The sequence below is a fragment of the Lineus longissimus genome, chromosome 11, assembly GCF_910592395.1.
Source record: "Lineus longissimus chromosome 11, tnLinLong1.2, whole genome shotgun sequence".
In the NCBI taxonomy this organism is placed as follows: Eukaryota; Metazoa; Nemertea; class Pilidiophora; order Heteronemertea; family Lineidae; genus Lineus; species Lineus longissimus.
In genome coordinates, this window is record NC_088318.1 from 2,329,320 (window position 1) to 2,451,215 (window position 121,896).

Consider the following 121,896-nt stretch of genomic DNA (forward strand, 5'->3'; position numbering starts at 1 on the left):
CATGTCCAAAGGCAAATGTTGTCATTGAAGAGGTTAACCATAAAGAAAGGGGCAAGGGACAAAAATCTGGACCTGGAGGGCCTCAAGTATTTTCACTGAAAGCAGGTTTGCTATATGCTCCATATGAAAAGATCTTATGATGTTATATCCCGTATGAAAGGGTCATGGTGTGATATTTTGTCTCGCAGTTTGAATGGGTCTCCGTATGATATTTTATCTTTTGAGGAAGGGTCTTTTGTGCAGCGGATGTGTCTGGTCAAAGAGGTGCATATACACCTGTATGTACACAGGAAAGGGGTCTAAACCCTTCCCGGGAAGAGTCGGGTCATTGTCATCAAATAAAGGGCTATTGGCGGAACATTAAGGCACATTTGCGGGAAAAATTCAATGAGGGGCATCCTTTTGATCAGGAAGCTTTGTCGGAGAGATGAGATTTTTCCGCTGGAGGTTGTAAATCTCATTTTGGCCCTTTTATCATGCATTGGATGATTAGTCCCTTTTTGGCCCCTTTTTACCCCGCGGACGTCCCCTTTTACTGCGGATATTGGGTCTATCATAGATCATGTGAAAATTCATAACTTTGTGTTAGTTTTTCATTAGCTTGTGTCCCTTTAGGGTGTGTTACACTGGGGTTATGTGAAGTTATTTGATGGTGAAAAGGGTCGCAGGGCCACACTGTGATTATCATGTCCTTTTTGATATATTTTCTAAGGGATCTTCGGGGAAGATGAAAAAAATCAAGAAGTTGCAGCTGCTCAGGTACAGTGTCAATATTGATGACCTTTTGGCTCCTGGGAGGTGGGATGCTGGAGCCCTTATATTAGGAATGTTGTCACCCTCAAGCTTGTTAACTAGAGATGTGCTGCGATACACAACTGATGTAGGCCCTACTCATCAGATTTTGTGGAAACTTTGTTTGAGAAGGTTGTGTATAAAAGTGTGATATGAGGTTTTACATCATTTACATATTTATTCTTGCCTTCTACCGCTGAAAATAACAAAAACTAAAAAATAACAAAAGCCAGCTAATGGAACAACACCAAACAGAACGTTTCAAGAAAATTCGGCAAATAGTTGTCGAAGCAGTTTTAGTTCAATGGATTCCAGCAGGCTTGTGAAATTACATGTAGTTCACGAGTGAAAAAAGCTGATTGTGCCAATTAATTAGAAACCTTGCCCTACCCTATATAATGTTGCAAAAAATCTTTAATCTTTTGTTTGAAATCTCTGAAAGTGGCCCATGCATTCCATGATTAATGAATGGTGTCTGGATATATGTTTTAGAGCGTTCTTGGTTTGGAGGTTGGCCAGAATGACATTGTTATGCACAAAACATGAAAGCGAAATTACTGAGATAATTATCGGGTATCGAACATCATTAAAGGTCATTTTAAACATGTTTCCTTTCAAGGTCCGATCCTGGTCAACAAATGATTCTTTCATGATTAAACAACGGTGCAGATCAACCACTTTGGGTGTGAGTTTTAGCCTTGTAACTACAGGTCAAAATGTCTATTACTTTTGAAAAAAGTGAAAGTGATTTCCATCCTTAGTTTTCTACAAACTTTGTACAATTCTTTGCCAAAATATACAATATTTTACCTCCACTAAAGGAAAAATTACCCTTTCTGAAATACTGCGTCTGTTTTGTGGCCGCACCAACTTATCGGCTGCTAATTACAGCCCCAGCATCTGTAGCTGCTGATCCCGACAATGACCAGTCTGACCTGAATTGACCAAAAGTGGTCTTGTCCAAAAAATGACAAAGATATTGTCCTTTGTAGGTAGGAATTCAGTTTTCAGTGTTGGCTAATTATGGTCAATAAACTATACTGCCACATCTGCGGCCACTGACCTTACATCTTGTGATTATGATGCGTCCCAGCCACACCTGGCCACGCCTTACATCCCATAAACCAATCAAATCTCAATTATTGCCCAATCATGGACTCTCAAGCGAAGATAATGACAATGCCCAATAATTACCCAGATTCTTCCAAAATCGTTTTTAAGGGAAAGTGTTGCTGAATTGTAATACATCACCTCTTGTTTTTGTTGTCGTCAAAAAGAAGATTTTGCACCTGTTGTTTAAAAGAAAACTGAACATGTGTTGTGTGGTTGGTGAAGGATCCAATGCGCCTGATGATTTTTATATCATGAAGGTGATATATGTGTTTAATCCTTCTGGGACAGATCCAAAAGATAAACTTGTCTTAAGAGTATAAAGAAAGGGAATAGTTAAACACAAGAGTTGTAGATCAAAGATTCAGACACTGCTGTTATCTCTAGAAAGGAGTTACATTTTTAGCTCACCTCTTAGCAGAGGTGAGCTTATCCCATACCGTGGCGTCCGTCGTCCGTCGTCGTCGTCGTCGTCGTCGTCGTCGTCGTCGTCGTCGTCGTCGTCGTCGTCGTCGTCCGTCGTCCGTTAGCAGGGCACGTTTCGTAACTGTTAGAGCTATTGAGTTGAAACTTGGTACACATGTACCCTTATGTAATGACACCTTGGAGACTAAGTTTCAATCCGATTCGTTTCATGGTTTGGCCACCAGGGGGCCAAACGTTAAAAGTGAAAATATGCAATATCTCCCTTAATAGTGGTCGGGAAATTTTGAAAAAAATATGGTAGGTACTTCTAGCAAAGGTGCATCATATATCCTCCGGGTTTTTGATTTGACCTCCTTTTCAAGGTCACAGTGGTCAAATGGTGTAAATTGGCCATTAGGATGTAACGATGGCACGTTTCTAAACTGCAATGACTATTGATACCAAATTTGGTACACATTTACCCCTTAGTCAGGTGATCTCAGGGACCAAAGTTTGGTCCAATATGATTCACCACTTGACCACCAGGGGGCAAAATCCAAAAACCTTAAAAATGTGATTATTCCTTAACTTCTTGCCCGATTGCCACCAATTTGATATCATGGATACATCTAACCACCATACAGTATATGTCACACAGGTTTTTAATTTGACCTTCTTGTCAAGGTCACAGAGGTCAAATGGCATAAATTCGCCGTCAGGCCGTAACTATGGCACGTTTCTTAACTGCAATGACTATTGATCACAAATTAAGTACACATGTACCCCTTGGTCAGGTGATCTCAGGTACCGAAGTTTGGTGCGATCTGATTTGCCGTTTGGCCTCCAGGGAGGGGGCCAAATCCTAAATTCTTCAAAATGCCATTATACCTAGTAATGACTTGCCCGATTGGCACCAATTTTATATCATAGGTACATCTAATTCTAACAACCATTCAATGTGTCACCCGGGTCTTCTTTGATTTGACCTACTTTTCAAGGTCACAGAGGTCGAATGTACTGTAAATTGGCCATTTTGGGGAAATTGTAATTGCTTGGACCTACATCAAACCTAACACTACATGACACAATACCATGCTCTTTATCCATCTTTCCTCCACATGAGGTGAGCACAATGGCCCTGGCCATTTCATTTGTGTCTCTCAGTCTAAATCTGATCTTTAAACTTTGACAACATTTCTGTCTAACTGCATAGTCTCAGGACCCAGAGAAGGGACAGTCAGATTCCTGCACAGATGTTGAGCCGTAGAGAAAGTATCATTTTGGATTCTGGAGAAATTATCTTGATCTAAAGGTGTGAAATGAGACACTTTCTCTCACTTCACCTTCAGGCTGCTGCATTGTCTACGGAGAGACATTTCTTTTCTTTCGCAATTTGATGAGGAAAGGTGAAAGATTGGGGGTGTGGCTGCAAGTCGTAATCCCTTCCGTGCTACAGGCACCTAATTATGCATTGTCGAAATTCCATCCATCCTAACCATACTAGATTCATTGCACATTTGTGCGTGTGAATTGTGCACAATAAACTTGCAATCTTAGCTTGAAACACTCGTTATGCATTATTACTGTCCAGTGTCAATGTTCCCTGTGCATTTCTTAGTGTATTGGGTGTAAAATGTACACTATGAATCCTTAATTTTAGGTTGAACTGATACCGAACTCCATCTCATATAGACACAATGTACAATCATCATCTGTCTCATCAAAAATGTGCTAGAGTTTCTGCTAATCTTAGAGTGAAACCAACTTAAGGACAAGCTTTTCGATTCTTCCTGATGGTTTCAGGCATCTTTACCGCATCATCTTTTAGATGGTAATTTTGGGGTTACGACAAGTTCCGCAGAATGTTTTCAGATAAGAAAAGAAGATTCCTTTACATGACCCATTGTTTGATCTGTTGCTGGGCCACTTGGTAAAAAACGTCTGCCTAATTTTGGTCTTTTTGTGCAGTTGTTGCTGCTTTGTAATGAAGAAAGATTCATTTTCTTTTTCGGGCCACCAGGTGGACATTGACACCTTGCAACAAGTCAGTGAAAGAATCCACACGGACACATAAAGTGGCTTCTTTTAGGGCAGAATATGAGGTTACTTCCTTGGCATTCTGCAGGGCCAATGTTGTCAGGGCTACTTGGAAAGCCACTAAGAGACCAAAAAGAGATCTGTCTGGGTCTGCAAAATAATCTACATTCGTCTTTGCATGATTCTTCTTTAGGAACTTTATATTTTATTGTATTTGTAGGCCTACATGTACATATTGGTGCTATATGATGCTTCGAATGCATTCATTTTGTCTCTTCAATAGATATACGACGTGTTTGGAATGCCATTCCATTTTCGAAGAAAAAACAAACAAATACCGTATCTAAGTAGTCTTTCCAGCCTTAACCTACCCTGAGACAAGGTGTTTAAAATTTGAACCAACGACCGTTATACCTCCTGGTGTATTTACTTCCTCAGCAAAGTCCCGCCCGTCCCCAGTTATAGCTCGCAAACATCACCTAAAATGTTAACATAACCTCTTGCAGTTTGTTGTCAAACATTGAGAAAAGTTAAGGATGGGCCCTGACTGCACGTTTGATGGTGAGTATTTGAATATTTGATGGGATAAGTGACGTTATCGTCCTAGGGCCATCACTTTCTTGACAGTGACGGCAAACATGGTCAACCGGAGATTAGAAAACACTTCATAGAAACGGAGGAAAAAATCAAAAAGATGAGTTATTACCCTAGACTTTGTGGACTTTGCCTCCGAGTTTGAATCTGTAATTGAAATTATTTTCTGTTACTATGTTAAGTTTAGCATTTTTCCCTGGTGGTTGACCGTTATGCCCTCACCGAGTCCCTTCATCTGATTTGATTTCAATATTTTAGCATATGGCCTACATTTTGAATGATTTGAATCATATTGTTATGGAAATTCCTTTAGTCGGTGTATCCAGCTCTGAAGATACATTATTGCAAATTCAATAAATTTCTGTACTTTTTTACAATATTTTGAACGATGTGGACTGATTTTATATTTAGATTAATTTTCAATAAAAACAAGTACTACATGTATTTTGTGTGTTTTCTTTACATCACCCTGAAAATGGCATAACAATTAAGGCTCTACTTTTACAATTCCCCCTGTTACAAAAATGTCTCTGTTGCTATTTCTAAGACACGCTGTACAACAGATTCTTGGGTAGAATTTAGAACATTCTTAATATCCCATAAATGGTTAATCTCCATCACCGATCTGGCAAATTGATTGGCCACTTGATTGACTTTCTGTTCAAACTATCGCGTGTGCCAGATCGTCTATCTTGGCCAAGAAATCATTCTACAGCAGCTGCCGTGGAAGGGGCCAAAATAGCACGTACCCCCAAGATTCTGGACAGGGGACTTGTGAGTTATGTAACCCAGCATGATATATCGCAGGTGAAAGGAGTTAAAACGAGGATCGTGGCCATCGGAAATTTGATAAGGGATTGTTTGGGATGCAGAATATAGGTGTGGTGAGGCTGTGATGTTGCGTTACATCACGAGGAATGCTCCGGTGGATCTTGTCGCTCCCTCGGGACTTTATGGAGATAGATTGGGGTGACGTCCCATGCAACATTTGGACACCTATCCTTTGTGACTTTATCTACCCTTCTTGGTCCTTTTTATTTGTTCATTTGGCTATTTAGCCTTTAAAGGAATTTGTCAGTTGGGATGAGAGCTGTGGTCCGATTTAGAGGTGGTTATTTTAGACCGGATAAGCAGCGTGGTGTCTGAAAATTAAACAGTGATTTATAAATTGTAGGGTTTATCGTCAAATTTGAGCACTTTGTAAACTTTCTATGGGATGATAAAAATACAATTCCGGTGTGAAATGTGAGAGTCAACCTGTAGGGGGTTGGGAAGGTTGCTCAAGTTGATGGGAAAGTGTTTCCCCGTAAAAGGACATTCTTTGGGGTTGCGCAGTTTCAAATTAGTGTTCAAAAGGAGACTAGGGCCAAGAGCAAGGTAGACCATATTAAGTTTCTCCGAGTCATCATCAAGAGTTGTCTTTACTACAGTTCATCAGGGGCACTATCAGAATAAGTTTATGAATATAGCCAAACCAGTCCCAGTTCCCTGATGCGTCTTTGAATGTAAGCCTCATCCAGACCATCAACTTGGACCCCCAGCTCCTGTCTAGATGCCAATGAACTTTGATTTGTACAATGTGCACTTCCTTATCCCCTTTGCTGGGATTTGTACAGTCAGTCATGAAATCCAATGACGAAATCTTTGACAACCAACCTGAAACTGTCAATCATTACATAACAACTGAACCATATAAGGCCATTTTTCACAAGCAAATTACTAAATAAAACATCATATAGGACTAATCAAATGCTTTACTGCACTTTTCAACTTTCCCTTTACTCTTCAATAACCAATCTCCATCATCATAAAGTCTAAAGGGATAGAAAATGAAAATATTATCTCAACATAATTTGCTAATAGTTCTAAGGAATCCTCTTAAATGTTCTGCATAGATTGCAAAAATCACAGATTTCTACTTTTCGAGTTCATTCTGTCATGTTTATGCTGTGATTGGGTGAAACCTGTTGAAAACCAGGCTTCTGTATTCATGCTTCGTTTCTTAGTTCCCTGTTGGTACGGTCCATTGTGCTCTCTTGGCTAAAACTGCTTCTGGCAAAAGAAACCGGTTTTCGGAAGAAGCTGAACTTGTTTTTAAGCTAGTTCAAAGGTTGTACGCTGACAATAGTAACGTTGGAGTAACACGGAAGACAGCGTCCCAACCTGTGCCATGTCACAATACATGTTTATTCCTTAATTCAGCAAGGTCAGGGCTTTAAAACCTGGAAGCTTACAACACTTCTGGACCACAAACATCAAATCCGTGATGATGTTGATTTTGTAAAAGAAATCAGAAATGCTGCCTGCCTGTTATAATAGTGATATTCCATCTTTGGCATGGACATCGATGTTTACTTCATGTTTTACCAGATTTTTGACGAAGAGAAGACCAAGTGATTTTCAGATATTGTCACGATCCTCACCTCTTCAAGAACTGACTTAGAGACACACGACAGCAGGAGTTGGAAAGCTTCAGCCTGTCTTTGGTACAGCCATAAGAGTGGCCAGGGACAAGAGAAGGTGGGGAGAGATGGTGAAGGCCTTATGTCCCAGCACCAGGGACGAAGAAGACCTAGTAAGTATAAGCAATGTGTTTGGTCAAAGGAGCACAGTCAAAGAGAATCGACCACTCAGGCACTGATGACTTTAAAAATACGTGTAGTAGCAGTAGTTTCGTATCAAAACACGATGATTGCATGAGCAGCACAGTCAAAACGAATCATCCAGCCTGGAGATGAAAACATTCAGAAAGACTTAAGGAACCATACGGTTTGACAACAGCCGCTTTATGAAATGTCGCATTCTGTCAGAATTCTATCACAAGCTTTGATTTATTGAAACAGTGAACTGACAATTCTCTTTGCAATTGTTTCAGATTGTTGTCCTGGACGAACTGATGGAGCCTTTCACACCCTGCCAACAAACATTCTTCCAAACCAAGGAATGTATGAATCCGAAAGAAGTGACTAGACCATCATCATGTCTTGAAAGATTCCCACAACTGGCCATCGCTGCAGCTTTGATCCAGCCTCCCCAGCCAAAGAAAGCAACACTCGAACATACCAAGCCTGACTTCCTTATTTTCTTCATTGTCAATGTTGCTTCCTTCAAGTTTCCCAAGGCACTTGACCGACTCAAGGAGTTTGGATATGGTGGCGGGAAATGTAGGGCTTTTTTAATGGAAGAGCCACAATAGGACCAAGTTTGGTGAATCTCAATGATCGGCTTGCTATGTTTAGCAAACTCATCACCAACTTGTATTATTTTGATAACTTCGGTATGTGGTCTTTCGGAAGAGATTTTGAGGGTCTTGCGTAAGGTTTCAGGCGAGACCACCATCGTTCATTCATAGAGTTCATCAGTTTATTTTTGGTGGGGGTGCCGAATTCTTCGCCAGGAATTCATTGATGGATCTAGCACTTGTGAGTTTGATGGTGTTTTTCACAGTTAATGCTTATTGTTGTTATCTTGGGCACAGGGTGGGAAATTCCTCGGCCAAAGCTGGACGGGGGTGGTTCCAAAAACGAACTATTTGAGGAGTCTATCTCGCAGCAGCGGACAAACTATGGAGAACGTTTCTGAACGATATGTCATGTATGTCTTAAACGGCCATTTCGAAAAAAGGATGTGTATTTTCTGCTCTTTTCCTTTTCTTTATCTTAACTGAATAAAACGTATTCACCATATGTATTACATAGATTAAACAGTACGATTAATTTGGATTCAAACTTTAAAATTTCTGTAGTGTCGGGTGTACTTTTACTATCCACCCACATTAAAACTTTGTGAAAAAACTGGGCCTGATTTTGATTTAATGCCGTAAGAAGTTGTATCCATATGGCGCAGGCTCTCCTGCTAAAGATCTAGATACCTTGTTTTATGTGTCTGCCTACTCTACAAAAGAGTTGCATCGACCTCTTTTTGTCATATAAAATCCAAAAGTGGATGTGAGCTGTTATTTCCGAATGTCGCAACAGCTCGGGCATTGTTACATCTGTTTGATGTACAATGTTGCTGGTGTCCTTTTCCGCCCCCACCAGCAAAGCTTGGTAAGGTGAACGACCGGCCTGGCTGTCAACAGGGCTCGCACCTTCTCTAACTCCTAGATGATATCCCGGAACGGTGAACGTATTTTTTGATAAGAATATGATATTTCTATATTTGTGTGACAGTTGCAGATCAACCATGTCACATCAACGGGACAATGGCACAACCATGTCACAACAACGGGACAATGGCACAACCAGTGGACACCCTGTGCTGCCCACACGGGTATGGTGGTCAACCCCATCTGTATCAAAGTTGATACTTCGGGTGACAAAAATATACACCATAATTCTGTTTCGATATTTGTGATACGATTGCGGGACAACCATGTCACAAGAACGGGTTTCATGTTTCCACACACCTCGGAGGTAAAGGCACCAAATTCAGTAGCGGGTGTCACGACTTCCCCACAGCTCCACTATATTGTTTGAAAGAATATATACGTCCTACCCTTTGATAATCGGAGGAGTGTACCACAAGCGCCTGTTCTTTACATTTAGATTCCAACACAAGGCCAGCCATACAAAATTTCGTTGCAGGTGTCTTTACCACCCCAACATCTCTTTGAGTGGCCCTACCCTAAAGTGAAAGAACGAGTGGACCGGCACCCATTTTTTGATACAATATCTCTGCATATGTTTCAACCAAAGAACAGGGACATTGAATTCCATTGCATGTGTCTTCACCGCCCCCACAGTTTTTGTCAAAGATGCATTTTGAAAGGGCGAGTAGACCTGCGCCCAGTTTTAAAGAAGTATCATCCATATGTTTTGACAAAAGACCAGCGCTCCAAATTCCGTTGCAAGTGTCTTACCGCCACCCACACAAGCCCGGGTTGAAAAGGACCTGCACCCAAGAGCAGGTTGAGAGTCGATCGGCAGCTGGGAGAAGTCCCTAAGGAGTTGCACCATGGGTTATGTAAATTGCCTCAGCAATTAAATCAACAAAGGGTGGATTATTAATAGTGTCTTGGAGGATAAGGCAGGTGATATGGGATGAGGCAACCGTTTTCAGATGGACCCAGCATCCCACACACTGGGCAGGAACGCGGGGCGTCTGCACTTGTACGCCATCAGGTTTTGGGCGGTGGAATGTTTACGGACGCCTAATCTTGATATCAAAAATAATATCTACAATTGGTGGTGATTAAATCTTCGTTGTGAAATCGCAATATTATTCAGGTGTCCAGAATTAGACGTGAGGACTATGGAAGTTATGCAAGAGCATTTGAGACAGTGTTTGAATTCGGCTGGGTCACATGTCGGCCACGGGCCGGGGTTTTGTCCGGGACACGTGGGGTCTTGGCGGCGGTTGTGTTCTGTTGACGCCGGGCAAACATGCTAAGAGGCCAGGCATGAGCGCATGCATGAGAGCCCGTCCAAACCATTCATAATTCTCTTACAAACAAAACATGGAGCATTTTTAGACCACGTCTTGCTGGTGCATCCCGTCTTCTTCAACAAATGACTATTTTTGGGTGCATTGTTGTTTCTTCATCCTTTTGTTCAGCAGCATCCGAGACGTCCCGCATCACCCGTAAAAAAGATACGGATGAACTCCCTCACTTCCTGATAAACGTCTTAATGTGGTTTCGGGGCCAAGAACAACAATTGGGAGACGCTCCACCGACTCAAGGTGTCAACTTCGGATAAAATTAGAATTTTTGACAATTGTCATCTTCGGCCTTATTTTCCTTGTAAACTACGGTTTTTTTCTTAATCTGGGACATGCTTTTCTATAGCTCTCTCCACTTGGCGTGCGGTATGCAGCCTTGCCCCGGCAGGTTATAAAGAACCTGCCCGGTTGGTTTTGCCTTACCCTTTTTGGGGGTACAGCAAACTTCCCTTGCCTTAATCCTTCCACAACCCATGGGCTGACGCGGGGTACCCTTGTTTGTTCCTGTCGGTTGTTCATCCTGAAAGCTTTAGGAAATATAGAAGTTACTTTTCTGCTTCATTAAATAAGGCAAAGTCTTTTTAGCTTGTCGTCTGCAGGGCCCGCAGATACTAAAAGCAACAAATTATTTCATCGCGAAGGAAAATTCATGTCACTCCTTGTCAAGATGTCACTAGTAATGACGTAAAGTGGCTAAAGACAAACAGTTTGGCGACACCGACATAAAGTACATAATATGTGATAACCAATTCCGTGAGGCAACCGAAACCATCAACCTTAGGTGAATATTCACGAATTTATATTGAAACTTTAGGGTGCCCCTGTTCCAAACGTTTTTGTCTGCATGATCGGTACGCCAGGGTAAAGGTTGATTCCCTTTAGCAACCGCAGTTATCAAAAGGTGTATTCTCTATAAAACACTGCTGAGGAACCGACCCTATCATTTAGGCTCGAGAGTTCGAAAGGTAACCGAGCTGTCGAGAGAGATGTTGTGACCTAACCTCATTGCCAAGTCAGGTCTAAGGAGACAAGACAAAAACAACAAAACTCAAACTTAAAGAAACCATCATGGGTATAATCACCAAGATCCATATCTCCGATTACAGATATTTAACTGTTTTGTGCTATGGAAGGGGCAGGGGGATGAAAGAGTTTGTGACCTCAGCCTTAGGATGGTGCGATGACTCCTGGCGCGTTACATGATTGTTGCAAACAAGGCACAGAAGTCGTAATGCGAACTGCGGTCTTTATTCACTTTATTAGCAAGATTTGAATCCGATACCAATTGTTGCGGGCCAATTACAAATATTCTTAATGCCTTTTGGAATCATTCATATCTCAAATAACGCTGTACAGCAGTGAGGTCTCGAACTCGAGTTGATGCTGTCGTCAGGTGCCGCATAAAAGATAAACCGCCATTTTTGTCTCATAAAACGTGTCGTCATTCAGATATCCTGACCTCCATTTTGGAAATCACAGTTCCGCAGAGAAAAGAGCAACGGGATCCAAGGTCGGGCTTTGTTTACCTGGGCTTTGGATAAGGTGTGTGGAAGAAGGGGTAAACACCCGGCCATCAGGATCAAAGCTAGTCTCCTCGCGTCTGGGATTTTAAACCATGGAGGTAAAACGTAAACAGGGACTGAGATTAGTCATGTATATAGTGTTTTGCAAATACTTTACTTGCAAGAGGGCCTTTCAATTGGGCTAAAGAATCAGCCTTGATGTCCAAGGCCCAAATGCGATGACGTGGCCTGGTCGAGTTACTTTTTGTTACCTGCTGATTTCCTGTCAAACACTGACGCCAAATCATGCTCGAACGTTGGGCTTACGGCCCGAGAAGTTAGCATTGATGAAGAGGTTTCGTTCTTGTTATCTCGTTCCCTGGACCATTACTTTCGATATACAGATTGCTGGTCGCTGGTTGCTTATGGCAATCGATCGCCTCCGGACGAGGTTTAAACCCGAGCAGACGATTCTCCTGTGATCTCGCGCCAAATGTTTCCGAACGATTGATCAGCAAGTGTACACACACCAGTCATGTGCAGACGACAAATTAGGAGGAATAATCCAATATGACCCTAGCCGGAGTAAATTCACCTCACCCCTAATCAAATCAGCGTCCCGATCACAAAAGTGACCCGATCATTTGCTGGATCGGCTTCAAAAGAAAAAGGTTTTCATGAAAATTTGATATAACCAGGTTTCAATCTCGGGGCGGGGAAAATCAAATTTTCTCGGTTTGTTCAGAACCTGTCGTGTGGCGGCCATGTTAATTGTGTCATTTATAACTGGAAGTGTACAATCGAATCAGGGGTGAATCGGCTTGATTTTATTTGCAAAGTGCGCGAGGTCTCAAATTAAGTTATGTCAAATCAGGCGACAATCACTAAACGAGCTGGGAATCCTGATTTGATTTGCCCGCTGTACCCGCCGCGGGGTCGTGGTTATTTACAAGTCGCCCGAGCCCCTAGTTAGCTTCTCGGGGCAACATCATCATGATACGTGTAATTCGAAAGGGAATATTCGCAAACAATACTATTAGCTGTCGTCAGTTTATCATCTTGATTCGCCTCTCATATCTCTCAGTAAATGCGGCGATCATAAAGAGAAGTTGTGATGTCATCATTGCATGGAACAAAAAGCAAAATGATGAAATAACGACAATATCGTTTTAGTAGTAACGTTACCCCCGCCACGATTGGTTGTTGGCGAAATGTGGAACGAAATTATTCAGTTTCTCATAAAACTGGTAAAAAGTAAAGAACGAATTATCATGCAGCGCTGGTGTGATTGCAAAGTCCTTAGAGTTATCAAATAACAACTCGGGCAATCAGCGAATGCAGTGTAAGCCAATTTCAGAGATGATGTGATTTTGAAATCACTCATGTTGATAAAAGGGTACCATTAAAAATGATGGGCGGCACCTCTCCACGCGCTCGGTTATGTTGCGTAATATTATGATTCGTCTGATGGCAAAGTAATGATTTAGTCCGTTTTATGATGTAGCGCTTTTCCATGGACAAGTCCTTAGCGCTTTGTCATCCCAGTTTCTTCCAGGGATTAGCTACCAAGCGCTCACCAAACCTTCGAACTCTTAACAAGAAAGAACTCAAGTGCCCTGAAGGGATTGGAACCCACAACCTCTCAGTCAGGACTGAGCCAGGCACAAAACACAAAAAAAAACATATTTCGCCACACTCATTGAATCCGAACTTCCACTTTTATCTTTCATCCAAGGTGTGTTCATGAGGCCAAGTGTTCTTCTATCGTTTCATCACCACATGACCCGATCCCGACTGGAGATATTACTCCTACATTTGTCATCCTGTCAACCACTGATCCGCGGTACATCTCCTATTTATTACCATTTATTTCCCCATTAATATCATAATACCCACAAATAATGCCTGATCTCCCCCAGTCTCACAAAGATCACCAATATCGACGCGGTGCAAAATATAACCTGATTTCAACCACCATTAATCTCGGAGTGACAACGCGAAATCCCGAGATTTGAGAATTCCGGATCAAGCAAAGTAGAAAATCCACCTGGATTTCAATGTCAAGTTGCAATGATTTGTTGGAAATGTCAACCACCAGGTTGATAACAACGAGGCGAATGCAGGCATCAAAATGTCGGCTTGTTCAGAAGCAATTTCTACAATTTGGGTGAAAAATTCCATGTATATGGATTTTTCATGCCCGTATCGGATACCGATCATGGACTCAAATTAGTTTTCACAATGTGGCACGAGGTTTAGTAAATCGTTACAAAGCAAAACGATGAATTTCGTTAGAGATTATTTCTAATCGCTAATCTAGAGAAAAAGGCCTTACACCCAAGTGTTGCGGAATTGCCATTGGGGAACGAGATTGGAATCAAGTTGTGTTTGAACTGTTTTCCTCAATTTCAGCCAATTTTGAAGGGAATCTAAGCAGCAGTACTCAGAGTGCATGATTTATGTCAGAAGAGTATTACAGTCGTCCAACCGAGGATGACATGGAATTGATGTGTAGATATGCCACTTGGAAATCTCGCCAACAATCACATGACCATCTGTCGTCTGACCGACAATAAGGAGAATTGAAAGTCAGGTTCATCAATTCTTGTCATCCTCGCCATTCATGACGGCAACAATGGTATTGTTTGACTAGAACCTGTCTCCACTGACCACGTGACCATAATGATATATTAACAATCGATGACGAATATAATATTGTAACATATTGTGCCAAGGAACAATATGGCAATGTTGACTTGGACATTTTAGGGTTGCAAGTCCGTGATATAACGCTGCTTTTTTGCCAGAACTGCATCTTCACGGCAAATTTTCCATATTTCTGCTCATCTACCACGTTTCGCAAATCTCAGCCAACTGTCACTCTGGCACCCTTCGACTCTCCCTCTGGCAGGTATAGCCCTGTACATCTACAGTGCGCTCCTTCTGTCTTGCCCTCAAACTTAACAGATACAGATATCTTGCACCAGTTCCGATCCCGCAGCCAACAGATACAGATATTTTGCATCAGTTCCGATCCAGCCAACAGATTTCTGACCCCATGCCAACAGATACAGATATCTTGCACCAGTTCCGATCCCATGCCAACAGATACAGATATTTTGCATCAGTTCCGATCCCATGCCAGCAGATACAGATATCTTGCACCAGTTCTGATCCCATGCCAACAGATACAGATATCTTGCACCAGTTCTGATCCCATGCCAACAGATACAGATATCTTGCACCAGTTCTGATCCCATGCCAACAGATACAGATATCTTGCACCAGTTCCGATCCCATGCCAACAGATACAGATATCTTGCACCAGTTCTGATCCCATGCCAACAGATACAGATATCTTGCACCAGTTCCGATACCCAGCCAACAGATACAGATATCTTGCACCAGTTCCGATCCCCAGCCAACAGATACAGATATCTTGCACCAGTTCTGATCCCATGCCAACAGATACAGATATCTTGCACCAGTTCCCGATCCTCAGCCATCACACCGACTCTATCAACCCAACTTGATCACAACCAACCTCGTTGCATACAAATTGGATAACATTACACGAGATCCCCATTTCTTAAATTTCCATAATTCGTCCCGGAGCATCTCTCATCAGCGCGTATTGAACATAAAAGAATTTCCCGCAAACCCTATCTAACTCCTATCTGTCAAGTATGTCTTAAGCCGGCGCTGTAAATTGTGTTTGCCGGTTATTACATGCGATGCCACATAGAATAACCACGTTAATATCAGGGTGAATTAGGTGATTTGCTCAAATTGCCCCCGAGGACCCACGAGCATTATTCACTGGCACTTGTTTCTGGTGTGGCGGCGGAAGGAGACAGAGCTGTGACAGGTTGAGGAGGCTTCACAGGTGATGCGGAGGAGGCTGGTGCGCTCCACGAGGACCCTGTGATCACTTGCTTCCATTTAGTCGCATCTTCAGGGGAGGCCGGAATGAGCCATTTCCGCATATGGGCGAATCGACCAACCTAGAGTTAAAGTAATTTTGTTGATGGTGACATTCAGATCACATGCAAGCCAGGGCGTGTCGTCAAACAAATTTAAAGTACCGTGATGGGCAAGGCCGACATGGCAGATCCTGGTCAAGGCCTTGGATCCTGGTCGGAACAGCAAAACCAACAACGCTTCACCGGGTTCAGTTCTCCCTGCTGGCCGTGGTGGGTAACCGAATATCTGTGGAATATTCAAGTGCCCGCACCGAATCTATACTAAACCGGACATTCGCTTTGATGCAAGAGCAATGATTGCTTTAATTTCTGCTGTGGAAGGGCCGCTAATTCTTCACAACATCCATCCTATGTTGCCAAATTTCCTAAGATTCCCCCTTTTTGAGACTAACGATGAAATGATGTAGAATTGATGCGACTTGACAAATTGGTGTTTGGCCATTATGGCATTCGCGGCACCAGAGCCGGGGCGAGGTGCAGCGATATGATCGGAGAATATCTGCCACTGCACTTCTCCCAGCTGTAAAACTGTCCGATTTCTGGATAACAAACCGTAGCATTCCCGGGGTGATTACCGTCATAATCATCGCTGATTTATTCTGCGTGACGTCAGCAGATTCAGAGGCAGAGTTGGCAGTTAATTAGAAGGATGAATATGGATTATCTAGTGGTGGCTGTAAATGAACGGTGGCCTTTATGATGGGAATGTAATACTTGTCCCGCGTTGGGGACCACTGTGATATTTTTTGTTTGATGGACATTGGTTGGTAATGGACGGAGACAATCAATGATCTGGATAAGAAGTAAAATTAGATTTCAAGATGGCCACCATGTCGTCCATCTTTAAAAACACACCAAGCCCTCAGTATTGCAAGGAATTTTCACTGATAGTTTCTGGAGACATATGGGAGAGGATTAACTTCGGTAAGAGCCAAGGCCCCAAAGTCAAAGCTGAAGTTGCCCCAAAGAATTGCAACCTGTCCCAACCTCACCCCATCAGTCCTAACAATCCGATTCTTCACGTTCACGGTCTCTATCAATGGACTAGGCTGCAACCTGTGCCGCTTTCCACTTGCCGAGGCACCATCGCCTGAAATGTTTGCAACTTCTGGGCGACGCTTCCAGGCACGGATTTAACATATGAAGATGACATTTCCATTGTCTAATTGGTAATAAATTGATCATTCAGCAATCCACTGGCATGATATTTTTCTCTCCGATGGTTGTCTTAGCCACAGATGTTAGGAAGCACGTGTGGGAGAACTTTTGTCTAATGATCCTAGATATGAAAGACGTGTTTCCCGCGGTGTGGGACGATGTATACAATATCGATAGATCGCATGCCGACATTGTCAGTTCGTGATTGATTTCTCTCAACAATAGGATGAAGATTATTCGACACAATCTGTGCACATGTTAACAGTAGGTTGAAGAGTATGATATGGTCAAATCTACTTTCATCGTTGATAACTGTTGGAGGAACACCCAAAATGATTCTCGATTATCCAGCACCCTACCACCTTCTTCTATATGTTGCAGTATTTTTAGGGGATTCCTTGTATTTGTATATTGACAAATCCGAAGTATCCTTCTTCTTCTGCGTGAGAAGCTGAATTGAGGGCTAGGCGAACGTTACGAAATGTCGGCAATTGTTCTTGCAGAGACTATCTGCCCCCTGATCAATACTATTCATCATACTCGTAGCCATTCTCTTGTTCGACTACGCTTACCAGGAAGCTGGGTGCCAGGAACGCAGGGTCAGCCCCGGGGCTGCCAATGTGGACCAGGCGGGCTTGCTGCCCAGGAAGGGTGACCGGCACACGGGGTCAACTCCACGAGGGCCTGCTACCCACGCCCGGGGTGGCCGGAAGGAATTTCGCTGTCGTGGCGTGTCACGATTCCAAATCATCCAACAAAGAAGCAGCGTCCTCTCTAAGTAGTTATTAAACACTTATTATTGATATGTCCGGTGTATGAAAGAAATATTTCCTTCAGGGAGTCTGGGTGACCATGAAAGGTCCTGAGTCCATTGAGCGAGTCCCGATGTCCCATTCACCGCTCTCCTGTGGCCCTTCAAACCCTCTTGTTCCCATACAGATCGCTTCCGCGCCTTTACAATCGATAATTTGGGAATAAAAACCTGAGCAATGAATGGTGATTTGCGGCGTGGAGTTTTATGTTTGTCTTGAAGTTAATTGTGGCGGTCCCCTCGAGACTAGATCGTTACCATTAATGATAGGTGAAACCAAGAAACTGACAAGGAATCAAATGGAAATTGCTCTTAGAATTTGATATCGAGATGTGAACTGATGTGTGATGGATGATTTTGGAAGAGTTTTAAGGCATCAGCGTACCAGGGACTTGTAATGTTCCGGTGTAATAATTGCTGAAATTGTATAAACGTAAAGATAGTGGTCCAAAAGAGTTAACTGGTATATACCACTCCATTCAGGCCATTATGCATCCGTACTCTAGGCACCCAGTAATACATACTGGTGGGGAAGGAATTAGAGTCCTCGGTCAAGGTTTTTGATGGACTTCTCTTCCTGTTACACCTGAAGACGTTTTGTTGCAGGAACATGCTGGGAAGTGTATCCTGTATCTGCAGCGATGATGCCTTCTCCGTATTAGCTCCTGGTTCCATGGTATTGGTAGGAGCGATGGCTTGTCGGTATGGGTACATGGTAATCCAACGTTTTGTTGCAGGAACATGCTGGGAAGTGTATCCTGTATCTGCAGCGATGATGCCTTCTCCGTATTAGCTCCTGGTTCCATGGTATTGGTAGGAGCGATGGCTTGTCGGTATGGGTACATGGTAATCCAAGGATGGTTGTGGGATCGGGGTATGAATGAATTTGTTGTTCGGTTATTCTCACTTTTGAGGCAAAAGATTCATTGCCGTTCAGACGGCTGCTCATCCAACAGCTACTTCAAAGTTCTTCGACTGATGTAGCTTTATCCACATGCATGGCCCAGTGCACCATCAGCGTAAGCACTAACGTGCCTGTATTCGCCACTTTCATGACTTATCCTGATACTGTAAGTGTTTGATTTTAAAGAGAAGAACGCAAGCTTTATGTATGTGATATCAACATTTTTAATGTAGAATAATCGAATACTGTACACAGATGTATTTACAAGACTTAATACTGTACACTGTCCAATAGCAACAACGACGCGTCAAGGTCAAAGTCGGGCCACCAAGGGTCACCCATGATTACAAATGGCTTTGTCCACCTCAAACAGTAAGTGGCATTTACAACAGGTTGGGGTTTCACGAAAATATGAAATGATTTGTGTACCCAATATATTGTCATTATTTTAAAAAGTAACACGTTACCAAAGGTAACTGTCATTTTGGACCCGTCTCGCAAACGCTTCGTTTGCGAAGAAATGCAATTTAGGCAAGTTCAGTACTCGGAAACCTTTGTCGTAACATAAATGTATTCGCTGCTATGTTTCATAAATCTTTACGCACCATTTTAAACAAATATAAACTAACAAACAGGTCCACAAACATGAAAAAAACACAAAGTATTTTATACTGGTAAACCTTCAAAATGCAAAATCACGATGGTTTCACTCACTTATGATGTCAAACTTAGGTAAACAACCAAATTTTCGCGAACCTTTTTCGTAGTCCGCCAAGTTCGCAAGTTTTCGAGATTTGTAAACATAAGAGGGCGCGAAAATTTGGTGGTTCAAGGTATAAATGTCGTTGTCAGTTGTGATGGCACGCTAAAGAATTGGTCTTTGGATTAATTAAATGGCGATTATTTCTCACTCTTCGAAATAAAAATTTCAAAAACACCCAATTGGCGCAACGCCCTTGCTGTCTGGCCTCTTTGAAAGAAAGCCATCTCAGCTTCTCAGATCGTGTGTTCGAAATGCTGAAGAGATCCCAATGGCCCTGCATCATCCAACTGGGCGATCCAGGAATAATTCAGGATTCAAAACCCCAGAAGCAACCCAAAAGAGTAACGGTAATTAATTTTCTCTATGAATTGCCGTAATGGACTAGCTGAGGGCAGGACAGAATGAACCGCACCGACATTTCCGGTCTCAGAATGCGCTATTCGCATCAATTTCCCTTCACGCCGAAATTGTGCGAGCGTGTTTTCCCCTATCGCGCGCTATCTAAAGTGTGGCATCGCGGCATGCTGTTTTCACTTCGGCATTTCGTGATGGAGGTTGTTTCAAGGCTTCAATGCTGAGGTGAAGTTTGGGTCGTGACCGAAGTTTGAATGCTAGCTGGGGTGTTGCCCCACACCACGACAACAGATGGTCCCACCTCACTTTCAATGGGTTGCACCGCGTCGGTCACCGGAGTGGTGGACCTCGCGTGGTCGGCGGACCCATCCTTCAAGAAGTGAGACAATTATCATTTAACTGAAGCTGTGAATAATGTTAGGAGAATTTGATGTTAAAAGTAATACAAATTCGAAGTAAAACGACCAAATGGTCCACGTGTGGCACTGAGTTTCGTGGAAGCTTGGTCGCGGCACCAAAAATATCGAAGATTGTAAATTCAGTATTTTTAAAACCCCAAGCTGTTTTATACCTCAGTGGTTGAAAACTTTTTAACCATTTTCAAAAATGTAGTTTGTTATGTTTTCGTATTCAAAATCAAGAATTTATAATTTCTTTCTTTGAACAGAATATCGAAAAGGGAACTGATATTAGGAAAATTGCCTTCTGGTTGTTCAGAAATGCCAATAAAGATTACAGACTCTGCACCATGTTTACTTTGAGAAAGCCACCTGTTTAATTATTCACAGCACACCGCATTTTCTTCACCATCTTCAATATATGGGCTTCCGCATCCGCATGCCGGCGCGTCCCCACCCCCTCCCCCGCCCCAAGCTGCAAAAGACCGCCAAAACAGGTTGACGGTTAGAAATTTGGCGCGCACCTATGAAAAAGCGGACAATATTTTGCATTGGGACGTTGTATATAATAAGAATAGAGAAAAAATTGTATTGTTTAGAAATTGAAGTGCCTCGCATTTTGATGTCTAAGATTTTCGGGGTGCACAGACGCCCATTGTCCATGATACCTGCGGTATGTGTCCTCCACGTGGGGGAAGAATAGCGGGACAGATGGGATGAATGGGTTATCTTATACGAGACCCGAGTCTATACACCGGCTACCATTCTCAATGAGATGGAGTTGAATTATTTCCGGGTTCGCATGTGCTGGGGTGACAATTTCAAAAGAGATCAGGTCATTCCACATCAGCAGCCCATTGTTATCATTTTCTGAACCACCGAGTTGGAATTTTGAATGGTGTACGAATATTCAATAACTCTTTCATATTCACAAGGTGTCCGACAACTGTATTGTCCCATTCTGCTGAAAATTGGCCCCCAAATATACCCCACGTGGTCGCGAGACAATGGTGTCATTCACGGCCTCTTCCGCGCGCGGGAATACAATAGAATTTGAATGTGGTGCACCTCCACTCACGTGTAGTGCACGGTGCGGCCCGCTGTCTTAGCCAATCAAACTCCACATTGTCATACATGCACCTAAAAACCACTTAACAAGTGCGACCAGTAAAAAACAGGTCGTCCAAAGGCGGGACCGTGAATTTGAATTTTAACGGTTAAGGCCATATGGCGCCAAGAGAGACAGAGTTTGGTCCAGACAATTTATGACATATCCCGCCCAAAATGTTCCCTTTTCTAGTGAGCAACTGTTCTTATCGTAATATAATGATATCTTTACAAAAGATACCAACTGCTTTGGACCGTATTCCAGACTTCAAATATTCCCAGCAGATTAGTTTGATATGTAAGCTTATTTCTTCAAAATCTGACACGTACCCCAATTTGAAACCCGTTTTTCGAAATACCGGTACTTAGACCATCAACCGAACTTTTTCATCTGCGGAATGAGAATCTGCAAAAACGGCCCAAAACCTTATCACAAGTAGCACCGCTATGAACGTGCACATTCTGAACGTGCCGCAAAAATGCTGCTATCACAAAACAATGCACACAACGTGTCTTGTCTTGAGACCAATCGCCATAATAAATAACACCTAATTAACAAAGATTCTTTTAGAGACATTCTAACAAATGCCCCTATTCCCTATGGAAGAAAACCAGAGTCAGAAGCTGCTGACATTGGCTAATTAGTAGCTCAAACTCGACTTGTCAACAGACTTGAGTCCGTGACTTTTTTTACCAAGGTTTTTTTATCCCACAGTATAACCTGACAACTTTGCTGATGTTTTCTGACTTAGATATTATCTACAACTTTGTACACGACCAGAACTTTCACAATTTAGAACAAACCATGTCAACATTCACTCATTGTTGAGATTCACACTATAGATTATTGCATCGTACTTCCAACAACATTTCATAAAAAAACAAAATATTGCAAACAGATAGCTAAATGTCCTAAACGATTTCATATTTTAGGCCATCACCCGGGAATGCATAGTCCATGCGACCCGGATTGCGCACTTTGTTCCCTGCTGCCGTGAAGTCACGTGGTCCAAACTGTCCAATGAATGTCTTATTTTTAAACGCTCATGGGTGATGGCATGTGGATTCCAGAACAGCCACCATCTTCGTGTTTCAGCAACAGCGACATCCTTGAGAAAGTCTTACTGCAAGATTTGCAGCTGTATTTCTTCACATCTGAATGAGTCTGCAGATGCGCGCGCAGATTTGACCTGTCCGCAAAAGCTCGTCCACAGTGCGTGCATTTGAATGGCTTTTCGCCAGTATGTGTCCGAATGTGACCTTGAAGCAGCCAAGGTCGCGAGAACGCCTTACCACAAAGCTTACATTTGCAAGGAAGTGTATGAGTCCGTATGTGCATTTTGAGTGCACCGAGAGAAGAGTACTGTTTATCACAATATTTGCAGTTAAATTGTCGTTTGCTTTGACTCAAACAGTGGAATTGTTTGTGTTTTGATAAACCGGAAAACGTGCTGTAACTTTTATTGCAAGCCTCGCATTGATATCGCGGCGGTTCGTTTTGTAAGTCCTTTCGTCGTTTCTTAGATTCGTTTCGTTCGATGACGTCCAAGTCCACATTTCGTTCGGCGATCAGGGATTCGACGCTGAATGGCAGTTTTGAGACGTCTTCCGGTGCAAGACGCGGTTTGGGCAGAGGTAGTCGTGTCATGCCGCTCATGGGCGACTCCAATCTGTGATCGTGCATGAAGATCGGCACCTCTGGCGGCGGTGACAGCTGAGGTGGTGATCTCGAGATCGGGAACGGCGGTGGTGGCAAGTATCCGTTCATGTAGCCGGGAAACTGTCCGTGGAAGGGGGAGAACTTCATCTGTTCTTGCATTGCCTGCATCTGCAAATGATGCTGCAGGCGCATGTTCAGAGCCATGTAGGGTTGCGAGAGATTCGTCATACTGTTCTGCCAGAAGCGCGGGTCGTGCATCTTGATCGCCTCAGGAGGAGAGTATCCCTGTTTAATTGGCGTTGGCTTGGAGTCCCGTACAATTGGGTTAGGCTCTGGTTTCGGGGTGAGCGCCGTGATGCACTCCGCCCTTGGCTCCAATACGGATTTCATAGTGAGGTCCCTGACCAGTTGCTCGCCGCACGTGAGGGGCTTGGCTTCTGCAAAGACAGTAGGTAAACAAAACATTAGAAATAGGTTGAGATAATGGCCATTAAAGCGCGAAAGAAATAAAAGAGTGGGTTATGAAGAAAGGGTAAGCAAAGGAGTAAGTGTTGAATTCCTTGAGCTGTAATAAAGAAAAGAGGTTTTCAAATATGAATATCGACATGAAACTTGGTTGGAACAGCCTATAAAGCAATTTGTATCACAACGGTCTGACGAGTCGGTGATGAAAAAAAGATCATGGTGAGGATTATGCGATGCGACACTTGCCATTGCACCACAACCTCAACCCACGCTGGGTAATCTCCGCTACGTATCGATCTCCATTTCATAGCGAAGGCAGATTAATTACTAATCAGCAAGCCACTTCGGATCACCACAAACCACGGGACACCTTCATTTACTAAATTATATAATTTCTCGATTTCCTGTGTTTTTCACACCGGGGACTTTGGACAATAATGAGAATTATTGTAAGCATGGTGTCCCCGTGGTTTCTGTTTCTTGCCTTCGTGTTAACCAAGACTACGTTTTGTGCGGGTGTCAATTCTGTTGGGGCTGCCAGAGACGCACTTGTAAATGGTTCATTATCTCCAGCAGCTCATCCTAGTTAGCTTTGGGGATATCATAATCGGGAGGACACTGGCGGAGAAACCCGACTCAACGGCACGGGACCTGCGAATGATTGGACCTATTCACGAAGATCGAATCTTCTCCATTAATCCGCCATCTAATTTCTGCGCTATTCAGTGATTTCTAAACACTGTGAAAGGGTTGTTATTCAATACTTGGAATCTTATTGGAATCTTGTGATGGGTGTTTGTATTGGGGATGATTATTACCCCTGAGCTGGTGGGGAGAGCGACATGGCTTTGAAGCCAGGCTGTGACTTGGTCCTGCGGGGGCACCGGGACTAACACTGTATTCTAAGTGTACCATGCAGTGCCTATAATCTCATGTTTCTCCTTGTTGACAATGCCGGATGACTCAATGTCGTAAAATAGATCAGCATATTATTTTTAACTTACATTTCAATTGCAGCCTGTTATTTTTTAACAGAATAATCTGATTATTAATCGCTTGAGAAATATCTATGTGTTGGCGAATGAACACGTTTTGCCCTGATTTATTCTGATGGTGCAAACGATTGGACGAACACTGGTAACCATGCAAAAGGCAACACACACAATGGGCAAAAAAGTGACCATCTATTTCCTGAATAATTTAGGATACCGATTTGAATGAATTGATTATGAAAGGTAACAATATCTCGTGAGAACACCCCAGAATATTTTCCCGCGTCCTTTTTTCGTGAGTTTCTTTTCTTGGGACACTTGCCACCACGTGTGCGCAAGGGTCATCTATATTCTTGACAAAAACATCAAAACAGTTGTCTTTCCCCGAAATAATTTACGATATTTTCGCATAACCTGCGCACACTTGTTAAGAATTTGAAGAATAGGGGAGCAAAATCACAGAAACTATGAATAGAATACGTCCCGTAAACCTGCATGGGAATTTCACCACGAGAGTTTTGAAAATCTCGCGGCGTGCGCGCGCCACGTGCGGGTCATTGTAAAACCGCGACTGGGGGAAATCGCCGGCAGTGATTGAAGGCGTGATTGTCATTGGCTCATGCATGAGAAAGAGGAATCTCATTGTCATTTTCTTTTGGCGCGGTTAGGTGTAATAAAAGCAACATTTCCTTGTTTATTTTATCTGTACGTCTTGTTTACACAATCTCTGGTGAGATTTGATGCCGTTGGATCTCAGATATATTGCGACAAACTAAAGTTCTTTAGATTGTGTCGTTGCGTTTTTTTCTTCATGACAAAAAAATTATTGGTCTTTAATGTAAAAAGTTTTAAAAGTAGAACAAATTGTTGCTCACTTTGACCACCTCCATTTTAGGTTCTTTCTCTAAACTATCACTAAGCAAATTAGAGTCAAAATCCACTGACACTGCAAAACAAACAACCGGTAAAATCAAAATACGGGATAAAGACATTCCGGAAGAAAAACACCACCAGTTTGCATTGGAATGGCTTTCTCTTCAAACAAAGGACCACTCGTTATTGCCGGGGAACAATGCCGCGCCCATATATCGTTATCGTGCCCCATTCAGCGCCCCTCCTTAGGATAATTACACCCTGATGGTCCTCTACCCCTGCTCCACCTGCCGGGAGCCGTGGGACGGCGACAGGTGACGGCAGCGGCGGGCGCTAGATTTAAACCCATCCAATCAGCGACAGGTCTGTTGGTCCACCAATAGAAATTTGAAATTTCATTGAAATGATGAGTATTGGGACTATTTACACAATGGTACCAAGACCTCACGACCCAGCATCCCAGCACACGAAATGCGCGTGCGTGACTTGTTCAAAATTCTTCCAGCGGCCAAAATTTCTTGGGGTTTTTTTTATGACCGAACGTGATTTGAAAAGTCAATCATACTTCGTTGGTTTGCAGAGTTTATTGGCGTATGGAAGCTGCGAAAGACTTGAATTGAGGGTTTCAGTTCGAGTGTTAACCAGCTCACATATCCAAATTGAAACAAATTTGAATCATATCGATTTCTTCAAAACCAATGTAGGTCTGACATCTCATTTGGTGCTGAAGATCACCAGACGCCTGAGGATGGGTCGAATTGGCGGCTGGAGTCGCCTTCTTGAAGGACTTTTACTTCACGCCGATAAGAAAAAGAGTTAGATATGTTGCGATGACATCTTCTCCATTCAAATATTATGCAATTTTCTCCCTTGGGCGTAAGGAACGACAAGGCGTAGGCTGGGGCTAAATTCGTCACAGAATAGAGAAATGATACGCAATGTTACGGGAGGATAGCGATGACCACGATCCCCTGAGGGGCACACCATGCGGCAGGCCCCAGACAGAATGCGGAGCCGTGCTCTTTCACACCCGCGGTTTATATTTGTAACAAATTCATTCAAAATGGTCAACTGGTGTCCACAGGAAGATCAGGTGGCGAGAACCCGTCACACCTTGAAATGCTGCTTATACTAAACCCAAAAGATCAGACAATGTTTTGGTTGAGACGGATTAATGTTATCACCCCATTTATTAGTAATGCAACAAGTTGATCCGAACCCCTGATGATTCCGAAATTGGAGAGTCACACCTTCGTTTGTTTTTGGGTGATCCTGTGACCAGATGTGTTGTGTTGCTCAAGCATGGAGGGGCCTACAGGGCCTGGTAACACACACTGCGCTGTCACTCTGGTCATGTCCAGCTTGGCCCGACACATGTCCACTTCATCCCGGTTCAGTGCCCTTCATTCCGTGACAGGTGGAAGGGAGAAAATAAAACAAGATAATCCTTAAACCCTTTCATCGCATCTATGATTGGCTCAACTCTCAATTACCCTCCACAGTGTTGATTTACACCAAATTGTCGAAAGTGCCAAAAAAATTCCAAGGCATGGTCAGGTACTTAGAGTATTCCATCGTCACCATTCCCTTTATTTTGAAAATGCTATCCAATTTGATTCCCAAATGGCCAATTCCTACTTACAACGTTCCTTTGTCAAAGTTAACAAATTAGTTCAATAGGCAAATATTATCACGCACCCTAATCCCCTGGGCCCTCTGATTCTGGGGGTCCCCACCGCTCAACTATTGAATGAAAAGGGGGCTAAAAAGCAAACGTGTTGAATTGGTTACTGTACCAGCCCTTCCTTAAAATAAACAATTGTCATGATTATCCCAGTGTCTCTTGTCCCCTTATTTTCGGTGTCGACATAAAGCCCCCGCTACTTTACCTGGCCGAATTTACAATGATTTTTTGAACAGACCTTGGACGTTGTTCCCTGGCTAACTCAGTTGGCCTTTCTTCTACCAACTGAGTTGCCTTTTATTGTGACCCTTTTCAAGGAAAGACTATTGAAGTCAAAAATATTTCACACACATTTCCAAAGCTTAGCGCTGCACAGGCCCAGACCCAGCGCATGTATTCAGAAATAATTTTAAGACAAAAACTCACTTAAAATTACCATTTTGGTTTAGACTTACAGTATAGTCAGTGAAAAAAAGCACACAAAACACACGTTAAATGTGATAGGGCCTTGGCAATGATTGGTAGCGTATTCGACATTCAACATAAATCATACTATTCTCAGTATTCATCTGCCCCTCACTTGAAAATCCTCTGCTGCCTGACACTGACCTCACTCTGAAATCCTCCAATTTCTCCATGCCCGACACATCACTCCGAAATTTCCCAAATTCCCCTTGCCTGACACCACATCGCCCAGCATCAACGCGGAAGCGCAGCGCGCTCATGATCAGCACATGGTCCCGGTCCGATGACACCAGGAGATAACCCCAAACATGACAGTAAAGACATCATAACGCTACCCATGCGACCGAGACAATAAGATGTTCCACTTGGCTGATTAGAGCCGCGATATTATCTGGTCGCCCCGCGTGGCTGACATCAAGGTGACTTCCTCGTGTGGCCCGGGATGCGCTACCCTGGACCAGGGATGGTGGGGTAGCGCGTTGTCATCGTGAACCCGCAGAAGTTGGGTTTGATGACAAGTTGGTCTTAGACCTCGGAGTTGATATATGGGGGGGGGGGGGGACTTTGATATCCCAATGAAAAGCATTTGTCAAGCACGTACCAATGACAACGACTGCCAAAGAATGAAAAGGCCATCTACAAATTTTGACTAAATAAAATATTGTTTCCAATCCTGTGCTTCGTAAACTATTAGCGAAGAACACCAGGTATCAAATTTATAAGTTTTCAACTCAATCCTACTTCTCGAAAACTTTCTGGTAGCTTCTTTACAAATATATATTGGTAAATTAGAGGAAAACACATGTAAGAATTGGTAAAATAATGTCAAAATGGATTTAAATATGAAATTGGATGAAATATGGAAAATGAAATATATAAGAAAGTTGGCGTAAAAAAGTTCTTTGCACCAGTAATCCCATGAAAGTAAGATAATCCTTCGAATGTCGTTCAGCAATACAAAACATGCCAAATGATAAACACGGGAAATAAACTTTAAAAATCGGAAAACTGAACATAGAAATTACACTTACCAGGTATGAAAGACTTGATAGGCTCTGGCAGAAGATCTTCCACATTTTCTTTGAGATGATCCGCTGTAACATCAGCCAAAAGATTCTCAATGGAGTGACTCCCACCGGGGGATGAGCCCTTCTTCTGTTTCTTCTTTACTAGAAACGACCGAGGCATTTTGAATCATATAAAACAGTCCATAAAGAACGAAATATCACTGAAGGTAAATAATCACTAATGTCGTCCGAATTGTATTTGTAGTAGCTAGTATCCTGATCTGTCACTGAGCATCGCTAAGTCAAAACTGAATTGGATACCGGACTGGCGAAGTTTTTATGAATGCCATGACAAAAGTCTCGTGTCAGGTGCATGTATTAGCCACAACACGTGTATACGAGCCTATCAGCGCGCGGCTCGTAATTATGTCACACCACTCCTCGACCAATCAGCGTTGGGGTTATAAATGCGTGTTAGGCACGCCTACTTGAAATCGTCTCGGAGAAGGTGTATGGTTGGGCAGGTGTGGTGGCATGGTGCAGGGGAGAGACCGCATGCCAGAGGATGCGTCGGTGAGATGTGCTGGAATTTGAAGGGGATGCGGCGGATGGTTGAAAAGAAATGATGGGTTTTGATGGGGAAAAGCACTTTATGGAAACTTTGACAATATTTTGCGAAACATTAAAAAGAATATGAATGTGATAGCCTATGTAGTAAAACAGATTGGGCATAACCAGTGACTATTTACTTTCGTTTTTTCCAAATTCGTTCTCTATTTTAGACATTGTGTTCCAAAAATGATGTACATTCTCATGGTACATTGAATTTGCAGGCTTTCGCCAGAAATTGATATTTTTTAGATGTGTGTTGTCAACTTGTCAAAGTCATTCATTCCGTGAGTTTTATACCACCTGATGGTTAGTAATCATTTTATTTGAATGGATTTGTTGTGATTAACTGTCAACAGAGATAAAACGCCTCATATGCTGACGACAAGGAGTTTAAAAACAAAGGTGCCTTGTACATATACCTCGCCAGCTTTGAGCCAGCCATCTGACAATATTATCTTGTCGATGACCCTACGATCCTACCAAGCCACCTGCAATTGATGTGTTGTATTTCTTCATTTGTTTCAGAAACAAAACAATCAGAAAAAATATAATCCTAACAGAGCTTGCGTGATCTTTTTAAACACTGATTCATTGTGGAATGATACACAACTTGTGTACATGGCCATGGGTGACGACAGATCAGTTTTGATGGCATTCACTAATTAATAAAGGAAGCGTCATGCGTTCACTAATTAGGGAAAGGTTAATTAGGGCAGGTCGATTAAGTAGTTGTTTAGCTGAGTTGATGTGGGTATTGGTTGGCTTGGTTTTTTACGTGACAAGTGACTTCTTGGATTTCGTCACCAGCCGTGGATCCGCAGAACATTTTTTTTTAAACGTGAAGAGAACAGTGCGGATGCTACGGAATGAAGACTAGAATCAGGTTGAACCTGCCCCGCCAGTCAGCACTCGGTCCCTTTTTGCCTTAGACCTTCAACCTGACAACGCGAAAGGTGCATGGTTCAAGTTCATGTTTGGATGACGGTGCCTTTTTCGCAAGGTCGTCATCCTTTCAGGGTCGTCTGCTCAAAGATGCTTGATGAAAGGCCTGCACGTCTCCCTCGCATGAAAGCAGGTGAGAAGAAGAAGCCGGGCCAGAGAAACGGGTTTCCATTGAGCGGCAAAGCCCGGAAGTCTGCGGATACGCCAAAATGCTCCTTGCACACTTGGCTGAACAGATTTCATCCAAATTTCTAAGGAAGTTTTGTGTGCGGATGCATCGGTATTGTCAGAGCACGTGGAACATTTTTGATCGCCACAGATTTTTGTCCGGCGGCGTATAGAAATGATAATTGCTCCGTGAAGTCTAACCGGGCGATGAACCTCGGGTCGGGTCAGTCTTCCGTGTCCCCTAGAGTATAACCTAATACTACCATGACAATGACTCTTTGAGAGGCGCGCTTCCGTATCGCCAGAGCACGCCGCTTTTTAAAACGCTTTAACGTTTTTCTCGGGTCTCCTTTTTATATCCTTTTTAATTTTTGATAATAACTTTAGTGGCTCGGGGGGTCTTGTATCGAAATGACAGATAGAATGCGAGAGTCTGTCCTTGAGGGGTCTGTGCTGGTGAAGGTTGGGGTTAGGCACCCCTCCTCTATCTTTATCAAATTCTTCTCGTAGATTGAAGATCGAGACGATGGACTCATCCTTGACATTGCACTGGCATGTATGAAGCAATCAAAAGCTTAGAAAAAAGTTTTTGTGCTTTTGAAAAAAGGCTTCTCCGGCCAATCCGAAAAATATGCAATGCACCCATGAAGATTTTTTCAAAATCACTAAAGGTTTTTGAGATTCTCAGTGAAAAAAACTAAAGGGCTTTGAGATTCTGAATTCCGTTTAAGTGCCAAAATGTATCTTTTAGGGTCTTGTAAAGGTATGGATGAAATGAGAAACGTCCCAGATTTAGAGTCCGTGGTGCTTGACTTCCAAATATGAGGACAATGTCACAACCAGAATGCCGGGATCAATACCACATTTAAATAATATATTTACAAGCGGAACCCAACTGCACTTTGTCTATCATCACAACCAAGTCTCACGGGACATTTAAAATTCAATATGGACAACGTCACAACGGTTGCGACAGCTCCTTTGGTCCAAAAACCGAAGTTGAAGGAATGCCACGTGGCAGATGCATTTTCACCTCTGTTGAAGAGATGACGGGGTTTGACCGTAATTGCGGTTGCGGGTATGATGTTTTGAAAAAATTGCGCTAATAATAATAGCATTTTTTAATTTGGAATCTAACTCGGCGAAATAATCGCGATCAGTCACTGATAGATGTTGTTCAGAATGTCCGTGTTTGAATAACCATTGCTGCCACCTGGTTGAAGCTCCTGCGGATTTTCTATTCCGACGCGAACACCTCCTGTACATAACTGCTTTAACTATTCCGAATAGGTTTCGCTGGTCTTTCGTCGTGTAGATTGTGACGGCGGACGAGAGTCTCGGAAGATCATGGATGGGAGTTGATGTGTCCTAGATTCTCGAAGCAACGTCGTCTAGTTTCGGTTGCTCCTGTGAAATCTGGTTGGGCCATGGGTATACTCCAATGACTTGGATGGGGTTCTTGTCGCTGGAACGAGTCACATAGTCAGTGTGAATCTGGATCAGTCGTGGCGGTACCTCTAGCCTTGAGTGCAGGCGTTGGACCGGCCCCTGTTTAACCTGGGTGCGACATGCTTTCGAGACACATGGTAGTGACAAGTCTGAATAAGGTTGCAGTGTCCTCAGAGGGATTCAGTCAATCCCAGTGGAGCAAGGATCAGTCCTACCTGATCGTCCTTGCTACATATTGAAATACGTGAATGTGACATATCGATTTACTATTTATGAGTCGGTTATTAGGTACGATATGAACTTCATTGGTCGTGTCTGAATCTTCCACGAAACAGACCTAGATAATGCCTGTAGATGATTGTAACGATGCTCTATTGACAATTGAGACACGTGCATGGTCTTGGTTGTGACACGTCCCTGCTGAAGATATGTTGACAATGCAAAGATGGTTCGTCTTCACTAGTCTTATGATTGAGTGTGTCCTTCCTAAGGCTGTGGCGATGTACATGTTGAAATCATTCAATTGAGACACTTTAATGACCAAGTCCAGTTAGACTTTGCGGATGTTGTGATGGTTTCCGATGTGTATGACTAAGTTTGTATGCGAAAGACTAAGTTTCACTTGTGTATAATTAGGTTTTGCCTGTGTAAGACTTGGTTTCAGATTGTGTGAACTAGGTTTCACAAAATCTACATTCAGACGGTCTCTTATATTCTCTGTGGAGTGACGTGGCCAATGTTTAGTCCGTCTTCTTAGTAGAGGTTGTAACTTTGTCCTCGACAGCCGGATCAGCTGTCAAGATGTGCTGTGTTATTTGGTCAACTTTGAGAGTTCGTTGGTCGTGAAAAAGTCCTTTATTAGTGCAGCTGTCTTCACAATACTGAGGAGGTTGCTTTTTTCCTAGGTCTTGTCAAGGAAGTTCTATATTTGAAGAAGAACCTCCTTGACAAGGCCACAGGAAATCTTAACCAAAACGCTGGTGGGATCATCTTGGACTCGCCGATAACTGAAGTTGGGGTCATTTTAACAGCCGACAAAATAAGCCTTTTAGTTTTTAAAAACCGTTAAATCGAGAATCAGGGTCAGCCACACCTGCTCTTGTATAGCCTTGCCATGCTCTTTCGGCGCCAAAATAAGTTGGATGTACATGTATGTGCAGGGCCGGAAAAGATCATTACCATTGCGTAAAATGCTTTGTGACACAGAATGGTAGGCCTGTGTGTGCATGGTGAGCTGACATTTGTTGTTTCTTTGTCGTTTTTGGAAGTAGGCCTACATGTAGTGTGGCGAGAATTGTCGCCAATAAAAATACAAATATAGAGTTTCGAAAGTCATACGACCCGCATATTTCCTCGCAAGCACATGCGTTTGGGTGTGTTAACGTTGAGGACTGGGAATTCTAAGAGGGAGCCATTTGGATTGATTATTCAGGTTCAGGCCCGTGTTCTTAGTAGTCAGTCAACATTTCGATCAGTAGCTACATGGCATATATCAGGTAAGTGATGACTTCTTCCATTCCAACTAATGTATACAGTTTGTAATAACATTTTAACTTCCCCCACCAAGGGAAGGTAGTACCGTTCAATATTCGCCCTGACATGCTTGGGCAGTAGAGGGATGCTAGGGGATATTCAAACCTTAACCAGGCCCAAACGAAACGAATGCGTCAGAAAGCCTCAACAATCTTCGGACAATCATAAAGCCAGTGTAACACTTTGTTCCAGGTTAAACGCATGAATCGTCAGCGCCCAAACAAACTTCTACGAAAAGGGCCATTGGAACTGCACTGCTTTCTTTTGACCATTTTTGTCATTCAGATTATTTTGCTTTTTGACCAAAACTCAGTAGCTTGCGGGCGTTGGGGGCCGCAGCATTAGAACACATTATAATTGACGTATCTTTCCGGTTGTGTGGCTTTCTTTAGACCATAAATTAATAAACCATATAACTCTTCGAACGAAATGCAGTTTCCTCGGAGTTTCCCCCATTCGTCCAGCTTAATTCCACTACGTGAACCTACACAGTGCATAAGGTGAGGGGAGACAAAAATGCGGTTTTGAGTGATACAATGTACAATGTATTGGTTTTTGTTATGCATATCTTTGAATGGTCCTTATCTTATCGTTTCAGATGGACACAAGAGACATCCGTTGCCCGGTGGTACCAGGGAATAGCGCTTTCGGCTCCAACGATTGTGTTCGTTGCCTTTCGACGAGGAGACCTCTCAGTCTCGTCCTCTGTTGATTCCAACGAAGTATAATGGCAATAACGAAGTTTCACCGACTTTTGCTGTTCGTTTTTCTCGTCAGTGTAGGCCTGTCATTTGTGGTGGGACAGCTTTTCTATGATGAGATGCTGGCCGACCAATTACTACCGGTCAATCCCGTCCCCAATGACCAGCATCTGGACGGAAATAAACATCGGCCAAATATTGTGTTTATTCTCGCAGACGACTTGGGATGGAATGACGTAGGCTGGCATAACAAAGATGTCAAAACGCCTAACATCGACAAACTGGCGAAGTCCGGAGTAAGTTTGACTAATCATTACACTTACGCTATCTGTACGCCTTCAAGAGCGGCCATTATGACCGGCTTCTACTCTCACCGTCTGGGACTACAGCATCGAGTCGTGGAGGATTACCAAAAGAAGCACGTGCCTCTAGACGTTCCAACGATTGCCGACCAGCTCAGCGGCGCTGGCTACGCGACGCATCTGGTGGGGAAGTGGCACCTGGGTCATTGTAACTGGAACTATACACCTACATATCGCGGGTTCGATTCCTTCTTTGGATACAGATTTGCATCAGAGGACTACTACACACATAAACACAAAGGACTGTACGACTTCTGGGAGGATGAATTGCCGTATCATGACGTCAGCAACACATATTCGACTGATTTATTTTCGGACAGAGCTGTCAAGATAATCAGAGACCATGCTGTAAGGCATGGGGATAACACACCGCTTTACATGTATCTGGCGGTGCAGGCTATCCACGGTCTGATTCCGGAGTCGCCCGAGAAATACAGGGTAAAAAATAATTTCCAATGGGACCAGAGATCCAAAGCGATCCATGCGATAAACGGAATTGACCATTTAGTTGGCCATGTGGTGGACGCTCTCGAGTCCAGTAATCTTTTGAATAACACTCTCATCGTCTTCACCTCTGACAATGGCGCCGATATATCATGCGGGGGAAACAACAGTCCGTTGAGGGGCGGAAAGTTCACAATCTGGGAGGGTGGAACAAGGGTACCAGCTATGGTAAACGGACCAATGATAAAACATCCAGGTCGAACTTACAATAAACTATTTCACGCTGTTGATTGGTTCCCGACACTTCTTGCAGCGGCAGGTGTCGTGGGTAATCACGGTAACGTGATGCATGATGGGATTGATCAATGGAGATCACTCCGCGATGGAGTTACTTCAGATAATCCGAGGACCCAGTTCATCTACGGAATAGACCCCGGAAGAAATGCTGCAATACGAGTGGGGGACTATAAACTCATTGAGGGCAACCCAGTCGGGATTGTCTTTGAATCGAACCTGAAAAAGCACCATACTGATCACGCAGCAAACTGTTGGATCAACCAGTACACGCCCTTTCCCAGGCAGCAGTGCGCTTACAGGCCCTCCGAAAAAATGTTATTCAACCTCCTGGTCGATCCGACAGAGAAGACTAATCTGGCAGCAGAGAAGCCAGATATGGTTAAAATGTTGAGCGACTTGCTCGAACAGGAGAAAAAGCGGGCAGTCCCTGCACAAAGCGAGGAAAGTTTCAAGAGTGTAATCGAGCCGTTGATTTTGATAGACAAGGGCATAATGTGGCCAGACTGGTGTTGATTTCGACTGATCACCTGACGTCAGTGGTCACGTGATAACAACGTGGCAACCACCCCCGTGCCCGTGTCAGGTTTGACACTAAAGGGGTTGGTCTATGTTAATGATACAGGAAGAAAGGAAAATAAAGAATATGTGTTACATATTTATAATATATGCATTTCTTACAATTGTTCTCGTTTGACCTCTTATTTGGTACACAGACATTACATCAATAGGCTACATTTTAAACTTCACTTCGCGAAGCGATATTGTAGCAGCGTCTTTTAGATCCACTCATGTCTACTTCAAGCTTTTCGACCAAACACAAACAACACCTGGTCCATACAGCAGGTTACGCCATCACCTGTTTACAAAGTTACGGATCGGAGACAACGACTTGTGCCCATGTGCCACGGAACCGATGACCGTGGCACACATCCTGACAAGATGTGCGAGATTGGCAGCTCTGAGAAAAGACATCTGGCCAGAAGGTACCAGCCTACAAGACCAGCTCTATGGAGACCTCCAACAGCTGCGAAACACCATAGAATACATCAGAAGATCGGACTTGACTGTCTAGAGCGAACGAGAAGAAGAAGAAGATTGGTTGGATAGTACCATATTATGTAGCTGTATTCTTCAACTGCTCTGTTAAGTTGGGATTCCTACGGCCTTCTGCCTCTAAAAGAAACACGCTGTCTGTGAGTTGTCCATGATTCCGAGATGTGGTCCCCAAGCCTGACATTGGAATCCACTGCCGTTACTGACTCGCAGTGCCTCCAACTGACAGGCGGATGCCAACCTGACCTCGATGAAATTGCAGCATGCAACGTTCTTGCATTTCAATAGTATGCGAAGTCTACGTGATGATGATGAGACTACGTCACCGACATTTTTATATGGCGTCATCAAAGTGACGTCATTTCGCGAACGACGTCAAATCGTTGGCAACGTGACCATGACAACCTGTTGGAGGAAATGGCGCCGTGCATGCCCGACATGCCCGTTGCTCCGTGAGAATGATATCTGACAGCCCTCCCCCTGCTCCGACGACTTTCCCAGTCCGAGGGGGCAAACGAACGAAGCAGAAGAAAGTAATGACTTTCGCCAGTTACCCGAAACAAAAGAAAGTCTTTACACAATCGGTGAGTACACAATGACCAGGAACTCTGTCCAGTCCCTGTCCCACGCCTTTGTATTTGCGAGACCAACGTTATTTTAGGGTGTAATCATACTAAGTGGATAGATTGAACTTCTTCATTAGCATGATTCATAAAAGCACGCTAAGTTAATTGCCAATAGGACGCCATTTCATGTGAAGAAGAGGTTACTATGAATTCCTCTTCACGCTCGGTATGAACCACGCCGTGACGCACTTGCAGTGTCCTCTTTCTCACGACGATGTATCCGCGAACGACCCGTCGAGGATAGGCTTATTTGCCTCACTGGTCGTGATTTAGGTGTATATTTGCAGGATTCTTGCGATCAACACCTTTCCTTCAACCTTGACAGATCAGAGAAGTACATCCAGGACCCGTTTGACCAGCTGGTTAAGAGAGCTGGCATTCGCTACCACATCAACAGGGAAGGTACGACTCTCTGGGCATCGCACACATCCTAACAGGGGAGGGGATGACGTCAAGACATGTGACTGCTTGTCTCAAATTGTCCACTGTTATATATTCCAAGCACATCGAGTTACATGCGATTGTGCTGAATTTTTAGCCTAACTACATTTGTAGTTTCTGAGCTAATCTCACACTCTTCTGGGGACCATCCTTGCTTTCCAAGCGAGTGGTACTGATTGTGACGTACCCTGCATAACAAAGAATAAGGTCAATGGACGCTTCTCTCATCAGTGTATAGCAGGATACGCGTGTAGGCGGTGACGAATACAAAATGCAGGTTACATTCATATTCTGCGTGAACTTTGTCTCTGCAGCCCCTTCAGGCCAGCCGCCAATGGTGATTGTCATTGATTCCATCGGAGGCAAGCCGGTTGTCCCGTCTAATGCTCCCACCCAATCGGAGGTGCGCGGGTCTCTGCCAACGAGACATCGGGTTACAAACTGGTAGGTTCTTGCTTACATTTTCCCACCCAATATCATTTCACTGTAACAAATGATATGTGGTGGAACAGATTGGGCGTTCCTTATTCGTACGGACAGCACAACCTCCTGGCCAGAGTTAGTGTCATTATTAAGGTATTTCAGCTTTCGTCAGATCCGTATCAGATTTGCAAAAAAAACGTTGTATACTTTTTTTTTCGTCCACTCCCTCCTCCAATCTTTCCCCTGTAACCACCAAGTTCTTATACTGACTCTTGGCTGAGGTTTTGGGGAAAGCGTCATAGCAAAACCATCTACATTTTCAGGCTGGAGAAATCCGTACACCGAGACCGCATGGGCAACCAGTTGGGTAACCTGCCACTGTCTACACTTGTAGTCCGATGGCATCTCGTCAGGGATCACCAGGTCTACGACCGGGAGACCCTAAAGGCGGTCCTCGGTCAGTTTGGCCAGGTCGTGTCAGTGGAGTACATCAGACCAACAAGTGCACGGGTGATCTTCGAGAGCCTCTCCGATTGTTGCCAGGCTGTCGATAGATTCACTATGGGTTTCCCCGACAACCCTCTCCACTGCTACTGGTATCATAAAACGATGACCAACAAACAGTTCTATAAACGAGGCAGCGGCCTGTGGGTGGCCAAAAACGACCTGGTCTGAGTGGACCAGAGAGCTTTCTTTTCTCCATTGAATAAAACAACTTCCTTGAGTTGTTTTCCCAACCTCCTCATCGCAGGTCGCCGCAATATCAAACCCAGCGATTACCGGTTTTGTCCGCAGACGATAGATCACATTATCGCACATTGCAGCGATCTTAAACGCAGGAAGATTGAATTTAAATCGCTCGTCCATGCGGCGCTTAAGAGAAATCAACCTTCTCCAATAAGCAGCGGAGGAGTAAACTGTCACAACAAGACCGAATCGAGCAACGAACCTCTCCGTCTTGCCAACACGATGACAGAGATGAGACAATCACAACCAGACCGAATCTGCCCTGGCACACTCACGTCTTGTAAACACGGTGAGAGAGATGAGACAATCGCAATGATACCGAATCTGCCCTGGAAACTGAACCGTCTTGCCAAGATGAATCGATCAACAGTAGACCAGTTCGTGCCTGGCACCTACCTCAACCCTATTGCTAACACCATGAGAGAGAAGATACAACACAACCAGACTGAATTACGCCTGGCACCTCCACCATCTTGTTTTACGGTGGGAGAGACAAGACAGTCACAACCACACCGAATGAGACAGGCATCCCACGGTGTGCCCAATGGGACACAACACAAAAGAATGCCAAGGAGAAGGTTGTGTCACTCTCGCTCAGTGACAATTTGATCTGGTTGTGACTGTGAAAGCTCTCTTACTATGTTTGCAAGACGGTGGGGACCAGGCCAAATTCCGCCGGGTTGTCACCGCATCATCAGTTCCACTCTGTTAGCAAGTTGGTGGAGGTCCGATGCTTAATTCGGTCTTGTGACTATCTTACCTCGCTCAGCAAGTGGGCAAGGTGGTGTAGGTGGAAGCCCAATTCGGTCTGGGTGAGACTGTCTTACCTCTCTCAACAAGTTGGAAAGATGTTGACTGTGACTGTGTCTTCTCGTATCATCTCTCCCACTGTTTTAGCAAGACGGTGGGGTGCGATGCTCAATTTGGTCTGTGACGCTCTCACCTTTCTCAACAAGTAACAATGTAGTAGGATAGTTGTGGTGCCAGGCCGAATAGGGGTCATTTCCATTGCTCTCACAGTGTTTGCAAGACGGTGGAGCTGTCAGGCCCAATTTGATTCGGTTATGACTGTCTCATCCCTATATCATATTGACAAGCCGGTGGGGTGGCTGCCAGGTGAGATTCGGTCATGATTTGACGTTCTCATCTCTCTCGCCGTGTTTACCAGGCGGAGGTACCAGGTCCATATGGTCGGTTGTCGTTGTCTGATAAGCAAGACGGGGGAGGAGCCTGGCCAAATTCGGTCGGTTGTGACCGTTGCATCTCTCTCGCCGTGTTGGAAAGACGAAGAAGGTGCCTCGCCCGAATGGCCTGTTGTAACCGTTTCATCTTTCACACCGTGTCGACAGGGAGGTAGAGGTGTCAGGCCAGATTCTGCTGGGTCTGGTTTGAAAGTCCCATCATGTTGACAAAAGGGTGGAGCTGCCAGGCCCGATTCAGTCACCGTGTTTACAAGAATGAGGTTCCGCACCCAATTCGGCCGGTTGTGACCGCTGTACCTCTTTCACCGTGTTGGCAAGACGGTGGAGGTGCTTGGTCCGATTCGGATTGACTATGACTATCATCACTCTCACTATGTCAGCAAGACGGTGGAGGTACGATGCCCAATACATTCTACTTGTGACGCTCTTATCGATCTCAACAAGTTGGCGAAATTGTCGAGGTGCCAGGCTCAATGCGGCCTCTTGATGCGGTCTAATTTTCTCTCACCGTGTTGGAAAGACGGTGGAGATACCGGCCCTATAACATTTTGCTACGACGATCTGGCCTCTCACACTGTGTTGGCGACGGGTGGATGTGCCAGGCACAACTCTTGCGTTGGCAAGATCGAGGTACGAGGGACAATTCGAAGTTGAGTGTTCAGTGTAGGTATAAAGTGTTATATATTCATTAGTTGTATATACAAATTAGCATTTTGATACATCTATTAATGTTGAAAACTGGCCTAGTTTTTCTAAGAAATTAGTCATTTGAACCGAAGATGCTAAATTGTCTTTGTTTCATCGAAGACATTGAGGGTTTTTACAGCAGATTCCGAAGGCGGGTTTGTCATTACTAACGCTGAACGGTCAATTCATAGCCTACTAGTCGACCGTCCCCTCCTGTGTCGTTTGTTCCTCGGCCAGTTTCTAGACTCGAGGAAAATGGCCGAATTTAGTTGATTCCAACACGGATCAAAAGCACAGTTGGCTTCCGAAAAGAGTACCGCTCAGCTATTGCGTTTAGTCTGTTGTGAGCTTTCTGAAAGATCCCACCATCCCCCAGCCGTCCTCCTCACCACCACCATCACCTATCGGCTTTGGCATCTTTCTCTCGTCAAAGTCCAATTTCTCCATCATATCGAATTCATCCGCGTTCTTCATCACGTAATCTTTCCAATCATCTGAAAAGGTATGAAGATGGCAGGTTTTAAAATTGTTTGGAAGATCGGATTCTCCACACAGCAATATTGCAATATTTTATGACCACCTCATCACACTGTTGTTACTGCGCGGAGTATGGAACGGAACATCACTGCTTTTGAACAGGTTCAGTCATTCGACCTTTCTCGGTCCTCCACCCTGTTTGGCTCGAACCCCGGAAACTTCTGCTGTAACGGTATCTAGCTTTCAGTGTTATCAATGACGTCGGAAATTTCATTACTGGCAAGTGCATGTATGGCACGGACCCAGTGCAGAGCGGCTTGTAGTCATACACCACTCATTGCACCAGACACCCACCGTCAAAATGATACTTTTTTTCCCTCTAGAAATAGGGTAAACGAAAAGAGCCAAATAAACTGCGGATTTGGATGAGGTTTGGACAAGGAGAGGTGTACATCCTGTCGCAGAAGTTGTTCTCCACACCTTATAATCTTACCAATGATTTTTTGCAACGGTCCTGCCTTCCCGCCATACTCTTCTGGAAGGATGGCTTTAGGGATTTCCTTGTGCAGAGATTTCAAGTCACCCTTGTGAAAATGTATCTAAAGATAAAGGCAAAAGTATGCTTTGATTGTACAACCATGATCTAAATTTGTACAGATGGGAGTACCATGCACATCTGGCACAACAAATATCCGTGGGCAACGTAGTGAAAGTCCGCCGAGGCGGAAGAAATGAGCTGTGGACGGGCCAGGCCGCTCTAACGCAGTGTAAACTAGACGTGATGCACATCGTGAAACACTTCGAGAAATTTAGAAAATCTTACCCGATCTCTCAATTTCTGCTTCATGAACATTTTGAAGATATCAAAGATCGCGTTGAATAAGGTTGGGGTGTTGTAGTAATTGATACCCTTATTTCTGATCGGGTATGTGTCCTGGAAAAAATAGAAAAATCTTAGTTTATCAGAACAAAAAAATCAAAAGAAAGAATTTTCATTGACAGTCCATTTTCCTGATTTCGAATTTTATTTGTGATAATACAACTTTCGGACTGTCTTAAAGCAGGCTGATGATTCTATTTGGTTCCATTTTCCTGATTTTTACGTATTTTAAAAGTTTTAGGCACTGCGAGCGGTGTCGGGCCTTGAACGAGAGCGGTAAGCCGCGTATTAATATCGCCAACTCGGAAGAACTTGAACAAGCATACGGAAAATGTGACCCACCTGCCAGCATTTCATAGCTTTCTTAATCGTTCCAACCCCCCATTTTCCTGCATGTTCTTTGGTGAAATGGGTGAAGTCGAGAAAGACGACGAAGCCGTGAATCTGGTTGAGTTCGTCTCTGAGGAGAAGGTCGATTACCATGAACCCCATGCGCATGGTCAACTCGAAGTCTTCCGGAGACGCTCCAGCTGAAATATGCAAGTAAAAATGACGAGAAAAGATGACCTAGAATATTCAAAAAATACGTTCCAGAGATAACACAGCCCACTGAGAGAGATTGGTGCCAAAGGGAACACAAAGGATCCGCGTAATGCATGTAATTAAAAACACTAGTTTTACGGGTTTGTCACCCGCGCGACCATTTTTTTCAAAACCAAGTTACGAAATTGGCGTTACGTCCCGTTTCTAAGTAGCTTGAGGCAAAAGACATAACTTTTGGGATTTTACCATGCATATTAGGCACGACCAATGTCCGTGGGCAACGCCGTGAACCCGGGTCGTTTGGGGCAATAGGGCCCCCCCCCCCCCCAAAACCTTATAGAAATCATTTCCAGGCAAACTAATTTTTCTGAAAGTACATATCATACTCGTATATACTCACCAGTGCGAATTAAGATCACCTTTCTGTCCTTGTCGTCGCGACCAGGCAGTGGAATGTTTGTTCTGGAAAATCAAAGTATGTTTTTTAAAATCGGCTCGATGCATCCGTACTCTGCAGTCAAGACTCGCGAAGCAGTTATTTGCGTAAGTTCGCAGCACACAGGTTACTGTTCCAAAGGTCAACTCCCAATAAATGGTTCGTACTAATGTTCTTAACTTACCCTAATTCCAGCATCCTCATTAGTTCTGCATTATTGACGTTGTTTCCTTTGAACCAATCGGTCACACCGTATGAAGGACTGCAGCGGATCTTGACGAAGTTTTCTATCAATTCCTGGGCCAACAGCTGACTGAACTTGGCACGTCGAAGGAACCGTAATAAGAAATGGTCATCTAAAAACAAGAGGAGCTTAGGAATGAGCCGGCCGCCGATTTGGCACCAAGACATGGTATTTGGAAGAAAGATTTAAGGAATTCGATGCTCTTTCGCTTCCTCATGTGTTAGTTTCAGTCCCTCGATTGATTTAGGTTGTAAAAGCCCAAAAATATCACTGGCCTATCACTCTCTCTTGAATTCGTTTCAAACGGGTAACTCGTATTGGAAATCTCCAACTGCGTTTGTTGAACAGGTGTTGATCGAACGAGAGTAAAGTAACGCAATAATGGCAAGACCACACAACGGACATATGATTGGGTGTCACAAATATGACGTCACTCAAACATACCAGAAACCATCTCAGGGCAGTTTTGATTATTATTACTAATGTCTGCAGTGTCGGCAAGGAGCGCCACCTGAACAACAGTTCAAACAATAGCGAGTGCCATGCCCCCGTGCGGGCGTTTACATAACTGATGACCTACTTACCAGTTCTACACGTAAGGTGGGGCTGCTGTTTAAGCCATGTCCTCAACTTTTCGATCTGACTCGCTCTTTCTTTCGGGTTCTCGTTTAGCTGGCTCTTTGCTGTTTTCTTGGCTGCGTCGTCTAACTGACACTCGTAGGTGCCTTCTCCGGTAAAATCGGTCGACATGGTGACGAGGAACTGCAAGAAAAAGAGCGGTTGAAAATATAAAAAAGGAGTTTCTGACTGACTTACACATATACAGTGGAACTTCTCAATTGAGGACACCCTTATCTAAAATCAGGTATTTGCGACCATCCGGGCACCATTCAGGGTTGTTTGGATATATTTTGGTCACGAACCGTATCAACTTGTCCACCCTTTCATTATTTCGTTTATCTCGGAGTACAAAAAATGGCCCTCTATGGAAATCAGATTATTTATAGATCGAAGCTCGTGACACTACCGTACAGTGATATGAAAACTCTTGACTCGTTTTTTCTCCTTCGGCGGCCACTTATTCTAATGTCGACATCATATGATAGTAAATAGATTCTATTGATCTAGTAGTAAAGCAGTGACATACTATGTGGTCTCTGGCTGTGCACAATGATGATGGTTATGACAGAACAAGGGGACAGAACCAGGCGTTCTGCTATGTGCCAGGACAAGAAGTCCTTTGTTGATTTAGACTGGTGTCCAGGACAATCACAGCAATAAGCCCATACTAAGCCCTGAACATTTCACCGACCTTTCACCTGAAGGCGAGCTTGTGGTTGATGTTGATTGTTATGGTGAAGTCCATGTATTCCTTTTGACGGACATAAATATTACGCCACTCTAATGACTGAGCTTCTGTCTGAACACGCCGCACGATGGCCCCTATATTTTGGACGGATTTCCGTACATTTACCCCACGAATGATAAAAAATGGAAAAATGGCACCCAGAGTTGGACGGATTCCCACACACTTATGGTATCATGAACTAGGCAAAATAGGTTGGAAAATGGCACCCTGATTTGGAGGGATTTCTCAACTTTTGCTCATGACAGTGCATGCGTAGTATCAGCATGCGGCCATTAGCTATTTTGACAGTCATTATCAGTGCATTTTTGGGATGCCATTGCCATTCAGGCAGATATCTCCTTCCTAAACAAAATAGATCTCCAGTTCCGTAACCAAAATAGTTGAACACTCACCTTTTCTGAGGTCTTCAGAGTTCTGCCCTTAAATTGAACAGGCGAACTTACGTATCGCCAAATCTTCAACTTCAACTTATACAGGTCAGTATATGTGGACCTTATGACACAGTCTTTCTTGCTGGTGTCGCGCCACTAATTCAGTAAATAGCCCATAGTTCCAATAAGATTACACAAAAACCCATTGAAGTTGACTGGTATTAATTTTAAATGCACTCTTTTATTGCAACGAATCCTTTGAGAATTCTCTTTTGTAAGGAATGCGATGTTCACAGAGAGTTCAAAAGAGGGAAAGTTTACATTTTCTATGGAGGTGGAAGGTTTTCGCTATCTTGTATGCATGAAGCAGGTGCCTGTGTTGTCGAGCTTTTTTGGACACTGATCATGTCATAGTGCTGTGCTGCATCACAGGCATCGTCATCAGAAAGTATCCAGTCACAAAACTCTCTTTTCGGTGACTTCTTGCCTTATGCTCTCACTGAGAAAACGGCGAATGCATCGTTTCATTCCAGTGAAAATGTGAACAGATTCACAACATATAAATAACTACACGCACATACATATCGTTGTAACAGAGAGAGTTGAATTATTCCCCAGCCAAATTTGCCATTCCCCATCCATCATCCTCGCCGCCATTTTCTTCAACTACTTTCCCCGGCATCTTGCTCTCATCAAAGTCCAGCTTCTCCAACATATCAAACTCATCTGCGTTGCTCATCATGTGATCTTTCCAATCATCTGAAAAGGTATGGAGAAGCCTCATAGTCTCTTGGTTAACACTGCTGGCTACTGAGCACTACGGCCCGGGTTCGATCCCGGGATTGTATTCACTCTGGATGAACCGGCGTGGCTTTCTCGGAACTGAAATACCTAGCACTTCACAGTGGATCATTGATAGTGAATATCAAGTAATTTTTAAAATTACGTTCATCTTGTACAATTATGTAAGCAATTTCAAAAGCCTTCTGCGCAGGAAATCGGAAGAGACACTCTGCCTTTGTCCAACCAGGAACGCCAAATTCTGCGTCACCTGTGTTGTCATCTGAAATGAGCCAATCACACAAGCGGTTAGATTTTGGTACTTCTAGTCGTGTTATCCAATCAGAAGTGTTAAATTAAATGAATTGATGACTTACCGATTAATTTCTGTAGCGGACCGGCCTCCCCTCCGTACTCCTCGGGCAGGAGTTCTCTCGGGACCACCCGGTGGAGAGATTCCTGGTCGTCCTTGTGATTATAGACCTGGAAGTGAAGAAACTTTTTTGAATGATTGCGCAAGGCTTCCATTTTTTGATACGGAACAACAATAACGGATAAATAGTAATTACACATTGATTTATCTACTCATTTAAAATGGCCGGGTATAGCAAAACCCCACACTGCTTAATACACTGTACCTTTCCCACACATTTCGAATAGTGCAAGATCTTAATTGTAGTTGTGACACTCCAAGAACATGTCAGACCCACGTTATAAATGGCCACGTTTGCGTTCTGGTTCAAAGTATCTAAACCTCTCAATATTTTTCTTACCCTGTCCTTTAACTTCTTCTTCATAAAGAGTTTGAATACCTCATATATTATATTGAATAGTATTGCCGTCTTGTAGGTGTGCATGGCTTTATTTCTCACCGGATACACATTCTGGAAAAGTACATAACAGCAGGCATACGTTTGATGATAGGGCCAGCCAGCATTGCACCGCCTTGTGGATTCTATCGAGGCCCCAAAGGGCGTACAGGAAACATTATCTGTACCCACCAGCCAGCATTGCACCGCCTTGTGGATTCTATCGAGGCCCCAAAGGGCGAACAGGGAGCATTATCTGTACCGCCAGCCAGCATTGCACCGCCTTGTGGATTCTATCGAGGCCCCAAAGGGCGTACAGGAACATTATCTGTACCCACCAGCCAGCATTGCACCGCCTTGTGGACTCTATCGAGGCCCCAAAGGGCGAACAGGGAACATTATTTGTACCCACCAGCCAGCATTGCACCGCCTTGTGGATTCTATCGAGGCCCCAGAGGGCGAACGGGGAGCATTATCTGTACCCACCAGCCAGCAATGCAACGCCTTCTCTATTCTATCACAGTCCCATATGGGGCAAACGGGGATCATTATCTGTACCCACCAGCAAGCATTTCACCGCCTTCTGTATTCTATCGAGCCCCCAGGCGAACATTTCGCTCCTCGTAAACTTCGTAAAGTCCAATAGATAGACAACACCATGTATCTGGTTGAGTTCATCTCTCAGGAGAATGTCGGTGACCATGAAGGTGTAACGCATAGCGTAATCGAAGTCCTCCGGATTTTTATATACTGCGAATAGATGGAAGATTTTTAAAAATTGGCTTGTGCTCATCACTGTGTCTGCGTCAAATTTGTATATATATTACGTGTTTTTGGTTTCTTATTATTTCAAACTTTGGCAACAACAGATCTACATCTATGCTAGGTGCATAGACCTGATCCTGGTGGCGCTATCAGCGTTAGCAATAACGCTGGCGTTAACTCCTCATGCTACTAATTACTTTTACTGAAGGATATAGCGATAATTGAGCTAAGGCTGCCGTTTCTCTAACACCGATTGATCAACTAGGTCCTGCAGGCTCAAACAAGACCGTGTCTCGTCCATAAGGCTACCGTGTGTTATACACATAGGCAAATCTCACGAATTACGAATACGAGTTGCGAACAATTACGAATAACAGTAGTCAGCTCCATCAGACTCTTAGGACACTATACCCACCATATCCGTAGTGGATACATGTATGTTTGCTATATGTTTACATGTACCCGTTAACACATTCCAAAGCTGAAAGTGAAAAACCTTAATTTCTAAGAGACTGTATGTGTGTATGGCTTACCGCTGTGTATTAGAATAACCTTTCTGCCTTGTTCGTCTCGACCAGGCAGCGGGATGCTCCTCCTTGAAATGAAAATGTTGAAAATATTTTCGTAAATAAGGGTGCTTCAAAAACTCAAATACCTCACTTGCTAAGAGTGTATATTGCAAATAGTATTCGCAACACTCATAGAAATAAAGGTTTTTTAGCGGCTTTTACCAATTACTTTGATTGAAGCTAAAGTCGACTTCTGTTAAAACAGGCTATCAGGGAATAATGACACCATTTTGGCCTCATCATCATCTCGATCGGTTCGACACTTATTGAGATTATTCCCACCTACCCCATTTCAAGCATCCGCATAAGTTCTGTATTGTTGAGGTTGTTTCCCCTGAACCACCCCGGAACACCATGTGACGGACTACAGCGGATCATGACGAAATTTTCCACCAGTTTCTGAGCGAGCAGCTGATTGAACTTACTACGGCGAAGGAACCGTAATAAGAAATGGTCATCTGAAAGAAAGAGATGCTTGCGAGTTCACTGGTCGTCAGAGGCCGCTTGACAGTACAGTCAGTGAATGGTGGGCAGTTCCTACCCAAGGAAAAACTGTCACTTTTTCTCAGTGGTCTTGTCATACTGATGAGTTTTTTCTCCAAAAAAAGCTTTGGGGCCATCTTAAATTTTACGTCAAATCCAAGACGGCGGTCAAAATAAAAAGTGGCTGCCAAATAGCATTACTTCGCCCCATACCTTTGTCTCCGTGTATGGTGGTCTGACTGGAGTCTAGTTTATACTACATTCGCTTAGGATACACATACCTGTCCTGCATGTCAGATGTGGCTGTTGCTTGACCCAATTTCTCAATGTTTCGATTTGACTCGCTCTTTCCTCTGGACACTCGTGGAGTTCTTCTCGGGCCTTTTCTTGGGTCATTTCATCCAAATGACACGCATACGTTCCCTCTCCGGTAAAGTCTGTCGACATGACAACTTTTGACTGGAGTAGTTCCCGGGAGTAGATACAAATATGGCTCGAAAAGGGACTCGGCCACGGAAAAGGACTGGTTTACTTGTATTAAAAGTCTTTTTCAACCTAGCCGTTCTTCCTACATGGGTTATGGGACAACAGGTGTCTTTGCAATTTCCTTGCCCAGGCCAGGGCATCGTGGGCTCACTTTACTTGAGGCAACTGTCCATCTGTCGGACACAGAACCATCCCGGTAGCAGGTGGGATAAAGTCTTTTGGCATCTTGTACAAAACAGCCAGCACCTTCATCTAGGACAAGTGACACATGGGCATTTTTCTACGGATATCCGTACCGATGAGGGACCCTATCATCGGTGAGAAAGCACATAATGGAAAACGCTGAACATGCGTTTAGGAATCGATCGGGAGTTGCAGGCCTACATAAGCCATATTGGTATACTAATAGTATACCAATAGTATCTATATCATAATACTATAAGGCGGCTCGATAAAGTGCCATTTGGGGGTAGTGTTTCGTCTTGAAATTTTGCACGTTTGCAGGTGATATGTTATCCTGATGCAACGTTATGTTTATTTTCGGAATTTACTTCAGCGGAGCAGTGATGAGGGATTTTTAATCGGACACTGTCAATTCTCCTTACCACTCACAGAAGCCAAGTGATATTGCATTAGATTTTCATTGCAATTCAATCTATTCAAGGTATAGCCCATTTGAACCTGCCTGCGCCACGGGTACAATGCTAATAGCCTTTATAATGTTGTAACGTTTTGTGTCGACAATCATAAATATCGCTTTGAGGTTTACTTTTTTATTCTAATTTCATAGAAGAAAATAATAATTACATAAATTGGAAGGAAAGTTACACGTTCTTATATTTCCGTCCAGCATTCAAGTTAGTCAATGCCATCGTTGTTTCGTCATGTTCTTATCTTACAAACATTCCATTTACAAGTCATCGTCATTACTTCAAGTTAAATACCAATTTAAATCTATGATTATAATTTGTTCTATTTAACTTCAAATTGACTGATTCCATGTACGGTGAGTTCGTTTCCAAAGCATTTTCTCTAAACTATAGCAAAATAGATGTGATGATGAAAATAAAATTTCAGGCAAAAATGTTCTTAATTGTAAAGTTGATAGATCCAAAATATCGGCTTACAGTATATATAAAATGACAAAGAATTACCGTAAAAAACAAAAGCCAGGCCTCCTACTTGAGGCAGCGAGCCACTCCCCGGCTTATATCAAAGCCTGCTCTAAATCAAGCAGCAATGTAAGGTGGTAGAAGAAAACCAAGCCCTTCAGGCTGACGTTACATAGGCCTCATTCGTTCACTTCCCACATGTCACGTTCCCCTTAATGCGTTCGTTCCTCACTGAATGCATGCCACAAGGCCGTGCATTCACCGAGGAACGTTAAGTAAAGCTGGAACGTGACATGTGGGAAGTGAACGAATGTGGCCTATGTAACGTCAGCCTTAGGTATCCGGTGCCTCTGCTTATGGCTGCGCTAGCATATATACAAGTACATGGACTGTTGATCTCACATTAGGCCTGGGGCGTGACATTCCTTGCCACGACTCCTCATGTTAGCCTCTTTGAATACAGAACCACGCAGGCGAAACCATAATGGATACAAGTCACGCGTTTCAGCTGTCACAGTATGCTTATAGTACAAATGGCCATTGGTTAGGATTTCTTCTTCGAATGTTTCCGCAGAAAAGTGTGGACGATGACGTCAATCAGCTCGGCCAAGGTCAGGACGCTGGCACCGATAAATAAACCCAAGGAACCACCGATGTCACCTGAAACGAAACAGTAATGCGGTTGATAGAAAAAAGGGATATTGGTTGCTTTAAAGCATCTAGTTGCCTTCCTTTTCTATAGGTTTCACAAAATCGTGTTAATTATGCTATGCTGTTGTCGATCTCTTAGCTTATATCATTTGACTTACCAAATCTCCACATCTATCATCGCAGCACTACTTCTGAGTAAAAATCACCACTAATTACAATACAATGGCTAAAAAGGTCCTCCCATCTTAGTTAATCGGTTCGTAAATGTTAGTTATCTGGTTTGTAAACATCTCATTTGGGCTTTTTTTATTTGGAATAACATAATACAACTTACACATTTCAGGTCGATTTTGAAATGGGAACCTTTTTCTATATTTTAATTCTAACTTGTCGCCAACAAAAGAATTTGGAACCATTAAGAATTGTTTAAAATCTATGGTTCACATTTTGGTTGCAGATTGAACTTACTCCAAAGGTTTGTCAGCTCATATGCCTTTTGTTGTTGGATTTCTTCGTAACTCAACTCTCGCAGAAACACATCAACATTCAAGATGTTGTCCCTAGAAAACAAAGCAAAAATATATATGACTGCTTCATGTCTGAGGCATGTCATCGCGCATCAAACTCAGTTGCAAAATCGAATGTCGCCTTTGGAGTAGCCAATCAAAAGCTGTCAATATGTCTTCACCGGACCATATTTCAGAAATAAACCAATCACTGCTGTGAGTACTTTGTCAGTCTCCCAGAGGGTTGTTCTTTATGCCAGGAGTAAATGGTGTGAAAGTTATTCTGTGAGGTATCTTTGAGGCAAGTTGCACTCTCTTTATAAAAAAAGTTACCTTAGGAAGTCCGTGCTGATTTTCCCAGTTGTTTTATATTCCATCAGTACGCCCTTCAACTCGTTGAATACATCAGTGAAGTTGACATCAGCGTTATTGAAAGCTCGGTTGAAGTCGTACACGCGCTCGAAACGTGAAAATAATACGCCCAACTCGGCGTCTTTCTCCTCTAATGTCGAAAGGTTGGCGTTTGTGATCTCCGCGAGCTTATCGGCCGACATTGCCTCGATTTCCCTGTACAATATGACCCTCCCACCTTCTGGGACAGGTCTACGTTTCAGTAATTCCTTGAATACTCTTCGTATTTGCGTAAGATAAGTCCTGTTTTCGCGGATTCTGTCCGTGTCATTGCGGAGATACTCATAGAGGACATTTGTGCAGTTATCAGCCATTATGCTGTGGTAGACATTAAATGTCGCCTCCTTTAACCTCCGGATCGTGTCTTTTAGATCGCGCGAGCGCGCCGTTACGTCTGGTATAACCTTTTTCAACGCAAGCACCGACGCTTGTAATTTATCGTTCAAAATTACATCAGCTAACTTCATCTTTTTGACCGATTTGTCGCGGAGATACTGACTGGAGATGAGTTTCGCCATCCTCATATTCCCCCAGTCTGTGTCAAGAAACCGCGCAAGCGCATCTCCCAGAGTCTGTAACTCTATATCAAGTTGATGCTTAAGCTCCTCTAGTTTCGAGACCAGCTGGTCGAATTTAATTAGTTTCTCTTCTGTTTCACGAAGGGAGAAATCTACAACGCGATCCTTATAAATAAACAATCGGTAGTTTATTCCCTTTGAAAATGTCTCGAAATCTTTGTTGAGCTTTTTCAAAGTGCCGTTGTCAATGCTGTGCCCGTGGCACACATCATTGGTAATGTTCATGTACCCATTCAAAGTGTCTATCATACCGTCCATTTGAATTTTCATCCCTGCGTAATACTGCACATTTCGCTTGTTCATGACATCGTTTTCTAAACAGAGGGGCGTGTAAAGGCTGTCATACTTTGCATCATAGGTGTATTTATAGATACTGAGTAGCTTTCCCTGCGCGTATCCTTCGTAGATCTTTGTTATATTGGAAAAACCGCGTTCAGTCACGTCTATTCGCAATGCCAGATCCTTTTTGATTTGCCAGGTGATAACATCACGATAGGAAAGCATTTCTGACGACGTCATATTTTGCGTTCTCACCAACTCGCGGAGATTCAATCCAATATTCGCCATAAAGGACTTATAATTGAATGTGAGGAAACGAAATGTTCTTTCATCCACCACATCCCATCCGCGCTGGAAATTATGTTTTATCATGTACTCCATCATGGCGAGCGCCCCCCAGCGGTGAAAGTGGTAGTTTGTTTGCCACACTTGAAACATGGCGTGGTAACTTTGCATCATGCGTGTCGACATGTGACGTAAACCTTCAAAAGTTGCTTCCAATTTGGTTGCTGCGCTCAGAAATCGGATCAGAAGATCCGAATCATGCATCAAGATATCCGTATCGACGCGATGCCGAGTTTCCCGCGCAGCTTGGAACTTTGTTTGGAGGCTGTCGCGGAGTTTCTTATTGGACAGGAGGATCTTCTGCCTGTCGAACTGGGAGAGGGTGGCATGTGTGATTGAGGGGTCGTAAATCGTCTGCTTACACGGGATAGGGCAGCTACACTCCTCTTCATCCATCTCGTACGACTCTGAAGAGGAGGGAAGCGAAATTAACGAGAATATGTACAACAGATATCGCGGGTACTGGGAAGACAGTACAATCTATTTGAATCGTATCAACCTCTGTTTTTCAGGCACCACCTACTGAAATCAGAATGGTCCAAATAGTTCATGTCGTGAATGATATCTAAAATACTTGTTCCTGTAATCAGTGTTATTTGCCAGGACTTGGCCTGACTTGATTTTGATTATTCTGCAGGACTGCTGGCTTCTCTTTCAAACCATTTGTGGAAGTTGATGTTTGATTGAGAGAGTTGTTGGACTGTATTCATTGGATTCGAATTTAATGGAGTTTGTCTGCAGTTTACCATTGTCCATAATTCACTTTATTCTCGTTCAAACTCGCCTGGGAGAAGACTAATGGCATTCAAATCCAGTGAAAAAGAAATTTTTAATGTTAGTGAAAACCGCCAGGATGGCTAAAAGTATACGCCAGCATCCAAAGCACTGTGTACACATAGTACATAAGAAGCAGCATTAACTCAACAAAAGCTGCAGGTTGACAGGCATATACTCAACTTAACACAAACTAGATGTGACTGGCTTCTGTGCACATGTTCATGTACTACCAATATGTACAGTTTTTGCGACAGGGAAAAGGCGACACACTGATAAAATGCATGCACATGGCATTGGCATTAGCGCCCTTTATCCTTCCATGCTGTTAGCCCGGCCTGTTAGTGCCGACACAAGAATCTGCCTTGGAAAAAGTCGACATGTACTTCTGCCACCACGTAAATCGTGTGCACAACTGGTTTTCCGGATGAAAAAGCATCTACATATTTTATGCATCGCTGGAAAGAAGACGACATACGGCAACACACTCTACAGCAACAAGACTAACGAAAACACGAGGCAACACCAACTAACAGTCATGACAGTGACATTCCACTGCGGACAAGCGCGTCAGAAGCATACAATACTGTACAGACAGGAAGAACAGTCCAATGGCCACATTCTTTGTTATCTAGGGTGGACAGGTACACATTTTAGTACCGCCAATGTATATAGCACTGAGTTACAACGCCGCCCGCCCCTGCATACCAAAGAAGTATAAGGGATGGACTCTTCCTCCAGCGTGTATAGCATGCACTGTACGCTTGTACACAGTGAATACCAGGCATTTGATAAGTTTCGCTTCTCAGCTCCTTCCTGCTGGTAACTATTCTGGTCCGTACATGGTCTCGCCTTCCTATGAAATACATGAAATGGAGAATAACTGATGTTTGCAATTTGATATTTCAAGTGGAACATACTCATGACCTTCACTATTCTGAGGAAATCTGAGGTTCTTACACTGCTTTTGGGAATAAAGGCTTTTGAGCTTTGAAAAACTTTTAATGGTTTTTCGGCCAAGACAAATATGCACCCCGTAGAGGTTTTTCAGCGGAGTGAAAAACCCTTGGTTTTCGAATCTCAGACACAAATTGGTGTTTTTCATTTTACCGAAAAACCTCTACATGTTGTGTTGACCGAAAAGTTTAGAACATTATTTCTATGTGTGTATACATGTTTATAGGGCTCGCAACCATCCATCACTGGCGCAATGCACATGTGGTGACGTGAGCGCTGAAACCTGTCAGTAGGCCAAACGCCATTTTTTAGCAATAAGGCCATACTAGAAAACCTATTCACTTGTCCTCACATAAAATCACGAAAAGCCTTACATCTCACACGCGGTGGGATAGACTCTTAGGCGAGTGAAAGTCTTATCATCAAAAGAATAAAAGGCCAGCTTACATATATTGCTTTAATGCAGTCTTTCTCATGCAGAATAGCAGAAAATAAACAGGTCCATGAAACACCAATGGGCTCCAATTAGGTATAAACTGATGTACCACTAATTCTAGCTTTAAACATAAGGATGCATGGCTGCAACTAGTCACCACTATACCACCACAACCTGCTTTGCATTAAGAAAGAAATCCGTGTTGCACGACAGAATGGACATCCACTACAAGCTCAGGCGGGGAAGAACCATTGCCGACTTCTAAACAGAGCACGCATGCAATCACAATGTGGTTGGATTTTTTGTCGTTTTCAAATAAAAGAGGATCACAACTTCGCTACATTTAAGGGATACGCCGTTCGTTAACGTGTATTTGCTATTCGTTGGGCAACATGTCTATCAATTTTCTATCTCTTACACCACGCGACGCCAATAATAGTCAGCCAAAATGCATGCTACATGCATGCATTCTCGCTAGTAATCTGTACAATTGGTGCGTGTATCAATTTTCCGGATCGCAGCATGTCGATTTAGGGTATGTGTGTAAGGTTGTCAGATGAGAATACTACAAGGTCATCGTCGCGAATCTGCCTCAAACTGCAAATTTTCTCTGGTGCCGGCACGGCAGTGGCGTGTGTTATTTCTTGGGAACTACCATCAACATAAACAGACGGCGTAACCCTTGAAGCTATTTGGGTTCGTTGCTGGGGAAAACACATGGATCAGTCACATGACAACGAATCTTGTTCCCAGGATTCTAACGCTCGAATCCCAATAGTCATTTGCTGATATTGTAGGAGTGTAACTTCGCAATTTCATATCAGAGAAATATAGATCCTGGAAACAAGACTGATGCAACTCTGGGATAATCCTTTAAATGTTACCTACCTGCATTGGAGCCCATTCGTATTAAAGGACCGAGGCCTATTCAGCACAAAACAGAGGCAAATTGAAAGAAGGCACTGTGCAATCAAAATCACATTGTCGAAAACAAACAAAAAACAAATATGGTGTTCTCTCTCAGGCTCTTTAAGTGAGATTTTGACATGTAGCGACCGATTGCCATTTTGTCACTTCAACGCATCGACAGTGCACTCTTGTCCCGAAACTACGTTAGCATAGACGCGCAATTCGTTTTTGATAGAATGCAGTAATAAGCATGTGACCTTCCCGCCACCAGACGCTAATCATGGCATTCCCCCGAGATGCACCGCCATGTTTCTCTCAGGCAAATCGCGCATGCGCGTGCGCTCGCTCGGATATGACGTATGTGGCTTACTTGAGTTAACTGCAACAATTACTTCCGATTCTGTTCGTAAGAGAAAAGTATGGCCATCAATGTGTCGAGAAGTACGTGCACTAGCTTATTTACTATACTAAACGTAAATACTTGACGTGGAGTAAAGTCGCCCCAAATGATGGCATTCGCGACCAACAACATGACTGAAGAGTTCGGGTGCAAAAGCCAGTTCTTATCAAGGATGCTGAGACTTCGGTTTAATTCTTATCCGGGGTACTGTACAGGTTCATTTTGCCATGGATTCAATTTTTCAGAATGGCTTTGCGTTTGCATTTGAACTCTTCAATGCGTTGATATATAATAGTCACACGCGCGCGCACACTTGTATCAATATCGCGTGACAGTAATGTCCAGGTAGTATTCCATTCAGCTGCGTTGGGCTCGTTGGTGTGCCCCAGAGTCACCCCACTAGATATGATAGGTTATTATCCCCTAATATCACTACTCACATAGCGTGTCGTTATGAATGACAGTGAGTATGACACACTGGTAATAAAGAAGGGACACCACGGTTGCAGGTTGAGATAGGGGTGGTCAGGCCAGCCCTCGATTAATTTGGTCGGCAGTTACGTTCCGCAGAATGCGATTTTTAGTTGATTCTCCGGTCTTAGCTTCGACCAGAAATGTGCTATACTGAAACACTGCCCCACATCCCGTGAAAAAAAGTTGTTACCTTATCATAATATAGTATTTTTGTAAAGCCGTCAGCCAAGATAGAACGTAAAAAAACGGTTGGTTAGTTCTTAATTGAAACGTTAATGCTCCACTCAATCATACTTAGTGTCTTGACTACTTCAAAGCATCATGTTTATAAACGGCGTATTTCATCATCGATGATCAATTATTCATAAAATCCCTGTAATGCAGGTGTTACAGAAGATCGATTAAATTTGCGTTAGGAAGTCGCCAAATTGCTGAAGGAATCAAGGTCGGAAATCTCAAGGTGTCAGAACACGGTTCCTCACATTTGTGGCGAGAGATTATGTTGATGACCGAGTCTAGAGGTTATCACGAAAGCCATCCACGTATTCAATCAATCCAACAACATGAGTTTGATTTCCTACCCAAAGATCAGCTATGCTTTGTCGATATTCAGTCGTTCCTCTTCTCGCCGACCGGTTTCCTCAGAATATAAAAATATAGAAGCGAGACGATTGCCTTATTTAGTCTGGCGAGTACTAGAAAGTTGTCTCCTTTGAATGAGACGTAAAATCAAGTCTCCTTGTCCTGGTGTCTTTACCAGCGCAAACGAAAGACCCCACCGAGTGAGAAACATGACTTGCTTGCGATGGACTATGCTGTAACTCTTACCCAGGACAGGACGTGTCTCTGGGAAAAAATCGCGCTAAACATTGCCGCTGATGCAGGGTGGATAAAGACGCCATATTATTACAAGTTATCGTATAAATCAGACTGGAAATCTCTTCGTCATTTGAAACCCACGTCAATGAAGCTTCATCATGACAAGCGAGAGCGGCGAGTGCGTGGTAGGCTCACAATCATCGTCATCACCTACCATCTTACGACCACTACATATGTCCGCAGCATCGCCCCTTGTTTTGGCTCTGCGTTGGCACTTTCTCGCCAAACCTTCGAAATAAAAACGACCAGTCTTTGTCACCTGTTCTTCTGTTTTCAACAGAGGATAAGTCGACCTAGGTGTATAGTTCCAATCACCACTTGTTACACTTGTCATATTAAGGGTGTGGCGTTTCGTGGAAGAAGATGCTATTTAATGTTTATTGAGTAGAGCACGATACATGTCCGGAACATCTCATCAGTTACATCTATAGGTGTTACTACAAATTGACACAAGAGAGGACCGAAAGTGCTTGTTATAGGAATATGCCCTGATCTGTGGATTATCAGGTGCACTGGATGATTCCGCGTAAATATCGACATGCAACTACACCAGAATACATGCCGGATATTTACCAATTTCTCGAAAGTGTCCAGTCCATTAGCAGAGCTAACACAAAAAAACAAGCACCAGAGAAACATTGAACAAAATGATACGATTATATCAATAGAAAAGAAGACATATTTACCCAGGTTCTTGACGAGGCAGGTTAGGTACTGGTTTAGCGTGCAGATGGGGACGGTATCTGAAAGAGACATTACACTGCTTGCAGCAAAGTCTCTCACTTCGATTTGACGGGCTGGCCTCACGTCAAATTAATGGGCAAAGGGGTTTAACTTCTTCAGCAACTCTGCTAAAGACATCCCGAGGAAATCAGGGGATAATCTTCCCTACTCCACCCCGCACACAGCGCAGGACAGATGAAGCGAACGTCAACCCCCGATTTCCTCAGGATGTTCTAAGACGACGATGTGTAATGATACAAGTGCTGGTCCTGATCACCAGGCGGTCACGGACTAAGTATGTAGAGGTATGGCCTCTTGAACTTGCTCTCATCGGCTATATCTACCATTGTGACCAGCATTGGTGCCTGACCTCATGTACACATCTCGACACTGACATGCCCTCAACAGCTCTACCTACCATTGTAATGCGGGTAGATGCCTGACTCATGTACACATCTCGACACTGACATGCCCTTATGAGCTCTACCTACCATTGCGATGCGGGTAGATGCCTGACTCATGTACACATCTCGACACTGACATGCCCTTATCAGCTCTACCTACCATTGCGATGCGGGTAGATGCCTGACTCATGTACACATCTCGACACTGACATGCCCTCATGAGCTCTACCTACCATTGTGATGCGGGTAGATGCCTGACTCATGTACACATCTCGACACTGACATGCCCTCATGAGCTCTACCTACCATTGCGATGCGGGTAGATGCCCAACTCATGTACACATCTCGACACTGACATGCCCTTATCAGCTCTACCTACCATTGTGATGCGGGTAGATGCCCAACTCATGTACACATCTCGACACTGACATGCCCTTATCAGCTCTACCTACCATTGTGATGCGGGTAGATGCCTGACTCATGTACACATCTCGACACTGACATGCCCTCATGAGCTCTACCTACCATTGTGATGCGGGTAGATGCCTGACTCATGTACACATCTCGACACTGACATGCCCTTATCAGCTCTACCTACCATTGTGATGCGGGTAGATGCCTGACTCATGTACACATCTCGACACTGACATGCCCTTATCAGCTCTACCTACCATTGTGATGCGGGTAGATGCCTGACTCATGTACACATCTCGACACTGACATGCCCTTATCAGCTCTACCTACCATTGCGATGCGGGTACATGCCTGACTCATGTACACATCTCGACACTGACATGCCCTTATCAGCTCTACCTACCATTGCGATGCGGGTAGATGCCTGACTCATGTACACATCTCGACACTGACATGCCCTTATCAGCTCTACCTACCATTGCGATGCGGGTAGATGCCTGACTCATGTACACATCTCGACACTGACATGCCCTTATCAGCTCTACCTACCATTGCGATGCGGGTAGATGCCTGACTCATGTACACATCTCGACACTGACATGCCCTTATCAGCTCTACCTGCCATTGCGATGCGGGTAGATGCCTGACTCATGTACACATCTCGACACTGACATGCCCTTATCAGCTCTACCTACCATTGTGATGCGGGTAGATGCCTGACTCATGTACACATCTCGACACTGACATGCCCTCATGAGCTCTACCTACCATTGCGATGCGGGTAGATGCCTGACTCATGTACACATCTCGACACTGACATGCCCTTATCAGCTCTACCTACCATTGCGATGCGGGTAGATGCCCAACTCATGTACACATCTCGACACTGACATGCCCTCATGAGCTCTACCTACCATTGCGATGCGGGTAGATGCCTGACTCATGTACACATCTCGACACTGACATGCCCTCATGAGCTCTACCTACCATTGCGATGCGGGTAGATGCCTGACTCATGTACACATCTCGGCACTGACATGCCCTCATCAGCTATACCTACCATTGTGATGCGGGTGGATGCCTGACTCATGTACACATCTCGACACTGACATGCCCTTATCAGCTCTACCTACCATTGTGATGCGGGTAGATGCCTGACTCATGTACACATCTCGACACTGACATGCCCTTATCAGCTCTACCTACCATTGTGATGCGGGTAGATGCCTGACTCATGTACACATCTCGACACTGACATGCCCTCATGAGCTCTACCTACCATTGCGATGCGGGTAGATGCCCAACTCATGTACACATCTCGACACTGACATGCCCTTATCAGCTCTACCTACCATTGTGATGCGGGTAGATGCCTGACTCATGTACACATCTCGACACTAACATGCCCTTATCAGCTCTACCTACCATTGTGATGCGGGTAGATGCCTGACTCATGTACACATCTCGACACTGACATGCCCTCATCAGCTATACCTACCATTGTGATGCGGGTGGGTGCCTGGGCTCATGTACACATCTCGACACTGACATGCCCTCATGAGCTCTACCTACCATTGTGATGCGGGTAGATGCCCAACTCATGTACACATCTCGACACTGACATGCCCTCATGAGCTCTACCTACCATTGCGATGCGGGTAGATGCCTGACTCATGTACACATCTCGACAATGACATGCCCTCAACAGCTCTACCTACCATTGCGATGCGGGTAGATGCCCAACTCATGTACACATCTCGACACTGACATGCCCTCATCAGCTCTACCTACCATTGTGATGCGGGTAGATGCCTGACTCATGTACACATCTCGATACTGACATGCCCTTATCAGCTCTACCTACCATTGCGATGCGGGTAGATGCCTGACTCATGTACACATCTCGACACTGACATGCCCTCAACAGCTCTACCTACCATTGCGATGCGGGTAGATGCCTGACTCATGTACACATCTCGACACTGACATGCCCTTATCAGCTCTACCTACCATTGTGATGCGGGTAGATGCCTGACTCATGTACACATCTCGACACTAACATGCCCTCATGAGCTCTACCTACCATTGCGATGCGGGTAGATGCCTGACTCATGTACACATCTCGACACTGACATGCCCTTATCAGCTCTACCTACCATTGTGATGCGGGTAGATGCCTGACTCATGTACACATCTCGACACTGACATGCCCTCATCAGCTCTACTTACCATTGTGATGCGGGTAGATGCCTGACTCATGTACACATCTCGACACTGACATGCCCTTATCAGCTCTACCTACCATTGTGATGCGGGTAGATGCCTGACTCATGTACACATCTCGACACTGACATGCCCTCATGAGCTCTACCTACCATTGCGATGCGGGTAGATGCCCAACTCATGTACACATCTCGACACTGACATGCCCTTATCAGCTCTACCTACCATTGTGATGCGGGTAGATGCCTGACTCATGTACACATCTCGACACTGACATGCCCTTATCAGCTATACCTACCATTGTGATGCGGGTGGGTGCCTGAGCTCATGTACACATCTCGACACTGACAAGCCTTCATTAGATACTTCTGGCGGCAGTCTAACAGACAGGCTGACACTGAGTAATGATTGTAATATTCCAGTTTCTTGTCATCACTGCAGCGCCCATACGGATACTTCAAGTTACCGACCTAAGCGATATAATGAATAGGATTTTAATCAGCACGTCGATAGATTCACACTGGTATCAACTGGGGAATTTTTGATTACTTTGTTGCCCCGGTTTATTCAGAGACCCCCAGGGAGAATATCATAGTCAGCTGGTAACATTTTTAAATGTTACCAGCCTTCATGTGTACAGATTAAAATCTGTACACATGAAGGCAATCAGGCCAGCTTGCAACTATTGACAAGGGGTTGGCTCCTGTCGCGAATATAACAAACGACTTGATCGGAGTTAGTAAATGACATCCCTTATTTACTATGTATCCACAAATGCACAACCTGGTCATTTTGTTAGTTTTGACATGTCGTACCTATATCTGGCTACATGTGTTACACAAAAGACCGAAATTCTATGCCAAGAGAACGAGAATAAAGTTTGAGATTAATGAAAAAGAGGCAACGTCACGGGCTGACATCTTGTCACCACTGAGTCACGTAATTTCATGCGGCCATATTTTCAATGGTCATTGGATGCATTACTGATGCAGACTTCATCACAATACACCATCTGGGCAGAAACCTTTCTCACCTGCAAAATGGACAACCCGACCAGCGCATGCGCACCAGGTGGGATGGCCTGTCCGAGATATCTGACCATTGGAATCTCCTGTTGGTCGTGGAGCAATATTTTGATGCCTGCGCCCTCTATTGGCCCGCTCATGTACTCATATTGTTCTATATTTAGCCGCAGACGAAGACCGCCATTCGAACCTGAAACGACGCACGCATTTTTTCTTGATCTCGGGAAGAGATTATAGCGTGCTATAATCACTAACGTATCATTCCACCCAGTTGCTTTAAAAAGGCCAGGAGTATTGGAAGTCAAAAGTCACTCATACCGTCCTTCCCTTCTTGGAAGGTGATAAAAAAGTGACAGGCATGCTCATACCAATCACATAGCAATCATGTCCAATGTCATTGTAATGAAGGTTTTAAAAAAAGTTTTTATTGAGTAATCAGCCCGATCGAAACAACATTCGATTTCTATCCTTTCAGGCTTGGAGCCAAAGCAATGGCTTGTTTGAGAAGGCCGTATTCAGTGCCCAATGTTCTCTGCCTGTCCATACGAATTTCAGCTGCCTCTTATCTCGACAGTTATGTTTTCTATGAGCGACAAATGAAAATCGAATGAGGATTTTCGAGTTAATTGCTCGGGATGCTCAATATCTGTATGGGAATGTTGTTTTGATTTTTGATTGCATTCCCAATTATATCTCTGGAAATTACTATCCAGTCCATAGAGCCAGAATTTCTGTACATTTATAGATAGGAATGGACAATTTGAAGGTTCCATCAAGCAAAATTCGAATACATGTATTGTAATTTCGTCATGAGAGAACAATGCGAGAATATCTCAGTTTAGATCCCGTACCATTGCTGACTAAATGGACGAAGATGTCATTATCCACTATCATACCATCATCTTAAAGTCTTGAGGTTAACATTAGTTTTTCAGGCTCTACTTTTTGCAAAAGGAGAATCGTGCAACAACATTGATATGAAGAGTGACTGAGCCATTCATGAATTCCTTGCCCTTGTCAGATTGGAACAATGTATTTCCAGATCCAGTGTTGTGATTGCTAGCATTATTGCCTTACTTAATGACAAGGAGGCATCCCAGTCTAATTTATCATTAGAACATTAGCAGACATCAATTATTGGCTATTACGTGATCAAGTTATCACATTCTGTATCTGTCGCAAGGAGAAGCTGAAAGCAAATTCTGAAAGTGTAGCGCAGTGAGATTTTCTGGTTACCTATTCTTGTGACTTTCTTGATGGGAGCCCTCGTCCCGCCATTAAAGGTCATGCAAGCGCCATGGTCGGTGGATGTGCTCACGATGTCTTCGGTCAAACAGGGTCTGCCATCCCATTGGCAACTAGAAAAGGTGGAAATAGATCATAAAGAAATGCTTTGGAAGGAGCGGAGACAGACAGAGTGTCACAGTTTATATTATAACAACCCTCAGTTCATCGAGAGAGTTAGGGGTAATATTTGGGTGCTAAGTTGGATTTTGTCTGACCTGGTGTTAGGCAATACCAGGGAACACCGTGGCGGTAGATGGTTAGAAATACACCAAGTCAACAAACATCAGACCTCTCTGTTCCTAACTCCAACATCGACTGGCACCATGGAATGGGACGACATCAGTATGACAGAAACCAAGTAGCAGCTTCAGGTTGGCGATCAAAATTTCATGTAACTTTTAATTTGACCTCTCATGGGAATACTTCATCCTCACCTAAAAAACATCGATAGCCGGCGACATTTTCCAAATGTGTCTGACTGCAATAAATTGGTTGTCGCAGTTGAAGTGGTTTATATTACGAGCGGAACAAAGGAAACATCAGAGGTAATACCATGACCGACTCGTTTATCAAATATTTGAAACGAGCAGCAGTGAACAACCACATTTAGCTTTTAGTATTGTTTACCAAGAATTGATTTATCTCCTGTACACCTATTTGGATATTGTTTGTTTATCAGTGTTTTTGAAATTGTAGGTGCCACGATGTTAGTAAAACACAAAAGAGTGACAGCAGGTCGATTGGTTGGGAGAATGGGGCTGACGTATTAATCATAGTCAACATTATATTTCACAGACTAGGGCAAATTTTGTTTTCTTTAATATTTGTTTCATGTTTTCGCTCTTTATTATTTTTCTCCCTAAACCGATTGGGTCTGCCGATTTGGTGTATTGATAAGGATGCAGTAATAGATATTTCAATTCACTGATTGCCTAATGAGTATTGGAAGCTGTCGTCAACAACAGTCAGACTCTATGGGAGATAACTGGTGTAATAGGTAGAGTTTCGAGCTCACAGTTGATTTACTGGCTATATTGCCATTTCATTGCGCTGATGTCAAAGTGGTGGGAAACTGGTCTGCTTCCAGATGACATATCAAATGTCTCAGTTGCTTAGGTATTGAACATAACAGATATTTCGAAATCGGGATGGCAGTCAAGGGTAGGGGCACCCATGGCCTACTGCAGTCATGTGCTAACCTTATACACTCTTAGAAATATGTTTTCTGAGTTTTTTAAAACTTTATTTTCTGTTTTTCGGCAGTCACAAATATGCACCCCTAGAAAGGCTTTCAGCGAAATGTAAATTAACTGTAGAGAAAGAACATTTAGCATGTAAGTGAGAAAAACACTTTTTGATATGAGTCGAAGATTATTGACGTAATTGGTATTTCGACTTTTCAGGCCATTTCGAACTTTGACATAACCTTGTATATACAATGTACTGAACTACGCTATTACTTATCGCAATCATATCATTAGGTAAACTTAGACGAAAGCAATGCCATTACCTTATAATCATGTCTGCTATAGTGTGAGACGTCTTATTATAAACGTCTGCCATTGAAATCTCCTCAAACATTTTGTGCAGCTTGTCCTCCCGAGAAATTGCGCTACCGTCCGGCTCATGGTGTCCCTTCCCGCCATCGCCGTCCTCATGGTGGTGGCTGGCGAATGCCTTGGTTAGCACGTCGTAGTAGCCATGCCGGACACTTTCGGTGATTCTGAAAACAGGATGTCATCGAATACAGGAGTTTATCATTAAGAAGAGGAGTCTATCCTTCTGCCATCTACGGCCTTATGGGACTCCTCTGAATCTAAACAACTGATTTAGTTGCTGCGCATTCTCATCCAAACCCGATAGATAATCGTGGAGATTATAGGTCGATCACATTTCTCGGCAGTCATAAGGGAATTGTCTTCAGATCAGCTTGTTTCCTCAGTGCTGTCGTTAGCGAGCGAAGACCATCATTCCACATGACTTGGGAACCAAGACTCCATTGGTATCGTGCTTTAACCGTGGCTCATATGAAAAAGGACAACTTTATACCAGTTTTATATACAATACGAACTCGTGTAAAATCATTTCCTGGTTTATTCAAATCACCCAATATTTCTGGACGAACTAACCATACAAGTGTACAAAATAGTTAGCTTACAAACAAATAGCTCGAATATTTTTCACATCGAAGTGCAGTGCAAAAAAATTTCGATTTTTTTCTCCAGCCCAACCAATACATCCGCGCTGACTGCGTAGGAAAGTTATCTTGCGCATGGATGATAAAGATGTTAATGACAGTCTTGTATCAATATAACCTTACTTGCCCTAACAGTAGGATCTTCGTGCTGCTATTAATCAAGCTGATATCATGTAGCTAGTATCAACGGATTACCCTCTCCGTCTCTTTCATTATCCGCAGCCTTAATAACATGATAAAATGAGGCTTATTGAGTTATTAATGACCCGATGTCATGTCAATTCGTTATATTGACATCTAACACGTGAAATTGACAATAAAGCAGGGGAATATAGACCTCAACTAAGACCTATAAAACTAGTCCGAAGAGTGGGATGTCTAAGTAAAAGAATTACATGTATAAAGCGAATGGTGGGGTCATCTCTTAAGCAAAATCCTTGCTGCTTGGAGAGACAAGTCAACAGACGATCGTGGTTATGACGTCCTGGTTCTTTTCTTGCAAAGTGGCGCAGTGATTAGCGATTTGCATGCTTAATGAGTTTTACCATCACTTTGGCTAAACACGCGCGTCCCAGCTTCCGATGAAGATTACACCCTGATTGGTCATCAGGAAACTGAAGCCTTTTTGGCGACATCATGAGGACCCACTCATGATGTGCCCTTGCCCTTATGGAAGCTGACAGTTGGTAAATCTCAGCAATCAATGGTCGGGGATAACAAAAAAGGGATCATAAGCCGCACGTACACCACCTGAAAATGGAACCACCAATCTTGGTTCGCGAACCAATGCCGCACCATCGAAAATCCACCAATCGCGTACACCAGCGCTGCAGCTAGTTATAAAATTCGGCAACAGATGGCGCGCAAACAATAAGCAGAAAGCGCCATTTCGAAAGCGCCGCCTGTCGCCGAACCATCTAACTAGCTAATTGCCGATCCATTAGCGTGTACACCACGACAAAGCCGAGCTTTTAACAAATTCGCCCGGCAATTTGTACCGGTGTAATGTTTTTGAGTGTTTCTATGTTTGAGTGTTTCCCCTCATTGTTTGGGAACGCTAAAATATAGATTGACAAGTTTTTCTGTGTTTCCCCCTATTGAAAAGTCATGGTCTCTCTAGCTGCCTATTGTTTGGAAACACTGACACATGGGAAACAACCACAGATGTTACACCGGCAATGGATTGCCGAACAAATTTGTCGCGGCAATGTGGTGGTGTGCGTGCAATTGGTCCACCAATATTTCGTGGTGTACGCGCAACTTAGTCTAGAGGCACCAATGTTATGTAATGATTTATTCTGAAGCCAAGCCGAAACCAATACAGACGATTGTACCATCCTTTTTCTCTGCGTCAGCATTATTGTCGTTATGTTATGTTTTATACTGCCGACCTCACACCAAGACCCAATGTTGATCATGACAGTTCTTGTGCTTGTATTAGTAATCACCTCCAGGGGAATTGTTTTTTTCTTTACAAGACAACTTCGAGACTACATCATATCTTTTGAAATCAGCTGACCTCAGCAGATTGTTTGACAGGCCACTTTACTCATCATGATACAATACGTACATGTATATCTCATCGGGCTTAAATCTTAAAACTTTCATAATTCACAGCTTCCGACAATCCTGATGCATAGGAAGACTTTAATATGATATTAGGATGATTAATTGACTGCCTCAATAGTCTATGTATCCTCCAAGTGCTGCACTAGTCCCGACAGGATGTTTTTCATGAAATAACGACATCGCCGTCTTTGTTTTCTAAGTTGCTATAGGGAAATATCTATCCCAGTTAAGATTATGAGATAGACGCACGCACGATCATGGAAGATATATATCTCAATCACATTTTTAATATTTTCAATTATCTCCAGGATTTCTCCAGAAGTTCTGCCGGAGACACAAAGGTTCGAAATGATCTGAATTACTTTCTAGACGAAGTTTGGTCCGCAGAAGTTTGATTTATGTCGGCCATTTTGCTGGCTAGACGCTCTCATTCATATTTACCTTCGGAGGGCGCGAACATACGAAGGTCCAAATGCGAGCAACAATTTGATGAGCTGGCAGATTCTGAGCCTCTGAAGCCCATGAAAAAAGATAATCATCACTTCTCTTTTCCCGTGTTAAAAGAAGCTTATCTCCCTGGTGATCATATCCGTGATATCATTTCATATCGGAATGAGCATTCAGGCTATTCAAATGAAGTTAAGCTTAAAATTTGTGGCATTCGCGAACAAATTAAAAAGGAGGGAGATATATGTGACGACTATTGGAATTCCCAATGGGCTTATTCTGCGGAAAAACTACTCATTTATATGAGTATGTGTATATGTTAAGCTGTTCAGCCCGGAAGCATTTACCATAAAAAAATGATAGTTTTCAGCAATTACAGAATAGGTAAAAAGGTTGCAGAAAATGAAATGGGTTGCTCGAAATTCGTGATATTACAAAACCATGGAAACTATAATTGAACCTGTTTAGCATGGTTAGTTCTTAGAAGTGGGAATCGTCAGAGTGTTATTTTGAGAGAAGGTACGAGACAATGTTTATTGTTGTTCCTTCTTACCAGAAGTAAATTTGGCTCTTTTTCAAATATTCCAAAATGGGGTTGTTCATTCATTTGATTGCCCCAGGTTCCGGTGAATATAGCCAAAAACAAAGTTTTGTTTTTTAAAAACATGTCGTCCCATTTAAAACACTCTGTTTCTTACCTACACCCAACGTTGATGATCGGCATGCAGGCCATGGGTTGATTCCAGGTAACCCCGATTCATCAAAACTGACGTCAATTGCGAATTGAGTTACTCGAGGCTCGAGCGAATGGTTAAGTCTTTGTCATAAGTCGCTTTACTGAGGATGTGACGGGCATAACAGCCACATGCTATAATGACATGAGATTGCTACGGCCAAAAGAGAGTTCGGTTGTGCTATTAGGGCCATTTACGATATTGAACATTTGTCGCTATTTTTTAACAGATTTGTTCAAAGAGCGTGATTTTGTTTACATCCAACGACCATAACAACGAGAGTAGGAGTACTCTCTTAAATTGGAGGGTGATTTATTTTCCTTTGTTGATTTTGTCAAGCAAGTGAATTACGTTAATCCTAGCTCTGAGTGTCTCTGAGGATAGCAAAGACATGCCTTTCGCACAATGTATCTATAATCGATTGGGGCTGTCAGAGTGGTAAAACCAGTTGCCTCCGAACCGCAGCCGTTTTACCTACAGGAACATCTTTCTGAAACATCGGCGCTTGTCACATCAGAGGGCCAGGTTTGTTTCCCAGTGCACTCTTGTCAAAGGGAGGGCGACTCTTTTCGACAACGTTGGTTTCCTCCGGGGTCTCCACTTTCCTCTTGATTGCATTACTATCGCGTAAGCTAATAATGTTCTAGTTGCATGAAGGTAAGCTCTCAACTCAATTTTTAACTCGATATATACAGGAAGGGCAAATTACAAAACACTGCTTTCAAAGCAGTCAGAGTTGTCAAATGATGGCCTTGGTTTGAAGACTCTGTTTGTGACATTTAAATGGTGTCAATCTTTTGTCCTTTGCATTACGGCGTTTCCTTGATTAAGTTATATTTCTATATATCTAGGATTAAGTGCAAATTTAAAGCACTTTACCAGACGAGTTGATGAATTAATCAGCAATACATGAATGAATGCGAAAAACGGTTGATCATGCAAAAGATACCTTAAACCAGACATATATAAGCGAGCGCTCGCCATATAAATTTTTCCTTAAACGCATAAACATTCCTTTCGTACAGGGGATTCTAATTAACTCCAAAGAATATTTTTAGATGAATCATCCTCAGCAGTCCTTGATAACGTCATTTGTTTTACCAGCAGTGGATGACCAGTCATACACTACTGGTTTTAGCAGTAAATGGGCCCGAGGGAAAATTGCCGAAGGGTCGAGGGAGACATGTACACGATCCATCTTATTAACCGAAAGCTTTTAACAGTTCAAGTTCATGTTTGTCTATCAGCGATCTCAATATGTGTGTGATGCCACATGAAAGTGGTTTTCGCGGAAATTCCCCTTAATGTGGTGAACATTTTTTGACACGAGGCAAAAAATATTTTTCGAACACCTGCCAAGCTCAAAACTTTTTTTCAACTAAACACTTTTCAGTCCTGCTGATATCTGAAGAGGAAACTTGCCCAATGCCGGTGAGGGAAAAAGTCTGCAGAATAAAGTGTCCTGGGATAAAGAGGGATCATGGACTGAATTATACCTTGGTCTGTCAAGGGTAGGACACCCTTTCTAGTGAAATATGAAAAACTGCTACATTTCGAATATGCAATGTGGCTTTGGGAAATTCATGAATGAGTAATGGTATTGCCGATATAACTTTGGGTTGACCGATTATGGACTACTAATAAAGTCAGGATGACCACAAAGATGCAGTCACTCATCATTATTGGGATCAGTTTCTTACCTGAACGAGTTTTGATTGCATATGGTGATGGCAGGGAATACTAGCGTGTCGTTGTAGTTGACCTTGACATTGACAGTTACTGGCCGTGAATAGTACATTATTACACTCTGCATGACTTGTAATACAAACAGGCAGGCACCGGCTATCACAAGGATAATCCAGATGATTCTGAAATATACGAAACAACAGCAACATTAAAGTCAAAGTAAAATTAATTTGACGCTGTTTGACCTTGACCTTGACATTGAAATTGACCTTAACTGACAGGAATACTACTCGCTCTGTATGACTTTTAATACCGCCAGGCAGGTACCAGCTATAACCAGGAGTATATCCAAATAATTTATGAATAATTTCGTAACACTGGCAGTGGATGTATACTAGTAGTATCAGATATATATGGTAGTATTGATAACCTGTATGATCGAACATTTTCAGCTGTTTTTTAATACCGGGGCCGGTATAGAGTCGGCCGGTTCTGTACCGCACAGTATTCTTCCACACATGTTTTACCATTTCAATAATTTACTATTACCTGGCTAGTACTCTTCGATATGTGTTTTTACCTTTTCGAATACAATTACTGAAGCGAGTACTCTTCCATGCGTGTTTTACCATTTCAGTAACAATTACTGTAACCTAGTACTATTCAACATGTGTTTTACTATTTCACTAAATACTAGTGTAACCTGGTACTCTTGTAACAGAGCTCCACTCTGTTATATAAAGTCTCATCTGATATGAATCATTAATTGATATCGCTTATATGCCAATATATATTCTTATATCATCACGATAATTGTCCAGGTTACGTGTTCAAAGATATGTAACGATGTACGTCATTAATTCCCTCCTGATTAACAACGGGCTACTCGTTATTTCTGATGACCACAGCAAAATAAGGAGTTACGGGAAAGTTAGGCTGAAAGGGTGGATGTCGTCCTGGGTGCCGACTAATGGTAACCAGGTTCGAGATCGACTGGACAATAAGCACCCTGGGTGCCATTACACTAGACAAACAGCACCCAGCTTCTTTTTGCCTGGCTTGCGGATCTTAGGGACGAGGACGTTTCTTGCAATTTCGTTTTATCTCGCGCCGTGGTACTTGCGGCATTAGCAGTACGCGAAATAAAAAGAACAGATAAACAGAAAAAAACGCGTTTAGGCCTATAGGTCTTTGAAAGCACATTTCGGATGATTTATTCAGAAAAGGTATGTAGGAGGGATATATTCAGAGAATGAAAAATTGTGTGATGACAAAATGAATGGATTTGCTGCGTATTTTTATTTTTATTTTTATTTTGGTTATCGTGACACGTGACCTCCGTGAGCGTGGGGCCAACCTCGGTTGTAGGTATAGAAAAAGTGTAGAAGAAGAAGCTGGGTGCTGTTTGTCTAGTGTAATGGCACCCAGGGTGCTTATTGTCCAGTCGATCTTGAACCTGGGTACCATTTGTCGGCACCCAGGACGACATCCACCCTTTCAGCGAAAGTAAGCCTAGAGACAACACCTTCACGTTTGGAAACTCCGGCTGATGGTACACTTTTGCTTACTCCGTACTCAACTTCTTCAACTCTATCAAAGTGACTGATACGTATCTACGGTTGTATCATCTTATGTAATTATCAAATTAAAGGAACACATCATTATTTAACTTTTAATTTTTAGGGTATATGTTTGTCAGTGCAGAAATCACACCAATAGTTTGCATACCAGAACCCAAAACGTCGCGGACACAACATTTAGGAATGGCCGAGACTTTTGTTGTTAAAAAATTACTTACTGGTCTAACGCTAATTAAGTTTGTTTATGATTGATCTGTTGACAAAACTCAAAAAGAATCTAGTAGATGTTTTTAATCTAAAATGTACGGCCTATAGGGGCAACGAAAATACAGGCAATCTGGGCAATTACATCCAATTTTCCTGGTAAATTATCTATATATCAAACCAATGCCACTTAAATGGTATTCAAACCAGAAATAAGGTAATGGTAGTTTATGGCTTTTAGAATTTATCAATCCCGAATTTATCACGCAATATCTAAGACTCATCAAAACGCATGCCACGTGCTTTTTGCAAGGGTCAGGACAGTTATAAGGGTCACATATCCCTCATTCCAAAGCAGCCACCCGTTTCGTGTTCATACACTCCTAGCAATACATGTTTTTGTTATCACATTAATTTGCCCCTCACCTCGCAGTTCAGAGAATCCAGCCGAGACCAATATACGGTCTATTGTCTTCAAACAAAGCCCGGTCTCACCGAACCCTACATACCCTTTGTTCTACTGTCGCTGAAAGGGTGGATGTCGTCCTGGGTGCCGACAAATGGTACCCAGGTTCGAGATCGACTGGACAATAAGCACCCTGGGTGCCATTACACTAGACAAACAGCACCCAGCTTCTTTTTGCCTGGCTTACGGATCTTAGGGACGAGGACGTTTCTTGCAATCTCGTTTTATCTCGCGCCGTGGTACTTGCGGCATTAGCAGTGCGCGAAATAAAAAGAACAGATAAACAGAAAAAAACGCGTTTAGGCCTATGGGTTCTTTATCTCTCTCCCCTTAGAGACGAATACCCTGTTTGAATAAGATGGAATTGATGAAAGAAAGGTTTTTAGAGCGCGGTTGGAAACAGGGACGGTCGCCATCTTGCAAAATGATGGTTATCATGACACGTGACCTCCGTGAGCGTGGGGCCTACCTCGGTTGTAGGTATAGGAAAAGTGTAGAAGAAGAAGCTGTGTGCTGTTTGTCTAGTGTAATGGCACCCAGGGTGCTTATTGTCCTGTCGATCTCGAACCTGGGTACCATTTGTCGGCACCCAGGACGACATCCACCCTTTCAGCGCAAATAGATATTAGCCATGTATTGACAACCTTTTTCGGTTTTCGGTTTTTGAAACTCTTAGAGACTTTTAACGGAGCAGAAAGTTTTTTGGTGGAACACCGGTTTGTAGAATCTCTTCAAAGGTATTAAAAATCAGTGATTAGGCCCCCCCCCCCCTTAAGGGTTCAACTCCAAAAAGAGTTCAACGTACTCGGGTAAAACCCCTCGAAAACCTTCATTTCTAAGGATGTACGATATCACGTTTTTGTGCCATTACACATGTAATCAAGTACATGTGTGGACTAGTCTGTATTTGATGTGATCACGGAAGTTGGTCAAACAACAAAATGAGGTCACGAGGTGAAATTAGTGTTGGTATCGGAATTATGTAGTCTGCAAAATGCCTGTCGCAAATTACATGTATATATCTAGAAAATAGTGCACTGGCATCGACAGTTGTAGTTTCTGGGATAAAGCAATTTCACAAATGGCTTCCACAACGGGAAAGGAAGAGGATATATAAGTACTTCAAATGTGTATACACTGTGCAATACATTTGCGACACTGGTGGGGGTCTTTTTATGTTCAGTAGGTTGAGTCGTATGGCGTATGATCTAATTTGAGCGTCTGACTACACTCCGAGTACATAATTGCACAGTTTATGCCAATTTTGATTATTTATCCATAATAACAATCACAACGTGCGTTGTTGTCATTATTTACAAATGTACATGTATATATATCTTGAATTATGTGTGATTTTGAGCTGAGCGTCAACTGGGATATTATTAGCCCTAAAAACACTATTGGGCGACTATAAGCTAATAACAAGAAGAGTGTTACTATATGATATCAGATTGAATCCTGTACCAAAAACTATCTATGTTTACGGTGCCATGTTACACAAAAGATTGGCCATCGTGAAATATAAAGTTCAAATTTTAATGCAAAGCTCTTTGCGAATGACCGCAATTTGACGAAATGAATGAAATGAACGGATCATCAATTCATGTTTTCCGCTGCTTTAATCTGCTGTAATCAGCACGTTTTGGTCATCTGTGCCAATGCACATTGACCCGTAATTGTGGCTGTCGGTTTGAGCGGTTACAGGCGGTCGACCGGATGTGACAGTGCTTGTGACACGCTCATACAGATATGCGCCAATACGGGCACAGTCAGGTGGAAAGAAGAGTTCAATAGCACCCCCCAACCCACCCCAACCCACCCCAACCCACCCCACTACACACCACCACTGACAACGCACGTAAAATACATTATTTTACGTGTGTTGTCAGTGGGTGGGTGTTTGTAAGTCGATGGGGGGTGGGGGGGGCTATTGAGCTCTTATTGGCTCACCGTAAGGGGAGTCTATACGATAGCGCTGTGTCCGTCGTCGTCGTCGTCGTCGTCGTCGTCGTCGTATCCTAACAGTGGCACGTTTCTTAACTGCTAGGGCTATGAACTTGAAACTTTGTACACAGAATGCCCTAGGTCAGCTGACCTCTGACACTGATTTTCGGTCCGATCTGATTCTCTGTTTGGCCACCAGGGGGCCAAATGTCGATATCTAAAAAGTGTGATATCTCGCTTATTAGTGACTTGTTTTCAATAAAACTTTTGTTGTAGGTACTCATAGCAAATATACATTTTATATTATACGGGTTTTTAATTTGACCTTGTTTTCAAGGTCGCAGAGGTCATATGGCGTAAATTGGCCATTAGAGTGTAAACTATGGCACGTTTCTTAACCACTAAAGCTATGAACTTGAAACTTGGTACATATAACCCCCTATATCACATAGCCTCTGGCGCTGAATTTTGGTTCGATCTGATTCCTAACTTTGCCACCAGGGGGCCAAAAGTGGAAATCTAAAAAGTGTGATATCTCGCTTATAAGTGACTTGTTTTCGATAAAATTCTTATGGTAGGTACTGTTTAGAAGAATACATCACATATTTTACGGGTTTTCAATTTGACCTACTTTTCAAGGTCACAGAAGTCATATGGCGTAAATTGGCTGTTAGAGTGTAAACTATGGCACGTTTCTTAACCAGTAAAGCTATGAACTTGAAACTTGGTGCATATAACCCCCTACATCAGATAACGTCTGATGTCGAATTTTGGCCTGATCTGATTCTTTATTCGGCCACCAGGGGGCCATAACGGAAAAAGGAAGAAGTGCAATATCTTGCCTATTTGAGTGAATTGTTTTCGATAAAATTTTATGGCAGGGACTCCTAGCAAGGATACATCACATTTCCTATGATTTTTGGATTTGACCTCCTTTTCTAGGTCACAGAGGTCAAATGGCGTAAATTGACCGTTCGAGTGTAACTATGGCACGTTTCTTAACTGCTAAAGCTATGAACTTGAAAGTTGGTACATGTAACCCCCTACATCAGATAATCTCTGACACCGAATTTTGGCCTGATCTGATTCTTGATTTGGCCACCAGGGGGTCAAAACTGAAAAAGTAGGACGTGCAATATCTCGCTTATTAATGACTTTTTTTCGATGAATTTTTTATTGCAGGGACTCTTAGCAATCACACGATATTGATCTTGTTGATGTCATAGACAATTATTGGTTGGATCATAAACTTATATATACTGCCCTGTCTTATTACTTGACATCAATACACATCTAAAAAAAGTCTTCATGCCTGATTGTGTTCACCATATTCACCTCTAAACTAAGCATGATCCTGCCTAATAAAAGATGTATACGGTGAGCACAATGGCCCCTGGCCGTTTCATTTTTAATCTGCCTTTGATACGGGCAGAATAACAATGATGTCTACCTCCTAAAAGGATGACTTAAATAGAAATTGCATACTACAATGGAATAGGTAACAGACGGTAAAGTTATTACAAAACTGCCTGTATGAATCGTGCGATATGGATGTTAGGATTTGTGAATAATGGGTTCAATAGTTTTCTATTGACATGCTCCAGCTGGTACAGGATGACCGCAAAGCACCATAGTGTCCGATCAAAGACAAAATTATATCATTTGTATACGCGATATCGCTCAATGCATAACTTGTTTTGTTGTCGTATTCGCAGTTAATCTGGCAAATGGAAGGGGTGACGGGTGTTTACATAAAACGCTGTTATCCCTGCTGCCTGCCTGAACAACTGCAAAAGTAATCACCATGATTTGTTATGCATGAACGAAATCGTGCACGAATAAAATGATTTTGTCTTTGATCGGAGATTGTGGGAAGACCCCACCACCGGCGCACTACAGTCGGAGTTTGTTGGGGTGGGCAAGAGGACAAGACTTCAGGCTAACCAAGCACCAAAATCACCTTTTCTCTTCGGCACTCGACGTTGACTGTAAAGTTGGTTTGTAAGTCATAAATACTGTGGGACTGTATAGACAGCTGCTAAGTAGGCAAGATGAAGTTACAGAAAGTCGCCAGTAGGGGTCTCTCGCATCTCACAGTATGTCGAAACTATTCAGGCTTGTATATACGAGGAATATATTTAGTGCTGAATCTAACATGACCCAGTGCCCTTACTGCATATATTTGTCACCCGAAGATGGCCAATTTAACTTCCCTGCTCCTGCCTATACCCCCCCCCCTCCTTCAAGAAAGATGAATATTTACCTTCTTAATTTGAAAGGAGTATCCTCCGTGATATGGTTGAGTCCATGGATGGTACTAGCCTGCGTAAATTCATATAACACATCTTTCCAACGGACGGTATCTTTCTTTTGAGTCTTTGGTGGTAAATCCATATTTTCCGGCTCGGACATTTTTGGGATCACTTTCCCGTCTTTGTAGACCACTTCCATCGCCGGGTATTGTGAAGTGTATCCCCGCGAATCTACAGGTCCAGAATTCATTATCACTTAAAAGTTGGTTAAATGGATATTCAGCAATGTCTCTGCCGAAATCTTGCATTAAATGTCAGATCAAACTCTGCTGAAGATTTCTTTAGCCTATATCACATACCACACGTGTATTGCAGTAATTTAACAGCGACGTATGAAGAAGGGCTCCATTATTGAAAGGGCTTGTCGATGAAAAGCCGAAAATTGAAAAAGAAATTGGCAGCACAGGCAGCACGATTCCGCAAATTGGTAAATAGTTATGAAATCTTCCCAGAATGGTAACACTCCAAAGCCCATTGAGCATCAACCAGACAGCCACGTGTCGCAACGATCCGCGAGCCGGAAAGTGTGCTTGATTGCTGTAACTGAGCCACCACGATGAAGATACACTCTTGGGTTTGATAATTTTACATGGTTCCGTTGAATGTATCAACTTATCCTCAATTAAACTCCGACAAAGTCCGACAAGGACTATCCACGTTGAAGTACGCCTAAATGTTGCCGGCTACGTTCAAATAAGCCCTAACGGAGAATGTTTCCGAAATGGCTATACACCGCCCCCTAGCTGTTTGCTTTTCCTTGAGTTAGTAAATCCAGACGACCATATTCGCCAATGACGACTTTACTGGTGTTTACTGCCTCAGCGGGTCATGTGTCATTGGTGTATTGGCTTCTGCCATCTAACAGTGGTGTGACTGAATAAACTGCAGCGCTAGCAGATATGGATAGATAGATCTGCTCCCTAGCCTAATTTAACCAGGAAAAGCAACTTCGTCATCCCGCACAATCGCAATGCCGCAATCAACTAACTCATCAGTGGGTCGGTGACCTCGGTAATGGGTCATTTGTGTTTCAACGCATGCCATTCGGGAGGATGAATTCAAAACTAGTCGACAGTCAAAATACTGCGCTGATCCACTGTGTCTCTGATGACGCGAACTACCCACGAGCCGAACGTAACCAGGAAAAGCAACCAGACACGAATGGCTGCCCCACGGGGTCAATGGCGTCGCTATGCGCTGCCAGATGTTGCTATGTCGGCGAACAAGACTGCCTGGTTTCACGGTTAGAATTCTGGGCTATGTCACACAATCTTCGCTGAGTGGCACCGTCTGACAGAGGTGTTTGGATATGACGAATACCAGTCAGTATGTCATGTTCATTGCTGCACAAGGACGTATATGTACATGTATAGGCCGGTGTCATTGTCATGTACGCTGCCGCACAATGATTGAAAGAGAAAGTAGTTAGCACTTGCTATGTGCATTAATTTTCTATTTTCATGACCCACTAGATTTAGTACGATCCCCTTTAAAATGTCGCCTGTGGCTAGTCTGAGAACTATTATATATCATTTCCACTCATTTTCTCTCATTTCACACCACAATCGTACACCACTCTCCTAATTACAAAGTTTGAGCGCAAAATATTTTTAACATTCAGTCTTTTGCATTGGTTATGATACATTCCGTACAGCTCCAATAGTTTTTTGCTGGTCTTTATTGATCTCTACATGTCTCCCATTATAATGATCAGAAAAACAATACTGAACTTTTCATCTGTTTTTAGATATATATTCTTAAACCATTCTTGTTCAAGATTTCAATAGTAAAGTTATCAAAAGCTTTTATTGTGCTGCATGTACAATGCACATTGTTTGGAAGATAAAAACCTGGCGCAGTATGAATGAGTTTCATTTTCTGAAGGCCACGACCACAACATCGCTCGTGATATTCGAACTGACATTCACACGAAGTTCTTCTGGTGTTCAGCTTATGGAAACTGTTCAAGCCGGCGAAGTAACCTCGCAGATATCTGAATTGAATATATTCGAAGGCGACAACGAGAAGTGTGATTTGCGTCTCGAGTGTATTCTGCACCAGGATTCTGCTAAATTTCAAGAATATTTTGATTGATACGAAGTCGCCCGGTTTCTCCCATGGGACAGTACAACGAAAGTCCTCACGATTGTTCGAGAAATGTGAATTCAGAACAAAACTCTTTTGACCCAGCCCCCAGCTCCTGCCTACTAATACTATCCCTTTTAAAGTAACCGTTTACTTTCAGTATCAACAACATGTCATACGTATCGAATACTCTGCAAACAGTGGAATGTGTTTTTGTTTCACATGTCTTCTTTCAAATGTATTATACTGAAATCAGTCACCAGGTGTATTGGCCTATTCTGAATATGCATGTCAAATGAAGGATTCAACCTTTACAAACCTCTTTCGCTTGCATCCTCAATTGATCTGATGATAAAGAAGATGAAATTGCTGGAGATTCTTGCTTAGTAAGAGATACCGGATCATTGGTGCGTCTTATTTCTAGGAATCACAAGTATTTAGTCTGATATAATCCTAATTGGGTCACGTTAGGATTTAATTAAATTACATTAATTCCAACTATTGTACACTTTCTCCAAAACGGTCATAGACGGCATCTGTGTTGAAATGAGGGTTAGTGTTTTCACCAGATGTCGTGAAGAGTGTACGCTGAGGCCGTTTAAAAGATATTGGACCACATTGATAAACCTGGCGAGGGTCGCTAGCCTGAAGAGTTAAACGCAGTGCGCATTATCTTCGATCGGCTAGTACGGAGGACAAAAAAATGCCAGCATTTTCATAATCAAGCAAGTTGCCGTTCCAGCTCAACAACGGTTTAAAACGGATTTCCTGCCACCCTCGCAAATCTCAAGTCCGAAATAGTCCAGTTAGGGCACTTCTACTACTTGGCATTTCGGTTTCAGAATTGCTTGCTTAGGCCAAAGCCATATACCGGCTTACTGTCAGTTTATGCATCCGTGATTGCCCCAAGTTCATAGTTAGTCGAAGTGACCACTGGCCTGGATGATTCTGGGTGAGACCTTCAACGTGGTTTTTGCTTGTGCGATTACAGAGTTGGTCATGATAGTTACCATTGCTGTCAAGAGGCACAGAAGCGGATGTTCATTTCATGTATTTTCCACTGTACGGAAACTGTCAGCTTTACCTCCAAGTCTCTGTCATTGCCTGATCTTCTCGAATGCTTTTTACTGGTAAAAGTACCAGGTAGTATAAAACTGCGGAGTCAGGATGGTAAATCGTATATGTCCATGGTGGATAGGGAACTCAAGAATGCAATGAAAAGCAGAGACAGGTCAAGAGTGTAGTTCCAAGATACCTGCCGATATTTGCTTTAAATTGCGTCCAACAGTAATTGATTTGAAAAGGTTGATAGAGCAACAGAGAATTGGTTAACAATTCGTTTGAATTTGTCTTACGAGCGTCCACTTCAAGTCCAATGGCTACGAGTTTGCTATCAGTTGTCTACAGTAACCTCGTCAGTGACAAAGAAATCCTCCAGCCTGATCATGAAAATCTCCTGATAGTCCTGTTTTTCGAGTGTGCATTAATTTGCCTCCTAAACCGGAGATGCACCACAGTAAATATATGTCAGAATGGCGCCGTGTACAAGTGTCAACTGAGTAAGAAGAAGGGGACATGTATGGAGAAGGAGGAGGCGAAAGAGGGAAGAGGATGCCGGCTATTTCAGAAAAGGGTAAGTGTCAGAATCATCAGGAATGTCTCAATTGCTCATTTATGGAGAAGACGTATTGCAGATGTTTCCTGGTAATTTATCAGTTTTACTTCACCTAGGCTTCAGCTGTACTGCGCTACCGCCTCAGTCATGTGGTCAAAATCGTTCCACCCGTTTATAGGCAACAAAATGTTAGAGCAACCCCCCATAAATATTTTGCCTGGATTGTAGTGTTGTATTTAGCAAGGTCAGGTTATCACAAGACTCTTGTTTACAGCAGAAGCACGAAAACTGCATACACTGTGCGTTATAGCGGGAATTGGTACAACCTACGAATTCGCCTTTTCTACGCCAGCTTATATGACCGGTTTGTGATATTGGTGACTGGGAATAAAAAAGCTGATGTAGAAGATCAGTGGATATTGTACGATTTGATAAAAGGTCAATTTTCAGGTAACATTCTTGTGCCTACCGATAATATTTGTTTTACGAAATTAAAGAAACGGTTTTTCATAACTATTGCAAGAGGTACCCTGTGTGCTTTTTCTTGTTACGATGACTCCGTAACACATATCACTCTTTTTGATTATTTCATCAGGACAGAGGAGGCGAAGACCAATATGTACCTTGTGAACCAATCACAACCAATAAGAATTGTGCGCAAAAGGATTGCATCATTCGTTAACGCCTTCGTATCTAAAACTGATCTTATTGACGTTATATGTGACAGAACGAAACGAATATGTTCTATATTAATATATCGGAACGTAGCCGTACGTGCGAAATCTAAAACTAGCGTGGTGCGGAAGTTTGATTATCAAGGTTCTATCAGATATATCATTGGCAATCCATATCATGGCCTTCAATTCGGTGTTTCAAGCACCTGTTCGATTTCACAGGGATTTGAGATTTTATGCAAAACCAGTGACGCGATCGATGGTCGTGTAAGGAGCCCGATAAAACCCTTACACTTAGACATTAGGCCTAAATTTGCCAATAAAAACGAGGCGTTTTGTGCCAAGGATATATTATCACTCAATAAGTTTGGAAACTTAGTGTACCTCCTTAAAGTGAAGGAGAGTAAAGACACAATCTCGCTTAAAACTGTTTACTATTATTCGGCACCAGAAGTTGGTTCATGACAAAATGCTGAAGACCACCAATGTTCTACTTCCAGTCCAGGCTACTCAGTAGTACAGTAATTCTTCAAGATGAGACTTCCAAAGCATTTAATGATCCAACTATGTTTCTATTAAAGGTGCCATCCATATCGACATTCACTCCAATCAATAATATGAAACTTATTCCTCCAATACGTATTAAAAAAAAAATGTCGGTACATTTTATGACAACAAATCTGATTTCATTATCAAATGGTTTGTGGATATTATTCTTCAACAGCGCACTGTTACCGTGTATGGGTGTAAATATAGAGAAAACTCATATGGGGTACTGTATAAGTGTTCGTATCCATCGCACCCGTCTCTGAGCATAATTCCGAGTTACCCAGACAGGTTTTTGTACAAAACCTCTCTGATTTTTCTGAACTCGTCCACCGAACACGAATTGGAATATTCCCTCTATGATGTCACGAAATGTGAATTCACTGGCCGCATTCCTCTACCAAGATCGTACCCCTGTTCGAATTCTAAGAATAATCGCCCTCCGTTATCTCCATTGATAGCCGGTGGTGCAGCTGTTATCAGATGCTATCATGCAGATGGAAAAAAACAGTATGGCAAACTCTACACATATGTGAACATTACAGACAAGAACAAGTCCGTTATTCATTTACAATCAGGCGTTTCGTTCGAGAACGATGAGTATGACGAGTTCCTTACCAGAAACGGTGAGCTGGTTTTGTGCGCGGCCCTCACGACCACACCATTTTCGATAATTCACTACCGTCGAGTCGATAACGAACTACAGAAGATTCAGGCCGCTGTTGCTCGGATGCCGATAGGATGTACCAGAATGTCCTGGAAATATTCGGTTGAACTGCAAACATTACTCTTTATCTGTTATACCAATCGGTACCCTGAGATCCAGGCGAATATTATCCCCTGCCGCCCGAAAACCGCTCTTACTGGAGAGACACGTTTTCAAGTAACTGTCATCAATGTAAGACAGCCTATTAAAAAAGATCAAGGTTTCCACTTTCAGTTTCACGAAGATGGTTCATTGAAATTAACCAAAAAATCCAAGCAAAAGGTTGGTCGAAGAGAAAAAACGTATTTAACACATGTGATACAATACGGTGTGAAGTAATCGATATATATCACATTTTTACTCGAAAATAACACTTTACCTCATCCTTACTCACAGTGTACAACACTTTATTCCTCATCCTGACACCTAGTGTACAACACTTTATACCTCATCCTGACACCTAGTGTACAACACTTTATTCCTCATCCTGACACCTAGTGTACAACACTTTATTCCTCATCCTGACACCTAGTGTACAACACTTTATACCTCATCCTGACACCTAGTGTACAACACTTTATACCTCATCCTGACACCTAGTGTACAACACTTTATACCTCATCCTGACACCTAGTGTACAACACTTTATACCTCATCCTGACACCTAGTGTACAACACTTTATACCTCATCCTGACACCTAGTGTACAACACTTTATACCTCATCCTGACACCCAGTGTACAACACTTTATACCTCATCCTGACACCCAGTGTACAACACTTTATTCCTCATCCTGACACCTAGTGTACAACACTCCAACCTCATCCTGACACCCAGTGTACAACACTATTCCTCATCCTGACACCTAGTGTACAACACTATTCCTCATCCTGACACCCAGTGTACAACACTCCAACCTCATCCTGACTCACGGTGTACAACACTTTATTCCTCATCCTGACACCTAGTGTACAACACTTTATTCCTCATCCTGACACCTAGTGTACAACACTTTATTCCTCATCCTGACACCCAGTGTACAACACTCCAACCTCATCCTGACACCTAGTGTACAACACTATTCCTCATCCTAACACCCAGTGTACAACACTCCAACCTCATCCTGACACCTAGTGTACAACACTATTCCTCATCCTGACACCTAGTGTACAACACTTTATACCTCATCCTGACACCCAGTGTGCAACACTTTATACCTCATCCGGACACTGTACAACACTTAATACCTCATCCTGAAACCCAGTCCCAAGTAAGAAAAATGGCGCCGGGCGCCGATGCCTATTGAATAAGAAGAACAGGGGGACATGAATGGAAGAGGAGGAGACGAAGGCGGGACGGAGCGGCTTTTTCAGAAGAAAAGTAATAGAATGGTCCCATTTGATTGAAAAGACGCATTGCTAATGATTCCTGGTAATTTTGTTAGTATAACTTCACCTAGTCCTCCGCTGCACTGCGCTCCAGCACTCATCATGTGGTCAAAGTCATTCCATCCGCTCTTAGGAAACAAACCATGCCATCCCTCATAGATATGTTGATGGCCTTGTCGTGTAGTAATACAAAGTCGAAGAACGTTCGAACAATGTACACGTTTAAAACTTAAGCTATACATATATTTTGACGATTTATATGATAAATGTATTTTAATAAAACAGCAGTTGATTAGTAGGTATTACGGTTTCTAAAATCGATTTGCGAGTTGTTTGCGACGAAACGAAACACAGTAGAACCTCTCTTAGCAGACACCTCTCGATTAAGGGCACTACTTTTGTTCCCAAAGTGGTTGTTTCCATTCAATTTGACCTCTCTAATCAGGACACCTCTCTATTAGGGACAGCACTTGTCAGTCCCGAGGGTGTCCTTCATATAGAGAGGTTCTACTGTTCGATAAGTGTACATCGGAGTGTAACCAACGACATGGAGACTTCCAGTGCAGTACGATGCCTTTACGCAAGCGATCGTTTTCTCTTGAATACTAAACCTGTTCATTCTCACGTTGACCGCATCAAGCTGAAGACAGCGAATAATAATTATGGCGATGTCAACCAACACCTGCTGTATTTTTTGTCGTGGGGGGTCAATTTAGTAGCGGTATTCCAAGACAATAGTTGATGGCATATCCCACTGTTTTAACAGGTGTCTCGTCAAATTAAATTATCTATCATAATGACAATTTAAATGATTAAGGACTGGACAAATGTTTCTGAACCTTAGAGTGTAGTCCCAACTGCATGAAATCCGGTCATATCAACAAATCAATCTATCATGTAATAAAAGAATGGATGATGCCCTGCTGCTAAATGCAATCAAACCAAATGGTCGCTTTTCGAATAGGGAACTCCTCTCAATGATACTGTTGTCTCTTTAATTAATTATTTAGTCCCGGGAAACATGGCTTAAGCAAACTCATTACGAGATACCTATCTGCGACTTTGAAATGTTTGCTATAACTGGGTCCCCGATTGCTGAAGTTGTTAGATCTGGAAGGAAGTGTCACCGCGGCGCTCCCGAGAAGGTAAGTGATGTTCGCTCACGACAAAGTTTTGCGATCTCCCGGTCTTCAGTCCTATGCCTTTTTAGACACTCCCGTTTCGATTCGCAAATTGTCCAAGTCTGTAAACCGAGTAACACTTCTTTGGCAAGGATGGTTACCATTGACGACGCTTGGAGACTGAAAATCTTATAGACCATACAGCTCTTCCAGAGTTATTTCCCACTCATTTTAGGCTTTTTTGGCATGCTCTGCTATTTTTTCATGAAGTGAACAATGGCCCCAGGTCCCTTGCTGTTAAAGAGGTGCAGTCGCGGCAAAATTCTTTATTTAGACTTGCTGAACGTGGTAAAAATAACTAAATTGGTGATTACTTCTTACTTCTCATTGGCTGCGTAATCAACTACCTGAGGGGAACTCGAAACTGCAAATATTTATCAATGGAAGCTTATTTTCGCCTTATGTTTTAACCGGGCCGTTCAAAACGCCCAATTTGTATAAGTGTTTCGCTATAGGTTTCCTTTAAACAGCGGTTAAAACTTAGATTCCAATAAACGCGGGAATTCGCGCGAACCTAAGGCAACTGCGCCGTTTTCATACAGGTTCGGTGTCAGGTAGGCCCGGCAATTGTAACTGACCATTCGCACAGCCTGTGAACGTGTGAAACTGCAATCCGTTCCGGTTATATTCATCATTTCTTGTTACTTTTCGAAGGCGACTTTGAGATTGCTCATGTGAAAATTAATCTATTTCCAGGCTTGAAAATGTTATTGATCGGTATTCTCCCGCTACTGGCGCTGCTGGGTGTTGCCACCGCCGACTTTGACACTGCTATCTTAGAAAGGCACAACTATTACCGACAAATGGAAGTAAGTGGCGAAGGAGCCCTAGACATGGCGAATCTGGTAAGTTAAACAAGGACTTATTGTCATTCACCAGGCCTGAATATATATAAGTATATATAGTGAAGTTGGTCACCCCTAAATGAAAAGACCCGAGATGTGGTCTTTGAGACACTCTTCACTTCCCAAACTCCTCTCTCTGATGCCTGCAGACGCCTTACTTGCGAGAAGAGGCAGTTTGTACCCGATTTTTACTAGCTGGCGGCTAACCAACTTGCCGCATCGGAAAAAGCTACCAACGGACTCGAACCACTGCTCTTCGCTGCACGAGGCAAATACCTTGGCCACTAGGTCAGCGGGTTCGTTACTTTTACCCTTGTGGCGAAAGAGGACTTGTGTTCAGACTGGCCTGACGGACGGATATATAGATGACCGTGTGTAGCTACATGTATAGGCCATCGAGGCTTTACTGAAAGTTAATTCAGAGAACCAATGATGTCAAAACAGCTTATGCAGGGAAGACAACAATATCTGTACCGATGGGGCCGTGACTCCTCCTCAACAATTTGTCAGTATACTCTCTCACCAGTCACATCTGTAGTTTGAATCCCATTTTAAAAGGCATTTTTCTATGAGTAAGCTTCGGGTACATTATGCGGTGGATGCGTTCCCTGTTCTTATAACTTCTACCTGTTTTCAGACATATTCAGACACACTGAAAAACAAAGCGCAAGCCTGGGCCGACAATTGTGTTTGGGAACATAGTCCGCCTCAATCGAGGCGAGGTATAGGGGAGAACCTGGCCATGTCGTCGCGGTCGGTTCAGATTAACCTCGAGAGGGAAGCATACTCCTCGGTAAATAAATGGTGCAGAGAAAAGGAATTCTACTCCTATAAGAACAACAATAGTACAGATGAAGAGGAAGCTGTCGGACACTATAAGCAGGTGAGAACATTCTTCTTCAGCGGCAATGCTTTGAGGCGTCAGGTCCACTCGCCACCTGACGTAACTGATATTTGGCAACACCAGAGACAGCTTGACTATGTTGTGCACTTGCGCTTAATACCCTGCACGTATATACACGCTTAGTGAAAGCCCATTATAATAGGTTCGACCAGCTACGCACCTCCTTTTATATAGTAGAGCGTGCCGGTCGAGAAGTACCATTTACCAATATCAAAATAAAATTTAACAACATTCCAATACCAATTGCCTGAGAAAAAAAATTACGTCCGTACAGCATATCCGTCAAATCGTCACTCGCGCATTGATGTGGCCATATCAAAATACAAGTCCTAAACTGACCAGTGAGACCACATTTCATCAAAAAGCATATGACTCTGCAGATTTAGAATCAACCACAGATTGAGAATTAATTCCACTTTGGTCCATCTCAGCCATGTATTTACCACAACATGACATTTTGACAAGCTCTATTTGGTGCCACACTGGTGTCGTGGATGAATGCATGTCTCTGCATTTATTTCATTACGAGTACAGTGTTACTGGACGGCTACTGGACGGCTACTGGACGACTTAATTTTGTAATTCTTTCTATCATTGTCGTACAGGTCGTTTGGGCGAAAACCACAGAGATCGGCTGCGCATACAAACGATGCACTAGTGGTCATAAAGACGGTATCGATAAAGAATGGAATTATGTGGTCTGCAACTACAGCCCCGCGTAAGATATTTCTAACCTAAACTAGATTCCAATCATAGAGCACGGGTTTCCAACTTCAGTCGACCGATGTGAAAAAATTGCACTTGGCTCCAGCGGTTATGTGGTAACTAAATTGCCCGCTGGTACGGTTGGCGTCTTTTGATGATATGCAAAGGTACTTCCGTTCCGTTCCTTGAGCTAGAGTTTAGTTTGAATTGACAATACGGGCCACTGGGGTCGAGCGGTTTTTTAAGAAAGCCCTAGCGGAATCAGTCCAGCGAGTGTTTGTGGTGGATTGGCGATTGTAAGCTCACGCTGCGACTACAGACAAGACCGATCGAGCCCGTACCCTTCGAGATTTATTGGAGCACCACAAAGATTCAAATCCCAATAAACTGGTTGCTTAAGACGCCATTTTAACTCCGAAAGTCGATCTGTCCACGAGGTGTGATCAAAGCATCAGTTGTCTCAACCATTTCCGACCATACATTATAGGACACACGAAGGTTACCGAATGATCCGAAAGGAGATTCTTTTGAAGTTCTTTCATGACAACTTCCACAGTAACCAGGTCCATCTCCGTCGAACGGTCAGGACTTCATGGTCTTGTTGTTTTTGGACAATTCTCTTGCAACACTTTAATAGTGATAAACGAAGTGAAATACTATACGAATAAGGAAGGGCGCAGTCGAATTTTGTTGTGTGAAGCTGCGCTGAAGACTTCCGATGTACGCATATGTATCTTGGTGACACCTTGCATTCCAGGGGAAACATTGAAGGCCAAAAACCTTACGAGAGCAACAGGAAGACCAAACCATGTCCCAACTGCTCCGACGGTTCATGTCCAAGCTGCAAGAAAAACAAACCATGTCCCAACTGCTCCGACGGTTCATGTCCAAGCTGCAAGAAAAACAAACCATGTCCCAACTGCTCCGACGGTTCATGTCCAAGCTGCAAGAAAAACAAACCATGTCCCAACTGCTCCGACGGTTCATGTTCAAGCTGCAAGAAAAACAAACCAAGGTAAAGCTAAAGCTAAGCGAAAACGACAGCAAAAACGTGGATTATTGGTCATTTAGCTAATAATCGTGTGCGGGCGACGGAAACGAATACATTGGGGTTCAAGAGAACAACGTTTTTCGATGTTAAACTTTCTCGGCCTAAATCATGATATTAAAATGCGTCCGTCTTGTGTGCGCGCCGTGGGGAAAAACATTTTGGAAAATATTTCCGTCATCATGGTTATCGGTGTCCGGCTCAGTTTGTTCGTGAATATAACTTGATCTCTGCGTATCTTTCGATACGGTGCGACTAATAGCTCGACCTCTCATTGGCAACAGTTACCAGTCGTAAGACTTTGAGATTTATTATCATATTCAGTCAGCGTTAGGTTTTGCATTTCCTTAGCCTTGAACGTGCCTTTTGCAGAGGAAGGAATAGGCTGTTCTTCCCCTGGTCTCATCCTAGATTTTTGAAGCAGCGATTTTGTAATTTTCCATGTCGATCTATCGGCGTTGTTCGTCTTATCACTCCTCTCTCTGAAGACTACACTTCGGACGCAGTGGACCGACCACATCCTTTCGCCCGGGGAGAGACGATATGGATGACGAAATGGGCTGCATAGGAGTGTACTGAAGACAGACTCTTTAGGATTGCCGCACGCCGCTGCTCTTCTCGTCTGTAACGCACATGCATCTTTTCATTTCAGTTCGAATGGGAAAAAGATGGTGAAGTACGCCAAAAAGGTGGCTAAATATATTAAGGACTTGCTGGCCAAGGTATGTATTCACACAAATTGGTGAACTTAGTAAAATCGGAGCGAGAATGTTCTGTATCAAGGCCTACGCTCAAGGCCTACGCTCGTCTTTGGTTAAACCGATAATGGCTCGGTTTGATAGCAGGTCGCAGCGAACACCGATTCTTGTCACAAGCACCTGCCGATGACCACCGCAAACGAGAGATTTTTGTTCCATGCGACCACGATTGCAGGTTGCAGCATCAAAAATTGCTTGTTATCTCCGCACTGGTTTCCGCAGTAAAGGGTTAGACTTGATTCATTTCTTTTCAATTTCAGTTGAATGGTGACAACTTAAGGTATGTGTGACATTGTGCCCCGGCGTGCGAAAAGGACACGCCATTTACTTCTGAAATAGCCTATAAGTGGGAATGAACGCAAGACACTAATGAATTAAATACTGTGAAACTTATTTAGTAACGAGAGAAAGGTCGTCTGTGGTGTTTTTAAATGGTTAATGTGACAAAATAGACATTTATCCGTGGACGGCGGGGATGCTGTGACTGTAGAGGACAGCCCGCAATCCCACGGGATGCTTATGTGATTACCCCATCGGGGCGAGCTCGGCGAGTGCCGAGTGAAGGCCCTGAAGCTCGGGACGGATTCTAACTAACTCCCCTGTTTCTCTTCAGCTCCAAAGGAAAAACCGTGGTGTCTAGAGTGCGCGAACTGGATAGTTCCCTTGAAAAGCTGCTCGGGGCCATGAAAAAGGTAAACCAATATATCGCCATCAAACATAATGAAAAAATTATCATTTATCAGTTGATTCAGTCAGCAGTGGATGCTTCAGACCATACACATCTTTAATTGAGGAAAACTCATCGATGTAGCATCCTGAGGAAATAAGGGTTAATGTTAGCTTCTACGGTGTTGCGTGACGGCCCCGCTTCGATTTTACAGTATAGCAGACTAGGACATAGAATTTTAAAGCTGTTCTAGCCTTGAGCACTCTGAAAGAATGCCATCGATAAAGTTTGTGATTATTTCCGAATTTCAGAAGACATTATGTTTCATATTTTTGTCGAAATATCATACTTCGCCAGTCGTGGTGGACCAGCCATCCTCGATGAACCTCGTTTCAGATTGCCCATCGCATTAATTGTCGAACTACATTTTTTGCTTCTTCCATTTTCAGGTTTAAGCGGCTACGACCAACATGACCCGATCTACCGACCACGGTTCGGATCATTGGTTGATTTGACGCCATATGGTTACCTTGACAACATACAGGACAACCCTTTTTATGTTTCATTGACGATGATCCACCGATTTCCATCATATTCCTCATGACATTGGGCAAATAATCATCATGCTACGCACCATTAGATGTATAGACGTTCCATATATTAAAGCAAAGCAGAACTAAAGAATTTCGTGATGTTTTTTTCAACGATCTAAGAAATTAGGTCATAATATAGGCAGGTTTCGCAACTCCTATACGAACGACGAAGTACGAATTGCAAAGGTCTGTCGTGTCATCAAAACCTGTGCGAATGCATTTACGCGACACCCGTAAAATATCTTTGATACATGCAGTACTTCGCTGTAACCAGAATCAGGAAAAGTTTCCAAAATGACTGCGATAAAATATATTAAGATTCGTCGTTCATAGCTCTTCGTAAAGCCTGCAAACCTGCCTTAAGACAGCTTGCGGCGGAGGCCAGCCTCAGTCGGTTACAGAAGTTAGTGTTGAAAACTGTTAAACTGTCCAGGTGCCCTCCCGACTGCATAGTTTGATGCCGCAGCCTCTCGGCCTTGGTGTCTTCATTTTCTTGGCTTGCGAGACAGAAGTACAGCTACTGGATGACGCATCACCACCGGTGTTTCTGGCCCTTCTTCCGGGTAACCAAGCGTCTCCAACAATCTGAAAAATGAGAACGAAGTCAAATAAGATTCACCAAAAGGATGGGGATTTTCTCGGCTTTATGTGCCAAACGGGGTATATGCTGACTCGTGGAAAAGTTGTATAATTCCACCCGTACGATTCTGGCATTACCGGTAAGTCTGAGAGCCCTTGAAATAGCCGTCGTCTGTATTTTGCACATTTAGGTCTCACTGCTCGGTTGATCGAAGTGGGCTCTCAAACGTGACGTCAAATTGTCCCGGGATGAACGATACAAGCCATACCCAGATTCGTTCCGAGACCAGACCAGGCGCATGAGATCACTAGACACCACACACTTCTGCATGGAAGTAGAGACCTCGCTGTTGGGCCTGCAGAATCAGATCACAATCCCCGAATCAAAAACTGCATACTTATCGTGGTATCTTGCGAGGAACTGCGTATCTTCAGGATGAGCTTCTGCGTAAGCCCGATAGGAAGAATCGCTCTGGAGATCGCCAACCACTCCCCGGATGTTGGTAGAGATTTCTAGATATTGGTCGTCCACTCTCTTGGAGTCTTCGTACGGCAGCTTCGGCCCTTGAGACCATCGAATATGATGTGGTGTTTCTCGTGTGAGTAGCAAGCCATCTCTGATGAAGAGATCGTACATCAGAAAAATTATGGTTGGAAAATTATCAGATATGCCAAAGGCGATGGACGATTTCCCTACAGCGCTGGTGTAACGTTTTGAGTGCTTCCCCTCATTGTATGAGCCACTGAAAGATAGACTGACTCAATTTTCCATGTTTCCCCCCTTTGAAAAGTCATGGTCCTCGAGGCTGCCTATTGTCTAGAAACACTGAAATAAGGGGAACAACTATATGATATGGACGGTACACCAGTCCTCAATTTTCCCGCAGAACAGCAGTATTAGGGAGTTTTCGCCCAAAGTCCCGGAAACCCATGCTGGCACCAATGGTTTTTTCAATATAGTCCGCCACGTATACGAGTTAGGAGTACCAAAAACCTGAATCACAGGATGCCCCATGTCGAAATTCCATACGCAACATTTGCATCGGTAAAAACTTTAGAAGCTGCATCAGGCTTTCTCCCCTGGTAGACTATGTCTCCCGAGTTGTAGCTATAGATGGCGAGACACCCATCAGGTCGGAGGATATGATCAACCTCATGGTAGAACTTCTCCAAGTCAAACCAATGGATTGCCATGGTGACTGTTATCAACTCAGCTGATGCGAGCCTTTGTCCTGAGATCAGAGCAGGCAGAATGGTACTGTTTAAACAAGAAGAGTCTCCGACAGCGACAAGTATCTCTTCAAAAACATCACAGCAACACGTTCGACCCAGGAAATCTGTCAGCTGGCTGACGAGTAGGTTGGAAATTGTGTGTGATCAGTTCTCTCAAAGATACACGCGACAAGGATTGAAATATTGTGTTTATACTTATAGGCTAACAAATGCAAACACTTTCAATGAAACCCCCACAAGAGACGAGTGGCTCTTCGTCTCCCCGACTTTGACACCCTACTGTGACCATATCATAGCTCAGCCAGGGGTCCTTGATGTCGCCGCATGGAATACGCCCATTGAATGTGTTTGCAAATGCCAAGGAACCGCTGTCTTTCCAAACCGGCAAATAGTGGTTGAATCCGTCCACCTTCCTGAATCGGAGATTGTCTCTACCAAAAGAAATGGCTAAGTTCAAGTTGGCAGTAGAAACTAAAAGCTAAAAACAATATTTTTCTTTTTTCCCTTACAATTATCAAACCTGTTAAGGGATCAATAGTCCTTTTAATTGAAAATTGCAGAAGGTAAGTGTTTTTCTGTTGGATGGGTTTGCAGTTCTATTGGAATTAAAATGAAGGGTTTATCGCAAAAGTTGAATCTCGCGCCAACAAAACCGGAACCGGAAATACTATGGGTGAAACGTGCTTTCTGAAAATATGGCGAACAAACTTGGATTTGTTGGAACGATTGGTGAAGAAGATAGCGTTCTGTTCGTTTCAGAAAGCTCTGGGAGTGAAGATGAGGTATTCTAGATGATGTGCAGTCATTGTTGAATGACTCCCGCATATGGTCCAATCAGCCAGTGTCCTTTCCCCTGTCCAGTGTCCTTTTTGTCGTGTGGCGCACCACGGGTATCAGGCTGTTTCGCTGCATTGCCAGTTCGCTACCAGTCGTTTCGCTACATGTGGCGGTCGTTTCGTTACATGGTAGGTCGTTTCGCTACATGGGTGGAGTCGTTTCGCTACATGATGGGTACGGTCGTTTCGTTACATGGAGGACGTTTCGCTACATGGATGTAGGTCATTTCGCTACATCGTAGGTAGTTTCGCTACATGGGTGGAGTCATTATTTTTACTCTATTTTACCCTACTATAATTCCCGGTGGTGACTACAAATTTATTATAGCACAGTTTGCCGGTAAAAAAACTTATACGGTTTGATGGCGCGCAAGGGGTTCTTTTCGTCCTGGCCTGGGTTAGGCCACATAAAAAAAAGAGTTGGTGATCGTCCCCACCCGCCCCTACGAAAAACGCCCGGTCCCATTTTTTGTTAAAATCCTAAAAAAGTTGGTATATTGTTCTATAGGGTCAGAATTGCACGATTTATTTCTTTATTTTTATTACTTGCTTAGAAATATCTGTAGGCCATGCACATTTGTCTCTTTTACTTTTTTGAGGGCCCTGAAAAGGGCCGTATATCAATGCTGCACCAAAGGCCTAGCACCTCCTAAGGATACCGCCCCGGATTTCTCGTGCCAGTCTGTGTTGTCCGTCGTCGTTGAGATGCACACCATCACTCTTCATCTGCGACTGCCGGTGGATAGACTTAAGTTCGATTAAGTCGATTCTCTTATCTTTTCTCAATAACGCGTTGATCTTGGCGACACATTTGTTGTACTTCTCTGGGACTCTGTAGCGACTCTTGCTTGTGTTGAATCTTTCCATAAGCGAAGTTATGCTCACCAAGTCCTTGACTTTACATATTAATTAAAACCGCCAGTATTACTTTTGTAAATAAGTGTGGAGGACTTTGAATTGGTAGACATTTGTTACGTTTTTATTTCGTTACCCTATAACAAACTTTTTTTGGAACGAGCAGAACATTTCCGAGTTTTTGTTTCAAACTTTTGTCATGCACCCGCGCACTTAGTCCGTTCAAACTGCATGCGGCAAAAATCAAATTTGGTTACTACGCCGTGAATAATGATGATGATGATGATGATGATTACCCGAAGACGAATCTGTAATTGTACTATACTCGAGCATTTTTTCCCTAAATTCACAACAGATATTTAGCCCGGAGTTTAGCACAAACTTGAAAAAATAATGACTCCACCCATGTAGCGAAACTACCTACGATGTAGCGAAATGACCTACATCCATGTCGCGAAACGACTCCACCCATGTAGCGAAACGTCCTCCATGTAACGAAACGACCGTACCCATCATGTAGCGAAACGACTCCACCCATGTAGCGAAACGACCTACCATGTAACGAAACGACCGCCACATGTAGCGAAACGACTGGTAGCGAACTGGCAATGTAGCGAAACGACAGTAAACCGCACCACGCATGCTGCATGCATTACAGCGCAGTAGTATTGACTACACTATGTCCACCATTCACACACACTGTCACATAGACATAGAAATACATCGATGATTACATAGATTGATAACTAAAATGTATTGTGTGTATGTATTTCCGTACAGTGCAGACATGTCAGTGTAGCATGATGATGAGATACTGTATTTAGAGACGAGTGAAGACGCATGACTGGTCAGTGGTCAGCGCCATAACAAACTTCTTCGAAAAGCTTAATGACATGAATGACGTAACAATACATCATCACCTTCGGCTTTAGGCAACATGACATTACTCTTATCGCGAGAATGTTACTTCAGAACCTCTCTATTATTGACAGGAACCTGACAGGAGTTACCCAGTCGTAGGAAACGGAATGCTCCAAGCCAGGGTGGCACTGCTTTCTGAGGCTGAGGGTCTGGCCATTGGGGCCTGCGAGGATATATATCTATTTTCGAGGACGAAAGGACATCGAAAAGTTACAGCCAAGTCCTGGTTTAAAACCTTGACCTTTGCCAGATGGTGACTGTGATTGTGAAGCCAGCTAGACGCCTACCCAGTAAAAGGGTCAAACACAGCTCATATTGTTGATAACTGTGTCTTTTCATTCGTTATTTTTATTTATCTGTTTCCTGATGTTCTATTAAAGATATTATTTCCACAATTTTTCAGTCTGCTCCCAAAAAAAGAAAGAAGAAGACAAAAACCAAGATATTGAAATCGGAGGAGTTCAACAATGATTTCAAATTTGATGATAAGGTAATTATATAATATACAGTAGATTGTCTCTACTATCGGCACCCTCGGGACTGACAAGTTCTGTCCTTAATAGAGAGGTCTCCTGATTAGCGAGGTCAAATTAAAGGGAAACAACCAATTTGGGACCAGAACTGGTGTTCCTATAGAGGGTGTCCTTGATAGAGAGGTGTCTGCTATGGGAGTACCACTGTATTGCTATATGATATATTGCACTGAGAACACAAGAAGAGTTTGTCTTTGGCTGTTTTGTCCTCCATCAGCCCAAATCGTACAATTTAGTGCCCAATTGTTTATTGAGTATGTGTCTTTAGTTGAAATGGTTGTGATGAAATACCTCATGTGGTTTCCAATTTTTCCAAGGATGATGAGTTTGAAGCGTGGAACATGGACATGGCTCTCAAGTTTGCCAAGAGAAAGAATGAAGCATCGACACTTGATGACAAGATAGCAAAAGTCAGACGGCAGCGGAAAAAAGAGGTATACCCATTAGTGTGATGATAAATGTAACCCGTCACAGCAAAACCAGGCGCATGTTGCACAGACGATGAGCTCAAATAACAGCTAGAAATATTGTAAGAAATTGATGTACTCCGATTTCACAGAAGGCAGACACAGTGAAACGAACAACCAGTCCGTCTCAATCTGCCAAGCTCATAGCAACATGCGTCTGGTTTTGCTGTGACAGGTCACAAACGGTATATGCACAGTGAAAAATAACATAGAAAAGTTGTAAATGTTACACTCTTAAAGTGCACCCCTCTTCAGCAGCCTTTCCTTCAAAAAGAATAAATTCTGATCTCCTGCCAGCAAAAATTTTCAGAACAATCGGGGAGTTAATTTTATGAATGGCTCTGGTATTTGGTGCAAGTGATCATACATTTATGTAGTAGAGTATGGTTTCTAGCAGGCAACCAGCTTCTGATTTTCTAATCTCTGTGCCTTCTGTCAGTAAATTCGTCTTCTAGAAAAGAAGCTTTGTCTTTTCATACACTGAAATGTCAATATAAGTTCAAATAGTCGAGAATCTAGCTCATTCTTGATTACTATTTCTTATTGTCGTCACTGTTTTCCAGGAGAAGGATTTTGGGAAGGAGAAACAAGGAGACGACGAGGGAGATGACAGTGGATCAGATGAGTCGTCCAGCGGCGAGGAGTTCCTTGTTGCAGGTATGGAAAGTGACTTTAAAACCTCATATTGATTGAAGCAGTGGGGTTAACTGTCTCACAATCATCATCATCATTCAATAATCCACTAGTAACTGATTCTGGTGTTAGCCGCATACATACTCGAATCATTGAGACTCCTTGCTCAGAAGGCTCGGTAACACTTCTCATTGAAAACTGCTCATAGTTTTAGTGATTGTATATTTCAGATAAGATAAGAGTGAAAGAGAAGAAAAGGAAGAAGAAGAAGAAATCGGCAGCAGAAGAGGAAGAGGTAAATCTTTCTGTCAAGCAGTTCCTCACAGTGTCTTGTCTTGAGACCTTTAGCAATCCCTGTTGGGGTCTGATGATGGCCTCTTTTTAGCATGGCAAAGTCAGAATGAGCCTTGATGTGAGGATGTGAAATGCCTGGAGTATAGTTCAAATCCAGTGCAAAAAAACACAGAAATGGATAAATCTAGGTTGCCTTTGAATTCTAGTCCTTTTGCTGGATGGTCAAGGGGTATTACCTGAACTAGTTACCTCTGATTCCCATTCAATACATCTTGTTTTTTCTATTCAATTTTTCAGCCAGAGAAGATGGAGTATGCTGATCAGATTTCATCATTTGACGAGAACTTGTCATTTTCTGATATGAATCTTTCACGACCCCTGCTCAAGGTGAGAATACAGCTCAATAGTTTCATGAACAACTCGTCAACTCAGACATTGACATTCCTAGTAGTAATTTGTTCATTAGATTTTCAAAGCTCTGTGTTAGTAGGCATGATTCGACAGATTGTTTCTCATCAATACCGATACTCGATTCACATTGATTTGGGTTTTGCTGCGATAATCTGCTATTTTCCCTTTGTTCTTCAGGCTTTAACTACAATGAAGTTTGAGCATCCAACTCCAATCCAAGCAGCAACCATCCCAACGGCTTTACTGGGCAAAGACATCTGTGCTTGTGCAAGGACGGGCTCTGGTGAGTGCTTTCTGTGGTTTAACCTACAAAACCAACATGGTACCTTTGTTGCATTCCAGAATTTGAATGAATTTCTTGATATTCTGCTTCACAAGCCTGCTGTCTTATCAACCTTTACTATATTCCACAAACCTTACCAATTTTGATCGCAGTTGTACTAAGAGACTCATTATCATGTCATTGAACACTATTTTCAAGATCGTAGACCCAAATCTCTGTTCAAGTTTTGACTGTTTATGTAAATTAACCCATAATACTCCATTTCCAGGTAAAACTGCGGCTTACATGCTGCCCGTCCTTGAGAGATTGCTCTACAGAACCAAACAGGCACCCGTCTCCAGAGTCCTTGTCTTAGTGCCAACCAGAGAATTGGCCGTTCAGGTGCACCAGGTCACTCGACAGTTGGCGCAGTTTACAAACATCGAGACCTGCCTCTCCGCTGGGGGTCTTGACTTGAGGGCCCAGGAAGCGGCGCTGCGGTTAGGTCCAGATATCGTCATAGCAACACCTGGGCGATTGATCGACCATTTGCAGAACTCGCCGAACTTTGGTCTGCACAGCATTGAGGTGTTGATACTGGACGAAGCAGACAGGTAGGTTGTGCCATGATTTATTGTTCTTACATCACACGTTGTCCATACCTACGCTGCAGTCAATTTAAATGACCACCAAATAATTCCTTCCACTGGCACCATTGCTAAGTGGTCACCAGTTGTCTTCTCACAACTACAGTACGAAGTCTTTTTGTGTAAAGTCTCAGTCTAATTTTGAATAACAGTACTCGGATTAAAGATACATTCAGATCTGTGATCTACCTTTCAGTTTGTGATGATTTGGCAAGCTTTGTATTGAGCCGCAAGTCAAGACAAGCGCCTTGCCCTTGTACTCAATATTTTGTTAATCTTCAGAATGTTGGACGAATTCTTCGCTGAACAGATGAACGAGATTATCCGCCAGTGTTCTCGGACAAGGCAGACGATGCTGTTCTCGGCCACGATGACTGAGGAGGTATGTTTGCTAGTCGTGATTCCTTTCAGATTAAAAACTTTAAATATTAAAAACGCCTATGGGAATTCTTGAAAAAAAGTGACGCTGTATGTTACTTACCTTTCAGTAGGTAAGGAAAGGTGATACAATATAGCACTGGTACATTTTGAGGCTCTGTACATTAGTGTATTATTTGCCACTGTTACCTTTGTAAGGTATGATGGTACAATTATAACCTAGGTACAATTATAGCCCGTCTGAAGAAAGTTTGTATTTGGTCACTCCTTAAAAAGCTCGACCTAGTCAAAACCTGTCGGGATACTGGAATTTGTACAGAAATATATGCCAGTGTTTGTTATAATTTTAGGTGAAAGATTTGGCCACCGTTTCTCTAAAGGATCCAGTGCGAGTGTTCATCAACGAAAACACAGACGTCGCTCTGAACCTTCGACAGGAGTTCATCAGGATTCGTGAGAATAAGGAAGGAGATAGAGAGGCACTGGCAGCTGGTGAGTGCTTTCTAGATTTCGCCCGAAACCAACTTTGAAAAATATGTTTCCTAAAACAGAGTGTGAAAGAAGGTTGTTTGGCCTGTTGAGCCTTTGTTGTTAGTCCTGCTCAAGACACTTACCACATCCTGTATCAAGGATTTTTCAAGGATTTGTGTTTATCTCTTTCTGAACAGACTTAGATTTGACCGCAGAAATGGAAAGATGAATCCCTCAGCCCTCTGTAGAACTTTGAATTTTTGAAATCAACAAAAGTATGCTTATAAGACATTTTCACAAAGAGCTTTTGCTCTGAGCTCTGTCACATCTCTATTTTTGCAGATGTAACATGATATCATTTTTACCAGACCTGGGTCAATTTGTGGGAAAAGAAACAGAAACCAGGCATCATTCTTTCATATTATGTCTTGCAGCACTGGTGTGTCGGACGTTCCAAGACCAGGTCATCATCTTCATACAAACCAAGAAACAAGCTCATCGGATGCACATCTTGTTGGGGTTGCTGGGGGTGAACGTGGGGGAGCTACATGGGAACCTGTCACAGGCCCAGCGTCTGGAAGCACTGAAGAAGTTTAAGGAGCAAGAAATTGATGTCCTGCTGGCGACAGATCTGGTGGCCAGAGGTCTGGATATTGAAGGTGTCAAGACAGTAAGTACAGTCTGCATTGAGAAATGATTCAACCAAAACTGCACTTGACTGATGGTTGATATCACAATATGTTTAAACTATTGCAGTTGTCATGAGATGGGAACTTCAATTCTCGGCTTGGCGTGGCACTGCTGTTTTACTTGTGCTGGCTATTGCATGCATGTGTCAATTTTGTGCCACCAACTTTGGTGCTGTTTCTAATGTAGTTGAAGGTGACTCGCCCCCACAGGAACAGCCATATGATTACAGATTGGTCACAATAAATTGCACGCTGTTGTGTTGTGACCTGCTTCGAGATATGAATACTCCAATATTCCCTCTCAATCCGCAGATCATAAACTTCACCATGCCCAATACGATAAAGCACTACATCCATAGAGTCGGTCGGACAGCCCGGGCTGGGAAGAGTGGTCGCGCTGTGTCGTTGGTCGGGGAACAAGAACGTAAATTGTTGAAGGAAATCGTGAAAAAGGCCACCAATCCTGTCAAAAGTCGAGTCATCCCTGCAGGTGAGTGGACGGATATTCTCCAATTCATCTGAGAAGCCGATATAAATCAGTATTTCTGGTTTCTATTCGGCACCGATTCAAACTTTGGCAAGGTTTTCTTGGATGTTCGAGTCCAATATATTTATTACATTGCAGAATCTTTAGCTTGTAATTTCACAGATAATGAGAGACAGCTACGAGTAAAATATATAAACGAGCCTTGCTACAAGGGAACACGGATTTATATATTATTCACGTGTGCATCTTATCCAAAGAAAACGGCCTGCTATGATAAGATATTGTCATGAAGCAACAATGAGTTGGTGCCTGGCTGATCATCAAATATGCTCTCCTTTAAGACACTTTACTCATTTGGAAGGTCAACTTGTGTTGTTCCCCTTGCAGAGGTGGTCATGAAGTACCGCGATCGTATCCAGAAGATGGAGAAAGACATCGTCGATGTGATGAGGCTGGAGACTGAGGAGAGAGTGATGCGCATGACCGAGATGCAGATGAATAAGGCCAAGAACATCCTTGAGCACCAGGCGGATATCAACGGGCGGCCGGAGAGGACGTGGTTCCAGACAAAGAAGGAACGCATGGAGGAGCAAGGTAGAATAGTACTGACTTACTTTGGGCACGACAGGCCTCCTCCAGGGCTGCATTGTTCAAAATGACTTGGCTTTAAAATTTGTTAGACTTATCGTGTCAAATCTAAATGGGGTTTACGTCTTTTAGGATACTTTACAGATGGGGATAACGTGAATTTAATATGCTTAGATTGTACAACCAGGCCCTTGGTCCTCTGCTGTCTGTTGGCAACACTTTTATTCTGTTTCGTTTATTCATTTTCAGCTGCGCTCAGACTTGGCAAGTTCAGTAACCTACCCAGCAAGAAACAACCGAAGAAAACTGAAAAGCCAACGGTGAGTAATGATTATCTTAATAAACAGCTTAGAATAGAGGTCATACTGGTTGATAAATCCACACTTTAGAGCATGTGTAACAATATCATGCTCGAGGATAGTCCAGTGATATGATGGTGTGGGCTGGGGTGAAATAGTTGAGGAATACGGGCATTGATGAGTCAAAGGCATTTTGAATTACAATCCAAACTGTCTGATACAGGCGCTCAAATGTTTTCAGGATTATGAAAGAAATACTCTGTTATTTTTTCAGGCTGAAGATCGAGTTCAATTTGAGTTGACAAAGGCGCAGGAGTTTCAAGCGAGGGATGTGAAGCGTGGCAAGAAAGCTAAAAGGATGCGAATTTGTGAGGACGATGATGGTAAGCTTGACAGTGGGGCATTCAGTCTGACCAGTCTTTTAACAAGATATCTTGACTGAGATGTCTTTCCTGAATGAGTAATTTATATTTCTCCGAGAAGAGCAGGCTGTCAGTGTTTGAGATGTGACTCACAATGACTACCCTTGCTTGGGCATGCTATGTGTGACGTCATCTTTCCCAGCTTGTGACATCACTACGGTCAGCTTGTTTGACTCTTAAAGCCAATGTTGATGTTGATATCAGCCTTGTTTTCTCTATACCTGTTCATCACTTGGTTATTTAACAATCTGTTCACTCTTTTCTATAGGTCTCGATGTAAAGAAACAGAAGAAAAATAAAGCAGGGAAGAAGTCGAACTTTGAGAAGGAATTAACGAATACAAATAAAGGCGCTGTCAAAAAGTTGAGAGCTGGGTAAGTTTGGAGAATTTGATGACTAAGTGAGGCAGTGGAGACACTGCTAGGTTGGTGACTTCCTAATCTAGCCAACCTGTCTCTTGCCAAAAGTCAGACAAAATGAGACAAGTTACAAAAATATATTTTTATCACGGTCACTTTCAAATTAATTTCCCAAATGTTTTGTGTTGGAAACAATCATTTCAAAACAAACAGATATATATAGTCACAGATGTAGATATTCGGAGGTAGTCTGTCATCCGTTCAACTCTTTTTCCTTCTTTTGCAGTCCATCATACCAAGAGAGGAAAGAACACGGCATCAAAAAGGGTGGCAGAAAGTGAGTTGTGATATTGGTTCATTCACTGTAACAGTATTTACCGGGACATGTCAATGTGACTATATCGGCCACGTGTTCAACAGTCACTCTAAGACTATTCATTGGTTCCAACCTGCGTGTGTAACCACCAGTCTGTGGATCAGTTTGTTATTGATGCCTTAGCCATCTCATTCAAAGGCCATGGGTTGACGGGAACTGTATTCATACCCTTCGAATATAATATATCACTGAATCGTCTATGATATCCTGTCGTCCAGTTCAGATATCAGACTACTGTCTGCTCCGGTCCTAGGCAAGTCTACTGCTCGGGGCAGAGTGATTGGTCTCCTGTTGAAAGTTGTCCCTGCATTCCATCTCCATCCTTCTCTTCCACTGTTGGTGCCTGAGAACATGTATATTAACTTGTTTTTCTTGTTGCATTGCAGGTTCAAGAAGAGATGATCACATTTTCACAAGAAATAGGACTAAAATATCGAAAATAGAAAAGCGTATGTTGACTGGGACTCACTGCCATACTTTGTCCAGTTAGCTTCAAGTCGAGGAAAAATTTCTGTGATGTTCAAAAACTTGACATTTAAGTGATTGAAATCAACTCGTGATTGGTTCCACTTTAAATTAGTCTCTGCCAGTTGCAACTGGCCATATTCATGATCTGTCGGACTGACTTTTACTTAGCACAAATATTCAATGGAATAGGGGACTTGATTGTGCAACTGGTGTTTTCCGGAGGAGGACATATTCATGCTATGGTGCGCCACTGGACTCCCTGATACAAATACAAAGTAGGTTGTGCCTCTGTTGGTCTCAACCTGGTTAGGTAATGAGGGCAGAAAAGACATTCAGGAAAGTTCTGCACAACCACGAACTAGGTTGTGCCTCTATTTGTCCCTACCTGGTGAAGACATGTTAGCATGTTTGAGCTATTCGGGGACGTTCTGTATGACCATGAATTGGGTTGTGACTCTGTCTCTACATGGGTTGTGGCTCCGTCTCTACCTTGTTAAGACATAAGAGCACCTGTTCAGGGAGGTTGTGCATAACCATGTTGGTGTCACTGGTCTGGAAGTGGATCAGGATTGTTTCACTGCTTAAGACACATTCAGAAAAATGGTAGAAATGGACAACCATGCTGCAACATTAAAAGGACGACATGAGGTCCTGTACTTGTCTCACTACTAGTGATACTCACTGGATAAGTGTGAATGAAATAAACGAATTCTATAAATTCCTTGTTTCTCTGTGTATCACATCCAACATAAAGCCTCTCCACACCTACTTACTGGTTGTGATGTCTTCTCTTCAAATCTGACCAAGAACCCTAACTGCTTTGGCCCTTTTGTCTCTCATAATCTGCAACTGAGAAGACAAGGAAGATGCCATTCAGTATAGACTCTGGACAATGAGGACTTTAGGACATAAAGAAATGCTTAAATGTCTTTGCCATTTATGGCCTGCACAATGGGATGGAACTTGGATGAATGTGCTAGAACAAGATCCTTGCCCAGCCAACGACTTCATGATACTTGACAAGTCTCCAGGTTGTGGTCACGTCTTGCATCCATTGACCACAGGACATCAAACCCTACCCAGGTAGGACACATTCCTTGAGGGAAAAACATAAGATATTCTCTAGTTCATACATGCCATCCCTACCCAAACAACGATGGACTACTATCCTAAGCTGGAAACGTTTGGTGGTCCTGATTGTGACTGAATTGACAGGTCGTCTGTAACGATGTAACAGCGAATCCTGTTCCCTGGAGCAAAAAACGCCATGTCGTGTCCTGATTGTGACCGATTTGGTGGTTGTCTGCACACCTCTAACTGTGAATGCTATTCTACAGCACAATTGTCTGATTGTCCTGGCTGTGACCAAGGCTAAAGGTCCGTGAAACAATGCATCATATGAACACAGAAGAGGCGACTGCCTTCCTTTGTATTAGGACAGGCCACCTCAAGAGGATGAACATGACCTAGTCCGTAAGGCAAGGTAAACGGTGAAGAGGACGATGCTGGACTCGTTGGATAGATGCTATAGCCCACGATGCAGAGAGCGCTGGAGTTGCATGAGAGGACGTGTTGACATGGTCGGCTAAGGACTGTATTGCCTGGAGGGATGTGCTGGCAAACTTGTCATAGAAATGTCAAGTTGCAGGCGGGAGTGAGTAAGCTGGGGCAGATGTCCGACTGTCCTGATGTGACTGAATTGACAGGTTGTCTGTACCCGTGTAACAGCGAATCCTATGCCCTGGAGCAAAAAACGCCATGTCGTGTCCTGATTGTGACCGATTTGGTGGTTGTCTGCACACGTCTAACTGTGAATGCTATTCTACAGCACAATTGTCTGATTGTCCTGACTGTGATCCCTTGTCCGTGAAACAAGGGATCATACGGACACAGAAGAGGCGACTTCCTTCTTTCGTCTTAAGATGGACACTGGAGACTAAAAGCCCACCTCAAGAGGATGAACATGGCCAAGTCTGGACGGGGAGGCACACGGTGAAGAGGACGATACCTGACTCGTTGGATAGATGCTATAGCCCACGATGCAGAGACCACTAGAGGTGCATGAGAGGACGTGTTGACATGGTCGGCTCATGACTGTATTGCCTAGAGGGATGTGCTGGCAAACTTGTCATAGAAATGTCAAGTTTCAGGAGTGAGTGAGTGAGCGAGTGAGTGAGTGAGTCTGGAAGGTGCCAGTGCACCACATCAGATCAGACACCAGAGCACATGATCCAAAATGCCCACTCTTGGACCTCGAGAGACTGGCCACATGGCCTTACGGTGCATTAATGAAGACAAGAGGCGACTACCTTCTTTCGTCTTAGGACAGGCCACTGCAGACTCAAGAGGATGAACATGGCCAAGTCTGGACGGGGAGGCACACGGTGAAGAGGACGATACCGGACTCGTTGAATAGATGCTATAGCCCACGTTGCAGAGAGCGCCGGAGTTGCATGAGAGGACGTGTTGACATGGTCGACTCACGACTGTATTGCCTAGAGGGATGTGCTGGCAAACTTGTCATAGAAATGTTACAGCAGTGAGTGAGTCAGTCCGAAAGATGCTAGTGCTACACATCAGATCGGGACCTGATCACATTCTCAAAATCTCACTCTTGGACCTCGAGAGACTGGCCACATGGCCATACGGTGCATTAATGAAGACAAGAGGCGACTACCTTCTTTCGTCTTATTAGGACAGGCCACTGCAGACTCAAGAGGATGCACATGGCCAAGTCTGGAAGGGGCCCACACGGTGAAGATGACGATACCGGACTCGTTGGATAGATGTTGTAGCCCACGATGCAGAGAGTGATGGAGTTGCAAGAGAGGTGTCGACACATATGCCTCAGGACCGTATTGTCTGGAGGGATGTGGTGGCTTAGTTGACATAGAAAGGTCTAGTTGCAGGCGTGAGTGAGTAAGCTGAAGCAGATGTCCGACTGTCCTGATTGTGACTAACATGGTAGGTCGTGCATGTCGATATAACAGGGAATTATATCCCTGATTGTGACTGGATTGTGTGTCGTCTTTACCGGTGTAATTGGGAATACTTCCCCATGGAGTAAATGTCTGATTGTCCTGATTGTGATTGAATTGACTGGTCGTCTATACCCGTGTAACAGCAAATCCTGTCCCCTGGAGTAAAAAAACGCCATGTCGTGTCCTGATTGTGACCGATTTGGTGGTTATCTGCACACATCTTACATGCGTGAGTGAGTGAGTGAGTCTTGAAGGTGCCAGTGTGCGACACATCAGATCAGACACCAGAGCATGTGATCCAGGATGCCCCACTCCGGGACACAGAGAGACTTGCCACATGGCCTTCACGGTTTATCGATGAAGACAAAGCTCTGGGGATCAAGGGAGAAACAACTGACAACAGCCAGGTTTATAAGAGACATAGGTATAGCCAAAAAAGACAATTGAATGCTAAGAAGAAGAATATGTATCCCGTGGAGCAGTTGTCTGATTGTGACTAAAACAGTGTGGGTTGGCGTGATGGTGTAACAGGGAATCATATCCCTGGAGAATGTCTCATTGGCCTGATTGTGACTCAAACGGTGGGTCGTGCATCTCAGTGTAACAGGGAATTATATCCTCTCGAGCGAATGTCTTATTGTCCAGATTGTGACGAAATGGTGGAAGTGCGTGTCGGTGTAACAGGGAATCATATCCTCTTGAGCGAATGTTTGATTGTCCAGATTGTGACGAAATGGTGGAAATGCGTGTCGGTGTGACAGGGAATCATATCCTCTTGAGCGAATGTTTGATTGTCCAGATTGTGACGAAATGGTGGAAGTGCGTGTCGGTGTAACAGGGAATCATATCCTCTTGAGCGAATGTTTGATTGTCCAGATTGTGACGAAATGGTGGAAGTGCGTGTCGGTGTAACAGGGAATCATATCCTCTTGAGCGAATGTTTGATTGTCCAGATTGTGAAGGAATGGTGGAAGTGCGTGTCGGTGTAACAGGGAATCATATCCCCTTGTGTAGATGTCTGATTGAGACTAAAATGGTAGGTTGTGCATTTTGGTGTAACAGGGAATCATATCCCCTTGTGCAGATGTCCGATTGAGACTAAAATGGTATGTTGTGCGTGTCGGTGTAACAGGGAGTCATATCCCCTGGTGCAGACGTCCGATTGTCTCGTTTGTGGGTTGTGCATGTTGGTGTAACAGCCGGTGTAGAAGTTTAAAATGTCCTAGGATAGAATGCCCGGGAAACAAAGGATTCTATTATGCGCTTCAATCTCTGAGCTATTGACGGTCAGGGTCTCTATAGAACCAAATTGCAGAATACAATATGGCCGGACACTTTTTCCAGGGGCATTTGTTACTGTTACACCGGTAATCATATCACTGGAGCAGATGTCCCACTGAGACAAAAATGCCGGGTTGTGCGCGCTGGTGTAACAGGGAAACAAAAGTCCCCTGGAGCAGATGTCCAATTGTGGTAATTGGTAATTGGTAATTGGTAATTTATTTGGCCAACATAATAATTAAAGTACATGTATGAGATTTTTAACAGTGGAAATAACGGCCAGGGACACAGCCAAGATCAACAATTAGATCGCTTACGGCTGTGCCCCTGCTGAAACAGTGACTAAAACAGTGTCAGTTGTGCGTGTCTGGGTGACAGGGATTCATATCCCCTGGACCATGTGTCCAATTGTCCTGATTGTGACTTAAGTGATGGGTTGTGCGCACTGGTGTAACAGGGAATCAAAGTCCCCTGGAGCAGATGTCCAATTGTGACTAAAACAGTGTCAGTTGTGCGTGTCTGGGTGACAGGGATTCATATCCCCTGGATCATGTGTCCGATTGTCCTGATTGTGACTTAAGTGGTGGGTTGTGCGCACTGGTGTAACGGGGAATTAAAGTCCCCTGGAGAAGATGTCCAATTGTGACTTAAACAGTGTCAGTTGTGCGTGTCTGGGTGACAGGGATTCATATCCCCTGGATCATGTGTCCAATTGTCCTGATTGTGACTTAAGTGATGGGTTGTGCGCACTGGTGTAACAGGAAATCAAAGTCCCCTGGAGCAGATGTCCAATTGTGACTAAAACAGTGTCAGTTGTGATCCACTGGATCATGCGTCCAAATGTCCTGATTGTGACTTAAGTGGTGGGTTGTGCGTGCCAGTGTAACAATGAATCGTTCATGGTATTGGCAGTACACTTGCAAACACCTTGAACATCATCATAATATCAGGGAGAAAACAGATGATTTCACTATTATACATTTTATTTTGTGAACTCAAAATATATAGAGAGAGAAGGTAACTTTAGTGTACAAATAATCAGCAACAGGAAATATTTTAAGACCTTCTTGTGATCTTGCATAATGTCAAAACACCATCAACAATGTCAGGAAGAAATACATTTAACACCCTCTGGGCTGAGCTTTTCTTTTTTTAAGGAACTATATGCCCACAAGTATAAGAAACATTCCAGAGAAGCATTTACTTTATCTCTCTGCACAATTTTATCATTTTTTTCAGCAATTTAATGTTGTTTCTCGAACTATTTTCAGCCCAGAAGGCGCAGGCATTAACCAGCAGTATTTTCAAAGCCGGACGGTTTTCCTTACATCTACTAATTCTTCAGACAAATATTTTTATCAAAATCTGAGTGCAAAACAAACAATATAGAGCAGCACATTAAGTGAAATGGTTATAAAACGGTTGATTTTTCAAAATTGACATGCATGTTTTTAAACACATGTAAATTTCCTTTTTGTTGTAGAAACAAGTACAGTACAGTACAGTACGAGTACAGACCTCTGCGCTACCTCTCACAATGAACGATCACCCAATACACCTGAGGACTTGGGGAGTGCATGATAAGCATATTACAAGCCTCAACATCAGTATCTCCTGATTATACTGATTCAGAGCCTATGAACTAAATGTGAATAGCTGCATCTCAGCCCAGAATCAGTATATTCATGATACAGATGTCATAAACGAAGAACTGGAGACAGATATTTGAACTGATTATCATAAACAAAATCACTATTCGTTAAATAAGGAAATCAGGTCAACTTCTCTTGACTTTAAAGGGGTATGCTATTCGTAATGACTGGTGGCCTGGGAAAATAGAAACGCAGTTAAACACAATGCCATAGTGCAGTTGTTATCCATACGTGTTGCTGAAGTATTGGTATGCCTATCTACACAACAGCAATGCTGAAATTTACATTCAGTATGTATTCATGCAATTGGACATTTTCAAATTCAATTAGCAATTTCAAATTTTTCACAAACGGCGTAGGCCTTTAAATTCGTCAAATTTGTGCTCAGATACTACAAGACAGGACTAGATTGTCGTTCTACAACTGTAACAGCGGTACTTGTGGGAGGTTTATATTCGGAGGGCCATCAAAACCCTTTTGTGGCTTTCTATAAATCCCCCTGCCGAAATGGCCTATTAGTTCAGAGATGACCATTACACTGGCTAACTTCAGAACTAGTGGGGCAGCAGACCTTTTATCAGGCACCACAGCTAACAGTCCCAGTTGGTTAACACACAGTACTTGGTTGTTGCTCTACACATTTAGTGTAGACAGCGAGAATCTACAAAATGCCACAAAATGTTTTGTTCAAGAGAAAATCTACATTGTGCTTTTACTCAACAGAGGATGCAAGAGGCCTCAGCAGTGACTTTGACAGAAATTTCAGTTTACAAAAGAGAATTGTTTAGGATAAAGGTATCTACTTAGGACATTCAGAGAACATTTGAAGAGCAGCAAAATCCACTTCAAATATTCTCATGGGAGGTTCTGGGTATCCACCATTTCAAAACTGACAAGTTATGAAGTATTTAAAATCAAACTGACCATCAATGTTGCCATAATCATTATGAATCATAAAATACAATTTGCAGGGCCACCATAGATTGAGAAATGCACCAAAATATTGAAACCGAGTGTTCCCCTGTCAATGCAGGTATTTCACCTGTCCCATGGATTCCTTGAAGTTTCAGCCAAAAAATGCACTTCGAATTTGAGACTTGACTTTGCCAGCCGAAGGGTTTGAAAATGCGTTACTCAAGAAAACGGGGAATCTGCACATACGTGGCAAGGATGCCAAATATTAAGAATATTAGTTCTCGATAATTGAGAGAAAGTAGTCCCTCAATCTATGGTGAATGAACTTGCACATCTGCAAACGATAATCCGACATTCAACAGGAAAATATAATCTCATACACTATACATGTACAAAACTCAAATATATCGACAATGTATTGAACAATCGATAAAAATTAAATACAAAATCAACCAACTAAACTTTAATTACTTTTAATACATATATTTATAGCCTTCGCGACTATGTACACTATGTACATACATGTATATAGTAGATCATGAGACTGTGACAAAACTGATTTTTTTAAAAACTAAAACTTGTATTGTAGCCCTGAATGAAGCTTAGTATGATGACTTCAATCTATGACAACCCATTAAATGTACCCCGCATGATCCAGAAACCACTTGTTCATTGGATCAAAACTTGCGGGCTTACTCAACAATTACAAACGAACATGTCGAAAGAGCGAAAACCTTCAGGACGACACAAGTCCTCTGTAAAAAGTGTCAGTTTTGTTGAACCTTTTTAACAACCACACAAACTAAAAAAATCTCCCGCAATATCGTTACTTTCATAAGTACAATAATTTCCATCAGATTATTTTTACTGGTGATCCAAAAATATAAGTATGGCTCTAAAATTGGAAATTTTATGGACATCACCCTGTAGAAATATACCTAATAAGGCTCAGATAAATGGTGATCACACTGTAGTTGGTTAGTCTATGGAACAAGTGCTTTGGTTTCCTCCGGAGTACTTGAGCCGGTCAGGTATATCAACCCAAGTGCATCGTTAACCTCTTGAAATTCTTTATCTAAATTTAACGAAGACATTACTGTCACGAAAACAGCAGGCTATTATTTTAAGATGTGCTTTACCGTGAAATGCCATCGACAATAAAAAGTTGTCTCAAAAGGTATAAAATCGTACAGGTGCACCTGTGCACAGTATTATAAAACGGTCGATAGTCGATAAGATTAATCTCTAATGGTTATCGCGTTGACCTTGGCTGCATTGTGTCGGCAGGAAATATTTTATAGAGGCCTAACTAAAGTACATTTTAGGCCTATCAAATAAATAAATCTTCTGGTCAGATTATCCATGTAAATAACAACAAAGACCCCAAGCTCCCTGATAAAGAGCGTCCTGTTTCGTGAATCTATCTTCCTGTCATGGTGTAAGTTATCCATAGGCCGGGTTGAAAAAGGATTCATGTCCCATCCGACATGTCTCCTTCGTGACGTTTCCTGTCATGCTAGGAAACACACATACATAGTCATATTCACGTAATATGAATCCTATGCAACTCGCTCTTTGGAAATGAAATGACATACTACAAGTGATCACATGAACTTAATGTAAACCCATGTGTACATGTACAGTAGAACCTCCCTTAGCGGACACCTCTCTATTAAGGACACCCTCTCTATTAAGGACACTAGTTTTGGTCCCGAATTGGTTGTTACCATTCAATTTGACCTCTCTAATCAGGACACCTCTCTATTAAGGATAGCACTTGTCACTCCCCAGGGTGTCCTCAATAGAGAGGTTCTACTGTATATCATTTATAGCGCCTCGTTTTAAAGATATGACTCTAGCACAGATTTCTTACAAATATTTTCCAGTGAGCATTACAAACTATACAGAATAATGCTGTACACGAAACCGAACATAATGCCCATGCAAGTCCTCCACTTTCGAAATGACATGTTGATGCTTCCGTCCGTGAAACCCACAATGCACTGCCTTGAAATATATCACAAGAACCATGATTTCTCAGTTACGGACAAAAATTTACCACAGAAACTTGTACGAGTTGTTCAAACCACTGTTGTGTTATCATGCCACCAGGCATGGTGTTACCAGGCTTCATTAGCAACTATGGAAACCTTAGCAACAGCAGTATTGCCATGACAACCCTTAGCAACTAATTATAGCACTGATGATGTTGTCATGACACCACTTAGCAACTGTCACTGTAACTTAGCGACAATGCCATCGCTATGACAACCCTGAATATGCAAATGAACTAGCATCGTCAGCGGACGTTCAGAATGAATGATCTGACGGAAGACTATAATTATGTAATGATTCAATGTCTGCCTGCACTTCTGGATCCTTGTGAAGTTCATCGATTTCCTGAGGCGTAACGTGGTGGTGCTCAGATCGTAATGACTTGTTCGACTTATTTGACTTATTCGATTTGTTTGATTTTGATGACTTGGCACTCCGCGTACTGTTAGCACGTGTCGACTGACGCTGAAGTATATTTTGACTAATTGTGCGATGTAAGTTCTTGTTACTCGATGACGCGGCGTTTGATACGATCCAGTCATGTCGTATTGCCTGCGAGGCAGTCATTCGCTCATTCGGGTCAAGTACTAACATGCTATCAATGAAGTCTTTGGCAATCGGAGACACGTCCTTCCAATGCTGCAATGAGAAAAGAAAGGGGTAAGCATTCATGAAGTACGTTGTGAAGAAGACAGGACTAAGTTCCAGTGGAAACTGCAACAACAAGTTTTACGTGTTTTTACAGATGTTCGGATTTTTACAACTCGTCAGATGAGACAACAGTTCTTCCAACATCAAAGAGATGGTTCCACCTTTTCATGCGAAAACTATGAACATTTGTTGATGAAATGGAGAAAAGCAATCAAAATCCTGACATTATTTACATCTTCCATCAAACAAACCTGCAAAAAAGAAAACTCTGGAAAAGTAGTTATCGTTTTTTGAATAGTTTCCTCAGCGACCACAAGATGTCAGCAGCGCACTCTTCCATGCCATTCCCAAGAGAAAGAAATCTCCCACCAAATCGTGCATAAAACTCTTACGAAATCAAAACGATAACAAATCAATCCAAGTAAAGAATTATTCAAACGCCTATTATGCTCACACTTAGGCCTGATCAACTTATGTTTTTTCCACCTAAATGGTAAAACCTTCCACACTTGCGTTCCCTTTCTTTGTCGCTATGTATTGTTCCTGGTAAACATACATACATGGAAAGATTTTTAAAGGCCAATGTCGTTTTGTTAATTTGAAATAGAATTTCAGATTTTTCAATACTTCCTTAGCAGACACCTCTGCAATAAGGATGCCCACTCTAATAAGGACACTACTGGTAGTTTTGGTCCCTCATTTGTTCTGTTAAATTTTTTTTACCTCTCTTATCAGGACAACTCTCTGTACTATTGTCAGTCCCAAGGGTGCCCATACGAAATTATCCAAAGGACTTAAATAAATCATGACAATGTCCCTTTAACTGGGTCTCAAGAGGTATAGGGTATTTTGTTGTTGCAAGACTTGTGTATGAGGCCATCTTATGCATATAGGAAAATCGCCTTTTCTCCCGGAGGTAACATTGACAATGACTAATGTGGACAAAATTCAACAGTCAGTTGGTCAATGTCACCTGCTGAAATTCATTCAAAACAGGTGACACATTTGTTGAAGAGTCACAAAAAACTACTTAAAACAAAGAGGCAAGCCACGCGGGCAACAAATGAACGACTGAACATCACTTTCATGATGTAGTTGCATGGCCGCAATGCCCTTTTTCAACTGAAAATTGTGGACTTAGTTAACTTGCTCAGTGATAAAATCCAGCTGCTCGGGCGATAGCACACGTAGTCCGAGCCATCCTGGGTTACGTTCACCTGTGTACGGGACACTGCCGAGTTTACAGGTATGATAATGAAGGGATCGGGCCATTCTACGAATCTCCTTAATTCAAGAAGGCACATGTTTCATTTTCATGCAAAGATGCATTATAGTGGCAGCGGTGAATCAAGGTGCATGTGTCCTTCGCGTGTTGGCTCCACCTTCAAAAAGTTCAAATCAGGCTGCATCCTGTACTGCCGACCTGGGCTTATATTTCTAACAGGTATTAGATAATGTCATCAAAAGTAGCATAACACATCTACATGTAAAACAGAAAAAGCCATAATTGTTCTAGGAAAACAAGAGGAGTCAAGAATGCAAAACGTGGTTGATGGCTCATGGCTTTTCAACTTCAAGGTAACTGAATGTGCATTCTCTTTTTCTGTAGAATCTTCATAAGGATATTTTTTAAATGAGAAATTCCTAAACTAGCAAGGACCATGAACGAATCTCGCCGAGTTGTGCCTCTATAAAATGGTTATTATTTATGATCCTAGCATGAGCTAGAATAATGTACAATATATATCCTGTGCTTGGTGTGAAACTTTGTTCTATGATAAAGAGGCTTCCATAACACAAATTGACGGAACAATGGACACACCTCCGGGGCGTAAATACTTGCATTGAAAGAAATCAAAACGTAACAATCCACTGAACCTTTTCAAGTATTGTATAGAACTTTTCACTAACACTAGGATTTATCAAATATTTCCCATACACTAATGTTTTGATCAAAGCTGTGTACAGACTACATGTATGTGATACAGTAAACTGTGAAAGGGGCTGTATTAAGGATTAATTTCCCAGAGTCATTTTTGGGGTACTCATTAATACGCTATTCATCGAAATCATAGCGATGATACTTTGGACCATTCTTAGAGTTATTATCCTATTGTACGAGCTTAGTAATAGTATCCCATAAGTGATTCTGTGAAATGGATCCTAAACAGAACAGCCCCTTTGCAAATGAAAAGGGTCTGCATCTTCTGTTCGGCTGGTATTATACAGAGATCTAAATACGATTTCTTAAAAGATGCAGTGTAGATTCCATGTGATAGTATAGATGTATCATTGAAGCACACATACACAGACACACCATACACAACTGACGGATGATTTGTTGGCACAAGTTAGTTTTACGATTCCTATAGGAATGCCTCGCCAGAGTGAAGGGAAACTATTTCTACCAACAGCGGACAGAGCACTACTCGCGATCACAACATATCATTAAACTGACTGCCTTCGAATGAACACGACATAACCCAGAATTGTCGGAGTGGAACTCAGACAGCTCACAGACGGTAAGGAGGTGTCAAAAGACAATAACACCATATTCGAGGGAATATGGCCACAAACTGTATAATTATTGTAGGAAGATGTTACATTTTAAAAACCTCCGGAAAAGGAACAATGACCGATTTTACTTCAATTTGCGTCTTAAAATAAAAAGTCTGCACACATTTCCGGGTTAAAATAGTGTTTCAGATCATAGAAAGCACATATCAGACAGTCTCTAGTAAAGTTTCTTTGAGTTTTGTGTCTGACCACGGAAGGTTCATCCGGGCAAACTGACAATGTAAGGACCACAATATTTACAGTCAAGACAGTCCGTCCCGAGTCTTTACAATGCCAAAAACAAGGGCCAAGGTGTTGCTTATGATCCACTTGATCTCGCATACACGAACATTCCACACTTATTGCCCAATTGACCAGAGGTAGACACTTTGACTTGGGAGAAAGTTGGCCTACGTACGCGCAAGGGTTCAACAGAATTCTAGGAATAACACTGATCATCCTACATTGGCAGAATTTTAAAACGAATGAAATAAGGTTTACTTGCAATCATGGAGAGTTCTTAGATTTCCCTTTTGACTGCAAATCAAATAAACAATCCATTTTTCCTCTTTGCTGACTGACTGTCTGTGACCTCTGTCACATCACTGAAGACAAGACGGAAGAGGGGGAACGGTCTTCTTGGATACAGGAATTGGCAAAAAGCAATCATGATTTTTAGGATCCAACAAGTAGGATTCAGGACAAGCAGATTGCAAGGTCATGTCTACTGCGACAATTTCCATGGCAATTACAATTCTGCTACAATCTTGCCTCAACCCACCCACCCATCCGTCCACGAACACTTCCATCATCCACCGACCCTTGGCTTTCATTTCCAAATACCAACACCGAGCAAGAAATGCAACAAAAAAAGCAAGTCATGAAGCTCCTGGGCATTCAGTTCTTTATTTGTGTTTGATGATCTGCATATTATCGAATCGAAATTTATCGATCTTTTCCGCACGTTTCTATTTTGAGAGTATAATGCCACTGGGGTGATTTTAAAATGGATATTTTTCCTACAAAATCCATTGATACTATGTACATATTTGATACCTATATATGTACTTTTCTGAATGAACGGGATCTATTTCTTTAAGTGTTCTATTTAAGTAGAGCACTGGCCTGTGCTTTCAAAAATAACTTCACATTGTTGTACACATGTTGGAGAAAGAATGGACTACAGAATATCCCAACCCACCAAACAAGCCATCAATATTTTCAAACAGCAAGAATAGGACACCTTTTACCATACACGTTTTCCACCTCTGTGTGGAGCCTCTCTTCCTCCCCCAGAAAAACCAACAAAAGGTCCTTCCCAGAGAAATACTGGGACCGACGAGGATGAAAATCTGTCTCTGGACAAGTAGCTGCAGATTGAGCTCCAAGTCGCAACTGCACAGATCTGACGACATCATCAACCGAGGCAGCATTTCCCCAGTAGTCTTCACCAAAGTGTCCTCCGAACAAGGTGTCTTCAGAGAAGCTTTAACATGGTTTTGACTACAAAAGGACAACATTTACATGAGCAGTGGTTTCTAAGCACACTATGAGTAATTTAAACATGGCCCAAGCCTTTTCACACACAGAATAGACGTAGTTTAAACATTGGAGTTCCCCGTGCCACAAACAATGTCTCGGGAGTCAACATCAACTGAGCCCGTTCAGTGAAAACTGTCAACATCAAACTTTACTTTCCCTAGAACGTGTACAATACATCGAGCGATTTCCAACAAAACAAATCAGTGACTTCTCAATGCATAAAAACAGCAAACAGTATTGAGTTACTGTAGGTGATCCTGGGCAAGTCACTTTGCAACGGTGGACTCGACTAAAAATTTGCCAACATTTACAAATGCATGCTGTCTTTTTCGGACACTCATTTCCTGATTGCACAGACTTTCACAAAACATTCTTTATCTAAGGCTAAAATTTCTGGAGATAATCGGCTTTTAGAGTATTGTTTGAGGGCAATATGACCCAGACTTTCTTGGGACTGAATGTTGCTTCGAAAAGCAATATTCCATTCCATCTTTTCAAGGGCAGCCCAGGTGAAGAGTAATTTATTCTAAGAATGGTATAGAATTTAACAATTAGCAGATGAAGTGTCATTCTATGTATAACTGTCTCCATGACTTACTGACTTGGTCTAAAATTAACTGTTATCAGTTCTGAAGCGTTGCGAAATCATACCCAATTATTGACACCAATAGCTTCGAATATAATTTTAGCTACTGACCTGTAATGTATGAATAGATTGGCATCATAAATGAACTTGTCATTTCCAATTAAAGCCAGTTAAGGGTGAGAAATTACAAAGGCGAATGAAAAAGACAGTAAAAGTACTAATTTGGTGTGCAATAGGCTCCAACTGTTTCAAAAACCACAAATAAACCCAGCAGGTGTCACCAGAGGGCGAATATTTGCATCCTGGACAAACGCGTCGATCAGTGCAATGAGCTAATCACCTGGACACCTACAGATCTTACACTGTTTTAGACCCGCCATTGATTTGAAGCACAAGGTACATTTTACAATAATGGTTGGTGCCCTGGAATTTTTACGCAGCGATTTTATCTCTACTTTGACCAATTTCTTAGCGCCAGAGTGATCCCACAATGGATGAATTGTCCACCAAAGTTGGCATTGATTTGCTGGCAACTTCTTGGAGCCAAAACAACACACCCTGCAGAGAACTGAACCTACTAGATTATACTCTAGTATCACCAAACTGAGACCGTCGCTCAATTACAACAATAGCGAGAAAAAAAAGGTCATACAGGAACATGACGCCATGACCGCACGAAAACTTGGTGTCGCAAATTATCAATTGTCGAACCAAATCTACATCATGCTGAATGGCAACTCAAGATGATGGGGATGATCACAACAAACAGATGTGACCAAGAGCCTGAAAATATTGAACGGATTCTAGGAAAATTCAAAAGTTGGTCCAATCCCAACCACAATTCACAATGAGTGCGCTATTTCTGACCCTTATGACAAGATAATGAGGGGACTGATGAAAGGGGAACTCCAGAGTTACATAACGAAAAGAGACACCTGGTCAGCTGAATTATTCTACATGTTCTCAACAATGAAATGAGGCAGACAACAATTTTAATTGCTGATTTCTCGAACACCCCATGACAAGCACTATCAGGCTCGATCAAAAGAGTTTCGGCCAGTATGAGCTACGAACTCAAAAGTTTTATTTTTGCAAACGGGCCACTTTCTTTGTGAAAATTGTCAAGGGATGAATTTGCACACAGTACACTCAGAAAAAAACCCCCCCAAATATACAGAAAACACTGAAAGAAACCTTTTCCCACACTTTTTTGTTTTGCAAAGAAACAGGCTGTTGATGGCACTTTCTGCACAAGATTCAAAGAAAACTATCAGTCGGACTGTCACACTCACATACACATGAAAATATAAAGTCGGTAGACATTTTCCACCCAACTACATGTATGTATGGACTGAAGGACCAAAAGGCCATGACGTACGCGACAAGGTTTTTTGAGGTAAAAAACATTGAAAATGTGACTTCAATCAAAGAAAGTGACGTCACTTACTACAATACATGAACATGTACTTTTTCGTCAAAGGAACAAATCTTAGTGTGAAGTTGAGTCTTTTTTTATTTTATTTTACAGTGCACTTGAAATTTTGATGCGTCAATACCTGGACACAATATACTTTTTGTTCAGAGCAAAAATGCTAAAACATTTCGACAATAGAAGGGCTTCCCTGCATAATGTTCTCCAAGACTAATGGCCACACTATGTAAATTCTCCTGACATTTCGAAGCACAGGCCGAAATGAGCCTACTTGGGAGACTAAACAGTACACTGGCAGGCCACTGGAGAATGTAAGTGGAATCATTAGTGTCAGCCCCCCACAAGAGTAAAGGCACAGAGTCTATGCAATAAACTGTCTTTTATAGAAAAACTTTTTTCTCAACTTTTCAAGGCCTGGAAAAAATCTCAAGGGACATTTTTTTACTCACAAAACAAATCATACAGGTGTACTCAATTGAGTGTGACAATGACAACCTGATCAACATCATTGTCACCTAGTGCTGACGACAGAAATTATAGCTTTCACCCGCTTTGTTATCAGATGACAAGTTACAAGATCTTTTGATAAATCGATGACCGATATGAAATCTTCTTGCTTGGTGAGGCCTGGCATCTCAAAATAATATAACTCTAGGATTTTCAATCGACAACATTCAATATTATCGCAAGTTCTATCAGTTATATGCAAAGGTCACCGAAGATCACTACGGTGCCTTTCTTCCCACAACCTACCATTATTTCTTTACAAAGGTGAACAAAATTGCTTTGAAAATCACCTGAAAGGTCCAATAGGCTTGTATTTTATAATTAGATAAGGCTTTTGATAAAGTAGGCTAGACTGAATGACTGTGTGCCAGGTTAGTTTCCCCGAATAATGATGGATATGACAAATGTACATGTAGACAATGTATGATAAATCTTTGAAAATATTTTTGCCACTCAAGGTCAAACTGTGTGATATAGAATAGAAGACACCCCTAGTATCCCTGGTCAACTAACTTGTAGGCCTACATTGTACTAAACTAATATAGCCCTAGTAGTAGTTCAAGTAGGTTACTGTATGTCTCACGGGGCATCTGATTCTGTACAGCAGATCATCAACACCAATTACCTGAAGGCCTACTGTCATTACTGAATACAGACCTATGTACACTGTTTAGAACAATGGCTACAGATCACTGCAAGTAAGTCGGTCTTGAAGAGAAAGAATGGCCACATAGCATTAAACTGGGTCTTTCATTTCAAAACATTCCACAAATCATGTACTTTTTCAAATTCAGTATTGAACTGATCAGATCACAAGCTGACCATGATAGTTGTGAATGTGACAGTGATATGACAGACAACATTCACAACCCAGCCAACCTGACCTCCCATGCATGTATGATGGTTGTGACACTGATGTGACGGACAAGATTCACAACCCAGCCAACCTGACCTCCCATACATGTATGATGGTTGTGACACTCTCGCAACCCAGCCAACCTACATTTGTTATGCATTAAACCGACCATATGATGGTTGTGACTGACAACTCCTTTCACAACCCAGCCAACCTGACTTCCCATTTGATGGTTGTGACGCTGACACAACCCAGCCAACCTACATCTGTACATGCATTAAACCGACCATATGATAGTTGTGACACTGATTCAGTTACTGACAAGACAGATTAGATGGGTATCTCTTTTACAACCCAGCCAGTATCTCAAAACGAGTGCCTGCCAAACCATGGTGTTCTGGTTGAATCATCGAGGAAAATGTTTCTTCGAAATTGGGCAAATATTCTATATTCACATCAGATAATAAAGTCGATCTGAAAAGGGATCAATGCAATTTCTTGACATCCGACATATCAGATGTGATGAAATTGTTCGCTGTGCTGGAAAGAAAACAAGATGAGGCAACCTTTGGCATCTCTGCTGAAAAGAAATCAATCAGACAAACACTGCAAAGAAGGAATCGAAGTCTGCTGAGCTGTGCTTCAAGGCTTGGGCTTCTTTCCATCCTACATGTAGTCCATATCATCGATTTGTAATCCTCCCTGAAATAAGACTGTTACACTGTAAACAAGATTCCAATCAACAGGGATATAAAACAAGAAAAGATATCTACCTCTCCGTTATAAGAGTACTTGGCCTTCAGAATAAGACGGTACAGTCTTGGACGATTCTCATCGTCAAATGGCATGGCACCACTAAGCAAAATATAACTAACAACACCCATCGCCCAACAATCTACTGATTGTGTGTACGGTTTCCTAGCTAGAATCTCTGGGGCAATGTACTCGGGTGTACCACAAGTAGTCTTCATGTAATTCTCTCCGGCTTTCCGAGTCGCACTCAACCCAAAATCCGTAATTAAGATCTTCGAATCGAGACCCGGATGATAGTATAATAAATTCTCCGGTTTGAGGTCCCTGTGTGTTATTCCTAAAGCGTGGAGGTAACGAACACCATCCAGTACCATCCTGAGTACCCGTACAGCGTCTTTTTCCGTAAAGCTTCCTTTAGCGATAATCCTATCGAATAGTTCACCACCCGTAGCTAACTCCATGACCATGTACACTTTGTCCCGACTTTCGAACACTTCAATTAATTGAATTATGTGTGGATGTCTTACTCGTCGGAGTACCTCAAGCTCCGATTCGAACACTTCACGTCCTTGTTGCCGATCTATCATCTTGATAGCGTATGGCTGTCGGGTGATTCGATGTTCCACTCGAACAACCCGACTGAAACTACCCCTGCCGATAAGCGCTTTGATGTCATACTTTGCGGTGACCCTGGGGTCAAAAATAGCCCGGTACTTAGCCGCCTTTTTGGTTGGCCGGTTAGGATCCTGGCCATCTCCCTTTGGTTGCATCGTCCGCAGCTTTTTACCACTGCCTTGTTGACTACGAGGCTTAGGTTTTGGATCATGCCCATGAGGATAAACTGTCTTCACAACATGCCCACCTTCTGGCACCTCAGGGACCAACTTGCTACTCACACAACCCATGACAAACCGTCCCTAAAATACTCTGAAGTCCCTCATCCCCTTCTATGTAAAAGAAGGGGCGATCCGAACACTGTATCCGAAATTATTAGGTTTTTTTCAACCCCATCATGCACACATATCCAAAACTGTCAGCCATTCTAAATTGGAGTAAATTGTCAATTAAGCAAGCACCTGCTATTTTGTGTTTTTCCGCAAAGTAAATATAGTTCCAACTTCATGTCCTCGGATCTTTCACGAAAAATCTTTAAGTACGATGTAAACGGTTAAAATATAATAAATAGGGGAAAGTTAAGATACTGATGTAATAGTTGTAGATAAACTTCAGACATTTTCTCTCGGCGACTGAATTTGAGAGTGAAAGTAATACGGCGGATGTCCCTATTACACAAATTTCGTGACGTCACAGTTGGAAATCGACAAAAAGGCGGAAGATGGCGCTGCGGGGCATGGCTATTTTTTAATTGATCACATTCAGTTAATCAATGAAAAAGTTTAAACTAAAGCAGATCCTTTAATTTTTTCTTTTGAGTTTATGTTAAAATGTTAAAACGCATGGCATGAGCATTAGTAAGAATAAGTAAAACTAGTTTTATCATTTATAGGCCTACCATTGATGGCATTGAGGGGATGCCCAACGTTGGTAAATGTTTACTCCATTAATTGGTAGCATCAATTAAAAACCATCGTTGTCTATGGAATTCGGGGATAAAGGACATCTTTCTGACTGGAAATGATCAATAACGGTGAAGCCCCCCTCCCCGCCTCAGGAAAATTTGACCAACTTACCTTAGAGTACTCTAAATTATTACTCAAAGGGAAGTGTATCCCATATCCGTCCCAATTGTATGGTAACGGATTAAGATATGGTTCTATAGAGACCCATGGCCTCCAATACCCCGGAGATTAAAAGCGCATCAGCTCTATCCCCATCCAGGACATATGCTGAAGCGTGCAAGCCAGTACCGAGCGA

At 42.8% G+C, this 121,896-nt stretch overlaps 9 protein-coding genes across 13 annotated transcripts; 3 read left to right on the forward strand and 6 right to left on the reverse strand.

The window, feature by feature from the left end:
* Positions 1–18,972: 18,972 nt before the first annotated feature.
* On the reverse strand, positions 18,973–28,863 carry LOC135496207 (zinc finger protein SNAI2-like). The gene is made up of 2 exons (XM_064785387.1): positions 28,531–28,863; positions 18,973–23,457 (listed from the first exon to the last, which is right to left on the reverse strand). Exons 1-2 carry the CDS (start codon positions 28,685–28,687, stop codon positions 22,397–22,399), a joined length of 1,218 nt encoding a protein of 405 aa, XP_064641457.1. The 5' UTR covers positions 28,688–28,863; the 3' UTR covers positions 18,973–22,396.
* Positions 28,864–33,085: 4,222 nt separating this feature from the next.
* LOC135496072 (arylsulfatase B-like) lies at positions 33,086–35,574 on the forward strand. The gene is made up of 2 exons (XM_064785189.1): positions 33,086–33,173; positions 33,809–35,574. The coding sequence occupies exon 2, from the start codon at positions 33,938–33,940 to the stop codon at positions 35,525–35,527; it is 1,590 nt and encodes a 529-aa protein (XP_064641259.1). The 5' UTR covers positions 33,086–33,173; positions 33,809–33,937; the 3' UTR covers positions 35,528–35,574.
* Positions 35,575–40,182: 4,608 nt separating this feature from the next.
* Positions 40,183–44,677, reverse strand: LOC135495627 (alpha-tocopherol transfer protein-like). Its single transcript, XM_064784438.1, has 8 exons — positions 44,535–44,677; positions 43,358–43,535; positions 42,714–42,885; positions 42,494–42,555; positions 41,893–42,080; positions 41,494–41,604; positions 41,164–41,269; positions 40,183–40,687 (listed from the first exon to the last, which is right to left on the reverse strand). Exons 2-8 carry the CDS (start codon positions 43,521–43,523, stop codon positions 40,527–40,529), a joined length of 966 nt encoding a protein of 321 aa, XP_064640508.1. The 5' UTR covers positions 43,524–43,535; positions 44,535–44,677; the 3' UTR covers positions 40,183–40,526.
* A 57-nt stretch (positions 44,678–44,734) lies between these two features.
* LOC135495628 (alpha-tocopherol transfer protein-like) lies at positions 44,735–48,569 on the reverse strand. Its single transcript, XM_064784439.1, has 7 exons — positions 48,201–48,569; positions 47,723–47,894; positions 47,401–47,462; positions 46,665–46,852; positions 46,067–46,177; positions 45,671–45,776; positions 44,735–45,272 (listed from the first exon to the last, which is right to left on the reverse strand). Exons 1-7 carry the CDS (start codon positions 48,364–48,366, stop codon positions 45,121–45,123), a joined length of 957 nt encoding a protein of 318 aa, XP_064640509.1. The 5' UTR covers positions 48,367–48,569; the 3' UTR covers positions 44,735–45,120.
* Positions 48,570–49,158: 589 nt separating this feature from the next.
* On the reverse strand, positions 49,159–77,351 carry LOC135495943 (uncharacterized). Of its 5 annotated transcripts, XM_064784982.1 has the most exons (12): positions 76,283–77,351; positions 69,840–70,007; positions 64,703–64,915; positions 63,142–63,263; positions 61,914–62,095; positions 61,179–61,350; positions 57,803–57,859; positions 55,343–55,378; positions 53,843–53,917; positions 51,008–52,694; positions 50,637–50,728; positions 49,159–50,177 (listed from the first exon to the last, which is right to left on the reverse strand). In XM_064784982.1, the coding sequence occupies exons 1-12, from the start codon at positions 76,519–76,521 to the stop codon at positions 50,062–50,064; spliced, it is 3,159 nt and encodes a 1,052-aa protein (XP_064641052.1). In that variant the 5' UTR covers positions 76,522–77,351; the 3' UTR covers positions 49,159–50,061. The 5 variants fall into 5 exon arrangements, with proteins under 5 accessions (XP_064641052.1, XP_064641053.1, XP_064641055.1 ...); XM_064784983.1 differs by lacking the exon at positions 55,343–55,378; XM_064784985.1 differs by lacking the exon at positions 53,843–53,917.
* Positions 77,352–84,414: 7,063 nt separating this feature from the next.
* Positions 84,415–90,137, forward strand: LOC135495792 (cysteine-rich venom protein pseudechetoxin-like). Its single transcript, XM_064784714.1, has 9 exons — positions 84,415–84,490; positions 85,223–85,371; positions 86,009–86,254; positions 86,881–86,993; positions 87,738–87,995; positions 88,681–88,750; positions 89,047–89,066; positions 89,400–89,478; positions 89,903–90,137. The coding sequence occupies exons 2-9, from the start codon at positions 85,231–85,233 to the stop codon at positions 89,906–89,908; spliced, it is 933 nt and encodes a 310-aa protein (XP_064640784.1). The 5' UTR covers positions 84,415–84,490; positions 85,223–85,230; the 3' UTR covers positions 89,909–90,137.
* Positions 90,138–90,531: 394 nt separating this feature from the next.
* Positions 90,532–91,819, reverse strand: LOC135496042 (uncharacterized). The gene is made up of 3 exons (XM_064785151.1): positions 91,656–91,819; positions 91,024–91,242; positions 90,532–90,631 (listed from the first exon to the last, which is right to left on the reverse strand). The coding sequence occupies exons 1-3, from the start codon at positions 91,817–91,819 to the stop codon at positions 90,532–90,534; spliced, it is 483 nt and encodes a 160-aa protein (XP_064641221.1).
* Positions 91,820–92,548: 729 nt separating this feature from the next.
* Positions 92,549–102,954, forward strand: LOC135496223 (probable ATP-dependent RNA helicase DDX27). The gene is made up of 18 exons (XM_064785412.1): positions 92,549–92,640; positions 94,874–94,960; positions 95,321–95,437; positions 96,034–96,127; positions 96,334–96,398; positions 96,695–96,784; positions 96,986–97,091; positions 97,360–97,684; positions 98,000–98,099; positions 98,446–98,587; positions 99,001–99,236; positions 99,568–99,745; positions 100,130–100,336; positions 100,580–100,650; positions 100,904–101,012; positions 101,320–101,425; positions 101,697–101,747; positions 102,173–102,954. The coding sequence occupies exons 1-18, from the start codon at positions 92,554–92,556 to the stop codon at positions 102,186–102,188; spliced, it is 2,187 nt and encodes a 728-aa protein (XP_064641482.1). The 5' UTR covers positions 92,549–92,553; the 3' UTR covers positions 102,189–102,954.
* Positions 102,955–107,490: 4,536 nt separating this feature from the next.
* Positions 107,491–121,053, reverse strand: LOC135495613 (serine/threonine-protein kinase H1 homolog). Its single transcript, XM_064784417.1, has 2 exons — positions 120,042–121,053; positions 107,491–111,777 (listed from the first exon to the last, which is right to left on the reverse strand). The coding sequence occupies exons 1-2, from the start codon at positions 120,924–120,926 to the stop codon at positions 111,394–111,396; spliced, it is 1,269 nt and encodes a 422-aa protein (XP_064640487.1). The 5' UTR covers positions 120,927–121,053; the 3' UTR covers positions 107,491–111,393.
* Between the last annotated feature and the right edge of the window lie 843 nt (positions 121,054–121,896).

Excerpts from the sequence above, each read along its gene's own strand:
- LOC135496207 (XM_064785387.1), bottom strand. The coding sequence starts at position 28,687 with ATGCCTCGGTCGTTTCTAGTAAAGAAGAAACAGAAGAAGGGCTCATCC. Across the intron at positions 23,458-28,530 it reads TATCAAGTCTTTCATACCTG|AAGCCAAGCCCCTCACGTGC; the intron begins GTAAGTGTAATT and ends CTGTCTTTGCAG.
- LOC135496072 (XM_064785189.1), top strand. The coding sequence starts at position 33,938 with ATGGCAATAACGAAGTTTCACCGACTTTTGCTGTTCGTTTTTCTCGTC.
- LOC135495627 (XM_064784438.1), bottom strand. The coding sequence starts at position 43,523 with ATGTCGACCGATTTTACCGGAGAAGGCACCTACGAGTGTCAGTTAGAC. Across the intron at positions 42,556-42,713 it reads ATGAGGATGCTGGAATTAGG|AACAAACATTCCACTGCCTG; the intron begins GTAAGTTAAGAA and ends TTGATTTTCCAG. Across the intron at positions 41,605-41,892 it reads AAGCTATGAAATGCTGGCAG|GACACATACCCGATCAGAAA; the intron begins GTGGGTCACATT and ends TATTTTTTCCAG.
- LOC135495628 (XM_064784439.1), bottom strand. The coding sequence starts at position 48,366 with ATGTCGACAGACTTTACCGGAGAGGGAACGTATGCGTGTCATTTGGAT. Across the intron at positions 47,463-47,722 it reads ATGCGGATGCTTGAAATGGG|GAGGAGCATCCCGCTGCCTG; the intron begins GTAGGTGGGAAT and ends TTTCATTTCAAG. Across the intron at positions 46,178-46,664 it reads AGGCGGTGAAATGCTTGCTG|AATGTGTATCCGGTGAGAAA; the intron begins GTGGGTACAGAT and ends GTACTTTTCCAG.
- LOC135495943 (XM_064784982.1), bottom strand. The coding sequence starts at position 76,521 with ATGAATTCTGGACCTGTAGATTCGCGGGGATACACTTCACAATACCCG. Across the intron at positions 57,860-61,178 it reads CACCCACCCGCATCACAATG|ATACCGTCCCCATCTGCACG; the intron begins GTAGGTATAGCT and ends TGTCTCTTTCAG. Across the intron at positions 52,695-53,842 it reads CGAAACTTATCAAATGCCTG|AGTCGTACGAGATGGATGAA; the intron begins GTATTCACTGTG and ends CCTCCTCTTCAG.
- LOC135495792 (XM_064784714.1), top strand. The coding sequence starts at position 85,231 with ATGTTATTGATCGGTATTCTCCCGCTACTGGCGCTGCTGGGTGTTGCC. Across the intron at positions 85,372-86,008 it reads CCCTAGACATGGCGAATCTG|ACATATTCAGACACACTGAA; the intron begins GTAAGTTAAACA and ends ACCTGTTTTCAG. Across the intron at positions 88,751-89,046 it reads TTAAGGACTTGCTGGCCAAG|TTGAATGGTGACAACTTAAG; the intron begins GTATGTATTCAC and ends TTTCAATTTCAG.
- LOC135496042 (XM_064785151.1), bottom strand. The coding sequence starts at position 91,819 with ATGGCAATCCATTGGTTTGACTTGGAGAAGTTCTACCATGAGGTTGAT. Across the intron at positions 91,243-91,655 it reads TTTACCGATGCAAATGTTGC|AGATGGCTTGCTACTCACAC; the intron begins GTATGGAATTTC and ends TCTCTTCATCAG. Across the intron at positions 90,632-91,023 it reads CTCGCAAGATACCACGATAA|ATTGTTGGAGACGCTTGGTT; the intron begins GTATGCAGTTTT and ends CTCATTTTTCAG.
- LOC135496223 (XM_064785412.1), top strand. The coding sequence starts at position 92,554 with ATGGCGAACAAACTTGGATTTGTTGGAACGATTGGTGAAGAAGATAGC. Across the intron at positions 92,641-94,873 it reads GCTCTGGGAGTGAAGATGAG|TCTGCTCCCAAAAAAAGAAA; the intron begins GTATTCTAGATG and ends ACAATTTTTCAG. Across the intron at positions 96,785-96,985 it reads TTTCACGACCCCTGCTCAAG|GCTTTAACTACAATGAAGTT; the intron begins GTGAGAATACAG and ends TTTGTTCTTCAG.
- LOC135495613 (XM_064784417.1), bottom strand. The coding sequence starts at position 120,926 with ATGGGTTGTGTGAGTAGCAAGTTGGTCCCTGAGGTGCCAGAAGGTGGG. Across the intron at positions 111,778-120,041 it reads AGTACTCTTATAACGGAGAG|CATTGGAAGGACGTGTCTCC; the intron begins GTAGATATCTTT and ends TTCTCATTGCAG.